This window comes from Pleurodeles waltl, chromosome 12, assembly GCF_031143425.1.
Source record: "Pleurodeles waltl isolate 20211129_DDA chromosome 12, aPleWal1.hap1.20221129, whole genome shotgun sequence".
Lineage (NCBI taxonomy): Eukaryota > Metazoa > Chordata > Amphibia > Caudata > Salamandridae > Pleurodeles > Pleurodeles waltl.
In genome coordinates, this window is record NC_090451.1 from 635,229,750 (window position 1) to 635,373,928 (window position 144,179).

The following is a 144,179-nucleotide window of genomic DNA, read 5'->3' on the forward strand; positions in this document are numbered from 1 at the left end:
AGATAGAATAGACTGGAGCAGAAACCATAGAGAATAGGGAAGGAGGAATGCTGGGAAGACAGAGGTAACCTGGGAAGGGGAAAAGACATAAAGGACAGAGGAGAAAACAGACCCAAAAAGGAAGAAAGACAGAAGAGAAGAAAAAGGAGCCCCAAACAGGTAAGAAGGGTCAGGAGACCCCAACAAGACGGAGGGAGAGCGCAGCGCGAGGCCCCTAGTAAGTCCTGGGGCCTCGCAGGGTGCAAGAAAGGCTCGGGGCGCGCCGCGTCTTAGAGACGCGAAGCGCGGCCCGAGCCGAACGCGCGGCTTGTGCCGAACGCTCGGCTCGCGCCGCGCGGTGCGGCGCGACAGTATTATTCTTAAGTGTTTTTTGACAAACCTTTTTTCAAAGGGTTGGTATTTGCACTTAAGAATATACTTCACACCAGTGCTCCGGGGTCCCCGCAGGCGCGCGGAACTATTCAGTGCTTATGACTATCATGGAAATACCCCTACGAGAGAACTGGAGTTACAGGTAAGAAACCATTCCTTCCATTTCACTTCAGAAATACAACAAAATACTTTCCTAACTAATGAAATACATCTTAAAAGATCTGTACAGTTACTTTACACGCTATTTAAATGTCGTTTGCCCAGCACAAAATCTCAGTGCATGCTACCAGAGGTACTAAGTGTTCAGCCCGTGTCTGCTGCTACAGTATCACTTGGAAGGGCCTTACATATTCAACCACAGCTAGGTTTTTAACCTTGTTAAATCCAGAGATGTTCCACAAACAGATTGAAAATTAGGATGTAACCTGTTTGTTGTTGTCGGCAGCCTTATTTCTTGCTGAAATGTGGATGTGTTATGTCTCTGTTCATAGTTCCCTCTTTTCTGACAGTACCGAGGGGATACAGGACCAGGTCGATTTTATTGATGTGCTTGCGTGCTGGCACATTTCTGACGTCATATACAGGTGGTCAGGGTTCGAAGTTGCGAAGTAGATCCTGAGGAGCCAATGGGATTTCTGAATATGGAGAAAGGAGGATAGAGTGGCTGCTTCTTGCCAGGCCGTATATTGTAATGAATTGATTTCTACGATGCAGGGCTCCCTAGTGTTATGTTTGGGGACCTCCCCAAGTTACCCGGTGGACAGGGGTGTTATTCTGAAAAACAATGTCAGTACTTGTGGGAATGTTCACCTCCCCTGCCACTGGGGGTAGGAATGGTTGAGACCCCGTGACGTGAAAGGAGGAAATAAAGAGGCTGGTTCGGCAAGAGGCGGGCAGTTGGAAGCCGGGCAGCCTGTTATACCAAACGCGTGTCCCGTGTGTATTATTGATATCGCGAGCCCAGTTTTAAACGTGCGCGTTGAGGCCGGAGCTTCGCCGTAACTGTACACCGGGAGACGGAACAAATTGGCGACGAGACTGAGATTCGAACCCACGTGGGGGGAGAGCGGCGGTGCGATCCCTGCAGTTTCAAAACGCCCGCCAGAGAAAAAAAAAAAACGCCTGAAGCGAGACGACGCGACGGAAAACGTTTCATCGATGAAACACCGGAGCTAGCCCTGACGTCTCCGCACGAGGAACACCACAAACGTAGGAGACGCGCGCCCTGAAAAGAACATTGGACTCTTCCCCCAAAACGGCCCCAGGAGACCGGCCGGTAACCAAGCAAGGAAAAATGAGGTGAGGGGGAGAGTGAGGCCCAGGAATGAAAGGACACAGAATTAAAACAAAGAGAAAATAACACATACATGAGTAAACAAAGAAGGATAACAACAAAGCATATGAAAGGCAGACAAAGGTCAAGGAAATAAAGAGGGGGTCTAATAAAAAAAAAAAAAAAAAAAATGGCTACTTTCACGGTCATAGAGCCTTTTGTTATGGAAGGACCCCCATCAGCACAGGCCACAAAATGGAAGTCCTGGGTGGAACGGTTAGAAAACTATTTCGCAGCTGTCGCATTAGACTCGGATAGACAAAGACCGATGCACAGAATCAGCAAAACAGTGACTGAGGAAGGGCCACCATTCACGTACCGAACGCTAAAAAGGGCAATAACCGCATATTTTGAACCTATGGCAAATCCTGACTACGAACGGTTTCTCCTGCGACAAGCCAGACAACGCGCAGATGAATCGGTAGACACGTACTATGCAAGGTTGAAGGAACTAGCAAGCACATGCACATTGCCTGACCCGGATGATGAAATAAGAGCGCAATTCATCCAAGGATGTCACTCAACAAAATTAAGAGAACACATCCTCCAGATCCCAGGCATGACGATGGTTGACATGCTGACAATGGGCAGATCAAAAGAGTTGTCCAGGGTAAGAGCCGCACACATGGAATCGGCGCTCGCACAAACAATCAAAACTGAACCGATAAATGCCATAGCATCAGGCAATACGACAAAGAAGAAGGAGAAGACAAAATCAACAGGTGCACACCGCTCATGCTACATGTGTGGAGGAACATTTCCACACCAAGGAAAGTGCCTGGCACTGGGAAAACAGTGCACCAATTGCCAAAAACTAAATCATTTCGCAAAAGTTTGCCGTTCAAACACCAGAGCAAGAGGAGACAGGCTAAAGGCAAGTCAAGGAGCCAAAGCGGTACAACCACCAGATCTAATTCCCGACATGGATGATGATGATGAGCCAGAAGGAACTGTGTACATAATCCATGCAACGGAACCAGGCTGTCTAAGCCGGAAGAAAATTCCAAAGTGCCAAGTCAAAGTGGCGGGACATCAAGTAACTGCCCTAATTGACACGGGAGCCTCAATTAACATACTGGCGCAATCTGATTTTGACCAAATGCCGCATCGCCCCCCTCTACGGCGCACAACAGTGCAAGTATTTGCATTCGGATCAACAAGACACCTCCCAATGGCGGGAGTTTTCGTGACGGACATCGAACATGATGATGCAACGGTACAATCGAAGGTGTATGTCACCAAGATAGGGTCAGGGATGCTGCTCAGTTGCTGTACGGAAACTATTCAGAAGAGCTGAAACTGGTAACATTCGCGTTCAGTATCCACGTGGGGGAGCTAGAAAGCTTACAGGAAGAGTACGCAGATATATTCCAAGGCATTGGATGCCTGAAAGACCGTCAAGTAAAACTACACATTGACAAGTCCATAGAACCAGTCGCGTTGAAGCACCGACGAATTGCATTTCATCTCCGCTCACAAGTAGAGGCCGAATTGAGGAAACTGGAAGAAGCGGACATAATTGAGAAGGTGGAAGGACCAACCCCATGGGTGTCACCCATTGTAGTCACCAGAAAACCCAAGCAACCAGGAGAGGTACGCATATGCGTAGATATGCGCCTCCCAAATGTGGCTATTCGAAGAGAGCGTCACCTCACCCTGACCGTGGACGACATAGTGGCAGAGGTCAGTGGGTCCAAATGGTTCTCAAAAATGGACCTAAAAGCTGGATATCACCAAATAATGTTGGCTCCGGAGTCTCGAGCCATCACCACATTCTCCACCCATGTGGGACTAAGACGATACCGACGCCTGAGTTTCGGGATCGCCAGCGCGGCTGAAGTATTCCAGGACACCATAAGAGGAATTCTGGCTGGCCTGGAGGGAGTCATCAATGTGAGTGACAATATCTTGGTGCATGCGCCCACAGCTGAGGCACACATACAGCGGTTACGAGCAGTATTCCAACGACTGCACACAAATGGACTAACATTACATCGGGAGAAGTGCAAATTTCTGAGAAAGGACATTGCATTCTTCGGATATCACTTCTCAGAAAAAGGAGTTCGACCTGACCCAGAGAAAGTGGCGGATATAAAGTCAGCACCACCCCCCACCTCAGTCACCGGCGTACGAAGTTTCCTGGGAATGGTAACTTATTGCGGGAGGTTTATTCCCAACTTAACATCCCTCACGGCCCCACTAAGGGAGTTGACAAAGGCTCACACTCAGTGGGAGTGGAATGTTACGCAAGAAAAGGCATTTCAGGACACGAAGCAGGCACTATCAGCAGAGACAACTTTGGTTTTCTTCGACCCAGCAAAAGAAACAGAGCTATCAGTGGATGCGAGCCCCACAGGGCTCGGAGCCGTGTTGTCCCAAAGAAAAAAAGAAGGTGACTGGGCTCCCGTGGCATATGCCAGCCGAGCTTTGACAGAAACGGAACAAAGATATTCACACATAGAGAAGGAGGCGCTAGCAGTCAACTGGGCCTGTCAACACTATCATCTATACATCTATGGTCACCCTTTCATTGTATACACTGACCACAAGCCACTAATACCGTTGTTCAACAAAACATCCTCTCAGCCTCCCCCGAGGATTGAGAAATGGATTCTCCAACTACAAGGGTATCAATTCTCTGTGGTGTACCGCCCTGGGGCACAAAACCCAGCAGACTATCTGTCTCGACATGCGAGGCCGATTACTGTAATCGAAAAAGAGGAGACTGAGAATACGGAGGAGTATGTGAGGTTGATAGTGGAGAGATCTCGGCCACTGCCTATGTCCCTGAAGGAAATACATGACGCCACAAAAGAAGATAAGGTATTGCAATTGGCAATGTCCTGTGTCAGGGATGGGAGATGGCACCTGTTGAAACAAAATCTGACTCTAAGAACCGAGGAAGCCAATCACAACCTACAAGCATTGTTTCGAGTCAGACAGGAGCTGGCGGGGTCGCCTGAAAACTGTTTGTTGAGAGGGAGTCGGCTGGTCATCCCGGACAGCCTGAGGCAAAGAACAGTAGATTTGGCCCATGGTAAAAACAAAGGCCAGGCTGAGAAGCAAAGTGTGGTTCTCAGACCTAGACACCTGGGTGGAGAGGACCATACAGAGGTGTCATGTATGTCAATTGGTGGGGCCGACGGATCCGCCATCCCCCATCATCACAGAGGCCATTTCTCAAAATATCCAGAAGTCGAAATTCTAGAATCTACAGTCACGGAGAAAGTAATACCTTGCATAGAGAAGGTAATGGCCACGCATGGGATAATACAAGAACTAAGAACCGACAATGGTCCCCCATTCTCGAGCCATGATTTTGCAGCATATCTGGCATCCCATGGCATCCAACACCGAAAAATCACCCCACGATGGCCTCAAGCCAATGGAGAGGCTGAACGATTTATGAGGACCCTAAACAAAATACTGAGGATTGCGGTAGCGAGAGAGAAAAATATAGACTGTACAATTTTTTTGTTTTTGAGAGAGTATCGCCTGACCCCGCACAGTACAACGGGTGTACCCCCGAGACAGATTTGCATGCAACGACAAGTAAGGGACACTATTCCCCAAGTGGAAACCATGACCGAGACGTCAGGACAGTTGGCAAACAGGAAAGACAAGTGGAAGCGAGACTGCAACAAAGACAGGTCCACAATGAGCGGATGTCAAGGAAGAGGAGAGCGTGTACCAAACCTGAGTAGAGGTGACGTGGTACTCATGAAGAATCGACATCCGGGAGGCAAGTTCAAAACAACATTTGAGTCCGGTCTGTGGACGGTCACCCGAGTAAAAGGAACGCTAGTGACCGTGACAAGAGGAAATGACATTGTGACAAGGAACATCTATGTTTCAAGACATATCACGGAGATCACACGGATTGTCAAGGGAGCGGAAATGATAGGAGTCAAGAGAGAGAAGACGAAGAATTCAGGAGACCAAGTCCCTCCACTGAGAACAGGCTAAAGAATAGTCCGATACGTGCCCGGGATGAATTCGGAGATAAAGAAGTTGCACCTACGAGGGTCCCGACACAGATTGAGGAGAATCAGCTTGCAGAGGTGCCTGTGGAGGAAGACGGCCCGGAGGTGATTCAAAGAAGAGGGATGGGCAGGTACCACTTGCGAGCCCGCATATCACCTCCAGAGAGACTGAAGGACTATGTATGTGAGTAGAGTGGACATTTCAATGTATGGGGATCACAGTGGGCAAAAGGTCAGTGAAGATAAATCTTTTTTGTTATTGTTTTTGAACACTATTGAACAAAGCATTGTGATTGTGTGTGCAATGCCTCCCTGTTTTAATGTTAAGTTATTTTATAGTTGAGGAGGAATGTTATGTTTGGGGACCTCCCCAAGTTACCCGGTGGACAGGGGTGTTATTCTGAAAAACAATGTCAGTACTTGTGGGAATGTTCACCTCCCCTGCCACTGGGGGTAGGAATGGTTGAGACCCTGTGACGTGAAAGGAGGAAATAAAGAGGCTGGTTTGGCAAGAGGCGGGCAGTTGGACGCCGGGCGGCCTGTTATACCAAACGCGTGTCCCGTGTGTATTATTGATATCGCGAGCCCCGTTTTAAACGCGCGCGTTGAGGCCGGAGCTTTGCCGTAACTGTACACCGGGAGACGGAACACCTAGCATTGGGTTTCATGCTGCTGGTGCAAACCGTTGTGGCTTTTTCTGTGTAGGATGCTTCCAGAGACTCCTGCGTGGTTGCAAAGGGAGATGGGTTAGCGCTGCCATAGTAAGGTGAAATCTTGATGCTTCATTCCCAAAATAATTATTTTCTCCTATTACTTTTTGGGCTAGGTCATGTGATGCGATGGTGGTTAGTGTCGAATTATGCCATGGGGATGTCCTGGGTTTTACATATGCAACCAAGGTGACCTGGGGTTTGAGATTTGCTAGGGAATGATGTTCTTGAATAGCTTCATCAGTTTACCACGATTTAGGGTGTCATGTGTCCCTAAAGAGGCATACTGGGTGTGCCAGCAGGACTGTGTTGCCCATTTGAATCGTCTGTGGCCTTTCAATGTCAGTAATCCCCTTATTGAGTACTTGACTGTGGTCTTTCTGTACCATTTTAGCTTCAGATGCTTTGAGCTCCTTTAAGTTCCTGTCTTCGTGTTCCGTAAGAGGCACATGCAGTGATATTGATGCCATTTTTGCTTCAGATGCTCTACGCTCTTTTGAGCTCTTGTTTCCCATGTTCCAGTGTGGGCAAGTGTGTTGATGCTGTGTCGCACTTGCTTGTGGTGAGCTTGCTTGTGACACACTGGAGCTCAGTGTTGAGTGTTTACCCACACAAACATTGAACTCACTGTGGCTGTGAATAGTTTCCCCATCAGTTGTTGATAAGCCTGACCGAGCTTGGTTTTCAATTAAAATTGGGACTAAATTTCCCCTTGTGCCCTTTGTCAACAGCTATTCTAGTATCACGTTTCCATCATTTGCGGAGCCTATTGCGCTCTCTGACAAGGTGCTGCATTGGCTCCCTGCCCTTTTGACTTGACTAGAGACCTGCTTGCCCTGGATTGCATTTTCCATGGTTTGGTGTACCAGGTCTTGCTGGCTTCTTACCAGGCCTTGATGTAACGGGCCGTGAGGGCTTATTGCTGGGGTTGCATTAGTCTCTGGCTGCACTGATGCCTGTAGGAGGGCAATAGAGTTGCACATGTTGTGTATTTTCTCTTGGTTGAGGGCTACCGAAGAGGCCAGGTGAGTTGTTGGATTTACAAAGGCCTTCTGTACTTCCTTGATATTTGTCGAGAGTTTTTGGATTACGCCTGCTCCAACAGTGGTTACTTTAGCATAAGTGAGAAGCTTTGCAGGGCAGGTGTCGTGGGTGGAGGGGTCTTAAATTGCTTAATGGAGCATTGTTGATAGATTATTGGGTTATTTCTTTAGCACTGGTTACTTGTTGTGCCCATCTTGTGTTTTTCTTTAGTTCCTCAATGAGACTTCTTGGGAACTGTGGTAATGTACATAGTTTTTCTAGTATGGGTGTACAGTGAGACAAGACAAATGCAGCCTCTGGGTCCCTCTGCACTCTAGAAATTAATTTGATTAGGGTCTCCAATTTAGCGTCTATGCTTAAGATATATGTTGACACTGTGTTTGGCAGGTCAACCTGCAGCTCTAGCTGCGCCGAGTGAAAGTTCACTGATGCCACAGTTGTCTGCAGTATTTCTTGGAGAGTGGACCAGCATTTAGGGCTGCTGCTCATCCTGCCACTCTGAGTTGGTGAATAGATGAGTGCTGTGGGAGCTTGTATATCTGTGGTTTGATGTTAGTCCCCCGACCAAATAGGGCTGAGAAGATAGTATTGCCCTGGGGGTTATGTTTTTTATTCCAGCTGTCACTTGTGTTTCACTTAAGGGCTGGGAGCGAGGGTTTGACGGAGGAGGGGAGTGGGCTAGAATGTCTAGGCAGTTGGTGGGCCCTTTCCCTTCTTGCTGAGTTTTACAGTTTTGTAAGGGAAGGGTTTGCGAGGATGGGGGTCGATGGTAGTTTTTCCACTCTTTGGGCCTGTATCGTTGGGAAGCCAAACATAGACTGAAAGGATGGTTGATGCAGCGGGCTCAGTAGGCCTGCACTTTTGAGGTTGACTTCCGAAGAGTTCATGCTATGAATAAAGACTCTGTTTTCTTCCTCCTCCTCAGAACACTTACCTGTGCTAACTTGGTTGCCAGCGTTGCTGCTTGCCACAGCCTCGGTGGCTAGGATGTCAGCTTTTTTTAAACAAATACAACAGTGGGAGAGGGTAAGCTGCTTGTGGATCTATGAATTTGGATTAGAGATAACCTTAATGTGAATGGACCTGAGTCTGGGTGTTTACCCAGGGTGAGATTTCTCCTTTTTCTCCTTGTTGTCACTGGTGGTGCAGATCTCAGTCTTCCAGATCTCATTGACGGTACCTGTCCCCTATACTTGAGCATCCACTGGATATGCAGAAGAGGCCTGGGCTCTCTTCCCCAAGGTGTAGGGGAGGCCCCGGGAAGCTGCACTGGTACCTAGACCAGCCAACTCCCACATTTCTGGAGCACTTAACTCTAGTGGCACCTGTCTGGAGCACCCAAAAGCGTGCCTGCTACCTCAGTTTTTTAGTTATTTTGTACCAGCTGCAATGGAAGGCAGCGGGAGGGTTAGAAGGTGGACAGTGTGTACTTTGGTCTTGTTTGTGGTTTACTCTTAATTGACCTGGGGGCTGAAGAGTGTAGACTCTAATGCTATTTGTTTGTCTACTTAGGTTAGTCATGTGAGTTGTTCCGCAGTGCTCCCCATTGCTGCCCCCTCCTCACTGCCTTCTGTTCTGCCTCTGCTGTCCTTCTTGTGCCTTTGTGGCTCCTTTATGGCTCTCTGGGATCACAACAGCTGCCACTCTTATGGGCATGTACTCAATCCTTCTCTTGCTCTTACCACTTCACGCTGGGACCAGAGGCTGGGAAACTGGAACTGAAGCCAGGGTTTAATGGTGTAAGTGTGAAGGAGACAGATGGTATATGGAAATGGCAGGCCTCAGCAATCCGCAGCTGTTGTCTAGGCTGTTGCCTAGCATGGAGCAAACCCCCCAGACTGACTTGTTCTACTCTGTTATGGGCTGTTCTGGGTTCTGAGCAGGACTGCGGCTTGAGGATTGGGCTGCGGTGGGAGCTGTTAGGTCTGCAGCACGATACAAGTGCTGCAGACCTGACGGTTTGGGCTTCTCTGAAGCAGGCAGTCCAGGCCGTGGAGCCCACATCACGTGTTTTGGTACAGAAGCAGCAACACATTGCTGCGGCGTAGCTTGCAGGACGCAGTTGTGATAGAGCCATAAGGCCCACACCACTTGTCTCATCACCCCCTGCACTGTGCAGGATGGTTCGTCCTTGGTTTAAGCTTCTCTGAAGCAGGTGATCCGGGACAGGCTGGGCTGTGGAGTCCACACCATGCGGTGCAGTGCAGCAGCGGCGACACACTGCAGAAGCAGGGCATGGTCATGTGGCTCTGTAGTCACAGCGAGGCTCGCACAATACACTTTTCAAAATCCTCTAACTTGGCGGTCAGAGAAAGAAAAGTAAACACCAGTCTCCAGGGTAAAATTATCAGCAGTTTGCCTGAAGACATAGCTGACATTTACCTCTGTCTTTGAAAGCACGGCAAATGTAACAATATATGCACAAGATTTTAAGGCATATTTATTTGTTACTCAATTTCAGAATGAACAGAACACCAGTTCTTTGCCCAGTAGGGCCTAAAAATAGTTTACCCTGACAAAATCTGACTCGTCGTAACAAGCGTGCGAGTGGAATTCTCGAGACATGTTTGATCAAATCCTATAGGGCAGGACTCTCTCTCACAGTCTTTTTCGACTGGAACGACTGGCAGGCTTTACAGTCTTCTTCCCTATGATTTGGAGACAAACAGAGGTTACAGACCTAATTTTGATTGGTCCAAGCGAATGTGGAGTAACACTTCAGACAGAAACAGAAAGGCGTACGTTCCATCAGGCTTTCATTCTCCAAGGTGTAGGATGGAGAAAAATGGCCACCCAAAGGGCTTCAACCAGAAGAGTTCGATAAAACACAGACTTCTTAAATCCCGAAATGCGAAGGGCTAAAGAGAAATGCGATTAATAACAATACCAACGTGTGTGTAAAGTGGAGCACATAAGCATTTAAGAAGGTCCTCTGCTGTTTTTCAGTCTTTCTACCTAGAGTCAGCACAAATTGTGGGAGAGAAGAAGGTGTTTTTGCACTGTTTTAACCCCTTCGCTGCCAGGCCTTACCCCCTCAGGTGCCAGGCCTTTTTTTGGCTATTTGGGGCAGGGCGCGCTTAGGCCCTCGTAACTTTTTGTCCACATAAGCTACCCACGTCAAATTTGCGTCCTTTTTTTCCCAACATCCTAGGGATTCTAGAGGTACCCAGACTTTGTGGGTTCCTCTGAGGGAGACCAAGAAATTAGCCAAAATACAGTGAAAATGTCGTTTTTTTTAAAAAAAAATGGAAAAAAGGGCTGTGGTTTTTTCCCTGAAACTGGCATCAACAAAGGGTTTGCCGTGCTAAAATCACCAGCTTCTCAGCTTTCAGGAACAGGCAGACTTGAATCAGAAAAGCCAATTTCTCAACACAGTTTTGGCATTTTACTGGGAGATACCCCATGTTTACGATTTTTGTGCTTTCAGCCTCCTTTCACGTGGTGACAGAAATGGGTGTGAAACCAATGCTGGATCCCAGAAACCTAAACATTTCTGAAAAGTAGACAAAATTCTGAATTACGCAATGGGTAATTTGTGTAGATCCTACAAGCGTTTCCTACAGAAAATAACAACTGAAATAAAGAAATATTGAAATTGAGGTGAAAAAAACTGCCATTTTTCTCTACGTTTTATTCTAACTTTTTCCTGCAATGTCAGATTTTTTTAAAGCAATATACCGTTACGTCTCCTGGACTCTTCTGGTGTGGGGATATATAGGGCTTGTAGGTTCATCAAGAACCCTAGGTACCTAGAGCCAAAAAATTAGCTGCACCTTGCGGTGGGTTTTCATTCTATACCGGGTATACAGCAATTCATTTGCTGAAATATAAAGAGTCAAAAATAGGTATCAAGAAAACCTTTGTATTTCCAAAATGGGCACAAGATAAGGTGTTGAGGAGCAGTGGTTATTTGCACATCTCTGAATTCTGGGGTGCCCAAACTAGCATGTGAATTGCAGGGCATTTCTCAAATACACGTCTTTTTTTACACACTGTCTTATATTTGGAAGGAAAAAATGTGGAGAAAGACAAGGGGCAATAACACTTGATTCGGTATTCTGTGTCCCCCCAAGGCTCCCGATACAAATGGTACCTCACTTGTGTGGGTAGGCCTAGTGCCCGCGACAGGAAATGCTCCAAAACACAAAGTAGACACATCACATTTTCCCAAAGAAAACAGGTGTTTTTTGCAAAGTGCCTACCTGTGGATTTTGTCCTCTAGCTCAGCCGCCACCTAGGGAAACCTACCAAACCTGTGCATTTTTAAAAACTAGAGACCTAGGGGAATCCAAAACGGGGTGACTTGTTGGTCTCTCACCAGGTTCTGTTACCCAGAATCCTTTGCAGACCTCAAAATGTGGCTAAAAAAACACTTTTCCCTCACATTTTGGTGACAGAAATTTCTGGAATCTGAGAGGAGACACAAATTTCCTTCCACCCAGCATTCCCCCAAGTCTCCCGATAAAAATGGTACCTCACTTGTGTGGGTGGGCCAAGTGTTTGTGACAGGGAAGAGACAAAAACACGTTGAAATTGAGGGGGAACCCAAGTGGGTCCAAAAGGGCAGCTTGAAAAAAAACATTTTTAGGCTGACAAGTGCAGCAGCAATGTTATCGGTAAAGATGAGACAATGCTGGGTGGTAGGAATTTTGTGGATTCCTGCAGATTCCGGAAGGTTCCATCACAAAAATGTGGGAAAAATGTTGAAGGTTTGCAGGGCATTTTGAGTAAGGAAATGGTGCAGGGTGCATGTGAAGCACACCACCCTGGAATCAACTAGAGGTTTAGTTTTCAGATGTGTCTAGGTCTTGTGGATTTTTCTACATGGCAGCTTCCCAAAGTAAAAAAGAGTGCAGCCCTCACCATTCCAAGTGGGACACTTTTGAGAGTTACCAAGCTCAAATGTAAAACAAAAAACAAAAATAATCAAATGTCCTCTTGCTTGCCATGGGATAATATGTTTTAGTGTGCGGGGAGAGCTGAATGACTGTTAGCCCCTTCAGTTCGGGTGGTGGCATAACCAGGCCCATACTGGTTGGTAGCCACCACCCCACTATTTTCTTTTATTGTTTTTATTCCCTGGCATCTAGTAGACTTTCTGTCTCCCCAGGGTGTGGATCGGGAGTAATTGTCCAGTCGGCCCACTGGTGGGCAGAACAACTTTGGCCCCATTCATTTGGGGTAGGATGTATGGCCATACCCCCAAACTCTTATTTTGAAAAAAAAAATCTTCCTTGGTCTCTGGTGGGATGGGCCTTCCAAAAATATGCCAATCTGCCCCCAAGGGGGGGCAGTTATGGCCAACAGTAATGTGCCCCCATGGGGAGCGACCCTTGCCCAAGGGGCTGCCCCCCAAAACAAGACACACACACATACCAATCAATAGTGTCTAGAGGTTTCTGCCCCCTTTGGGGGCAGATTAACCTAACAAAAATAGGCCGATCTGCCCCCGGGGGCAGAAATGGCATAATAATAATTCCCCCCCCCCCTCCCCGGAGCGATCCCTTGCCCAATGGGTCGCTCCCCAAACATAAAAAAATAAACAAAACAAAAAATAATCTCTGGTGTCTAGTGGTTTTTTGCCCCCCCCCGGGGGCAGATAGGCCTACTAATTTTAGGCTATTCTGCCCCCAGTGGGGGCAGAAATGGCCTAAAAGTCATTTGCCCCCCTGGGGAGTGGCCCTTGCCCAAGTGGCCACTCCCCTTATGCGCAGGTAAAAAAAAAATAATCCCAAGGGGTCGCTCCCCAAACAAAAAAAAACAATAAATAAAATGGTCCCTGGTGTCTAGTGGATCGCATCGCGATCGGGCAGCAGAAATGCTCAGAGAGACATGAAAGGAGAGGAAAAGCCTTTCCTCTCCTTTCATGCCTCTCTACCCTTTTTTTTTGCATTTCTCCTTCGATCGGGCGCTGGAAGTTGAGCTTCCAGCGCCTGAGGGAAGGCCTCTGATGTCATCAGACGCCACGGGGTGGAAGGGGAAGTGATTCCCCTTCCATCTCTGCCCAGAGGAGGGGGTGCTCGGACGTAACCCCCCAACCCCCTCCCCTCCTCCCCCCCCCCCCAGAGCCATAGCCGGACGAGGTAATCTCGTCTGGGGCACTTAAGGGGTTAATTTGAAATTAAAAATTGGCAAACGTTAATGGTATATTACGTTTAAAAAAAGGGCATTATGTTTTCTTTTAGTTTCCAAATTGTATTAATGACATACATGTTTCACAGCTGGAGAGCCTTTGAAACAGCTTACCAGGCCCATATAACAGGAGAGGTCCCTAGGAAAATGCATGCTCACAGACCCTCTCCCCAAATCCAGGACATTAATTAGTATTTATTAAAACTGTCTGAACGCCAGAACTGAACATGCAAAACTGAGATTGTCCGTGAAGTCTGGGACATCTGGTCACCCTAGTATTATTGTCAAAGATGGAACTTGTTAAAGGAATACACTTATTTGAATTTTGAAGAGAATTTATAAAAGTTTATGTGATTTTTGTTGTGTAATTCAGATAGCAAACATTTCCAGGGCTCAGGTATCGCACTGGCTAGGATGACCAGATATAAAAAACAAAAAAAGGGACATTTCACTAATATAGAAAATGGACAACAATTTTTCATCCTCTAAGGGGCATAGAATGACAGTGTGCATCACCCTAGAACATGGGTCTTCAAATTGGGGGGCGGACAACCCTTGGGGGGGTGGGCTCAAGTGATCCCAGTAGGCGTGCCAGGCTCTGGTCAAAAGAAGCATTATGTTGATAACAGGGCTTGTTCAAGCTGAAAAAAATGAACAGCAGTAAACCGCTCTGTAATGGGCCATCACAAATATGTTTCGTCATTTGTATCCATGGTGGGAGTGTGTTGAAAGGAAAGATGACTCCAAATACTCTTCATCACCCCCCCCCCCACACACACACAAACACACATTTTAATAATTACACTGTGAATACTTTTAGCACATTAGTAAGGCCTGCCTGACCAGAATAGTATGTTTAGTATCATGTATTTGATTGCATTTTTAAAGCAGTTTCTGCAACGTTTAAATATGGCTAGACATATTTAAACATTGCCAATCTAATAGGATAATTGTGAAAAATTTGGAGAGGGAGACCCCAATATTTTTTTGCCATTGGAGGGGGCGCGGCCCTAAAACGTTTGAGGACTACTGCCCTAGAGAAACAGAGGACGCACTGAGGAGATTAAGTGCAATGTTTAAACCCATTATCACACCCGTTAATGGAATTGCTTTCTGAGAACAGCTGCGAGGTAGTCGTGTTTTGGAACATATAAAAACGTGCTTCCCTCGATTTCAGTTCGACCCTCTCTGAATCCTGATTTGCTACTGAAAACAGTGACTGACTTAGCAAATCCGGGTCGTCTGGACACACTCAAACGGGCTGTGCCCAGCCAGACAGTTGGCTCGGCTCCCCCTCCTCTACTTGCCACTTACTCCCTGATCATTTGACGCTCGGAAGAGCACGTGCCCATAAACGCCACTCATCTACTGCGCGTCGTCCCCTTAGGTCACGGTGATGCTCCTGTGACGTAAGTACAGAGCTGCGGACGGTGTATTGGCTGGCCGACTCCTTAACCGGCGCCGAAGTTCGGGTCAACCAGACCCGTTTGAACGACTTATGTACTGGTGAGTAACCGCAACTTCGATGGCGTATTTTGTCAATTTGGAACTTAGTCTGTCTCGACCTCTGCAGCCGAGAGCCACCCGGCTTCTACTTAGAAGACGAGTGCGTCACTTCCTGCGGTTCTTTCCTCTCTCTTTGCTGCCCGGAGGCCGCTCAGGCTTGGTCTGGAGCTCCGCGTCGCCGTTTTTTTTTTCGGTGTGCGGCGACATCTGCCGCTCCCACCTGCTTACACGACTCCTTGTTCACTTCAACCGCCGCCTCAGGCCTACGCTGGGAGCGTGGTAAGTGAGACTACCTTAGGAAGCACGGTCCTCGCCCATCCCCCTCCGTTTCCCTGCGAGTGTGGGGTTGGACTGCCCCTATGTTCCGCACCACGTTAGCCCGCAGAGGCTCTATGGAGTAGACTAAGGCCCTGTAACAGTTAATCAAAATGTATTGTTAAGATCGAGGCATATAGACCACCATTTGCGAATTAAGCGCTTTCATTTGTAAAAAGGATTTCGTGTTTATTGGGTCACCGTGGAACTTTGGCATTTGCTTCATCTGTAACGGAAATGGTAACGCAGAAAATGCTTACATTGAGCAGAACATTACTAATGTGGCACTTTCGCCTATTGACTTTGTGTAGATTTGAAAAAAGGTTATAGGAGACATCTCTCTCTCATTCAATAAACGCATAATATGCGCACTGCTGTTATTTTAGGAGGTACGCCCTCTTGCATTTAGCCTTGGGATTCATTCGCAGTATAAGGCGTCCGCGTCCTTCTGGTATCACGGAACGTGTAGCCTGGGCATTACTAGTTTACGTAATACATTAGACGTTCACTTTCAGTATGTAGATCGTGCAGCGTGAATAAGTTGTTTGCAAGTGCGGTGGACTGTCTCAACTCACCCCGCTCTGGGAGTTTTGGAACGCAAGATCGTCTACGGTGGAAGCCATTGGCCAAACAAAAGGCAGCTCTCCTTAGGCCTCAGATACAAGTAACTGAACGTTCATGAAAGGAAAAACGTCATAAGATGTGTGAAATTCTTAACTCAAACCGTCCACCATAAAGTAACTAGTATGTCGGGCCCTATTTTATATTTGGCAGATGGAGGGCACATACAATTTGAGTCGCATCTCCCAAACTTGGCAACTGGTGCATGACGTTTTCGCAAGATATCGTCTCAAGTGTACGATTTGTAAGATTAAAATGGCCATAATGAGAGTCTTAATTACAACCCCGATCTACAAATTCTAATGAACAAATTACATGGTTAATGTTTTGGTCCAACAAGTACAACTTCCGTTTTGTTTACCAACAGGTGTAGGTAGGCAGTTTGACAGGAGAAAAAGAGCAGTCAAGCACCGGCATTTCCATCTCTTGCAAGGCACCCTACCCAAGCTACCAACGGCACCATTACCAGTTGACGGTTGCAATATACAGAATTACCTCCGTCAGCTATCACCAACAGCACCCTGCCTCTTCATACTGTCCAGACTCCATTGCTGTAACAACAGTATTTCGTAAGTACAGCAGATTACCGTCTTTATGGAAACAAGGGACCTGCTACTTGGTGGGTTTGATCCTACAGTGACCTTTGAGGATATACTTGTGAACTCTTCTCGTCGGGCTCATAAATAGTTTACTCATGTCACGGCACCGCCCTCTTGCAGTGCCAATGGTGACTGTGCTCCTCCCAGTAGAGATCGACGTGAAATTGGGGCCCTCTTCTGACTTCACCACCTTGTGTAGCCACTTGCAAATTAATGTTGAGGTCCCTTTCTAACAATCAGTACCGAGTGAGCCTCTAGTATGAAAGTTTGGTCTTGACACAAAATTAGCTCAGGAGCAGGTGTAGCGGAAATTTGTGTAACCCCAAACTTTAAATTCATAATGCCACGTCTGTCTTGCACTCTTCTGAGTGTTACAACGAGCACCTCGAGGTTGATAATTACAACCGTTATTTAAACCACCCACAGTGCCTTCGTTTTGAATGCTATGGATTAAGTCAGGTTAAATTAATGTTTTCAGCTTTTTAGGCGTATGTTGTCAGTTAAGTACAGAATTCTTGTTTTATTTTGAAGTAATCAGTTACTCATTTAAATGCATGCTTATTAGGAATATTGTCAAATTTTTAATTGCAATTTTCACGAGTAATCGCACGCCCTGTTCCCCTATGTTCATTTTTTGATAATACTTTCCCTGCCACCCCTTTTTAAATTGTGAAGGTCAGAGTAAAAATGTATGATAGCTAACAGTATATGGTCTACCCATACTGCCATTGGAGAAAACAGAACTGGATTTGCCATATACACCGCAGTAAGGAATCCGAACCTAATTGTCTGGTACGTTAGGCAGTAATGTGCAGGCATGCATGCTTGCTGTTAACTGAAAATATATCAGAGTTCTTTGTTCTCCCTTGCTCATAAAGAAGTAGAATGACCAATAAGGCAGCCCAGTACGTCTTAATCAGAAGTCTTTAGACACAGCCATAATCCTTCACCTCCTGTAAAGTTATTTTGAGAATGACCTCTCTCTCTCTCTCTCTCTCAACACTAAAGACGAGCAACTTGTTTATTCTGGCAAGAACACGAAATGTCTTGCAAAAGCCTTCCCAAGCTGCAGTCATTCTCTAATGATTATGAACTCAATCACAAACATAAGAAGCATTGGAAAAGCCAATATGTCTTGCCCATGTGAGAGCTATTGGCTTTGGAAATGTGTTTTAGCCATGTTGAACACCAGTGTGGCTGCTGTTAGGCATGGCTAAAAGTTAGTGGGGTGGAATGGGCTGGGGTTGTCTAGATGGGGGCTGATTGGAGTGGATTTGAGTGTGGGAGATTAGGGTGGGGTATAGTAGGGTGGAGTGGGATAGATTGAGGTGAGTTCAGTAGATTGGGGTATGGGGTAGATGAGAGAGGTGGAGATTTTGGGGGGGTAGATTGGGAAAGAGAAGGGGCCTAGAGTGGGGGTAGAGTATCATGAGCGGGAGGATTGCACATATAATTCTAAGGGGGATATTAAATTGTTCATGGCTTGATTAATGCTTTTTATTTAATTAAAAAAAAAACACTGCAGGAGCAGGCAGGGCAAGGGGACGTGGCGGAAAAATATTATCATCCCATCACAAGCAGTGGATGGACACTAATTAGCCACACACACACACACAGGTGAGCCCTTTCTTGCCTATTTTAAGGTAGTTAGGGCTTAGGATTCGGTAACATTGTTTTCCCATGTAAGGTATCCACATCAAATGAGCGTCGTCCCTCTCTCCCTCCCCCAATCCCCCCCCCCTAAAAAAAAAATCCTTTGGTTTGGCCTGGAGGACACAGAGAAAATCAACAAAAGATAGCTACATTTTGAGTTTCACCATCTTTGCAACTCAGCAACATACATAGCTGAGTTGGGGGAACACACCCCACCCCCCCTTTTTGTTTTTCCTTTCTTTTTTACTACTGTTTTGGCCTTTTTCACACAGGTAGCCTGTTTTTTTTTTTTTTTTTGGTTGTGCTCTAAACCAACTTCAAGTTTGTGGTGGAAACTAGTGTGAACTCAATAAAATGGTCCCAGAAAGCTACAGGTTTCTAAAAAGTAGACAAAATTATGATTTCAGTAAGGGGTCATATGTGTAGATCCCTCAAGGTTTTCCAAAGAAACTAACTGTTGAATTAAAGAAATATTGAAAAGGCCATTTGTGTCACAACTCTAATCTGTAACATTTTGCCACAGTGGCAGATTTACAAAAGCAATATGCCATTACGTCAGCTAGACTACTTGTCGTGGAGATACATAGGGTTTATAGGTTCTTCAAGAACCCAAGGCACCCAGGGTCAGTAACTGAGCAGCATCATGCAGTGTTTTTTTCATTGTGTATTAAGTACAGCTAATTCATATGGTTAAATATATAGAGTGAAAAATGGGTTTCAAGGAAACCTATATATTTCTGAAAAGGGCATAGGATGTAGAGTTAAGGAGCAGTTATTTGTACATCTCCGAATTTCTGGGTACCCGTATTAGCTTAAAATCTAGAGGGTATTTTTCAAAATGTCTTCTTTCTTACACACTGGCTTACATTTGGAAGGCTCGACTGTAGTAAAATTAAATTGGTAACAACACATTTTTTTACTGTTCTATGCTCCCACGTGTCTTCTGATACAAATGATACCCTTACTGGTGTGGGTAGGCTAGTGCCAATAGGAAAAGAGCCAAAACACAACTTGGACACACAACATGTTCCCACTTAACTGACCCCCCCCCCAGTGGGTAGCTGTGAATTTTGGCCCTTAGCTCACCCGGCAGATAGGCAAACGTAATTTTTTTAAAAAAATTAATCACCTAGGGAAATACAGCGTGGGCTGACTTTTTTTTGTCACTCTCACCAGTAATTATTATTTTTTTCACCCCCAGAATTCCTTGCAAACATTGACCAAAATCCAAATTTTCCTCACATTTCTGTTCTGGAATCTATGGGGAGTCATGCATTTCCTCCCACCCAGCAATCTGCCTAAGTCTTCAGATTAAAAACAGTACCTCACTTGTTTGGGTAAGCCTACTGCCTGCAAACGGTAACAGCCCAAAACGCAATATAGATGCATCATATTTATTCTCTCAAAAGTGACAGCTTTTTTCGTTGTGGGTTGTACAATTGGTTCGGCGTTTTTATCTGCACAAATGAGGCAATACTAAGTGGTAGGAATTGTGTACATTCCTGTGGATTCCAGAACTTTCAATCACAGAAATCTAACAAAAGTGTGTGATTTCAGGCAAAGTTTGACGTTTTCTGGACACTGTGGTTAAGAACACCTTGTGTGATTCACACAAGGCACACTACTCTGGAATCCACTGGTTGTCTTGTTTTCTCAAATTTCTGTGGTTGGTAGGCTTCCATGGGAGGCAAATCCCACATCTATTACCCCTGTTGCTGATCTCTCCACCTAGCACTTTAGGGCCTTTTGTATTGATGTCTCTTGGCCCACCCAAACAAGTAAGGTACCATTTTTACTGGGACACTTGAAAGGGGGAGGGAAATGCTGTGTGGTAGGAAATGTGACTCCCTGCAGATTCCAGAAGTTTTCCTCACAGAAATTTAAGGAAAATATGCTTTAGTCAAAGTTTGAAGTTCGCAGGGCATTGTGGATAAGGAAATGGTGTGGAGTGCCTGCAAAGCACACCGCCCTGGACTCCCTCCTGATGTATAGTTTTCAGAAGTGTCTTGGTCTTTTATGTTTTTCTAGGTGGCGCCCTACCCAAGCCCAAAAATTGCAGCCGTTCGCCATTGCAAATGGGACGATATTGGGAGTTAGCCACGCTCCTCTGGCCCATATGTCAAAATAGCACCCAAAAGAATAAAATGTCCTTGCATTTGGTATTGGGCTGGGAAGCTGTTGTCTGCAGTGGAGCAGAAAGACTGAGGCCCTCATTATGAGTTTGGTGGGCAGAAAAGCATGCCCGCCAAACTCCTGCGGTCGGGTTACCACCTATGCGGCAGCCCCTATTACAAGTTGCCCCCTGGGCCAGCGGGAAGTAGCCCACAACATTGACGCTGGCTCGTAATCGAACTGGCAGCAATGTTGTGGTGCGTTGGGTGCAGAGTAGATCAGGGGTGATTACCCCATATACCAGGTAGGGGTAGGGGGGTTGGCTGTTGTACCATTTACTAGGGATGGGGGCATTCCCATGCTGGGCAACCCCACCCATCTGTTTTTATTGGAGTAAAAAAAAAATCCTGGTTCCTAGTGTCCCCCTACAGAAATATTTGCTGGGGGAAGCACCAGCCTTTGCCCAAGGGGTCGATCTCCCTAACCTTGCTATCCAGTAGGTGGACCCCTCCTCTGGAATCACTCTCCTGCGCAAATCCCCAAGCAGGGTTCAACTGGGCAGATGTACCATCGGAAATGTGATATTCTCCCCTTTCCAGTGATACCTCTTCCAAAAAATTCAGTCCTGAGGGAGGGGAGCTGACATTTGCTCCTATGCACGGATTGTGCAAAAGTAAAACAAGCCTATTGGCTAGTTTTACTTTCACTTATACTGCAATGAAATCTGCACTCTGATCGTCACTCTAGTTTAAAAAAATATATAATAATAATTTTAAAAAAACCTCCTGCTGCTCTGGAAGCTCCCTACAAGCAGCCCAAGGATTAAAAAAAAGGACTCCTTTGTCTTTAAATACCTCAAGTGTCTGCCAATGGCTGACACCTGTGCCGTGAAAGTAGCGCAACCATTGGTCGATGGCCGCACTTAAGAAGTTAATCTGTGCTTGGTCCCTGCTCACAGCTAGGATCGGAAATTATATTTGGCCAGCACTGGCCAATTGAGGTGGCTGCACAGAAGAGGGGCCCTGCAGCCAACAGATGGTAAGCAGTGGAAAAGCTACAAGTCATTTTTGTGAACAGCAGTATCTCGCAAGTGAGGCACATGCGCTAGTGCATACACTCCTAGACTCAACCCTAAAAATTGAGTGGAAAAATTATTTTCCGAATCATAGAGATAGAACATCACAGATGCATGAGTGAATTTTTGCTTGGATTAATATTAGTGGCACTGTTTATTTGGAACAGTCTCATGAACATGTACGAAAGTGAGGTGAAAGGGCTGTACAATGTGATGCCATATTTTCCAAACTGTATGGTAGTGGATGATTGACATTTTTCCAAGGCATTGTTATATCTGAAATAGAAAATACCTTACTTTGCTTGATGGAAATATGGGATCTGCATCACTTGAGCCAACAACTAAACAGAATGCCAAGAAAACTCTGGAAATTCCTTCTCCAAGAGATCTAAGCACAGGGGTGTGGAATTTATTAAAATATCTACTTGTCCAGGGGACAGGTTGCTTCTCAAATCTACTTGTCCTGTAAAAAGATCTACTTGTCCCTTTGGTGCCATGTAGTGTGGCGACAAATATGGCAGCAATCTCATTATGTAAGAGCTCTGATAATAGCCTCTCTGATTATGCCAGGGCTACTACCTTAGTAGGGCTTGAATACTTGCAGTTTCAATCCCTACTGTAGCAATTTCCTTATTTTTCCACCTTTCTGCAGATCTGCATACTGGGGCTGGAGGAAGCAGTAAGCAATAGTTCCAGGGCTGAAATGCCTTTGAGTCTGCAAACCTACTAACCTGCATGTTTTAAAGATTTTCACCAGCTTCTCTCTAATATTTTCCCATAATAAGAAAGGTTGGACATTTACTCCTGACAATGGCAGAATCAGAACTTCTTCCAGGGTTGGGAAGAAAGTGTCTGGAGGGAAAATGAACTTGCAAATGCTCAATAGATTTTCACATGAGCAAATCTACACATCGTATTTACCCATGCTAAAATACAGTTCACAAATATTTTATAGGGGTACGACTTATACCATGGGTGCACTTTTGTGACTTTCTTTAAGAATTTGGGGCCACATGTCAGTAGGTTCAGATTTGCGACCCGCAAATTACGAGTCAGAGAGACTCGCAATTTACGAGTCGCAAATCCGAATGTAGGATGGCACCATCTGTGATTCGCAAGGGCTTCGCAAATGCCCACCTCATGAATAATCATGAGGTGGGTCGCAATTTGCGACCCCCTTGCGAATGGCGGCCCTCACAGGGATGGTGGCCTGCTGGAGACAGCAGACCACCATGTCTGTGACTGCTTTTTAATAAAGCTGTTTTTTATTTTTTTATTTTTTGTAATGCAGTCCGTTTTCCTTAAAGGAAAATGAGATGCATTACAAAAATGAAACGTTTTCGTTTCATTTTTTCAGAGCAGGCAGTGTTCCGCAGGACCACTGACTGCTCTGACAAAATGTTTACAGTGACATTCACAATGGGTGAAAACTGCGACTGGTTTGCGTTCGCGGTCACAAAACAATCCTACATTGCACTGCGAGTCGCAATTAGGAAGGGAACACCCCTTCCTAATTGCGAGTTGCAAACCCGTTTTGCGATTCGGTAACTAGGTTACCGAATGGCAAAACTGGGTTTGTGCATCGCAATGTGCAAAAAGCTACCTACATGTGGGTCTTGGTTCCTAATTAGGTCTGGTGTTAACAAAACATTTTGTTTTTATTAAACTTCTATTTCTCTCTCTTTCGGCTGGCTTTACTGTGAGCGATCGCATTCTGCTCTTCCACAAGGTATTGGCACACAAAGTAGTTTTGTTCAGTGTCAGGAACTACAGTGGCAATCATTGACGTAACGAAACTGGAGGGTGCCCCTTTGCAAAGAACATGGAGGAGCCCCCTCTCCAGACTCACTCAGGCCAGGTGCTGTGCTGAAGGGGCCCCCAGGAGGGCGGCTGCGGCCCTTTGTTATGCCACTGGTGGCAACGTGTGCTTTTAGAGTTCAAAAACGTTTTGGTTTTTTTTTTGCCAGTGTTTGTTACAGTGTTGAGGGTCTGATAGCTCCCACAACAATAAAGTGTTACAAAAGCCATGTCAAAACAAGACGTGCATTGATGAAACTAAAAGACTTATAAAAATATGTCAGATCAGTTGGCTTTGTCAGTGTTTGTTTATTTTCATGCTTGCCATAATCGTGTTGAAAATGGTTACACTGATTTTCCATTAGAAATATTTTTGGGAAATACTAGCATGCACAACACATTTTACTAAATGACACTTCATTTGCATCTAATCAGAGAGCATTCTGGGAGCATTATACTTAGCCTCATAGCCTAAACTTTTCAAACCTGTATACACGTTTTTTTTTTTGTACTGGAACCAACATCAGTAGTGAAGTGTGACCTTAAAACATTTATTTACAGCACTCACCCTAATAATGAAGGATTTCAAATAATGAACCATAAATACAAGTTCGAACAGCATTATCTTTTGGAAACACATTACCTCAACTGCAGAGAGTTCCACTCTCTGTAAACAGGCAGCCAAAGGGATTGTGCTGCAGAGGGTTGGGCCTACTTGTCCCAAGGACAAAGTAAACATAAAAACTTGTTGCCCTTGACCCCAAACAAGATGTCCCGGGCGTCGGGCGATAGGAATTCCACATCCCTAGATGCTAGTGATGTGCGGTGAAAAGGAGTGCAGCCACAGCCAATTATTTAGTGGAAGAATGTTGAAAAGCACTTGTCAGACTAAACCTTTCAGTCATTAACAAGCACTGGCAAAGCCAATAGGTTTCGCAGTGCAAAGTCTATTCGATCTGTTAGCGTGGCCTAAAGTTAATTTTAAAAAAATATATATATATATATGATGCGGTCAATGCTGGAATCGGGCATTCAAAATTGAGATGGCAATGTTCTTACTAGGAAAATTATCAACGAAAACGTCAGCAACTGTCAGTCTGTTTAAAACCTGTGGTTTAAAAAAAAAAATAAAAAAAAAAAAAAGTGAGTCCACAGGTGGCCTCCATTGAGGAATAAAGAATGCCCCAAGGTAGAGCGGGGCCCATTAAGGCATGGAGTACTAGTAACACCTAAAATGGATCTGCAATAATGGTGCTAAATATATACACACCCAGCGCCAGGTACTTCTAACCCAACATTCACCTCGTTTCCTCAAACTCCGGTGACTCACTTGGCTTAAAAATTAGTAAGTCTGAGAGAAGATAAATGACTGCTATAACAACCAAATAAATTCCAAAAGTTGTGGCTAACAACTGTCGCTTGTGAAACCAGAGACAACGCCTGATTGATTTTGTTGAGAACCAATAACCGTAGTCCCATGAAAGCCTGGGATGTGCTTTGAGCTCAGATCTATACTGCTGCACAGCACAACTCTTTGTAACACATTACAGATTCTTGCCCTCCTTTGACTACTTGCCTTGTATTTTCCCTCTCCCACCTTCTCCATACTAACCCAACTGGCTTCTAGCTGGAAACGTTTTCTTATTATGTACTCAAAGGTCCTTTTTGTTTCGCAAAGCAATACATGAAATTCCGTTTAAAAATGATGTACTCGTGATGGAGGAAGGAATTTAACCCGTTAAATGCGGGTGTCGGGCACTGGCTGATGCCCGCTCTACCTCCCTGGTGCGGGTCACGACCAGTTGCCGACACCAGGGAGGGGGTTAATAATATTTAAATAAATAAAAATAAATGGACAGGGGGTCACCCGTGGGCAGGGCGACCCCCTGTGGGGGCAGTACTTTTTTTTAGTTGTTGTAGGATTTCCCTGGGGGCCATTTTGGCCCCCCAAGGAAACAATACAACAACAAAAAAGATATATATATGTCTCTCACTTTTGTCAATACGTGTGTGGTTTCCCTGGGGGATGCGATCTGCCCCCAGGAAAACCAGACCCACATATAAAAGTGAGATATATATATATATATATATATATATATATATATATATATATATATATAATTTGCCACCAGTTGTGTTGCAGCTTGCGTCTTCAAAGCAATGCACATACTTCAACTGACGCTTTTAGGCAGCAATAAAAAAGTCAAGTAAGTATTTTCATTATGTTTCTGCTACAAAAGGGTCAGACTTGTCTAGTGGCAGTTTTAGTGCCATAAAGAAGCGCAGAAGGTTTATATGCCTACTGCAAAGAGCAAATCTGTATTTTATGTAAATAGTTGAGTACATTAGTAAAGTCAGCCATTACCTGCGCTATAATACAAATGAAATGTATGTGCGGGGTGGAGGGCGTCTATGGAGAGATGAAGGACACTTTTGCTGGGTGGTAATGAGGGAATCCGAAGAGGAGGTAGTGGGAGCACCAATAATGATTGTTGGACTGGGCGCAGGAGGTGCTAAAGACTGTGACGAATGGTATGTGACAAGGTGTTTTTTGAGTGTCTTGAAAGATTGTGCTGATTGAGGGAAGAAGCGCAGGTAAGGTGGCCTTTACTGTTGCACGTATCTCACACACACCATCGTTTTTGTGACTGTCTACGTAGGCTAGTGTTTTAGAGCGACAGTTTAGCCAATAGCAGAGATGGCATCTTGGTGGATGACTGTTGCCGTCACTCGGGTTATAGAGGACAGCTCTGACAGACGATCAGAGACTGAGACATCAGATACTGAGACAGCATCTGAGGGATAGGACAGTGGCTCAGACTCTGGGAGTGATTTTTCAGTCGGAGGAGTCCCATTCAATAACTCCTCTTTCAGTAAATTATGAGGGAGGTGATGAGGACAGTCCTGATGTCCCTTCGCAAGCAGTCTGTGCAACTGGGTAATAGTGGGTTAGCCCAACCCAGAGAGCAGGTGAATGTGGCGGCAAACACAGAGAGAGAATGCTCTCTTGGGAGCTCCCCAATTTAGTTCAGCCCCAAATTCCACCGCCCAAATCGTATTGTGGAGACATCAAAATTATCTATCGCAAAACATACTGGTTTTGTAAGGCAGGCACCTGTGTTTTTGGTCCTGGGTTCGGCGGCCATATAGAGAAACACACTAAACCCAAACATTTCTGGAAACTAGACATTCTGGGGAGTCTACAGAGGTGTGACTTGTGCGGATTCCCCAAAGTTTTCTTACCCAGAATACCCTGCGAGGCACATTTCTGTCACATAAACTACAGGAATATGCTGGGATCCACAAAATTCCTACCACCCAGTGATTCCTCTCCTGTCCTGATAAAAACACTACCCCACTTGAGTGCCTATACCTAGTGCCTGCGTAAGGAGTGGATCACCCCAGGGTTAACAGCTGCCTCATGTAAGGATCAACATTGACCGTTGTGTGATCTATTCCTGTCGCGGGCACTAGGGCTACCCACACAAGTGAGGTACCATTTTTTATCGGGAGACTTGGGGGAACGCTGGGTGGAAAGAAATATGTGGCTCCTCTCAGATTCCAGAACTTTCTGTTACCGAAATGTGAGGAAAACTTGTTTTTTTAGCCACATTTTGAGGTTTACAAAGGATGCTGGGTAACAGAACCTGGTCAGAGCCCCACAAGTCACCCCATCTTGGATTCTCCTAGGTCTCTAGTTTTCAAAAATGCACAGGTTTGGTAGGTTTCCCTAGGTGCCGGCTGAGCTTGAGGCCAAAATCTACAGGTAGGCACTTTGCAAAAAAACCAGCTCTATTTTCTGTCAAAAAATTGGATGTGTCCTCGTTGTGTTTTGGGGCATTTCCTGTTGCGGGCGCTAGGCCTACCCACACAAGTGAGGTATCATTTTTATCGGGAGACTTGGGGGAACATAGAATAGCAAAACAAGTGTTATTGCCCCTTATCTTTCTCTACATTTTTTCCTTCCAAATATAAGAGAGTGTGTAAAAAAAGACGTCTATTTGAGAAATGCCATGCAATTCACATGCTAGTATGGGCACCCCGGAATTCAGAGATGTGCAAATAACTACTGCTCCTCAAAACCTTTCTTGAGCCCATTTTGGAAATGCAAAGGTTTTCTTGATACCTATTTTTCACTCTTTATATTTCAGCAAATGAATTGCTGTATACCCGGTATAGAATTAAAACCAACTGCAGGGTGCAGCTCATTTATTGGCTCTGGGTACCTAGGGTTCTTGATGAACCTACAAGCCCTATATAATCCCGCAACCAGAGGAGTACAGCAGACGTAACAGTATATTGCTTTAAAAAATCTGACATCGCAGGAAAAAGTTAGAGTAAAACATTTAAAAAATGGCTGTTTTCAGCAGCTAAGAGGTTAATGTAATAGTTCACTGCATGGGTTCCAAACAATTACATGACTGTACTAACCTTGATGTCTTTTCCAGGCTACTCGAATCTTCACTTAGTACATAATGACATCACATTATTAATTTGACTCTCCACTGTATAAATAATTTGTTCACGGAAATGTTTGATTTTAACAAATAAACTGACTTAACACCGTATTGAACTCGTATAGTTTTCTTGGCATTCTTCTAATGGTCCTCCGATGACTAGCATAATCTGCTCAGTTGAAAACATATCCATAATAATTTTGCGTACCTCATCGTCCTACATGTACCTCTTAGCAGGTTGGTTTTAAAAATGTTTGGTGAGTTAAAACTGAGATGCCGGATGAGACCCATTGTTGACTTAATTTGTTTGTAGGTTCTACCACATCTATATGTGATCGGAGTGCATCACAGCATGCATATTATTACTCCTTGCTCTAACCTCAGATTAGGTACTGCTCACAATCTGTTTATCCTCATCAGTGTAATGACATGCAGGATGTTTCGCCGCAACACTTTGACTAAGACTCTGGGTTACCTCAATCTTTTGGAGACTCTTTTATTGCCAGTGTACCTTCATTATGATGTCACGCAGCAAGTAAAATGTCCAGTTATGTGTAAAAAGTCCAGCGCGATCTGAACCTTGCCCATATCTCATAAGTTATGTGACCCTTTGTTTTAAAGTAATATAGTTACTAACAAAGTGAGCTGCTGACTTTACTTGATAAACTGTGAACTGCTTACTGATCGCAAATGTTGGTCCAGAGAGCACTGCTGAAGTTCTAGACTTGCTGTATCGCATCCTTCCAGTCTTGGGTGGACATTTGCGTAGGAAGTGGAACATAACCCGCTATCCAAGTGCAAAGTTCCATGTCTGCTGTTGGTGAATTGAATGTGGTAGCTTACTATGTTGGTTTGATTCTGTTGATTTAAATGTAATTTCTGTTTTTTAGGGTTTCCAGTTCCTGAGATGGCAGCCCCTTCTGCTTCCAAAGTAGTGCTAAAAAGCACCACCAAGATGTCACTCAACGAGCGGTGAGGAAGCCAAAAGCAACTTCAGCTCATAAATACCAAATTCACATTTGCATTCTTGGTGTCTAAACAACTATGCCCTGCATTAATCTAACTAAATGCAAGCAGATGGCATATCTCTGTCCATCACAGCAGGCGTGGGACACAGGCGCATTAAAGGGGCATTTATATGGATGGATATTATCAGTAACGATTAATACGGTATTTGAAAAATTAATGTGGTGGGATGTGTCTTGAAAGAAAAGCCTCACACCCTCCCTTTTTTTCTTCCACATGTTTTATATTGATAAGTTTACAGCTGCAGCCTGGGTAGCATGTTACCCCGTGCTGTTTAGGGCTTCCTGCTCTGTCCAAGGCAGACACACTCTTTGTGTGGTCTCGTCTGTAAGAGGCATGTTGCAGAGCCCAAACCAGCCCGAAGGCCCTTTAACTCAGTTCTGGGGCTTTGTAAGAGGCAAAAGCTTTGCTTTCTTGCGTCCTCGTCATTACCATTGCTTATATCTGTCAATTTCATCCTTTTTCTATTCTCTGCCAACCTGATTTGCCCCGTCCAGTGTTTCCTTTCCATAATTTCCGATGATTTTGCTTGCCCTAATGGAAGTTTTGGTCTACTAATGTGTCATGATTTTGTTGAATGCTTGTTGAGTGAAGATTCCCTTTATTGTAGATTATGGTTGGCCAGTGTTGGAAGTTCAGAGAGTCATGGGGTTTGCATCTGTTGGTAGTATCTAAATAAGGTTTACATACATCTTTTGTTAATAGGCATTGCACTCTACACTCCTGGCAAGGTATGTCACATTGAATGTCATACTCGCTCTGTTCAAAGGTTTTGGCTTTCTTTCTAAATTGGCAACCTGAAACGCATTATACTTTGGCGTATGTTTGGGTTGTTCATACATAATGCATTAGCCTTACTTTTCTCTGGTGGCTACAACCTTCAGGAGTTTGTTAATCCTTACATTTTATGTGGGCCTTCCACTGACTTGTTGAATCCTCTAGTGACGTTCATTGTGCCCAATCCACTGATTTTTAGTGTAGGTGGGAGGAGCACAACTGAGAGGATGCACATTTCTGGCAGAGAAGCCAGAACAGGGACATGAGTGAAGAATTAAGTGCTGAACAGAATCCTCTTGAATTCTGCTGCAGTGAAAGTCTTGCTGTAAACGCTTTCTTAAAAGGCTGTTTTTGCATAATGTATACCAGAACATACTGCATTTCCAGTTACTGGCAGCCTGGCGAACCCCAAAAACCACCTGTAATCATCAATTCTACATTGAGTTTTACCACTTGGCAACTTTCATATGTTGCCTGGTGAGGAGTTGGGAAGTTATCAGTTTCTGTGTTTGTTGTCCTGCTGTGTGTGACCTCATAGCCCCCCTCCCTCCCTTTCTGCTCTCCCATACCTGCTTGTTGGTCTTCTTTTTCCCTAAAGTAGCCCGGCAAAGGTATTTTATTTCTCTACTTGATTTCTCCCTCACTCTCTAATTGCTTTGTTGCATATAACGTCATCCCAAAGGTTTCTTTTCCTGCACATTGGTGGGAACCGAAGAGTGCGTACCCTCGTCTGGCATGATCGAAGTGTACCACGGTGTTTTACATAAATGACATGGCATGTGGCACTTCAGTCTCGAGCCATTCAATGCCATTGAATGTGTTTAATGCAGCCTGATTTAAATCCACATTTTGTTCGACCTTGAAGCTTTACTAATATGCTGAAGAACAAACAGCCGATGCCGGTGAATATTCGTGCTACCATGCAGCAGCAGCAGATAGCGAGTGCCAGAAACAGAAGACTGGCCCAGCAGATGGAGAACAGGCCTTCTGTACAGGCCGCTCTGAAACTGAAACAGGTGAGTGAAAGTGTCTGATTGGAAGTGGCAGCAGATAATTGGCTTGCCTCAGTCAGGCAATGTTGTAGGGAGAGGTAAGGGAACAATTTCAATGCTTGAAGCAGATTCAGCAACTTGTGTGCCATCCAGTATTAGCAAGACTATCGCACCTAGGCCATTTAGCCAAAATTCAACAGAAATACACAGTATGGAAGAGGTGGTAGTTAATCAGCTGCACACACGTTCAAACAGTTCAATCACATTTATGTATTCCACTGTAAAACATTTTTGTACGTTTATTGATTATATTATTGAATTCTGCTGGTCTTCTGAAAGTAATATGTTACAATGATCATATTTGATAGCGTTGCCACCGCTTTCCACTTACACATTTTATTGATGGGTCAAGAAAGATTTTTATTTTTCTGAGCCCTGTACACATGACCGCAAGGCTTACATCCTGTAGGAAGAGGAATGTTGTATTCATCCCTTTCGTCTTCAGTTTGCGTTTACAGCCATATAAATTAAGAACGACCGGAGTTGCAATTGCCTTAATTCCCTTTTGTATCAAATCTTTTTCTTCTGGTAGAGTTTAAAGCAGCGTCTGGGTAAAAGTAACATTCAGGCACGGTTAGGGCGGCCAGTGGGAGCTCTTCCACGTGGAGCCATTGGAGGAAGAGGTGCAGTACTAGGACCTCGCGGCTTGGCCAGGGGAGGTGTGCGTGGAGTTCGAGGTGTGAGAGGACTGCCCAGAGGAGGAATGACACTCCGAGGTTAGTGACACTTGGTTAATTAATCTGTTTTACCTTTACTCTCAGGTTCAACAAATATTGCTCATTGATGGTTTTCAACACCTTTAATTCTTTATTTGGTTGGTTGACTGATTTGTCCTTTAGTGGTGTGCTGCATTGCCATTCACAGAAGCATTTTTTGGAAAACGTGTGTGATTGTCTCTTTCTATAAGATAATTATTTTTTAAAGAAAATCTTAATTGTGTCTGACCGATCCCGGGCCAAAATGTGTGATTTGTGGTTTTTTTAAATATTTTTTTTTAATTTCATAATCTTACATGAATTAATGTATATTATATTCTTTTGGTACTGTCAGTGGGACAATTTACCCTTTGTAGAAGATAACTCTTAACATTAATAGCTACAGCTCCAAGATAAAGGCTTGATGATACTAAATGGATGGTGACAGCTGGCTGCAGTAGTGGGCAGAGGCCTCCATCCTTCCCTCCTGGCTCTCCCTGTATAACACTTTATAGTACATTTTTGAATGGCCTAAATTGTATATAGTGCAATTAGGAGTACTTGACACATGCTGGGGTTCCCTATGGTGATTGGTAACCACTAAGGTTGTAGGGGGCAACATAGGTTAGTGACAGTGTTACTATATCACATTCTTCTTCATATAGCAGAAATGCTGCTCTCCAGATTCTATCCACACCCCTATATAATTATTGTTAAGCCCAGTTCATGTCTGGTTTTGAATTCACATCTGTTGAAAGGAGTAGGAGGGAACCATTGTGGATATTGACTAACACAGCCTCCTACAGGTCTGCGTGAGACCTTTGAGGAAGCATGATTTGAAAAATGACTGACTAAAGGCATGATCAAGGCTGCATACCTTAGTCAATAAATGGTGTACCTTCCCACTTGCTGTAACCCCACCAGCATTATACATCTGTGATATGAAGAGAAACCATGCAAGACTAGAAGCCTGCAGCAGTCCGGCCAGGCTAATTTCTATTTAGGAGCCACCCTGATGTCAGCATGAGGGTACATGTGCCCCAGCCCCCCATTACTGTTGTGAAGCCTAAGTGTTCATGCCCTGCCATTGTGGCACCTTTACTCCAATTACCTCAGTCCGCATGAAGCCCTTTTGACTGTACATCTGATTTGCTGCTATTTCCCTTGCCCAGTAGCTTCCAGTTTATGAAGACCGGATTGTGTCTTCCCACTAATCTTTCAGTGTAACCGTTGGATTACTGTAACCGTTGTATAAATGCATGCAGGAGCCAACTAATAGGTGTTTAAAAGTAATTATGGTACATAATATATTTAGGTATTTTGTAAAGCACTACTATCCTCCTTCTGTTGGCCTCAGTGTGTTTTGTAGTGTGAGCAGCTACAGTAATGGCGTGCTACAGGGGAAAATGTGAATCACTGGTGATTAAAAATCCAGTAGTTCCGTCAATAAAGGTGGGCCTCAGCAACAGCGCTTGCCATTTAATTTTTTTTTTTTTAAACTACATTTTAAAAAAGCCAATAAAAAAAAAAAAAATAATAATTTGCCAAGAATCGGATTCTTCAGAGGTCAGAGTTTGTTGCTAAAGAGGCTCTCCTGATCCACAAGTTGCTGTAGTTAGCAGGTCAGTATTGCTCATGTAAAGTAAGTGAAAGTTTGTCTTGAAACTCTTTCTCTGTTCAGTCGCTGTGTGGAAGTTGTCTTTATTCTATAGATCGTTCTGCCTCTATAATGCTATGCTTCAGATGTGGACCATGGATCTTCAGAAGTTATGTATGATTTTCCAAATCTCCCCACTACAGCAAAGTGATTACTCTACAAATGTGCTCTCATTCCCAAATGAATACTGTAAGCTCCAATCTGGCAAGCTTCTCTGAACTAGTAGAGTTAGAGGAACTGCCCATAGATCGTTTCCTCTTGAAAAAAATTGATTGCCTGAGATATTGTGATAATAATGACCCGATTACTTACTAGTACACTTCATTACTTTTAGTCCAGCACATCCTTGTCCCAGCCACTACCAATATGAAGAATGTACCATTATCCGGGACCGGAAACTAAACATGAAATACCCTAACCCGACCCTCCGCTAAGCACCATAAATAGGTTGGCGTGACCCAGCATTCCTGTATTCTCAAGCTCTGTCAGAGTCCTGGCCCATGGAGGATTGGTTGGTCTTTTTGCTGAGGGCAAGTTGGACTAAGAGTAATAAGGATCATTAGCTCTAAATCCCTCATTTGCCCCAAGTGATTATGAAGTGCGCCAAAACAACAGACTTTTGAATAAAGTTAAGACATAGAAAACAATAATAAATCAAACCCAGTGTAGGCCTCAAAGTGGTAAAAATGTTAGTAGGCCTGCAAGTCGAGTAACTTGAATAATTTACTCAATCTAACTGTAATGTACATGACCTGTAAATGGGTCTCAAATTGTGTGATCCTAGGCAAATATTTTAGTTTAGAGTCTCCTTTTTCTCCATTCTCGCATTCAAGTGCTCCTTCAAATATGTGAGCTCGGCGTTCCTGCTGTACAAAAAAACCTCTTGAGGATTAAATTGACTAAATGTCTGCCGCATGTATAATGAGAATCTAGCCCATGTATAAGGGGACACATGATCCATGACTTGCCTCTTAGTTTACTTATGGCATTGCCATCTGGGCAGGAGTGTTTCTCAGTTTTATTGTTTAAACACCTGCTTTTAATAAATATATTACTAAAGCATGATGTGGTAGCACAGTCATTTACAGACCGTACATTTCCAAGAAATGTACAAAAACATTCCACTAAATTGCAGCTTTACTGATAAAACTATATTGTGTATTAACAATCTGTGAAAATTGGGGTTCGATGGCATCTGTCGCTGTAGATACACATGGTATGCATTAGCTCGCCATCTGGTGTTGGGTCGGAGTGTTACAAGTTGTTTTTCTTCGAAGAAGTGTTTTCGAGTCACTGGACCGAGTGGCTCCTCCTTCTGTGCTCATTGCGCATGGGCGTCGACTCCATCTTCGATTGTTTTCTTTCCGCCATCGGGTTCGGACGTGTTCCTGTCGCTCCGAGTTTCGGAACGGAAAGATAGCTGAAAACGGAAGATTTTCGACGGTATCGTTGCGATCCGGTTCGAGATAAACGCATACGACAACGCATTGAACATCGAAGCGCTTCGGTGCCCTTCGGGGTAGATTTCGGCACACCGTCGGGGCCTAGTCGGCCCGACCGCGTGGAGAACAACGCCGATGGAACGGACCCCGTTTCGATTCTGCCCTGAATGCCACAACAAATATCCTTATACGGACCAACACTCGGTCTGTAACCTGTGCCTGTCACCCGAGCACAGCGAAGAATCCTGTGAGGCCTGTCGGGCGTTCCGGTCCCGAAAAACTCTGCGCGACCGTCGAGCGAGAAGACTGCAGATGGCGTCCACGCCAAAAGAGCATCGACAGTTCGAGACAGAAGAGGAACAGGAGGAATCCTTTTCCATCCAGGATTCAGACTCCGACGAACTCGACCATCCAAAAACAGTGAGTAAGACGTCGAGATCAGAAATTAAAAAAGGCAAAAAGGCCCAGGGGACGCCACTGCCAACCGGCCATGGCTCAACCCAAATTCACGGTGACCAACAATCGGCACCGAAAAAGGCCCATTCAGTGTCGAGATCGTCCGACTCCGGTCGAGACACCGGCACGCAGCCTCCTCGGGACCGAGAGAGTGCTAAAGAGAAGCATCGACACCGAGAGTTCGGTGTCGACACGGATCGACGCCGAGACAGTGGCGCCGAAGATCATAGAGGCCAAGATTTTTCGGCACAAAAGAAGAGGAAGGTTACCTCGGAGCCGAAAAAACAAACAGGGTTTTCGGAGCCGAAAAAAGCACCAACAGACCCAGTTTCAGGCTCCTATACTGAAGAACTTTCTATGTCTTCACAAATGAAAAGACACAGATTCGAACAGGAACTGCAATCCACTGAAGTGGATCACACGCAGAAGCGTATCTTTATTCAGCAGGGGACAGGGAAGATCAGTACCCTTCCACCTGTCAAAAGAAAGAGAACACTTCAGTTTGTAGCACGAGAGGCTCCTCAGCAACAAACAGCAAAGACGGTAACACCTCCTCCCTCGCCTCCACCTGTAACTCCGGCTTCACCAACTTACACCCCGTCACATTCGCCAGCTCACACCGCCATGAGCCACGATGACCAAGATCAGGACGCGTGGGACTTGTACGATGCACCAGTGTCTGATAACAGCCCAGACACATACCCAACTAGGCCATCACCACCTGAGGACAGCACAGCCTATTCACAAGTGGTGGCTAGAGCAGCTCAGTTCCATAATGTGGAACTACACTCTGAACAAGTAGAGGATGACTTTTTATTTAACACCCTCTCCTCCACCCACAGCTCCTACCAGAGCCTGCCTATGCTCCCAGGCATGCTTCGCCATGCAAAGGAGATCTTCAAAGAGCCAGTCAAAAGCAGGGCAGTAACGCCTAGAGTGGACAAAAAATATAAGGCGCCTCCTACAGACCCTGTATTCATCACCTCTCAGCTGCCACCAGATTCTGTGGTGGTAGGGGCTGCCAGAAAACGGGCAAATTCACACACTTCTGGGGATGCACCTCCCCCAGATAAAGAAAGCAGAAAGTTTGATGCAGCCGGGAAGAGGGTCGCTGTCCAGGCAGCAAACCAGTGGCGCATCGCAAACTCACAAGCGCTGCTAGCGCGATACGACAGAGCCCACTGGGATGAGATGCAGCATCTCATTGAACATCTCCCAAAAGATCTACAAAAAAGAGCAAAACAGGTTGTTGAAGAAGGTCAAAACATTTCCAACAATCAAATACGCTCCTCTATGGATGCAGCAGACACAGCCGCAAGGACCATTAATACGTCGGTTACCATCCGTAGGCACGCATTGCTCTTAGAACGTCTGGATTCAAGCCGGAAATTCAGCAGGCAGTACTTAACATGCCAGTAAACGAAAAAATGCTGTTCGGTCCGGAGGTCGACACAGCCATAGAAAAGCTCAAAAAGGACACTGACACTGACACTGCCAAGGCCATGGGCGCACTCTACTCCCCGCAGAGCAGAGGATCTTATACCACCTTCCGCAAAACACCTTTTAGAGGAGGGTTTCGGGGTCAGGCCACACAAGCCAGTACCTCACAGTCCGCACCGTCCACCTACCAGGGACAGTACAGGGGAGGCTTTCGGGGCCAGTATAGAGGAGGGCAATTCCCTAGGAATAGAGGAAGATTTCAAAGCCCCAAAACCACTACCAACAAGCAGTGACTCACACGTCACTCACCCCCCCCACACAACACCAGTGGGGGGAAGGATAGGTCAATATTACGAAGCATGGGAGGAAATAACTACAGACACATGGGTCCTAGCAATTATCCAACATGGTTATTGCATAGAATTCCTGCAATTCCCTCCAGACATACCACCAAAATCACAAAATTTATCAAAACACCATTCACAGCTTCTAGAGATAGAAGTTCAAGCATTACTGCAAAAAAATGCAATAGAATTAGTACCAAGCACACAAATAAACACAGGAGTTTATTCACTGTACTTCTTGATACCAAAAAAGGACAAAACACTGAGACCAATTCTGGACCTCAGAGTAGTAAACACATTCATCAAATCAGACCACTTTCACATGGTCACACTACAAGAAGTGTTACCATTGCTCAAAAAAACACAACTACATGACAACCCTAGACCTCAAAGACGCATATTTCCATATACCAATACATCAATCACACAGAAAATATCTAAGGTTTGTATTCAAAGGAATACATTACCAATTCAAAGTATTGCCTTTCGGTTTAACAACCGCTCCAAGGGTATTCACAAAATGCCTAGCAGTAGTCGCTGCACACATCAGAAGGCAGCAAATACATGTATTCCCGTATCTAGACGACTGGCTAATCAAAACCAGTTCGCTCACACAATGCTCAAACCACACAAATCAAGTTATACAAACCCTCTACAAACTAGGGTTCACCGTCAACTTTGCAAAATCCAACATTCAGCCAAGCAAAGTACAGCAATATCTAGGGGCCATAATAGACACGACAAAAGGAGTAGCAACGCCAACTCCACAAAGAATTCACAATTTCAACAGAGTCATTCAACACATGTCTCCAAATCAAACAATACAAGCAAGAACAATACTACAGCTCCTAGGCATGATGTCCTCATGCATAGCCATTGTCCCAAACGCAAGACTGCACATGAGGCCCTTACAACAATGCCTAGCCTCACAGGGGTCTCAAGCACAGGGTCACCTTCTAGATCTGGTGTTAATAGACCGCCAAACTTACCTCTCGCTTCTATGGTGGAACAGTATAAATTTAAACAAAGGGCGGCCTTTCCAAGACCCAGTGCCACAGTACGTAATAACAGATGCTTCCATGACCGGGTGGGGAGCACATCTCAATCAACACACCATAAGAGGACAATGGAACATACATCAAACAAAACTGCATATAATTCATCTAGAATTATTAGCAGTTTTTCAAGCACTAAAAGCTTTCCAACCAATCATAACCCACAAATACATCCTTGTCAAAACAGACAACATGACAACGATGTATTATCTAAACAAACAAGGAGGAACACATTCAACGCAGTTAAGCTTATTAGCTCAAAACATATGGAAGTGGGCAATCCACCATCAAATTCGCCTCATAGCACAGTTTATTCCAGGGATCCAGAATCAACTGGCAGACAATCTCTCTCGAGATCACCAACAAGTCCACGAATGGGAAATCCACCCACAAATTCTGAACACCTACTTCACACTCTGGGGAACACCTCAGATAGACTTATTTGCAACAAAAGAGAACGCAAAATGCCAAAACTTCGCGTCCAGATACCCACACAAGCAATCCCAAGGCAATGCCCTATGGATGAACTGGTCAGGAATATTTGCTTACGCTTTTCCTCCTCTCCCTCTCCTCCCTTATCTAGTGAACAAATTGAGTCAAAACAAACTCAAACTCATTTTAATAGCACCAACGTGGGCAAGACAACCCTGGTACACAACACTGCTAGATCTTTCTGTAGTACCCCACATCAAACTGCCGATCAAACCAGATCTGTTAACGCAACACAACCAACAGATCAGACACCCAGATCCAGCATCGCTGAATCTAGCAATCTGGCTCCTGAAATCCTAGAATTCGGACACTTACAACTTAGCCAAGAGTGTATGGAGGTCATAACGCAGGCCAGAAGGCCATCCACTAGACACTGCTACGCAAGTAAGTGGAAAAGATTTGTTTGTTACTGCCATCATAATCAGATACAACCACTAGACGCAACTCCAAAACATATAATAAATTACTTGCTCCATTTACAAAAAGCAAGGCTAGCCTTCTCTTCTATTAAAATACACCTTGCAGCAATATCTGCATACCTGCAGACTACCTATTCAACTTCCTTGTATAGGATACCAGTCATCAAAGCATTCATAGAAGGTCTTAAAAGAATTATACCACCAAGAACACCGCCTGTTCCTTCATGGAACCTAAACGTGGTCCTAACAAGACTCATGGGCCCACCTTTCGAACCCATGCACTCTTGCGGAATACAATTCCTAACCTGGAAAGTTGCCTTTCTCATCGCCATTACATCTCTGAGAAGAGTAAGTGAAATTCAAGCGTTCACAACACAGGAACCTTTTATACAAATACATAAAAATAAGGTCGTCCTACGACCTAATCCAAAAGTTATTTCACCGTTCCATCTAAATCAAACGGTAGAACTACCTGTTTTTTTCCCACAGCCAGATTCTGTGGCTGAAAGAGCACTACATACATTAGATGTCAAAAGAGCATTAATGTACTACATTGACAGAACAAAGAACATCAGAAAGACTAAACAGCTATTTATTGCATTCCAAAAACCTCATGCAGGTAACCCAATATCAAAACAAGGTATAGCCAGATGGATTGTTAAATGCATCCAAATCTGCTACCTTAAAGCAAAAAGACAACTGCCCATTACTCCCAGGGCACATTCAACCAGGAAAAAAGGTGCTTCAATGGCCTTTTTAGGAAACATCCCAATGCATGAAATATGTAAGGCAGCCACATGGTCTACGCCTCACACATTCACCAAACACTACTGTATAGATGTGCTATCCGCACAACAAGCCGCAGTAGGTCAAGCTGTATTAAGAACTCTATTTCAGACAACTTCTACTCCTACAGGCTAATCCACCGCTTATGGGGAAATAACTGCTTACTAGTCTATGCATACCATGTGTATCTACAGCGACAGATGCCATCGAACTGAAAATGTCACTTACCCAGTGTACATCTGTTCGTGACATCAGTCGCTGAGATTCACATGGGCCCACCCACCTCCCCGGAAGCCTGTAGCAGTTCAGAAGTTACCTTCAATTTTGTACATTTGTATATATATTATTTAAACCTTTAATAGGTACATACTTACACACTTCATTGCGCGGGCACTATTACTATAGTACAACTCCTACCTCACCCTCTGCGGGGAAAACAATCGAAGATGGAGTCGACGCCCATGCGCAATGAGCACAGAAGGAGGAGCCACTCGGTCCAGTGACTCGAAAACACTTCTTCGAAGAAAAACAACTTGTAACACTCCGACCCAACACCAGATGGCGAGCTAATGCATACCATGTGAATCTCAGCGACTGATGCCACGAACAGATGTACACTGGGTAAGTGACATTTTCATTTCAGCACACATTTATCCTTTGCACATCACTAAGCAAAGTGTTGTGATTTATTTTCATCCTTTAAAAATATTTTTTTCATCACACAAGTACTTAAATGGGCTTTAACAACTACTGAAATATATTTTGAAATTCTTGCACATACATGTAAATAACTCTTTGTACAGCAGGTCAGAGAGTTCACCTTAAAAAATCATGGAACTCTGCAGTCAAAAGGAAAATTAATTGTAAGACAAACTGACTTGACCTCTGTCTCAAAACACAGAGCAAATGTGACAAGATAACACATCTTCGTTGCTCCTTCGCTTTCTGACTAAACGGAACACCTTTCCTTTGTCAATTCTCCAGAAGGGGTGAGTAGGTCCTAAAAATAGCTCGTCCTGCTAAAATGACTCGCCGTAGCGAGTGGGCGATTAGATTATTCATGACCTGCATTGTTTTATATTTGCTGAGCAATGGAAAAGAAATATCACCAAAATTATCAAACAACCTTTACAGTATTGCTAATCGTAACTCCCACATGAAACACATTCTGCACAGTCTGTAGTTTAGAATGTTTAATAAAGATAAGACCTAAAGCCAGATCTTTTTCATTAAAACTGCTTGAAATGTCAACGCCAAATTTTTGTTACTTCAATTTTTTAGTAGATTGTTTTATGTCCGAAAAGGGACATGGGACCTAGATTGTGCCTTAAACACCAAAAGTTGAAAGTACCCTAATTCCTTAAATAAGAATTTAGAGAGGTGCTTTTATTTTTTATTTTTAAATCTTTTTTAAATATAAGAAGGTTGAATTACTTGTGCCATATGAAAGGGAAACCCTGTCTTTCAAGAGTTAACCCCTAAACGTCAGCCAAAGCACTGCGGACAGTAGTTGAGGAATATTCCAATGAGTATGTGGAGCCATCTGCTTAAGGATTGGAAACCACATCCTTCTTTGCAAATACTGCAAAATAAGGTTTGTGTCCTCATATGTTATGGTCACGATACCAGCTTCTGGATCAGTGGAAATAGTGAAAAGGCAAACAACAACCTCTTTTGCCATATCTTATGTATTGTATTCACTCCCTAGGTTCTTCCCCCAGATTCCATTTGAGCGTTGTTGCTGCTTTGTTTGTAGTAGAATTGTCCACCGATGCTTCTCTGAAGGTTGATAAAGGTCACAGCTACCAAGCTGGCTGTTTTTATCAACACTTTGGAGAGAAGTTGTTTCAAATGGAGTAGAGTATGAATGCTGCTGTTGGGTGTCTTCTGCCCCCCCCCCCCCCACCTTTTTGCCTAATTCCTGGATGCAACTTTGACTGCAGTGCACTGTGTCCCTTCCAACCAGGTCCCCAGTGCCAGTGTTCTTTACCCCAAAACTGTACAATTCTTACCTCAATAGTCAAAACCTTTAGCACCCTCTAACTCTTTAGTAAACTGTTCCCTTGTACCTAGGACCTGGGAGTACTAAAAAGGGTCCGTAAAGGCTGCAGCCCAAATTGTTCCAACTAAAGGGACCCCTCAGCAAGCACAGGTTGCCATTGCAGGCTGTGTGTCTTGGTGCAGACAAAATTGAAAACACAACGTGGCACAAAGCTTGTGTGCCATGTTGACCATATATGACATCCCACTATTATGCCTTACTGCCCCAAGGCAGGTTGCATCATATTACATATAAGGGCATATCTACAAGAGCAGACAATTCTCAGACATAGTAAGTGACCAGGGAAGCCATTTTAAATGCATGTGCTAGACACTGGTCCATACGAGTTCCCCATCTACATGATGGCTTCACTGAAGATAGGGATGTTTAGTATAAAAAAAAAAAATGTATGGGTGAACCCACACTGATGCCAGTGTTGGATTTACCAATACATGCGACCAGAGGGCACCTTGGAGGTGCCCCCCTGAAGCTGTACCAGCCTCTGGTGTGCTCCCTGACAAGTTCCTGAGACATCGTTCTGGACCCCTAGGGTGGGAACTTTCTGCTCTCAGGAGGCCCAGAACAAAATCCTGTCCAAGAAGAGGGTGTAACACCCCTCGCCTATAGGAGGAGCTGCATATTAGCCTTCCTATGGTAGCAAGCATCAAAGGGCTGCAGTGCATCTCGCTCCCCTCACAGGAGGAAACGCCCCCCCTCCCCCCCACCAAAAAAATCCAGAACCCATTTGACACCTGGACAGGTGGGGAAAATTAGCTAGTCACGTAGGCATGCCTCCCCCTGGCTAGTAACATCCCTGCAATATGGACATGACTTTTCAGAAGTAGCCATCTTTGTGATGGCATACTTTGGATTTCTTGGACGGGTTTATGCCCACCTCCCACATGAAGTGGTCATAAAGGGGAGAGTAATCACCCCAAGGGTCAGTAGCTCATTGGATACTAACCTACCCCCACCCAGCCTCCAATACCTCTAAATTCAGTGTTTAGGGGAGCCCCTGGCACCAGACAAGCAGACCCTGACGATCTAAGAAGACCAAGAACAAAGAAAAGCTGTGAAAGCAGAAGAGGAGAAAAGAAGCAACTGACTGGTACCGACCTTGCTGGCCTGTCTGCACCCTTGATGAAATATGCACCACGACCTGTCCTAGAGCTGTGACTCCAAAAACTCAGGACTGCTTGCTTTTGCAAAAATGATCAAGACCTCCCGTGGACAGCGGACCTGTCCTCCAACAAATGTCAAAGAAGGGACTTTGAAGCCTCTAGAATCACCAAAACCTGATGCCTGAAGTCACCACTGAACCTGCCATCTCTAACCTGATTTGAAGTGGACCACCAGTACAAACGAGGTTCCCCAGCCCTCAAGGGTCCAAGTCCATTGTGGTTACACCCTTCCTGGACTCCCTGCGATGCCTGCAGCCTCTGCGCGCAGCCCTGCTCTACCACGACTGCCCCGTCAAGAAAATCCACCCAAAGAAACCGCTGCACCTGTTTACCCAGAGCTGTGAGAAGACCAACGGTGCCTGCCTGTGCCCGAGCATTGTGGGGTCTGGGCCCTGCTGTTGGTTCTACCAGACTGGCCTCCTGGCCAGAGCCTGCAGCCTCTTTCCGCAGTGACCGATCTCAACAGGAGCGCATTGGGCACCCGACGCTGTTTTACACTCTGCACCCTGCCGCCTGTGTGCTGATGAGGGTGTTCTAGGGGTGCTGTCTTGGACCATGCCCACTACTCACCTTAACCTCAGAAGATTGCGCCTTTAAAGTCGCTGTATTCTACCTGCTTGCAGAGCTTGTTTTTCCTTCCATAGGATAACATTGCAGAACTCCTAAATCGCACTGGGCCCACAAATGAAAATAATTCTTATTTTAAAAACGTACCTGAAGGATTTTTCTGTGATGCCTAAACAATATATAAAGATACTTGCTATTTTTATAAATTGGTGTGGATCTCCTTGAATCGTGTGTAATTTATTGACTATTGTGTGTACTTGTAGATGTGTTGTGCTCCTCTGTGTTAAGCCTAAGGCTGTTCAACCACACTACCCCTAAATAGAGCACTTTAGGATTGCATAGCAAGCTCTGTTTTTACTCACTGAGGAACCGCTGGGCCCTTTACAAGGTATTCACATTCAACATAAAAGGCCAGCTTCTTAAAGAACTCTCTTGGATAAATTGTCTGGCACTAGCCACAATTGAAGTGTCGCCCTGAAATCTCTTGTAACTGTAGTCTCTGGGTTCTGAAAGGACTGTTCCAAGTACATGTGCAGATGCCAAAGCAGTGGTATTGGACGCATTTCTTTTTATTTATTTATTTTTTTGAGGGGCGGGGGGGGTTAATGGTTTGTTGCTTCTATTGGTAGGAAAATGTTGCTTGAGTATTTCATCGGTGTATTGAACCATGTCCAATTGAAGACCGTCTCTTGAAGGATCCCACTGACATTTGATAGTGTTGAAAAGGAGACCATATTAATCTAGGTATGGTCCTCTATACTATGTTGTTCGAATTGTTGTTGGGACAATGAATGTGGGAATTTGTTCTCCGTATACGGAAACACAGATTCCCTGAAAATGGAGTTAGGCAGTTAAGGGGCCAACAACTTTTGTGAAGTCTGAGATGATTTCAACCCAAAGGGCTGTGAAATTTCAATGAAGATTCTGGACACTGAATCTCCGATGGGTTTCCGAGAATGGCATGCGTAAATACACATTCATCAAATTCATGATTGCCAGATAACTTATTTTGAATACAGAAATTATCCTTTTCAAGGTCTCAGATGTAAATGCAATCTTTTCCAGTTTGTTGAGGTATTTTTGGTTTATAACCATCCGAAAATCTCCATTTACTTTTGGCAGCAGGAAACACTGAAGTATACTCATTTCCACAATTCCTTTACTATACTAGAATTATTGCTTTCTTCAGTAAGTGTGTTTGAATACCTTTATCCAGGGTTTTTGATGAATTGGGACTTGGGCCATCATGGAGTATGTATAATTCCCCACGTCCTCCAATAATAACCACCTTAGATAAACTCATGTAACTTCTGAAATCACATGGATGGTGTCTGCTAACTTCTCATCCATAGACTCCAAGGAATACATTTATAAATCTAGGAAGCAAATCTTAATCTGGTTCCTTCCAGTTGTTGAGTGGCTCATCACATAAACTGGGATTAGTAGGTCCACTCTGTGGTAACTTGAACTGGCACAAAACCAATCTTTACTGCCTCTGGCAATACTCCCACACAAATTGAAGGAATCCGTTTGGGGCAAAGAAAAACACAACTTGGACTGGAAAAAATGCCCCACAAATGGTGCTTACCCGCAATCAGCAGTGAAGCCGGCATCCAGTAACTCATAAAACACACTCTTTCTTATATGTATTAAAATGAATGAAAGTGCGCATGTGCTCAGAATGACTGAGAGCATGCATGCTCTGAATCACCATGCACCTATGGAAAACAAAGATGCTAGCTCCTAACTTGCTCTTCTGTTAACTTGCACACTAAAACCTGAGACAGTTGTCGTGGATAGTGTGGGAGTAGATCCAGTAATCCATTTTTTTATTTTTAAATGCTCAATCTAACTTGCCGACAGACACCTCCAGGTTTAAGACTTATTTCTTTTTACCAGTGAGCATACTTAAAACTGAGAACTAGAGATCTTTCACCTTAATCTCCGTGTCCTCTGCAGAGATAGAAAATTGGCACAGTTGAAATGTTGGAGACAGTAGCCCAGCGTTTTCTGTATGCGCCCATTCTCATCCCAACAGGAAGCAAAACGGATCTTGAGTACTGGATCATGCTAACCTATTTGTGATGGCCAACTGAGGGTGCATAAGTTTGAGGTAAGCATTTTCCATTTTGATTCCTGTCCTTGACAAGGGTACATTCCTTGCATTAGGACAAGGGACGTAGAGGTAATCCAGCTGTCCCTTCAATCACTGAACTAGCATACTGAGTTCGTACATGTCTCCCAATTCCCTGAGAAATGTGCCTAATTTTAAACAATGTTTTTTTTGCTGTTATTGGATGGTGTATTGTTTTGTGCAGTGTGAGGACAGTTCTAAATTGCGCATGCTGTGATGTACAAGGAAGTGAGGTGAAAGTTCAGTGAATCAAATAGAGCAGAAATTCTGATTGGCTTAGCCACCCATTCTGGAGCTTTATACTTTCCTCCCCCTGGTGTCCCCATGTGGACTAATCATGGTAACTGTCAGCAGACATTCAGCTACACTGCTACAGGATATTCCTTCTAGTGTGTGTGGGCGTCAGTAAACATGGTTTGCATAGTTCTGCATCATGTGTCGGACTCTGACATTACAACAATTGTTTTCTTTGTAGAAGCTTCTAGTTTCATGATGCCGTGGCTCCTCCTTATTTCACAGTGCGCATGGACACTGACTCCACCTTACATTATTGTTGTTATTTTTTTCCGCCATCAGATTTGTCCATGTTCTGAAACAGCTTGGCTATTGACACGTTTCTGTGGATTATTTCGGGCCTAAGTGGTTTACTCCTTGAGACTGATAACTGGAAAATAATTATTGCTGGCACTTTTCCTGATGGGGACACAGCTTTCTTTCAACTAACTCTTCACCTCGTCACACAGGTAGCAAATAACCTGGCCTAGTCCCCTTTGAACTCTAAGAAGCTCATCTCCGAAATTGCAGACAGGAAGGGTGGGTTGGAATGCACACCCTACTAATTTTATCCGAGGTGCAACACTAAATATGCATGGATGGAACAGCAACATTTTTACAACCTCTCCTTTTTCCTCAATTATAACAAGTCGTCCTGTGACCTCGGACTCACCTTTCAGTGCTTATTTAAAAAAGTATATATATATATCTGAGGTACTGAAGGGAAAGGCATTAGTCGCCCTTGAAAATTCAGTTATTTATCTTCTCAGATAACCAACCTCTTTGGCAAACAGGACTTGCTTGGCATCAAGGCTGAAGAGGCCGACCCCTGCAGCTGCCTAACTGATTCTAAACCCCAGAGACTTTGTCCTTGAGCGCCATAGAAGAAGGTCTAGTCGGGGCACCTTCAGCATAGACACGAACAGATCAATGCACACAAATAACACAGAGGGCCATGAGTACTACCCAGGTGTCCAGCCTTGGGGTGAAGATCCTTAAACACCCTTATGCCAAAGCAGAGCACTGCCACCCTCTGGTTACATTTGGCATCGAGGAAAGGCTTCAGAGCCGAGCAAGCTCCTAGCAAAGAGTGTAACACCTAGTAGACCGCAAAACCAGGAGTCCGAAATACCCACTCTAGAGAAACTTGAGAAGAAACTCTGCGCCAGACAAAAGTGGCTATTCATAGACCCAGAAACTGGCATAATTTCTGCAAAGCCATCCCTGTGAAACCATCAACTCCTCTTACCAGTTTCCAAAGAAACTGAGGCTAAATTTCAAGGAGGAGCACACCTTCAGCGCTTCCAATGCTAGTCAGTTACTCCAGTATGAAGAAAGGACGATGTAATTTTACCACAGATACATAAACTCCCACTGGGCTCAAATCAATCAAAAAACTTGATGCCAAGCACTCTGCCAGATATATAGCTAATCTGATCCCTAGCTGACAGGAGACAATCAGATGGCAATCAGGTAAAAATTGGTCCTGGCCAGGAGAGGCAGTCAAATGCCTGGCAACACTCCAAATGGCTCAAGGGAAAGTGTAGCTTCCAAAAAATAAAACTGAAGAAAACAAAAACAGACTGGATGGGACAGTATTTGTAAAACCTTCAAAAGCCAAGTGGGTTTGGGCAGTCAGTGATGTTTTACAATATCCATCCTCAGCAAGAGCGTAGTGAAGCCTGAGATCAGCTTGAACAGTAGTGCCATGGCGGCAGATTGACATGTTTCCTGGCATTTATTACCTTTGATCGATGGCTGCCAGATCGGCAAAACAGAAGCAGAATAGGAGCACATCAACTGCAAGAATAAATTACCATACTACAGCAGTGGAGTTGGCCCAAAGGTTGCAAAAGAAGCTAAGAAAGGTAACCGAGAGAAGACAAATTATACAAATGAAGAAAACACAACTGAAGTGAGAGAGTGCGAAAGAAGGTGGGAAGTCATATTGCAAATTAGGAAATAAAGATTAAAAAAAAAAAGAACAAAATACGAATGTAAAAAAGAAAGGAATGGAGGAAGAAATAAAGAAGGGAAAAGTTAAGCAAGAAAACGGATGGGAGGACTAAGACAAAAGATTGGAAAGAAGGAATACAATATAAATGGAAAGAAGAAATGATTGACAAAGGAAGAAAAGTAAGAATTATAGAATGGAGTGAAAACAAAAAGAAACCCATATGGAAGTGATTTAGATTACAAGAAGAATGGAACAATGTAGGAATGGAGAGAATTAAGACCGAAAACAGTACATGAAATGAAAGAAGACTGGACAGAAGAAGAAAAAGGAGTTAAAAAAAAACGTAAAGAATAATGGAAAGAAAGGCAACCACAAATGAGAGTAAAAGATCAATAGCATATTTGAGATAAATCAGTCGGTAATGCTAAATATGCAGTTTTCAGCCAAATTATTTTAATGTAATGCTGTAAAAGCTCAATTTTTCGCAAATATTTTGTGAGGTATTTTTTCCACGGGCCTTCGTAGGAAGGTCAGGATCGCGCTTGCTTCGCTGAGCCTCACATCACGCTAACCTTTGAATGACCTCACTCGGGTGTGACAGACTTTACTCAAGTTCCACCAGCTTCTTAAGAAATTGTTTAGCGCAATCAATTTAACACAAGGCAGTCTGCTTCCGGTATAGGTTGTCACAAAGTTGCATTTTAACTGGGCCACAAGACAGTCTGCTTCCAGCGCAATTTGCAATGTACAGTTAGTTACATTTGAATTGGCCGTCTCTGGAGGCATAAATATCCAGGGATCAAAAATAGTTCAACAGGATTTCATTTGGTACGCGTTTACACTAAAAGGTTATTTTAATGAGCTACAGGAACATTTTGTATGTTACTTGACAATTGCGCTGCACCAATTCGACCTCTTCCGCTCGCTTTACTATTTGCCATTCACATGAGCGCGAAGAGAAACAGAATTGTTTTTAGTTCACTCACAAAAAACATATCTGCAATCATGTGTTAATCTATGTAACAGGGTCAGTCTGCAAGGTGGTAACAAAAGCACCCCAATGAGGGACAAACGTAAAGCATTTACCAATGCCCTCAAGGGATTTTTGAAAGGCAAGCCCACTATAGAGTTAAAGTGATGTGCATGGTTAAAAGCACACAATACTTATAACGGGTCGGAAGCCCTTGCGCTCTCGACCTAAAAATTGGGTCTCTATGGCTTTCTTGGGGAACACCATCATAGCTGACATTTGCAAAGTAGCTATTTTGTCTGCACTCAACATTGTGTAAATGTACTAACAAGCCAACGTCTGTCAGACTGTACTTCTTGCCATTTTTCAGTCCCACAACGTCCACAAGCTATCCACCGCTTATGGGGAGGACTGCGTTGGAGTCTTTGTACAGCATGTGTATCTACAGCCACACATTTCTCAGAAAGAAAATGTTACTTACTCTGTAAGCATCTGTTCATGCCATGTAGTGCTGTAGATTCAAATTTGCCCACCCTACTCTCTTTAAGCCTCTGGCATCGCAGTTATAGTTTTTTCTTCTTTTGCATGGTCATCTCTCTCTGCCCTGTATCGCTGTGCTCGAGCTCTATCCTTGTCAGTCATGCAGAAATAATCTAACAATGTAGCCAATGACCTTGTGCATTACCACCAAGAGATGGAATCGCACTATCTTGTGACTCTAGAATCCCTCTTCAAAGAAAAACAACTTGCACACATCCAGGCCCTACACGAGATGGCAGGAAGATGCACAGCATGTGAATCTACAGCACAGCACTACATGCCACAAACAGTTGCTTACAGGTATCATTTTTCTCGTTAAACATTCCCCATTTACTCCCAAGACATCTGAAGTACAAAAGACCCCACAGTTTCAGGTTGGTTCTGTGTGTTCTCTGTGAATACAATTCACAAAAATCTTAAGCTACTTGCAAAACAATTTTCAGTCCTTCATTTATTTCCAGATGTGCTAGTTCAGCTAGGAAAATCTATTCCTTATCTGCATTTGTTGCTAAACCGAATAAATTAGCTTTTACACGTTTGGTCATGTGAATGAAACCTGTTCATTGTTGCTGCTGGACAGTATACAGCTAAGAGGTAATTTAGAAGAAAACGTTATGGTTTTATGATGGTGTGCTTTGGTGAGGAAGTTAAATAGTGATGTGTGTTTTCCTTTGTGAACTAGGGCATCAAGTTTGGTTCCTCAAACCACTATCAGCAGACCAGTGTATCTTCCCTTAATACACAATTCAAAGTCTGGAGTAATCTCTTTCAGGAATGTAGTGAGGTAACTGTTCGATGGCATATGTTGCTGCAGATACACATGTTTAGCACAGTCCGCTGCCTGGTGTTGGGCTCGGAGTATTACAAGTTGTTTTTCTTCGAAGAAGTCTTTTTTGGTCACGGGACCGAAAGACTCCTCCTTCTTTGGCTCCATTGCGCATGGGCGTCGACTCCATCTTAGATTGTTTTTTTTCCGCTGTCGGGTTCGGACGTATTCCTTTTCGCTCCGTGTTTCGGTTCGGAAAGTTAGTCAGAATCTCGGAAGAAAGCGTCGGTATTGTTCCGTTCGGTATCGGGATAGTTAGGTACATCGACACCGATCATCGGAAGACTTTGGGGTAGTTTCGATCCCCCATCGGGGCCTGGTTGGCCCGACCGCGTGCGACATCGAAGCCGATGGAACGGACCCCGTTTCGTTTCTGCCCAAAATGTCACAGTAAGTATCCTTATACAGATCAGCACTTGGTCTGTAACTTGTGCTTGTCCCCCGAGCACAAGGAGGATACCTGTGAAGCCTGTCGAGCCTTCCGGTCCAGAAAAACACTCCGGGACCGAAGAGCCAGGCGTCAACAAATGGCGTCCACGCCGACAAAACAACGTTTCGACGAGGAAGAGGAAACATTCTCGGTTCCGGAATCAGAATCCGGAGACTCCGACGTCGAACAACAGCAACAAACTGTGAGTAAGACGTCAAAGTAAATCCATCGACAAACCGAAAGCCCAGGGGACGCCACTGCCAACAGGCCATGGCTCGACCCATAAAACAGGCGACCCGTCAAAGGCGCCGAAAAAGGGCACGCCCATAGCGAAGACACCCGACTCCGGTCGAGGGACCGCCATGGAGCAACCTCGGAGCCGAGAAAGCGGCTCCGAGAGACAAAAACAAGATACCGGCACCGAAAAACATCTGCACCGAGAATCCGTGCCGAAAGGAACAAAAATTCTGTCGGTGCCGAAACCGAAAAAAGATTCTCTCTCGGCGCCGAAAAATACCACACCTTCATCCTACTCAGAGGAACAAGGAATAAGTGGCCAAATGCACAGATTTGGACAAGAGCTCCAAAGTGTAGAATCGGACTACACACAAAAGAGACTGTACATCCAGCAACACACAGGGAAGATATCAACCCTTCCCCCAATAACGAGGAAAAGAAGGATCGGACTTCCAAAGGATGACGCACAACCACAAGCCAAAGTGGTTAAAAAAGTCACGCCTCCGCCCTCTCCACCACAGGTATCGCCGGCACAAACACCGCCACAAATGCACTCACCAGCGCAAACTACCATAAGTCATGACGATCAGGATCAAGACGCTTGGGACCTGTATGACACCCCAGTGCCGGACAATGATCCCGAGTCATACCCCACAAAGCCGTCACCGCCAGAGGACAGTACCTCATACTCGCAACTGGTGGCTAGGGCAGCAGAATTCCACAATGTCCAACTACATTCCGATCCTATAGAGGATGATTTTTTATTTAACACCCTCTCGGCTACACACAGCCAATATCAATGTCTCCCAATGCTACCAGGGATGTTACGGCACGCAAAACAAATTTTTGAAGAGCCCGTAAAATCAAGAGCCATCACCCCAAGGGTGGATAAGAAATACAAACCACCACCCACAGACCCAGTGTTTATTACTTCGCAGTTACCACCTGACTCCGTGGTAGTAGGGGCAGCTCGCAAGAGAGCAAATTCACATACATCTGGCGACGCCCCACCTCCGGACAAAGAAAGCCGAAAATTTGATGCGGCGGGAAAAAGAGTAGCATCACAGGCAGCCAACCAGTGGCGCATCGCAAATTCACAAGCGCTGCTGGCCAGATATGACCGCGCACACTGGGACGAGATGCAACTTCTCGTAGACCATCTTCCCCAGGAATACCAAAAAAGGGCGCAGCAAATAGTTGAAGAGGGACAAACGATCTCAAACAATCAAATCTGCTCTTCACTAGACGCAGCCGATACTGCAGCAAGAACAGTCAACACTGCTGTCACCATAAGGAGACACGCTTGGCTACGCACTTCAGGCTTCAAACCTGAAATCCAGCAGGCTGTCCTTAATATGCCCTTCAACGAGAAACAACTTTTTGGCTCTGAAGTGGACACAGCCATTGAAAAACTTAAAAAGGACACAGACACGGCCAAAGCCATGGGCGCACTCTACTCCCCGCAGAGCAGAGGCTCTTTTAGAAAAACACCATTTAGAGGGGGGTTTCGTGGCCAACCCACAGACACCACCAGCCAACAAACAAGAACCACACCATATCAGGGTTCATTCCAAAGGGGAGGTTTCAGGGGATATAGAGGGGGTCAATTCCCAAGGAGTAGGGGAAGATTCCAAACTCCAAAAACACCTCCACCTAAACAGTGACTTTCAAGTCACACAACCCCTTCACTCAACACCAGTGGGGGGAAGACTAAGCCAATTCTACCAATCTTGGCAACAGATTACAACAGACAATTGGGTATTAGCAATAATCCAACATGGATATTGCATAGAATTCCACACATTCCCACCAAACATCCCTCCAAAAACACGCAAAATGTCACCACAACATTTAGAACTTTTAGGACTAGAAGTTCAAGCACTACTGCAAAAGGATGCAATAGAGCTAGTACCAGTACAACAAAAAAACACAGGAGTTTACTCCCTGTACTTTCTAATTCCAAAAAAAGACAAAACATTAAGACCAATATTAGATCTCAGGACACTAAATACCTACATCATATCAGACCACTTCCACATGGTCACACTACAAGACATCATTCCACTGCTCAAACAGCAGGATTACATGACCACATTAGACCTAAAAGATGCGTACTTTCACATACCGATACACCCTTCTCACAGAAAGTACCTAAGGTTCGTATTCAAAGGAATACATTACCAATTCAAAGTCTTACCATTCGGAATAACAACCGCACCAAGAGTGTTCACAAAATGTCTAGCAGTAGTAGCAGCACATATCAGAAGACAACAGATACACGTGTTTCCCTACCTGGACGATTGGCTAATCAAGACCAATACAGTAAAAAAGTGCACAAACGACACCACATATGTCATACAAACCCTTCACAAACTGGGTTTCTCCATCAACTATACAAAATCACACCTCGAACCGTGTCAGACACAGCAATATCTAGGAGCAACCATCAACACATCAAAAGGAATTGCCACTCCAAGTCCACAAAGAGTGCAAGCATTCCACAAAGTAATAAGTGCTATGTTTCCAAACCAAAAAATACAAGCAAAATTGGTGCTAAAACTCCTAGGCATGATGTCATCATGCATAGCCATTGTCCCAAACGCAAGACTACACATGCGCCCCTTACAACAGTGCCTAGCATCACAATGGTCACAGGCACAGGGTCAACTTCAAGATCTGGTGTTGGTAGACCGCCAAACATACCTCTCGCTTCTATGGTGGAACAGCAACAATTTAAACAAAGGGCGGACATTTCAGGACCCAGTGCCTCAATACGTTATAACAGATGCTTCCATGACAGGGTGGGGAGCACACCTCAACAACCACAGCATTCAAGGACAATGGGATGTACACCAAACAAAATTTCATATCAATTACCTAGAACTGTTAGCAGTATTTCTAGCGTTAAAAGCCTTTCAACCCATAATAACACACAAATACATTCTTGTCAAAACAGACAACATGACAACAATGTATTATTTAAACAAACCAGGAGGAACACACTCAACACAATTGTGCCTCCTAACACAAAAAATATGGCAGTGGGCGATTCACAACAACATTCGCCTAATAGCACAATTTATTCCAGGGATCCAAAACCAACTAGCAGACAACCTTTCGCGAGACCACCAACAAGTCCACGAATGGGAAATTCACCCCCAAATTCTGAACAAATACTTTCAAATTTGGGGAACACCCCAGATAGATTTGTTCGCAACAAAAGAAAACGCAAAATGCCAAAACTTCGCATCCAGGTACCCACACCGCGAATCACAAGGCAATGCTCTATGGATGAGTTGGTCAGGGATATTTGCATACGCTTTTCCCCCTCTCCCTCTTCTTCCATATCTAGTAAACAAGTTGAGTCAAAACCAACTCAAACTCATACTAATAGCACCCACATGGGCAAGACAACCTTGGTACACAACTCTACTAGACTTTTCACTAGTACCGCATGTTAAACTACCCAACAGACCAGATCTGTTAACACAACACAAACAACAGATCAGGCATCCAAACCCAGCATCATTGAATCTAGCAATTTGGCTCCTGAAATCCTAGAATTCGGACACTTAGACCTCACACAAGAATGTATGGAGGTCATAAAACAAGCTAGAAAAGCTTCCACTAGACACTGCTATGCATCTAAGTGGAAAAGATTTGTTTGCTACTGCCATACCAATCAAATCCAACCATTGCATGCCTCTACAAAGGACATAGTGGGATACTTACTACATTTGCAAAAAGCAAACCTCGCTTTTTCATCTATAAAAATACACCTCGCAGCAATATCTGCTTACCTACAAACTACTCATTCATCGTCTCTATTTAGAATACCAGTTATTAAAGCATTCATGGAAGGACTAAAAAGAATTATACCACCAAGAACACCACCAGTTCCTTCATGGAACCTTAACATCGTCTTAACAAGACTCATGGGTCCACCTTTCGAACCCATGCATTCCTGTGAAATGCAATATCTAACGTGGAAAGTCGCATTTCTCATTGCAATCACATCCCTCAGAAGGGTAAGTGAAATACAGGCATTTACCATACAAGAACCATTTATTCAAATACACAAAAATAAAATAGTTCTAAGAACAAATCCAAAAGTCATCTCACCATTCCATTTAAATCAAACAGTAGAATTACCAGTGTTCTTCCCACAGCCAGATTCCGTGGCTGAAAGGGCACTACATACATTAGACATCAAAAGAGCAATAATGTACTACATTGACAGAACAAAGCTAATCAGGAAAACAAAACAACTGTTCATAGCTTTTCAAAAACCACACATAGGAAATCCAATATCTAAACAAGGCATTGCTAGATGGATAGTCAGATGTATTCAAACATGCTATCTTAAAGCCAAGAGAGAATTGCCTATTACACCAAAGGCACACTCAACCAGAAAGAAAGGTGCTACAATGGCCTTTCTAGGAAACATTCCTATGAGCGAAATATGTAAGGCTGCAACCTGGTCTACGCCTCATACATTTACTAAACACTACTGTGTAGACGTACTAAATGCACAACAAGCTACAGTGGGCCAAGCTGTACTAAGAACATTATTCCAAACTACTTCAACTCCTACAGGCTAAACCACCGCTTTTAGGGGAGGTAACTGCTTTATAATCTATGCTAAACATGTGTATCTGCAGCAACATATGCCATCGAACTGAAAATGTCACTTACCCAGTGTACATCTGTTCGTGGCATTAGTCGCTGCAGATTCACATGTGCCCTCCCGCCTCCCCGGGAAGCCTGTAGCCGTTTAGAAGTAAATCTTAAATCTTAAACATTTGTAAATAATTATTATAAACCTTTTATGTACATACGTATTCACTCCATTGCATGGGCACTATTTATAGCAAACAACTCCATCCTCACCCTCTGCGGGGAAAACAATCTAAGATGGAGTCGACGTCCATGCGCAATGGAGCCAAAGAAGGAGGAGTCCTTCGGTCCCGTGACCAAAAAAGACTTCTTCGAAGAAAAACAACTTGTAATACTCCGAGCCCAACACCAGGCAGCGGACTGTGCTAAACATGTGAATCTGCAGCGACTAATGCCACGAACAGATGTACACTGGGTAAGTGACATTTTCATTCCTGTGATCTTCATAGTAAGGAATTGTTACTCCAGTAGCCTTGGACTTCCTTTTACATGTGCCCTGAATAGGGTTGATATCTGATCAGTCTATAGAATCAACAGGATTCGAGTCTTTTCATCCAAAGAGTCTACAATGGCATGTGTAGCTGCAGATACACATGCTGTGCACTGTTCCTGCCATCTAGTGTTGGGCTTGGAGTGTTACAAGTTGTTTTTCTTCGAAGAAGTCTTTTCGAGTCACAGGACAAAGTGACTCCTCCCTTTCGGCTCCATTGCACATAGGTGTCAACTCCATCTTAGATTGTTTTCTTTCCGCCATCAGGTTCGGACGTGTTCCTCTTCGCTCCGTATTTCGAATCGGGGAAAGTTAGCTAAAGTATCAAAAATTAGACGGTATTGTTATCGCTCTAGTACCGGTTTAGTGTTAGTGTATCGGCAGCGACATCAAGACCGCTTCCTTCGGGGCTTCCACTCTTCACCGAGGCCTGGTTGGCCCGACCACACCCGTCGTCCCAGACTAATGGACCGAACCCCCTTCCGTTTCTGTCATAAGTGTCACGCAAAGTATCCTTGTACAGACCAGCACTGGGTCTGTAATCTGTGTTTTTGTTCAGGTGACAGAGAGGATACTTGTGAAGCTTGCCGAGCGTTTTGATCAAAGAAACCTTGAGAGATCGACGCGCAAGAAGACTGCAAATGGCGTTGAAACCGAAAGAACAGCTCAACGTCGAGGAGGAGGAAAGAATCTCCATCCAAGAGACGGACTCGGATGAATCAGACAGTGAACGACCCTCGACGGTGCAACAAACCGTGAGTAAACCTGCCCCGTCCCAAACTCAGGGTCACACCAAAAAAATTGAGGCCATGGGGACGCCAGCAGTCCATGGCTCAACCCACCGAAAGGAAGGTGACCAAATATCGGCACTGAAAAAGGCCAAAGAGTTGATGAAGACTTCCGACTCCGGTCGAGGTTCCAGCACCGAGAGATTTCGACACCGAGTGATCGAATCCAACAAACCCAGTAAAAGCTCCTCGGAACCGAAAAAGACTAATACAACAGAAACATCGGTACCGAAAAAAGCAGTCTCGGAGCCGAAAAGAAGCTCATACACTGAGGAGCAAGGGCTTTCCATGCAACTTAAGGAAAGACATAGATTTGAGCAAGAGTTGGCTATAGAGGAACCTGACCAAAGACAACCGAGGTTACATATCCGAAAGGACACTGGCAAGATTCAAACTTTACCTCCACTCAAATCTAAAAGAGAACTTGCATTTCAAGAAACAGAAAGGCGGCCAAAGTGGTTAGAGACAAGTCACCAACACCACAGGTCTCACCACAACCATCCCCACTACACTCACCACAATTGAATTATTGGTGTTCCCACTGGTGACAGTCACCCACACATACTGGGATGACCCAAGATGATGCTGATGCATGGGATTTATATGATCCACCAATATCGGATAACAGCCCAGACTGTTCTCCAACCAGGCCGTCACCACCAGAAGACAGTACTGTATATACGCAGGTACTAGCCAGGGCAGCTACGTTCCACAATGTAGCGATGCACACTGAGCCAGTGGAGGATGACTTCCTTTTTAACACTCTGGCATCCACCCACGCATCCTATCAAAGCCTGCCAATGCTACCGGGCATGCTCAAGCATGCACAACAGGTCTTCCAAGAGCCTGTGAAGGGAAGAGCTATCATGCCTGGGTCGAAAAGAAATACAAACCACCTCCAACAGACCCAGTGTTTATAATGCAGCAGCTCACACCGGACTCAGTGGTTGTAGGGGCAGCAATGAAAAGAGCAAAAACTCAATTATCAGGGGATGCTCCACCACCTGACAAAGAAAGGTGGAAATTCGCAGCAGGCAAGCGAGTGGCATCACAAGCAGCCAATCAATGGCGAATTGCAAATTCGCAAGCCCTACTTGCGCACTACGACAGGGAACACTGGGACGAGATGCAAGACATCATACAGCACTTGCCCAAGGAACACCAGAAACGTGCCCAGCAAGTAGTTGAAGAGGGACAGGCCATATCGAACAATCAGTTAAGGTCCGCATTAGACTCTGCAGATACAGCAGCACGGACTGTCCACACGTCTGTAACCATTCGCAGGCATGCATGGCTGCGGAGTTCTGGATTCAAACCAGAAATTCAACAGGCGGTATTAAATATGCTGTTTAACCAACAACAGTTGTCTGGGCTGGAAGTCGATACTGCCATTGAAAAAAGACACTGCCAAAGCCATGGGCGCGCTCTATTCCCCACAATTCAGAGGCACTTTTAGGAAACCACAATTTAGAGGGGGGTTTCGTCAACAAACATCTGAACCTTCCACCTCCCAAACAAAGCCCACCTATCAATCAATACCGGGGAGGGGGGGGGGGGGGGTTTGTGTTTCATATAGAGGACAATTCCCAAGAGGAAGGGGAAAATTCCAGCCCGCCAAACCAAGCAGTGACTTCAATGTCACAACACCCCAACACTTGTCACCAGTAGGGGGAGGCTAACCAAATACTACCACAATTGGACACATTACCACAAACACATGGGTCCTATTAATTATCCAACATGGTTATTGCATAGAATTCACAACTTTCCCTCCAGATGTGCCACCAAAAACGCACAGTCTGTCTCAACAACACTTACTTTTTACATATAGAGGTCTAAGCACTGTTACAAAAACAAGCAATAGAACTCGTACCCAATCACCAAAAAGGAACAGGCATTTTTTACTCACTATATTTCCTCATTCCAAAAAAGGACAAAACGTTAAGGCCAGTCTTGGATTTGAGAACACTGAATCTCTTCATAAAATCAGATCATTTCCACATGGTAACACTTCAAGACGTAGTTCCCTTACTCAAAAAGGGGGAATACATGACAACACTGGACCTCAAGGATGCGTATTTCCACACACCCATCCATCCTTCTCACAGGAAAATACCTAAGGTATGTAATTCAAGGCAAACATTATCAATTCAAAGTGCTACAGTTCGGGATAACAGCCCCCAGAGTATTTACAAAATGCCTAGCAGTAGTAGCAGCTCACATAAGAAGACAGCACATGCACGTATTCCCATATTTGGACGACTGGCTAATAAGAGCCAACATGCAACAACAATGTCAATTTCACACACAATACGTCTTAGAAACTCTACACAAACTAGGGTTGTAAGGAAATTCCTCCTTGGCATGGTTACCCCCTGACTTTTTGCCTTTGCTGATGCCAAGTTAAAGTGTGCTGAGGCCTGCTAACCAGGCCCCAGCACCAGTGTTCTTTCCCTAAAACTGTACCTTTGTTTTCACAATTGGCACACCCTGGCATCCAGGTAAGTCCCTTGTAACTGGTACCCGTGGTACCAAGGGCCCTGATGCCAGGGAACGTCTCTAAGGGCTGCAGCATGTCTTATGCCACCCTGGGGACCCCTCACTCAGCACAGACACACTGCTTGCCAGCTTGTGTGTGCTAGTGGGGATAAAACAACTAAGTCGACATGGCACTCCCCTCAGAGTGCCATGCCAACCTCACACTGCCCATGGCATAGATAAGTCACCCCTCTAGCAGGCCTTACAGCCATAAGGCAGGGTGCACAATACCATAGGTGAGGGCATAGGTGCATGAGCACGATGCCCCTACAGTGTCTAAGCAAAACCTTAGACATTGTAAGTGCAGGGTAGCCATAAGAGTATATGGTCTGGGAGTCTGTCATACACAAACTCCACAGCACCATAATGGCTACACTGAAAACTGGGAAGTTTGGTATCAAACTTCTCAGCACAATAAATGCACACATGATGCCAATGTACATTCTATTGTGAAATACACCCCAGTGGGATCTTAGAGATGCCTCCTGAAAACATACCCGACTTTCAGTGTGGGCTGACTAGTTTTGACAGCCTGCCACACACCAGACATGTTGCTGGCCACATGGGGGGGGAGTGCCTTTGTCTCTCTGTTGCTAGTAACAAAGCCTGTGCTGGGTGGAGGTGCTTCTCACCTCCCCCTGCAGGAACTGTAACACCTGGCGGTGAGCTTCAAAGGCTCACCCCCTTTGTTACAGCGCCACAGGGCAATCCAGCTAGTGGAGATGCCCCCCCCCCTCCGGCCACTGCATCACTTTTGGCCGGAGGAGATAATGAGCAAAACAAGGTGTCGTCACTGGCCTGCCAGGACAACCCCTAAGCTGTCCTGAGCTGAGGTGACTCTGACTTTTAGAAATCCTCCATCTTGCAGATGGAGGATTCCCCCAATAGGATTAGGGATGTGCCCCCCCCTCCCCTCAGGGAGGAGGCACAAAGAGGGTGTAGCCACCCTCAGGGCTAGTAGCCATTGGCTACTAAACCCCCCGACCTAAACACACGCCTAAATTGAGTATTTTGGGGCCCCCAGAACCAAGCAAGATAGATTCCTGCAACCTGCAGACGAAGGAGGACTGCTGACCTGAAGCCCTGCAGAGAAGACGGAGACACCAACTGCTTTGGCCCCAGCCCTACCGGCCTGACTCCCCACTTCGAGAAAAACTGCAACAGCGACACGTCCCCCAGGGTCCAGTGACCTCTGAAGCCTCAGAGGACTACCCTGCATCTAAAAGGACCAAGAACTCCTGAGGACAGCGGCCCTGTTCCACAAAGAAGCAGCTTTTAAAGACCACACGTTTCCCGCCCGAAGCGTGAGACTTTCCACTCTGCACCCGACGCCCCTGGCTCGACCTGCAGAGAACCAACACTACAGGGAGGACTCCCCGGCGACTGCGACCCTGTGAGTAGCCAGAGTTGACCTCCCTGTACACCCCCCAAATCCAGAGGCTCCCCCTGACCGCGACTGCCTGCTTTCAAGAACCCGACACCTGGTAAAGACACTGCACCCGCAGCCCACAGGACCTGAAGGATCCGACCTCCAGTGCAGGAGCGACTCCCACACCTCCCCCCCCCCCCCCCCCCCCCCCCCCCAGATGGCCCTCTCCCTTTGCTCAGGTGGTGGCTACCCCGAGCCCCCCCCAAATCCCCCATCTCCCCTTGCCTGCCTGCTTCGCTGAAGAGACCCCTGGGTCTCCCATTGAAACCTATTGCAAACCTGACGCCTGTTTGCACTCTGCACCCGGCCGCCCCGTGCCGCTGAGGGTGTACTTTTTGTGCTGACTTATGTCCGTCAAAGGAGTAGTGTTAAGCATTTGTTGTACATACACAAAGGCAATAAATGAGGAACACACACTCAGAGACAAATCCAGCCAATAGGTTTTGTTATAGAAAAATATCTTTTCTTAGTTTATTTTAAGAATCACAGGTTCAAATTCTACATGTAATATCTCATTTGAAAGGTATTGCAGGTAAGTACTTTAGGAACTTTGAATAATTACAGTAGCATATATACTTTTTACATAAAACACAATAAGCTGTTTTAAAAGTGGACACTTAGTGCAATTTTCACAGTTCCTGGGGGAGGTAAGTTATTGTTAGGTTTCACAGGTAAGTAAGTCACTTACAGGTTTCAGTTTTTGGTCCAAGGTAGCCCACCGTTGGGGGTTCAGAGCAACCCCAAAGTTACCACACCAGCGGCTCAGGGCCGGTCAGGTGCAGAGGTCAAAGAGGTGCCCAAAACACATAGGCTTCAATGGAGAGAAGGGGGTGCCCCGGTTCCAGTCTGCCAGCAGGTAAGTACCCGCTACTTCGGAGGGCAGACCAGGGGGGGTTTTGTAGGGCACCGGGGGGGGCACAAGTCAGCACAAAAAGTACACCCTCAGCAGCGCGGGGGCGGCCGGGTGCAGTGTGCAAACACGCGTCTGGTTTTCAATGAGAGATCAAGGGATCTCTTCAGCGTGGCAGGCAAGGGGGGGGGCTCCTCGGGGTAGCCCCACCTGGGCAAGGGAGAGGGCCTCCTGGGGGTCACTCCTGCACAGGAGTTCCGTTCCTTTAGGTGCTGGGGGCTGCGGGTGCAGGGTCTTTTCCAGCCGTCGGGAAATGGAGTTCAGGCAGTCTCGGTCAGGGGGAGCCTCGGGATTCCCTCTGCAGGTGTCGCTGTGGGGGCTCAGGGGGGACAACTTTGGTTACTCACGGTCTCGGAGTCGCCGGAGGGTCCTCCCTGAGGTGTTGGTTCTCCACCAGTCGAGTCGGGGTCGCCGGGTGCAGTGTTGCAAGTCTCACGCTTCTTGCGGGGAGTTGCAGGGGTCTTTAAATCTGCTCCTTGAAACAAAGTTGCAGTTCTTTTGGAGCAGTGCCGCTGTCCTCTGGAGTTTTTTGTCTTTCTTGAAGCAGGTCAGTCTTCAGAGGTCGCTGGTCCCTTGGAAAGCGTCGCTGGAGCAGGTTTCTTTGGAAGGCAAGAGACAGGCCGGTAAGTCTGGGGCCAAAGCAGTTGGTGTCTTCTGTTCTTCCTCTGCAGGGGTTCTTCAGCTCAGCAGTCCTCTTCTTCTTGTAGTTTCAGGAATCTAAATTCTTAGGTTCAGGGAAGCCCTTAAATACTAAATTTAAGGGCGTGTTTAGGTCTGGGGGGGTTAGTAGCCAATGGCTACTAGCCCTGAGGGTGGGTACACCCTCTTTGTGCCTCCTCCCAAGGGGAGGGGGTCACATCCCTAATCCTATTGGGGGAATCCTCCAAACTCAAGATGGAGGATTTCTAAAGGCAGGGATCACCTCAGCTCAGGACACCTTAGGGGCTGTCCTGACTGGCCAGTGACTCCTCCTTGTTATTCTCATTATTTTCTCCGGCCTTGCCGCCAAAAGTGGGGGCCGTGGCCGGAGGGGGCGGGAAACTGCACTAGCTGGAGTGTCCTGCGGTGCTGGCACAAAGGGGTGAGCCTTTGAGGCTCACCGCCAGGTGTGACAGCTCCTGCCTGGGGGAGGTGTTAGCATCTCCACCCAGTGCAGGCTTTGTTACTGGCCTCAGAGTGACAAAGGCACTCTCCCCATGGGGCCAGCAACATGTCTCGGTTGTGGCAGGCTGCTGGAACCAGTCAGCCTACACAGATAGTCGGTTAAGGTTTCAGGGGGCACCTCTAAGGTGCCCTATGGGGTGTATTTTACACTAAAATGTACACTGGCATCAGTGTGCATTTATTGTGCTGAGAAGTTTGATACCAAACTTCCCAGTTTTCAGTGTAGCCGTTATGGTGCTGTGGAGTTCGTGTAAAACAGACTCCCAGACCATATACTCTTATGGCTACCCTGCACTTACAATGTCTAAGGTTTTGTTTAGACACTGTAGGGCCACAGTGCTCATGCACTGGTGCCCTCACCTATGGTATAGTGCACCCTGCCTTAGGGCTGTAAGGCCTGCTAGAGGGGTGACTTATCTATACCTGCATAGGCAGTGAGAGGCTGGCATGGCACCCTGAGGGGAGTGCCATGTCGACTTACTCATTTTGTTCTCACCAGCACACACAAGCTGGCAAGCAGTGTGTCTGTGCTGAGTGAGGGGTCTCCAGGGTGGTGTAAGACATGCTGCAGCCCTTAGAGACCTTCCTTGGCATCAGGGCCCTTGGTACCAGGGGTACCATTTACAAGGGACTTATCTGGATGCCAGGGTGTGCCAATTGTGGATACAAAAGTACAGGTTAGGGAAAGAACACTGGTGCTGGGGCCTGGTTAGCAGGCCTCAGCACACTTTCAATTCAAAACATAGCATCAGCAAAGGCAAAAAGTCAGGGGGTAACCATGCCAAGGAGGCATTTCCTTACAGCTGTTTTAAAAGTGGACACTTAGTGCAATTTTCACGGTTCCTGGGGGAGGTAAAGTATTGTTAGGTTTTGCAGGTAAGTAAACCACCTATGGGGTTAAGATTGGGGTCCAAGGTAGCCCACCGTTGGGGGTTCAGAGCAACCCCAAAGTCACCACACCAGCAGCTCAGGGCCGGTCAGGTGCAGAGTTCAAAGTGGTGCCCAAAACGCATAGGCTTCAATGGAGAGAAGGGAGGTGCCCCGGTTCCAGTCTGCCAGCAGGTAAGTACCCGTGTCTTCGGAGGGCAGACCAGGGGGGTTTTGTAGGGCACCGGGCGGGGGGGGGGAGGGGGATGGGGGGGACCCAAGCTCACACAAAAAGTACACCCTCAGCGGCACTGGGGCGGCCGGGTGCAGTGTGGAAACACGCGTCGGGTTTCCAATGTAAATCAATGGGAGACCAAGGGGTCTCTTCAGCGATGCAGGCAAGGGGGGGGGGCTCCTCTGGGTAGCCACCACCTGGGCAAGGGAGAGGGCCTCCTGGGGGTCACTCCTGCACTGAAGTTCCGATCCTTCAGGTGCTGGGGGCTGCGGGTGCAGGGTCTTTCCCAGCCGTCGGGATTTTAGAGTCAGGCAGTCGCGGTCAGGGGGAGCCTCGGGATTCCCTCTGCAGGCGTCGCTGTGGGGGCTCAGGGGGGACAACTTTGGTTACTCACAGTCTCTGAGTCGCCGGAGGGTCCTCCCTGAGGTGTTGGTTCTCCACCAGTCGAGTCGGGGTCGCGGGTGCAGTGTTGCAAGTCTCACGCTTCTTGCGGGGATTTGCAGGGGTCTTTAAATCTGCTCCTCTGTAACAAAGTTGCAGTCTTTTTGGAGCAGGGCCGCTGTCCTCGGGAGTTTCTTGTCTTTCTTGAAGCAGGGCAGTCCTCTGAGGATTCAGAGGTTGCTGGTCCTGGGGAAAGCGTACATGGAGCAGGTTTCTTTAGAAGGCAGGAGACAGGCCGGTTGGTCTGTGGCCAAAGCAGTTGGTGTCTTCTTTTCTTCTTCTGCAGGGGTCTTTCAGCTCAGCAGTCCTCTTCTTCTTGTAGTTTCAGGAATCTCAATTCTTAGGTTCAGGGAAGCCCTTAAATACTAAATTTAAGGGCGTGTTTAGGTCTGGTGGGTTAGTAGCCAATGGCTACTAGCCCTGAGAGTGGGTACACCCTCTTTGTGCCTCCTCCCAAAGGGAGGGGGTCACATCCCTAATCCTATTGGGGGAATCCTCCATCTGCAAGATGGAGGATTTCTAAAAGTTAGTCACTTCAGCTCAGGACACCTTAGGGGCTGTCCTGACTGGCCAGTGACTCCTCCTTGTTATTCTCATTATTTCCTCCGGCCTTGCTGCCAAAAGTGGGGGCCGTGGCCAGAGGGGGTGGGCAACTCCACTAGCTGGAGTGTCCTGCGGTGCTGGAACAAAGGGGTGAGCCTTTGAGGCTCACCGCCAGGTGTTACAGCTCCTGCCTGGGGGAGGTGTTAGCATCTCCACCCAGTGCAGGCTTTGTTACTGGCCTCAGAGTGACAAAGGCACTCTCCCCATGGGGCCAGCAACATGTCTCTAGTGTGGCAGGCTGCTGGAACCAGTAAGCCTACACAGATAAATGGATACAGCTTCAGGGGGCACCTCTAAGGTGCCCTCTGGGGTGTGTTTCACAATAAAATGTACACTGGCATCAGTGTGCATTTATTGTGCTGAGAAGTTTGATACCAAACTTCTCAGTTTTCAGTGTAGCCATTATGGTGCTGTGGAGTTCGTGTTTGACAAACTCCCAGACCATATACTCTTATGGCTACCCTGCACTTACAATGTCTAAGGTTTGGCTTAGACACTGTTGGGGCACAGTGCTCATGCACTGGTGCCCTCACCTATGGTATAGTGCACTCTGCCTTAGGGCTGTAAGGCCTGCTAGAGGGGTGACTTATCTATACTTGCATAGGCAGTGAGAGGCTGGCATGGCACCCTGAGGGGAGTGCCATGTCGACTTACTCATTTTGTTCTCACCAGCACACACAAGCTGGCAAGCAGTGTGTCTGTGCTGAGTGAGGGGTCTCCAGGGTGGCATAAGTCATGCTGCAGCCCTTAGAGACCTTCCCTGGCATCAGGGCCCTTGGTACCAGAGGTACCAGTTACAAGGGACTTACCTGGATGCCAGGGTGTGCCAATTGTGGATACAAAAGTACAGGTTAGGGAAAGAACACTGGTGCTGGGGCCTGGTTAGCAGGCCTCAGCACACTTTCAATTCAAAACAAAGCATCAACAAAGGCAAAAAGTCAGGGGGTAACCATGCCAAGGAGGCATTTCCTTACACAGACCAGATCTGTTAACACAACACAAGCAACAGATCAGACACCCGAATCCAGCATCGCTCAATCTAGCAATCTGGCTCCTGAAGTCTTAGAATTCGGACATTTAAACCTTTCACAAGAGTGTATGGAGGTCATTAAACAAGCGAGAAAACCTACAAGACATTGTTACGCAAACAAATGGAAAAGATTTGTTTGCTACTGTCACACTAATCAAATTAATCCACTAAATGCCTCCACACAAGACATTGTAAGTTATTTATTATACTTACAAAAGTCTAATCTAGCTTTCTCTTCCATTAAAATCCATCTAACTGCAATATCTGCCTATCTGCAGATTACACATACAACATCGCTTTTTAGAATTCCAGTGATTAAAGCATTTATGGAAGGACTAATAAGAATCATACCCCCAAGGACACCACCAGTACCTTTTGTGGAACCTTAATATTGTATTAACACGACTCATGGGCCCACCGTTCGAACCCATGCATTCTTGTCAAATCCAATTTCTGACTTGGAAGGTAGCCTTCCTAATAGCCATCACATCACTTAGAAGAGTGAGTGAAATACAAGCATTTGCTATTCAAGAACCCTTTATACAAATAAACATAAAGTGGATCTCTGTACAAATCCTAAATTCTTACCAAAAGTCATATCACCATTCCATCTAAACCAAACTGTGGAACTCCCAGTCTTCTTTCCACAACCAGATTCAGTAGCTGAAAGAGCCTTGCATACATTAGACATAAAAAGAGCACCAATGTATTACATTGACAGAACGAAACAATTGTTCGTAGCCTTTCAAAAACCTCATGCAGGTAACCCTATGTCCAATCAAGGCATTGCCAGATGGATAGTTAAGTGCATTCAAACCTGTTACTTTAAAGCTAAAAGAGAATTACCCATTACACCGAGGGCACATTCCACTAGAAAGAAAGGCGCCACAATGGTTTTTCTTGGAAATATACCAATGACAGAAATTTGTAAAGCAGCCAACTGGTCTACGCCTCATACATTTACTAAGCATTACTGTGTAGACGTGTTAGCAACACAACAAGCCACAGTAGGACAGGCTGTATTAAGTACATTATTTCAAACAACTTCAGCTCCTACAGGCTAACCACCGCTTTTGGGGAGATTACTGCTTTATAGTCTATGCACAGCATGTGTATCTGCAGCTACACATGCCATCGAACGGAAAATGTCACTTACCCAGTGTACATCTGTTCGTGGCATGAGATGCTGCAGATTCACATGCGCCCTCCCACCTCCCCGGGAGCCTGTAGCCGTTTTAGTTGCATAAAAATTGTAAATATGTAAATACATATTAGTTTAATACACTATGTACATACATTACTACTCCACTGCATGGGCACCTCTAGTATACTCACAACTCCTACCTCACCCTCTGCGGGGAAAACAATCTAAGATGGAGTCGACACCCATGCGCAATGGAGCCGAAAGGGAGGAGTCACTTGATCCCGTGACTCGAACACTTCTTTGAAGAAAAACAACTTGTAACACTCCGAGCCCAACACTAGATGGCAGGAACAGTGCACAGCATGTGAATCTGCAGCATCTCATGCCACGAACAGATGTACACTGGGTAAGTGACATTTTCTGTGTGTGTGTGTGTGTGTGTGTTCGATGGCATGTGTAGCTGCAGATACACATGCTGTGCATACGTCTGCCATCTAGTGTTGGGCTTGGAGTGTTAAAAGTTGTTTTACTTCATAGAAGTGTTTTCGAGTCACGGGATCAAGTGACTTCTCCTCTTCAGCTCCATTGCGCATGGGCATCGACTCCATGTTATATTGTTTTCTTTCCGCCATCGGGTTCGGACAGGTTTCCTGTCGCTCCTCTAGATCGATTCGGAAAACTTTGAAAACGCTTCCTTTTTTGACGGTATTGTAACGATCGCGTTACATAGTCTATCGACACTTCGGTACAGTCGGAACAGACATCGCTACTCGCCCTTAGGGGCAGGCGTGCCCAACTCTGGCCTCGTTAGGCCGACCGCGTGGAAGCCTCATGGATCGGACTCCATTCCGATTCTGTCCTCGGTGCCATGCTAAATTCCCTTATACGGACTAACACCTCGTCTGTAATCTCTGCCTTTTCCCCTGACCATCAGGAAGAAAATTGCGAGGCCTGCAGATCCTTCCGGTCGAAAAGGACGCTCCGAGACAGATGAGCACGGAGACTCGAGGTGGCATCAAAAAGCACCGAACATCTCGACATCGAAGGGGAAGAAATCATGCAGACCGCTATCTCCGTTCGAGGATCCGACTCCGACCAGGATAACGAGGAGGACAGACCGGTCATGGCAGGACAGCACTAAGTATGCCTGCCCCTGTGCCATCTAAGCCCAAACATAAGGCCTTGGGAACGCCACTGCTGGAAGGCCATGGCTCGACCCGAAAGAAAACGCTCGGTGACCAACCCACCAGCTCGGCACCGAAACAGGCCACCCCTCTGAAGCCATCTGGCTCGAGCCGAAGTTCTGTCTCCGAACCGAGCAAACACCACTCTTTCGAGTCGAAATCTCTCAAATCATTTTCGGAGCCAAGACCATCTTCAACCCCAACTTTTTCGATACCAAAAAAACCTATTTATACTGAGGAGCATGGGCATTCACAAGCACTTAACGAAAGCCACAAAACTACTGAGGAGGACTCACAAATAGAGGCTATGGATGAAAGGCAAGCCAGGATTCATACCCATAAATACACTGGCATAATTTTACCCGCACCGCCTACAAAAACCAAAGAGGAAATTAGCGTTTCAGGAGAAGATGTTCTCAGCAAAAATCATCAACAGACACACGTGGGAGATTCACCCTCAAGTACTTCAAAAATACTTTCATCAATGGGGAACACCAGACATAGATCTGTTTGCTGCCAGCGAAAACGCAAAATGCCAAAACTTCGCATCCAGATACCCACATCCCCTACCCAAGGGCAATGCTCTATGGATCAATTGGTCAGGGATATTTGCTTACGCTTTTACTCCTGTCCCACTCATTCTATTTCTAGTCAACAAACCGCGTTGAAACATGCTCGATCTGTTACTTATAGCGCCAATGTGGGCACGTCAGCCGTGGTACACAACACTATTAGACCTGTCAGTAATGGCACACTCCAAACTCCCAAACAGACCATCTCTTTTGACAAAAAAGGGCAGATCAGGCACCCAAATCCCAACACACTCAATCTAGCGATTTGGCTCCTGAGGTCATAGAACTTGGGTATCTACAACTACCAACTGAATGTATGGAAGTAATTAAGCAAGCAAGAAAACCCACTACCAGACAGTGCTATGCCAACAACTGGAAAATATTTGTATATTACGGTCAATCTAAACATATTGCTCCTCTTTCAGCATCCTTACAAGATATTGTATGCTATTTGCTTCATTTACAAAAATCTAATTTTGCTTTTTCTTGCATAAAAATACATCTCTCTGCAATTTCAGCATATTTGCAAAACATACAGCACAGCTCTTTATTTAGAGTTCCTGTTATCAAAGCCTTCATGGAAGGTTTAAAACTCATCATCCCACCTAGAACACCTCCATTGCCTTTGTGGAATCTAAACATAGTCCTTACGTGACTTATGGGCCCACCATTTGAACCTATACACATGTCAAATGCAGTTCTTAACATGGAAAGTTGCCTTCCTAGTCGCAATTACATCATTGCGAAGAGTAAGTGAAATTCAAGCTTTTTACAATTGAAGAACCGTTCATACAAGTACATAAATATAAAGTTGTACTACGAACTAACCCTAAATTTCTTCCTAAAGTATTATCACCTTTTCATATCAAACAGTGGAACTACCAGTCTTCTTCCCACAGCCAGATTCTGTCGCAGAAAGAGCTCTAATGTACTACATAGATAGAACAAAACCATTCAGGGAAACTAAACAGCTATTTGTAGCTTTTCAAAAACCTCATACTGGTAACCACATTTCAGAACAAGGTTTAGCAAGATGGATAGTAAAATGCATCCAAACATGTTACCTGAAAGCTAAAAGACAACTCTTGGTTGCACCTAAAGGACATACCACAAGGAAAAAAGGGGCTACAATGGCCTTCTTAGGAAATATAGCAGTGGCTGAAATAGGTAAAGCAGCTACTTGTTCAACACCACATACATTTACTCAACATTATTGTGTAGATGTTTTAGCAGCCCAGAAAGCCAAAGTAGGTCAAGCTGTACTAAGAACATTATTTCAAACAACTTCAAATCCTACAGGGTAACCACCTCTTTTATGGGAGGAACAACTGCGTTTTAGTCTATGCACAGCATGTGAATCTGCAGCTACACATTCCATCGAACAGAAAATGTCACATATATATATATATATATATATATATGTTCGATGGCATGTGTAGCTGCAGATACACATGTGGTGCACATCCTGCCATCTGGTGTTGGGCTCTGAGTGTTACAAGTTGTTTTTCTTCGAAGAAGTCTTTTCGAGTCACGAGACAGAGGGACTCCTCCCATTTCGACTCCATTGCGCATGGGCGTCGACTCCATCTTAGATTGTTTTTTTTCCGCCATCGGGTTCGGACGTGTTCCTTTTCGCTCCGTGTTTCGGGTCGGAAAGTTAGTTAGAATCTCAGAAAAGACGTCGGTATTGTTTGCGTTCGGTATCGGGTTAGTTACAACAGATCGGCACCGAATTTAGAAGAGTTCCAGTGGCCCTTCGGGGTTTTTTCGATCCCCCGTCGGGGCCTGGTCAGCCCGGCCACGTGTGAATTCAAGGCTGATGGTACGGACCCCATTCCGCTTCTGTCCAAAATGCCATAACAAGTATCCGTATACGGATCAGCATCTGGTCTGTAACTTGTGCTTGTCCCCAGAGCACAAGGAAGATACTTGTGAGGCCTGTCGAGCGTTTCGGTCCAGAAAGACGTTAAGAGACCGAAGAGCCAGAAGACTGCAGATGGCGTCGACGCCGACAGAACAAGAGCGTTTCGAGGAAGAAGAGGAAGCTTTCTCTATCCAAGAGTCGGACTCGGAAGACCTCGAGGCCGAAGAAACGCCAAAAACCGTGAGTAAGACGTCGAAACATAAGACTCACGAGAAGTCAACAAAAGCCCTGGGGACGCCACCGCCAACAGGCCATGGCTTAACCCAAACAAGCGGTGACCGAGCCAAGGCACCGAAAAAGGGCACGCTGGTGTCGAAGTCATCCGACTACGGTCGAGATACCGCCACACAGCAATCTCGGACCCAAGACATCGGCTCCGAGAAATTTCGGCACCGTCACAGCGGCACCGAACAAATTCGGCATCGAGACACCACCACGCCGAAAATTACAAAGGTTTCTTAGGAGCCTAAAAAGACCTCCGAAAAAGTTTCGGTTCCGAAACATCCAGCCTCAGAGCCGAAAACAGGTTCCTATACAGAGGAACAAGGATTGGCCTCCCAAATGAAAAAACATAGATTTGGAGAGGAACTTCAAGCTGTAGAGCCAGACTATACTCAAAGGAGGCTCCACATTCATCAAGACACAGGGAAGATAACCACTCTTCCTCCAATTAAGATAAAAAGAAAACTTGCCTTTCACGAAAAGGACAAGGAGCCACAGGCAAAGGTGGCAAAGAAAATAACTCCACCACCATCAGTGCACACATCACCAGTAGCAACTCCTCCACTGATGCACTCCCCGACTCATACTGCCATGAGTCAAGATGATCCCGATGCATGGGACCTTTACGATGCTCCAGTATCGGACAACCGCCCACACTCGTACCCTACCAGGCCGTCCCCTCCTGAGGACAGTACATCTTACAGAGGTGATCGCAAGGGCAGCTGCTTTCCATAACGTCACCTTGCATTCAGAACCAATTGAGGATGACTTCTTGTTTAACACGCTAACCTCCACTCATAGCCAGTACCAAAGACTACCTATGCTCCCAGGAATGCTAAAACATTCCAAACAAATCTTTCAAGATCCTGTTAAAGGCCGAGCCATAACTCCAAGAGTGGAGAAAAAATACAAGCCACCGCCAACAGATCCTGTTTATATTACAACGCAGTTAACTCCGGACTCAGTAGTTGTCGGGACAGCTCGTAAGAGAGCAAACTCTCATACCTCGGGAGACGCACCACCTCCAGACAAGGAGAGTCGCAAATTTGATGCTGCAGGCAAAAGGGTTGCAGCACAAGCAGCAAACCAATGGCGCATTGCCAATTCACAAGCGCTTTTGGCAAGATGTGACAGAGCGCACTGGGATGAGATGCAACATTTGATAGAACACTTACCCAAGGAGTTCCAAAAAAGAGCACAACAAGTGGTGGAAGAAGGACAAAGTATCTCTAATAATCAGATACGGTCTTCAATGGATGCAGCAGATACGGCTGCAAGGACAGTAAATACTGCAATAACAATAAGAAGGCACGCATGGCTCCGCACGTCAGGTTTCAAGCCAGAAATTCAACAAGCCGTGCTAAATATGCCATTTAATGAACAGCAGTTGTTTGGGCCGGAAGTCGACACTGCTATTGAGAAACTCAAGAAGGACACTGATACGGCAAAAGCCATGGGCGCACTCTACACCCCGCAGAGCAGAGGCACCTTTCGCTAAACACCTTTTAGGGGAGGGTTTCGAGGGCAACCTACAGAAACCACAACATCACAAACCAGGCCCACTTACCAAAGCCAATATCAGCGGGAAGTTTTCGGGGGCAATATAGAGGGGGACAATTCCAAAGAGGTAGAGGAAAATTCCAAAGCCCCAAAAGTCCTCAAAATAAGCAGTGACTCACAATTCACCCATCCCCATCACATAACATCTGTGGGCGGAAGATTAAGCCAATTTGACAAACATTGGGAGGAGATAACAACAGATACTTGGGTACTAGCAATTATCCAGTATGGTTATTGCATAGAATTTCGAGAATTCCCTCCAACAGTCCCTCCGAAAACACACAGTATGTCGAAACAACATATAAATCTTCTAGGATTAGAAGTTCAAGCATTGCTCCAAAAAGACGCAATAGAATTAGTACCAAAACAAGAACTAAACACAGGAGTTTACTCACTGTACTTTCTAATACCCAAAAAAGACAAAACTCTAAGACCTATACTAGATCTCAGAACATTAAATACATACATCAAATCAGACCACTTTCATATGGTTACATTACAAGAAGTAATCCCACTGCTCAAACAACAAGACTACATGACAACACTGGATCTAAAGGATGCATATTTCCATATACCAATACATCCTTCACACAGAAAGTACCTAAGGTTTGTATTCCAAGGGATACACTACCAATTCAAAGTGTTGCCATTCGGAATAACAACTGCACCAAGAGTTTTTACAAAATGTCTAGCAGTAGTAGCTGCACATATCAGAAGGCAGCAAATACATGTGTTCCCGTACCTAGACGATTGGTTAATCAAAACCAACACGCAAAAACAGTGTTCACAACACACAAATTACGTCATAGAAACCCTACACAAACTAGGTTTCTCAATCAATTACTCAGTCACACCTTCTGCCGTGTCAAACACAGCAATACCTAGGAGCAACAATCAACACAGTAAAAGGGATTGCCACTCCAAGTCCAAAAAGAGTCCAAACATTCCAAAATGTAATACAAGCCATGTATCCAAACCAGATGATACAGGTCAAATTAGTAATGAAACTCCTAGGCATGATGTCCTCATGCATAGCCATTGTCCCAAACGCAAGGTTGCACATGCGGCCCTTACAACAGTGCCTAGCATCACAGTGGTCACAAGCACAGGGTCAACTTCTAGATCTGGTGTTGATAGACCGCCAAACATACATCTCGCTTCAATGGTGGAACAGTATAAATTTAAACCAAGGGCGGCCTTTTCAAGACCCAGTGCCACAATGCGTAATAACAGATGCATCCATGACAGGGTGGGGAGCACACCTCAATCAGCACAGCATCCAAGGACAATGGAACATTCAGCAAAAACAGTTCCATATAAACCACTTAGAACTGTTAGCGGTGTTTCTAGCTCTGAAAGCATTTCAACCCATATTAACCCACAAATAACTCTTGTCAAAACAGACAACATGACAACAATGTATTACCTAAACAAACAAGGAGGAACACACTCGACACAGTTGTGTCTCCTAACACAAAAAATATGGCATTGGGCGATTCACAACCACATTCGCCTAATAGCACAATTTATTCCAGGGATTCAGAATCAGTTAGCAGACAATCTCTCTCGGGATCACCAACAGATCCACGAATGGGAAATTCACCCCCAAATCCTGAACACTTACTTCAAAATGTGGGCAACGCCACAAATAGATCTATTTGCAACAAAAGAAAACTCAAAATGCCAAAACTTCGCATCCAGGTACCCACAACATCAGTCTCGGGGCAATGCACTATGGATGAACTGGTCAGGGATATTTGCATACGCTTTTCCCCCTCTCCCACTTCTTCCATATCTAGTAAACAAGTTGAGTCAAAACAAACTCAAACTCATACTAATAGCACCAACCTGGGCAAGGCAACCGTGGTACACAACACTACTAGACCTTTCAGTAGTACCTCATATCAAACTGCCAAACAGACCAGATCTGTTAACACAACACAAACAACAGATCAGACCTCCAAATCCAGCATCGCTGAATCTAGCAATTTGGCTCCTGAAATCCTAGAATTCGGGCACTTAGACCTCACACAGGAATGTATGGAGGTCGTAAAACAGGCTAGAAACCTACCACTAGACACTGTTATGCAAATAAGTGGAAAAGATTTGTTTATTACTGCCATAATAATCAAATTCAACCTTTACACGCACCTGCAAAAGATAGTAGGATACTTACTACATTTGCAAAAAACTAAACTAGCTTTCTCTTCCATTAAAATACATCTTACGGCAATTTCAGCTTGCCTGCAAATTACGCACTCAACTTCATTATTTAGGATACCAGTCATAAAAGCATTTATGGAAGGCCTAAAGAGAATTATACCACCAAAAACACCACCAGTTCCTTCATGGAACCTCAACATTGTCTTACCACGACTCATGGGTCCACCTTTTGAGCCCATGCACTCTTGTGAAATGCAATACTTAACGTGGAAAGTTGCATTTTTAATTGCCATCACATCTCTAACAAGAGTGAGTGAGATTCAAGCATTTACCATTCAAGAACCATTTGTTCAAATACACAAAAATAAAGTTGTTCTACGGACCAATCCTAAATTTTTACCAAAAGTAATCTCACCGTTCCACTTGAATCAAACGGTAGAATTACCAGTGTTCTTCCCACAGCCAGATTCGGTAGCTGAAAGAGCACTACATACATTAAACATCAAAAGAGCACTAATGTACTACATTGACAGAACAAAAATAATTCGAAAGACAAAACAACTATTTGTTGCCTTTCAAAAACCTCAATCAGGAAATCCTATTTCAAAACCAGGCATTGCTAGATGGATAGTTAAGTGCATTCAAACCTGCTATCTTAAAGCTAAAAGAGAACTGCCTATTACACCAAAGGCACACTCAACCAGAAAGAAAGGTGCTACCATGGCCTTTCTAGGAAATATTCCAATGAACAAAATATGTAAGGCAGCAACATGGTCTACGCCTCATACATTTACCAAGCACTACTGTGTAGATGTGTTAACTGCACAACAAGCAACAGTAGGTCAAGCTGTACTAAGAACATTATTTCAAACTACTTCAACTCCTACAGGCTGAACCACCGCTTTTTGGGGAGATAACTGCTTATTAGTCTATGCACAGCATGTGTATCTGCAGCTACACATGCCATTGAACGGAAAATGTCACTTACCCAGTGTACATCTGTTCGTGGCATTAGTCGCTGCAGATTCACATGCGCCCACCTGCCTCCCCGGGAGCCTGTAGCCGCTTAGAAGTAGATCTGAAACATTTGTACATTTGGAAATATATTACTTAACTTCATTATGTACATACGCATTCACTCCATTGCATGCGCAATATTACTAGCATACACAACTCCTACCTCACCCTCTGCGGGGAAAACAATCTAAGATGGAGTCGACGCCCATGCGCAATGGAGCCGAAATGGGAGGAGTCCCTCGATCTCGTGACTCGAAAAGACTTCTTCGAAGAAAAACAACTTGTAACACTCCGAGCCCAACACTAGATGGCGGGATGTGCAAAGCATGTGAATCTGCAGCGACTCATGCCACGAACAGATGTACACTGGGTAAGTGACATTTTCCTTATTTATATCTACGCCTATAAAGTGAAACATGTCAAACAATAGTTGCCTAGGAATTATTACCTGAAATGTTAAAAACTACGCAGAACTTGAAAATATGGGCTATGTTTTTTTTTATTAGCAACTTAAACCAATTCTTGCAGGTAGGTAATAGCTTGCATTACAAACCCCTAAGACCTTGGAGGCCTTAAGACATCAGAGCAGAGTTAACTTTAGTTGCATTTCAAAGACATGTTCAAATCGCAGACATTTGTGGGCATAGCATATGCCTTTCTGCAAGTGCTACTGTGTAAGAATGTCTCTTCCAGAAAGGATGCAGTGTTTGATCAGCACAGATTGTTGGCTGTCGTTGAAACCCAGGATTGCCTATTTCAGGCATCAAACTTGGGGAAACTCCTCCATTTGAGGACAAAAGTCTAAGGTAAACTGGCCTGTGTTAATTCTGCTGCTATTAATTCCTGTTTCTGCCTTTACTTCATTAACTGTCAGATCAGTTAGTGTATACCGTTCTATGAATTTGAATGGAGCAGAAAAAAACTACAGGAACTGGTTTGGTGAAAGCCTAGGAATAGGTTGAACTCAAAACACGTGGAGTGGTGGGCACAGATTAGGGCACTAAATCTTTAAGGTGACCTAGGTATTTTTAAGAATCTTTTTATAGCCCTGCCTTTGTACACAGGCTATTCCAAGTGGGATGTGAAGGCTGGACACCCAGGACTAAGGGCCAGATGTATCAAAGGGTTTTACTCATTCTGTACCTATGAGAAAATGTGTTTGTACATATGGCCCAATGTTCCAAAATATTATTCCAGGTTTTAATGATTTTATTGGTTCCTTGCTTGCTCACACTTGGGAGCCACTGCCATGCCACTAATCCCTTTTCTTATTACTATCATGTGTTGATTGTAAAAGGTAATGAGCTGGGGTTATCAGGGTACTAGTTTCTCAACGTCTTACCTTCAGGCTTTTGATGCGCTAGGTAGCTTCTTTTAATGTTTATTTAAACCACATGGTTTGTCAAACTTTACAATACATGCATTTTGTTACAAGTATCTTAAAAGTTCATTATACGTAACCTTTGTTATGAACTACCTGAAACGTTTCTTTCAAATCTTTCTACCCTATTTAAACCCAATAAAAATCTTCCCACAGCACAGGTTACACCAACAAGTTGCATGCTGTTTAAAAATATCACTTCTGTCCTTGATGCAGTTTAATACGTCTTAAAAATAGGTTTAGGAAATGCATTAAAATATAAACTTTCCATTAATACATGTAATTGAGAACAGCGCACTCCTAGCCCACGCATATAGGTTTCCTTTGTCATCTCTGATGTTTTACTTTCTCCCCGCCAAAGTAAAAACCTGGTTCTCTCCCGCACTAAATTTTAAAATTGCGATCCTCTTTGCGGATTTCAGTATTGAGACTTTCATTTGACAAGATATCTGTTTATGTCAAAAACAAAGACTTTGAACAGCTGCAATAGAGTTCCATGAAATCACCTTAGTCTCCACTGTTATGACTTGAAGCCATAGTATTTGGAGGTGTGGGGGACGGGGGGGGAACAAGTTTTAAGACATTTACCCTCCAACTTTTCGCAAGCATAACCTGAATCAAGACTTAACAGCTCTGCCTCATGTAACTGAGGTGGAACCATAGCTCGGTAGGTCCAAAGGCTGTGTTCAATTACAGCACTATCAAAGTCTCTTGAATTTTTTTTGATCCCATCCACTGTCAATATTGCTCAGGTTTTCAAATTATCGAGGTGCAACTTAAATAGTTCATTTGTATTAAAATTCATACCCAGATATTTATACGAGGGTCCCTCCTTCACAATAATTTTTCTGATCGGCCACCTAAATGGTTTATTTTATTTTTTTAAACCAAGCACCAATATATTCGTTTTTTTCCATGCCAATGATTAATTTATTCACAAAACAATTTATTGAAAGCATTACTTTTTCTTTGTAAGCGTACCAGAGTTACATCTAGGATGAATAAATCATCAGTGTAGGAAGTTGGCTCTGTATGTACTATTTCAAAGTAAGAAATAGCATGCACAGAGTCCAAGGGTTCCCCTTAGAGGTAAGATGGTGGCAAAAAGAGAATTCTAATGCTATATTTTGTGGTAGTGTGGTCGAGCAGTAGGCTTATCAGAGGGTAGTGTTAAGCATTTGTTGTACACACACAGACAATAAATGAGGAGCACACACTCAAATACAATTCCAGGCCAATAGGTTTTTGTATAGAAAAATATATTTTCTTAGTTTATTTTAAGAACCACAGGTTCAAGATTTACAAGTAATACTTCCAATGAAAGGTATCTCATGGTGGAACTTTAGGAACTTTTGAATTAGCAAAATAGCATATACAGTTTTCACATAAATGACATATAGCTATTTTAAAAATAGACACAATGCAATTTTCAACAGTTCCTAGGGGAGGTAAGTGTTTGTTAGCTTTTGCAGGTAAGTAAACCACCTACGGGGTTCAAGTTTGGGTCCAAGGTAGCTCACCGTTGGGGGTTCAGAGCAACCCCAAAGTTACCACACCAGCAGCTCAGGGCCGGTCAGGTGCAGAGGTCAAAGTGGTGCCCAAAACGCATAGGCTTCAATGGAGAAGGGGGTGCCCCGGTTCCAGTCTGCCAGCAGGTAAGTACCCGTGTCTTCGGAGGGCAGACCAGGGGGGTTTTGTAGGGGACCTGGGGGGACACAAGTCAGCACAGAAAGTACACCCTCAGTGGCACGGGGCGGCCGGGTGCAGTGTGCAAATAAGCGTTGGGTTCGCAATAGAAATCAATGGGAGACCAAGGGGTCTCTTCAGCGAGGCAGGCAAGGGGGGGGGGGGCTCCTCAGGGTAGCCACCACCTGGGCAAGGGAGAGGGCCACCTGGGGGTCGCTCCTGCACTGGAGGTCGGATCCTTCAGGTCCTGGGGGCTGCGGGTGCAGAGTCTTTACCAGGCGTCGGGTCTTTTAAGCAGGCAGTCGCGGTCAGGGGGAGCCTCGGGATTCCCTCTGCAGGCGTCGCTGTGGGGGCTCGGGGGGGGGGGGGGGTATACTCTGGCTATTCACGGTCTCGTAGTCGCCGGGGAGTCCTCCCTGTGGTGTTTGTTCTCCACAAGTCGAGCCGGGGGCGTTGGGTGCAGTGTGCAAAGTCTCACGCTTCCGGCGGGAAACGTGTGTTGGTTCAAAGTTGCTTCTTTGTTGCAAAGTTGCAGTCTTTGTGGAACAGAGCCGCTGTCCTCGGGAGTTCTTGGTCCTTCTAGATGTAGGGCAGTCCTCTGAGGCTTCAGAGGTTGCTGGTCCCTGTGGAACGCGTCGCTGGAGCAGTGTCTTTAGAAGTGGGGAGACAGGCCGGTAGAGCTGGGGCCAAAGCAGTTGGTGTCTCAGTCTTCTCTGCAGGGTTTTTCAGTTCAGCAGTCCTCTTCTTAGGTTGCAGGAATCTATCTTGCTTGGTTCTGGGGGCCCCTAAATACTCGATTTAGGGGTGTTTAGGTCTGGGGGGGGTTAGTAGCCAATGGCTACTAGCCCTGAGGGTGGCTACACCCTCTTTGTGCCTCCTCCCTGAGGGGAGGGGGGCACATCCCTAATCCTATTGGGGGAATCCTCCATCTGCAAGATGGAGGATTTCTAAAAGTCAGTCACGTTAGCTCAGGACACCTTAGGGGCTGTCCTTTCTGGCCAGTGACTCCTCCTTGTTTTTCTCATTATCTCCTCCTGGACTTGCCGCCAAAAGTGGGGGCTGTGTCCAGGGGGGCGGACATCTTCCCTAGCTGGAGTGCCCTGGGGCTTTGTAACACGAAGCTTGACCCTCTGAAGCTCACTGCTAGGTGTTACAGTTCCTGCATGGGGGAGGTGTGAAGCACCTCCACCCAGAGCAGGCTTTTGTTTCTGTCCTCAGAGAGCACAAAGGCCCTCACCACATGGGGTCAGAAACTCATCTCAGCAGCAGGCTGGCAGAGACCAGTCAGTCCTGCACTGAACAATTGGGTAAAATATAGGGGGTATCTCTAAGATGCCCCCTGTGTGCATTTTTTTAAATAAATCCAACACTGGCATCAGTGTGGGTTTATTATTCTGAGAAGTTTGATACCAAACTTCTCTCGTAGGGGATTTCCATGTATAGTCATAAGCACTGAATAGTTCCGCGCGCCTGCGGGGACCCCGGAGCACTGTTGTGAAGTATATTCTTAAGTGCAATTATCAGCCCTTTGGAAAAAAAAGGTCTGTGAAAAAAAACACTTAAGAATAACAATGTGCAGCCTATGTGAACAGCTACACAGGCCAAACTGTTAAAAGAAAAAACTGTTTTAGTGTAAATTCACGTTTAAACATCTATTTATTCTATAAATATATTAACAAATACATTCTCATATTTTATTTACACCTCTCATGAGAATAAAACAATGCAGGGCAGTGTTGCCCATAGGCTGCCATTATACAGAATGAAAATAGAGCTGTGCCTTTAAGAAAGTAAATTCTTCCTGTTTCCCATCATGCACAGCAAAAGGCAGCTGCCTCAGTTCTTTTTTCCGGCTCCTTTCTGACAGGACCCTGAAGCATTGAGCTCTACCTCACAAAATCTTTTTGTGACAGAAATTCATTAAAAATCTTTTGAATTTCAATTTCACTCGACGTTTTTAACATTGAGTGATCATTTCCTACTTTTTTCTGTTAAATGCTGACAGAATTTTGAGGTTTTTCTACTTCAGAAATGCCTTCACTTTTTGACAAATGCCCTTCTTGTGGCAGAAAAAAGGCTAAAACAGATCCACATCGGGTCTGTATAATTTGCCTTCCATCCAGCCACAAACCTGAGTCGTGTGACATCTGTAAAACTTTCTCCAGAAGGACTCTTCGTGACAGGGAGCAAATCCGACTCCAGGCGAAAGAGGACAGGAGAAAAAGTGGTCATTCTACCACAGAGCGAGGAGAAGGTCAGTCTTCTACCAGGGCTCACCCTGTTTCCTCTATAACTCCGACCAGACCTGCTCAAAAACGGCACAGGTCTCCGAGGACGTCGAGACAGGGAACGGCGCCAACATGCTCGCCGTCGAGGAGTGGTTCACCGGCAAGAAAGAGACTTCGTTCGCCGTCGACAGCTATTTCGCCGTTGAGACAGCGTGGACAGTCGCCGTCGAGATCTGGGTCGCCGTCGACACGGCGAGGGCGATCAACGTCGAGGGAGAGTGCTCGACGTCGGAGACGTTCGCCGTCACCACAGCGACGTCGAGGGTCGTTGTCGAGGGGTTCTCGGCGGCGAGAAGAATCGACGTCGAGGGGCACTCGCTGTCACCGTACTTCGACGTCGAGGAGTGTGTCGAGACGAGAATCAAAAAGGCCTAGAAGGGGTTTATACAACGTCAGAATCCTCGGCCTCACTCATCCTGCTTCCAGCGTCTCCACAACTCTCTCCTTGACAATCACTGTTGCCGCAGACGCCGGTAACACCTACGGCTCCTCTTCCGGCTCCTCCTTCAGAGTCTGTTTTGAGGACTCCAACGCGATCTGTAAGACGTTCTGGACATTCCTCTAGACGCTCATCTTCCTCTCGGCACCACCGTCATGAATCACAGAGATCTCAACATTCACATCACAGGCGTTCTTCTTCGTCGACACAGGACTACTCTCCAACCCTATCGGACTCACCGTCCCCGAGAGTGTCCCCCATAGATGTGAATAGGTTCCAGGAGGTCTTAGTACGAGGGGTGACCAAACTGAACATCCCGCTGGCGGTACCTGCCCCATCGACGTCAGTAATCTTCGAGACCTTACATCACAGGACATCTTCCAGACCTTTGCTTCCACTGGTTCCAGGTCTTCTTGAACCAGCAATGGATATTTTCATTGCACCGGCCGCAACGAAGTCTGCTCCTTCCAGACTTACTAAAAAATATCGTCCACCAGAACAAGCTCCTCTATTCTTGAGGTCGGACCCAATACCGGATTCGGTGGTCATAGTAGCGGCAAAGAAATTGCATTTGACATCACCGTCTTCCTCTTCACCTCCAGATAAAGAGAGCAGAAAGATGGATGCTGCAGGACGAAAAGTATGTTCTACTGCAGCCATCACAATGAAAGCAGCCAGCGCTACTGCTTTATTAGGGCGATACGATCGGGTCCTCTGGGACTCTATAATGCAGTTTGCGGAACATCTTCCTAAGGACAAAAGGGAAGATTTCCTGGAGGTCGTGGGAGAGGGAGCCATGGTTTCTAACCAAGTTATAAGTGCTGCAGCTGACTCTTCGGTGCTATCCGCACACAATTATGCTCACGGAATAGCACTCAGAAGGCATGCATGGTTGAGACTTACATCACTCAAACTGGAAGCACAACAGAGAATACAAAATTTACCTTTCTTGGGCTCCACCTTGTTCGGTTCTCATGCCGATGACGAGATGGCCAGAATGAAGGCTGAACTAGATACCCTAAAAGCGGTCGGCATGGAAAGACCGAAAGAACAACGAAAGGTATTCCGGCCATATCAACGACGACTTTTCACCCACCGGTATCAGTCACCACACTGGATGTCTTCACGCCCCCAGCAGCAGCAACAACAGCAGCATCAAAGGGGTTTCTCCACACAGCGAAGGTCGACAAGGGGTCGTTCAACACCCCAAACTCAGACAACTCGACAGGCTCCCACGTCTAAGCCCTGAATCTTCGCTTCCCCCTCCTCCGTTATCCACTCTGGTAGGGGGAAGTATCTCAAATCATCTGGACGAGTGGCTACGCATCACATCAGACGCCTGGGTATTGAATATTGAGACATGGTTACGCTCTCAGATTCACCAGTCCTCCACCATCTGTTCCACCCAAGACAGCCAACCGCCATCTTGAAGCTCTTCAGTTAGAAGTCACTATCCTACTGCAAAAAAGAGCCATAGAACCCGTCCCGATCAGCCAGCAAGGGAAGGGGATTTATTCGAGATATTTCCTTGTACCGAAAAAAGACAAACCAGAATTTCGTCCCATTTTAGAACGAAGGACAGCAAACAAGTGGATTCGCAAAGAGAAATTCAGGATGCTATCCTTGCACCAAATTTACCCACATCTACGTCAGGGCGACTGGCTCTGTGCAATAGACCTTTGCGACGCTTACTTTCATATTCCGGTGACCGAGAAACATTGAAAATTCCTAAGGTTCACCGTCGGAAAACGTCATTACCAATTTGCGGTTCTACCTTTCGGCCTCAAATCAGCGCCGAGAACTTTTTCCAAATGCATGGCGGTGGTAGCCGCCCACTTGAGGAAACAACGAATATTTGTCTACCCCTATCTAGACGATTGGCTCATAAAGGCCTCCAGTTATCTCGAGGCGCAACAACATTTCAAATGGACTCTACAGCTGTTGCAGAAGCTCGGTCTTCAAGTCAATCTCCTGAAATCCACAGCAACGCCTGTTCAGAGGTTGCATTACTTAGGGGCCATTACAGATACCAAGCTAGGAAAGGTGTTTCCTTCGGAGGAACGCCGATTATCGATTCTCCAAAAGTGCAAACAACTGCAGGAAAGTCCTCAGGCCACTGCAAGACTATTAGCTTCTCTGCTGGGCTCGATGGCGTCTTCTATCCATCTTGTTCCCAATGCTCGCCTCCATATGAGACCATTACAGGAAAACCTGGAGGATCAGTGGTGTCAACTGAGGGACGATTGGGAGAACAAAGTCCTTCTTTCTCCTCACGCCCTACAATCCCTCAAGTGGTGGTGTTTACCCAGCAATCTCTTGGTGGGGATTCCGTTCCAACAACAGCCTCCAGCTCAAACCATCGTAACAGATGCGTCACTGCTCGGATGGGGGGCGCACATGGAACATCTTCGAGTCCAAGGCAAGTGGTCACAGAGAGAGTCTCTATCACATCAACCTGCTGGAACTTCGCGCAGTCCACCTTGCGCTCAAAGCCTTCCTTCCCTCTCTGAGAACAGAAACTCTCCTTCTCCAGACAGACAACGTGGCCACTATGTACTACGTGAACAAACCAGGAGGCACCAGGTCCAGAATTTTATCCAGAGAGGCTCAGACAATCTGGCATTGGCTTCTATCCAGGAACCTGTCGCTAGTGGCAACTCACCTGCCCGGCATCCAGAATGTTCAAGCGGATGCCCTCAGTCGGGTAATGGACGAGAACCACGAATGGGTGCTACATGACTACGTCGTTTGTTCCATTTTCGCATTATGGGCTACCCCCTCTATAGACCTATTAGCAACCCCAGAAAACAAAAAATGCCAAAACTTCGCCTCCAGATATTACCATCCAGGGACACTGGGGAATGCCCTGTGGATAAGCTGGTCAGGAGCATTTCTTTACGCCTTTCCACCGCTTCCCCTGATTCCGGCGGGCCTCCAGAAGTTGTCCAATGCGCAGACCAAAATGATCCTAATTGCTCCGGAGTGGCCACGCCAATGGTGGTTCCCAGACCTTCTTCACCGGTCACTCCAACCACACATCAGGCTGCCTTATCGTCCGGACCTGCTCACGAAGTTCAGAGGGCAGATATCTCATCCCAACCTCTCATCGTTGAGTTTGGCAGCATGGCTCCTGAGCTAGTGCAATATGGACACTTGAACCTACCTCAGGACTGTATGGAAATTCTGAAAGAAGGAAAGCGCCCTTCCACAAGATCAGCTTATGCAAGCAAGTGGAAAAGATTCTACATCTGGTGCTTAGACAACATTGACCCGGTTTCCTGTGGAGAGCAATCTATCCTGCCATACTTGTTAAGTTTGGCAAAATCGGGCTTACAACTGTCATCAATAAAAGTTCACTTGGCGGCTGTAACGGCATACAGAAAGAGTCCTTCACAAACTTCCTTTTTTCGGTTTCCGATTATTAAGGACTTTCTGGAAGGTTTAAAAAAGGTTTTTCCCCCCCATTAGAAAGCCTTCTCCTCCATGGGAACTGAATGTTGTCCTATCACGTCTGATGCTGCCTCCATTCGAGCCGATACATAAGGCATCGCTGCAACATCTCACATGGAAAGCTGCTTTTCTGGTGGCAATCACTTCAGCGCGTAGGGTTAGCGAAATCCAGGCCCTTTGCGCTCAAGAACCCTGCACGGTATTTCATTCTGCGAAAGTGGTAATGAGAACTCATCCAAAATGTTTACCTAAGGTAGTCTCCGACTTTCATGTGAACCAAACAATTTCATTACCGACTTTCTTTCAAAATCCAACTACTCCTGCTGAGAGAACTCTGCACACTCTGGATGTAAAGAGTCTTGAAATTTTACTTGGACAGGACAAAAAGCTTACGGAAATCACAACAGCTTTTTATTAACTATGGCCCAGTTAGAACAGGGTTGGGCACGTCTAAACAATCTTTATCCAGGTGGATTGTTTCATGTATAATGTTATGTTATCAGTTAGCAAACAAATCCCTTGGTGTTAGGCCAAAAGCCCACTCTATTAGAGGAAGGCAGCTACTGCAGCCTTGATGAGAAATGTCCCTTTGGCAGAAATATGCAAGGCTGCCACTTGGAAGTCGGTCCATACCTTTACTAAGCATTACTGCCTTGATACAGACGCTAGGGCAGATGCGCAGGTTGGACAGGCCTTGCTCAAGAATTTATTTGCATGATTCATGTTTTCTCAGTATTCTTGTCTACTCCACCTCGGTTATGGGGATGGGCTTGCTACTCTATTCAGTGCTTATGACTATACATGGTAATCCCCTACGAGAGAAGGAATGGTTTCTTACCTGTAACGCCAGTTCTCTCGTAGGGGTATTTCCATGATAGTCATAAGCAACCCTCCCTCCTCCCCTGTGGAGTTGACATAGATCAAGTTGCCATGAATATTATCGAGGTTGGTACTCCAACAAATGTTTTGTTTCTTCATGTCAGGTTACAAGCCTCCAAAAAAGAACTGAGGCAGCTGCCTTTTGCTGTGCATGATGGGAAACAGGAAGACTTTACTTTCTTAAAGGCACAGCTCTATTTTCATTCTGTATAATGGCAGCCTATGGGCTACACTGCCCTGCATTGTTTTATTCTCATGAGAGGTGTGAATAAAATATGAGAATGTATTTAATATATTTATAGAATAAATAGATGTTTAAACGTGAATTTACACTACAACAGTTTTTTCTTTTAAAAATTTGTGCCATGTCGACTTAGTCATTTTCTCCCCACCAGCACACTCAAGCTGGCAAGCAGTGTGTCTGTGCTGAGTGAGGGGTCCCTAGGGTGGCATAAGACATGCTGCAGCCCTTAGAGACCTTCCCTGGCATCGGGGCCCTTGGTACCAGGGGTACCACTTACAAGGGACTTACCTGGGTGCCAGGGTTGTGCCAATTGTGGAGACAATGGTACATTTTAGGTGAAAGAACACTGGTGCTGGGGCCTGGTTAGCAGGGTCCCAGCACACTTCTGTCAAGTCAGTATCAGGCAAAAAGTGGGGGGTAACTGCAACAGGGAGCCATTTCCTTACAATCAGCATTCAGTTGGCCTGATATATGCCACCCTCTCATGCTCTGGGAGAATGAGTGAGTAACCTTTAAATTTGCTGGAGAGCCTGCAAGGTGCAGTGCAAAGAGAGTGGGGGCCATAACACAACCCCGCCGTAACCTATTTTTAATCTGATTATGGGAAAGTGAGCGCTTTTATCGAACACTGTCTTGGCTTAGTTTCCCTGAAGTAACTCTTGCAATGTAGCCAGCAAGGAATTTGGGATTTTCATACTGTGTACCGTTTCCCTGAGTGGTCTGATCAACTAAATCAAAGGCCTCATGGAAATCCACAAATAAGCAAAACAAAGCCCCCTCTGATTTCAGAAGATTTTTTTTATCTATAGTCCAGAGATTAAAACAGTGGTCTGTACTAGTCATTCTTTAAACCCTCCTTGTTCATATAGTATTAGATCGTAATCCTAAATTCAATCTTTCAGCATTTCAAAGATAGCTTTGAGTGAATGTTTACCTCTTCATCTGAGAGGCTAATGAGGTGATAGTTTTTAGGGTCTGCAGGATCACCCTGTTTTAGGATTGGTCTTATTGCCTCTTTCCAGCTGTCAGGGAAATCCGCCACACTTGTAAATGCCTTAAAAGCTGTAGGGAAAACTCTTGCCCACCAAAGTTGTCTCTTATTGTTATTGGCAGCAGTTTTTTTTTTTTTGCCTGTCTCATCTTAACAAATGTAATTTTCCATTTATCCCTTTTATAAACTTATCAGATAAGTTACAAAAAAACTTCCTCATCCAAAATAAAGCCTTCCCTATTAGGCTTTTCTTTTTCACTCATAAGTCATTGAGGGATAATTGATCCAGTCTTCTATTATCATTGAAGCTGGGGCATTTCCCAATTCCTGAGTACCCTTTTACTTCTCTTTAGGGTACTGTCCAGTCGTTAGCTAGCTAGCGGAGTAAGAGTACTGGATTTTTGTACTATGAATGACAGTAAAGAATATTTGTGTTGCTCTATGGTTCTTGCAAGCCAAACTTCTGGGTTTAATTTGTACTGCTTGTGATGTCTTCCTCCAACTGTTTCTCTTTTGCTTGACCTCCACTCCTACTGAGAGTCTCTAAACTAGTGGATTTGCCCACTAACATCACTAAGTCATGGTAACTTTTTAATCCAATGCTGTTGGACAGATTCAGGTTAACAGTGGGAGAAATATTTCAAGTCCCAAATAAGCTTTAGGACACGTTGCAGGAGTTTAGCTCTGTGCAGACTATGGACAGTGTGGCCTCCATTCTGTAGCCCAGTCTTCCTTTTAATTGCAATAGGACAGTTTAAATTGATTGCCTTCAGTCAAAATAAGAGGTTAGGACAGTAACAGTGTCAAAGTTTCAGACGGTTTCATCCACAAGCTATTCCTACCTTCTGCGGTTCCCTTTGATGGCAGTTTAAAAGCAACATTGATATGTGAACCATTCTTTCCACGGAAAATAGCACTAATCTTTTTTTAGGCCTCAAGTTCCCGTATGCTTCTCCCAAAATGGATGATTGCTCAAAATAACACCAGACTAAGTGGTCCCATCTGCCAGTAAAGTTTAGGGTTCTTAAAATTGGGATCTAACATAAAATAATTTTCAAGTGGAGTCGACGTTGTACAAATACCTGGTCCATTGATATTGTTAAATCATTGTGTTGTGGGAAAGTGGTTTCAGAGTGCGCAACAGTTTTGTTTAGGTTGACCCGCAAAAGTAAATGTAACTGCTTTTCAAGCAGTTGATTTAGTGGTTGTGCGTAGTGGGAGTGCCTTTGAGAAATGAAGAGTAAAATAAAGGTGCTTGCTTAAGTGAAAGCTAGAACAAATAAACTATAGTAATGCATTGGGTCACATAAATAATTGTAGTTGGAGGTAGATGTAATAGATGTGAAGTTGAAGGAGATTTGGCGGAATATGCAGCTTTGTCTTGTAATAAAGCACTATCTGTAGGTTTTCGTAGCACTGATTGGTGTGACTGTAACGAGGGGTTTGTCATTTAGTTTTTTTGTTTGTTTTTTGTAACTTGAGTTCTTTAGAAAACGGATTTTCTTGGAATTCCTTTTGGATATGAAACCGCTTTGTAAGCCAAATCCTTAAAACTTAAATCCACTTGTTGATCTGGTGTATCTCATTTTCCAAATGAGCCTGTTAACGTTTGACTTATGTGCATAGGTTTGCCTTCATTCCCCTTCCTAGGACAGAATATGATCCGGGGTCGTGGGGGTGCCCCAAGAATGGGCCTGAGAAGAGGTGGCGCCCGTGGTCGTGGAGGCCCTGTCCGAGGTACCCTTGGTAGAGGAGGTCCTGCTGGACGTGGCGGAATTGGAGGAAGAGGTTGGTATTAAGACTTTCAATGCTTTAGAAGGTGAATTGCATTCTGTGCACAACATGTGGCTTCAGGTCTCCTTGCATGTTCTGTGGCTGCTTAAATTGGCTTTTGTGTGCTGTCTGGCCTGCTGAAGATTCAGTCGTGCAGTATAGGGTGCAATACTGTTTAAAGTGAAGCAAAACTACCTGATACTAGCTGCCTGAGGGCTGTTGGTGCACACTGATGGTTTTTCTCATCAAAACATGGTTGTTGTAGTTTATAGTATTTAGTTCGGAGAAACTGTTCATAGTTAAAGAAGGTAAATTATACCAGGTTGTGAATGTAACCTAGCATTACGTTACGACTTATAAAAGTTGTTGTTGTGAGACCACTAATATTTACAATCGTAGGATATCATAGGCCCTTTAGACTGTGAGGTACATCCAGTCCCAATTTGCACTTTGAAATCTAGGGACCACTGAACCATATTTACATCGAATCTTAGTTTTGAGGGATAGTTTGAAAGATATGGCCTGCTGTACTAACTTGACACCACGATTTCTCCCGAAGTCATGTAAATTAAGTATCTTAGAGTGCATGTTAGGATGGACTGCTTTATTGAAACATGCATTGTGCCATGTTCTTAACAGTTAATGGCTCTTCTCTTTCCCATTAGTCTTCCTGTTCAGTATTGTGTTCAGTGCACTGGTGACAGCTACGCAGCACTTAATGCAAGGGCTTTGTATCCAAAAATCCTGACCTGCGGGAGGGTTGGGGGAATCAAAGAAATAAGAGTTCATCAGGAGAGGTGCCGCAGAGTGAGAACGCAAAAGCATTGGATATTGGTGTATAATAGTTACTTTGCTGCATAACACAGAATGTCTTGTAGAATAATAATGAGGCATTCCTGTCCTAAATTACAATTTTCTAATTTTTCGATCTGATAACCGTCGACTCGTATCTGTAAATTCACAAAAGTCATAGAGCTAATAATGAGGCAAGCTGCCACTGGTTGTTTATGGTGACTGGATCGGGGGTTTTGAATAACTAATGTGGCCTACTAAGTGACCTGTGCACTGGCATGCCTTAATTCTAGTAATACTAATACTATCTCATGTAAATGTACACATTTAACTCCGTCTCCGTCCAGGCCTTCCTGCATTTGCCGGGTATCTAAATCAGAGGCTTCTGTAGTTACAAACCAGTGAGATGTGCCACTAATGTTGCTGTCGGAACTGAGGAGGCTTTTTAAAGGGAAAGTGCGTTTGTTTCACTTGCATTAACGTCGTGCTACAAAGAAAGCATTAATTACATAAACAAATGGCTACAATGCCTTTGCTTTTGAACGCATAAAAGAAGGTCCTTTTACATCCATCTTCTTACATTGGGAGTAAAATACCCTCATTTCAAAAACCTTCTCTGCAACCCTGCTCTACTGTAAAGATTGAAAGGGGGGATTGTAGTATTACATCTGAATGCGTTCAGCTGTTCTAAACCCACATAAAATATTCTTGTGAAAGTGTTTCACAAACTTGTTGAGGGCAAGAATGCATTTGTAACTTTTAAAATGATGTTGTTTTCAGGGCTGTGTACTTTACAATATAATAGCATTGACTTCAACCCTTTGAGATGGTCGATCCTCCTTTATTATCTGTAGAATATTTTGTTTTCCAGAAGTCTGTTGCTGTTACGTGTCCGCTTTAATGTTGTCTGGATCTCTGCCACCTTTTGGGTGTTTGGAACCTATGGCCTCTGGGTTGTATTGTTTATTTAGAGTGAAGCAAGAGATTGCAAGACATAACCGCAATCTAAACAGTTCCTAGTGACACGTTGTAAAAGGTGTTGATTACTTCATAAATATCAAATGAAAGCAGTGGGTTTTGAGAGCTAGTGAATGTCGGGGAAACCTTTGTGTCACTTGAATTTACGAGATTAAGAAAATGTGTATTTGGAGAGAGTTTGTGGAGACTTTAATAGACTGGAAGTAACTATAGTGAACCAGGTATATGTAACATAGAAAACTTACTACAACCGTGTACTTGCAATGATGTTGGAAGATGGTGGATCTATTATGTTAACATTATACACCTAATCAGTAATGGTGCTGAGTCTTAATGGCTAGATTATTTTCAAGCAGTGTTTTGAAGGGGAGGATCCAGTTGGGGTGCAGAGATTGCCAATTCTGTCATCTGAGTCCTTCCGCAAGCAGTTATCGAGACTCTTGAAAAATGAAAATTCAAATCATGTATCTGGAAGCAAGATGTAATTTGCTTACTAAAAAAATGTGATTTAGTTCACTTGAAGTCCAGGTATTGCACATCCCACACATCTTGCCTTCCGTGACCACTCCCTTTTTGTCAATACGGAATTCTGGCAAACTGAGGTGTAAATTATGCTGGAATACAGAGTCTCTGGATCTTCTTTTGTGAAAATAAGTTACTATGTTAGTAACACCTGTATTGTCAGGGATCTAGGTAGCAAGTCATTCTACAGGACTAAGCAGATGCCACGCCTCTAAAACCTTACCAGTTTAGAAAGGTCAGGTGAGTGAAAAGAGTGGGGGACATGTGTAAAGTAGAACTTGGTCTTCCAACCAGAGATTTCAATAGACAGTCACAAGTTCTAGTTTTTTTTTGTTTTAAATTGTCCAGATGATTGCATGCTATATTTGACCCCCACCCCGCCTTCCAAATTGTCCCCCCACTACCTATTGTAAAGGCTTGCAAAGATTGTGAGCCTTCCTCATCTCTCCTTGTTGTCTCAAATCTGAGTGTGGAGAAAGGATATCATGTCTTTTTTGTAGAGCGCAGGCAGGGTAATAAGAACATGAGATAACATACAGACTTGTGGGTGCAGATATTTAATAACTGTCTATAAAGAGACCAATTCTATGATCAGATTTGTGAATGACAGGTAAAATAAAACATTCCAATTTTAACCACAAAAGGCAAGAAGAGTGGCGAGTTAAGGGACATCGTGGTTCCCAATCCGTTATTTGAAGTCTCAGATTCTTCTTCTGTTTGTCACTTTGCGACAAAATTGGTTCCAATACTGTGATGAGCATTTGTATGGGGAGTTGAATTTGAATGTGTTGATGGTCTGTGCTTGGCAGAGTTATAATTTTGAGATGTTGATTCATAGATAGAAGGCGGGTAGAGGGAAAAGGTTTGCATCCATTGACCCGGAGGTGCAAGGGTAGGTTCTAGGCTCAGAGTTGTAAAGCTGACAGTTAATGTATATGATATATAGAATATATCTGATGTAATCACATTATCTTTGTCAGCTATCTAGTTATATGCAGCTTACGCAAAACAGTTGAGACAGCCTCTTAATATTTGGACTTACTTTACTCTGATCAGTTGATACTTGTAAGGAAATGCCTCCTTGGCATGGTTGCCCCCTGACTTTTTGCCTTTGCTGATGCTATGTTTACAATTGAAAGTGTGCTGAGGCCTGCTAACCAGGCCCCAGCACCAGTGTTCTTTCCCTAACCTGTACTTTTGTATCCACAATTGGCAGACCCTGGCATCCAGATAAGTCCCTTGTAACTGGTGCTTCTAGTACCAAGGGCCCTGATGCCAAGGAAGGTCTCTAAGGGCTGCAGCATGTCTTATGCCACCCTGGAGACCTCTCACTCAGCACAGACACACTGCTTGCCAGCTTGTGTGTGCTAGTGAGGACAAAACGAGTAAGTCGACATGGCACTCCCCTCAGGGTGCCATGCCAGCCTCTCACTGCCTATGCAGTATAGGTAAGACACCCCTCTAGCAGGCCTTACAGCCCTAAGGCAGGGTGCACTATACCATAGGTGAGGGTACCAGTGCATGAGCATGGTACCCCTACAGTGTCTAAACAAAACCTTAGACATTGTAAGTGCAGGGTAGCCATAAGAGTATATGGTCTGGGAGTTTGTCAAACACGAACTCCACAGCACCATAATGGCTACACTGAAAACTGGGAAGTTTGGTATCAAACTTCTCAGCACAATAAATGCACACTGATGCCAGTGTACATTTTATTGTAAAATACACCCCAGAGGGCACCTTAGAGGTGCCCCCTGAAACTTAACAGACTATCTGTGTAGGCTGACTAGTTTTAGCAGCCTGCCACAAACCGAGACATGTTGCTGGCCCCATGGGGAGAGTGCCTTTGTCACTCTGAGGCCAGTAACAAAGCCTGCACTGGGTGGAGATGCTAACACCTCCCCCAGGCAGGAATTGTCACACCTGGCGGTGAGCCTCAAAGGCTCACCTCCTTTGTGCCAACCCAGCAGGACACTCCAGCTAGTGGAGTTGCCCGCCCCCTCCGGCCAGGCCCCACTTTTGGCGGCAAGGCCGGAGAAAATAATGAGAAAAACAAGGAGGAGTCACTGGCCAGTCAGGACAGCCCCTAAGGTGTCCTGAGCTGAAGTGACTCTAACTTTTAGAAATCCTCCATCTTGCAGATGGAGGATTCCCCCAATAGGGTTAGGATTGTGACCCCCTCCCCTTGGGAGGAGGCACAAAGAGGGTGTACCCACCCTCAGGGCTAGTAGCCATTGGCTACTAACCCCCCAGACCTAAACACGCCCTTAAATTTAGTATTTAAGGGCTACCCTGAACCCTAGAAAATTAGATTCCTGCAACTACAAGAAGGACTGCCTAGCTGAAAAACCCCTGCAGAGGAAGACCAGAAGACGACAACTGCCTTGGCTCCAGAAACTCACCGGCCTGTCTCCTGCCGTCCAAAGATCCTGCTCCAGCGACGCCTTCCAAAGGGACCAGCGACCTCGACATCCTCTGAGGACTGCCCCTGCTTCGAAAAGACAAGAAACTCCCGAGGACAGCGGACCTGCTCCAAGAAAAGCTGCAACTTTGTTTCCAGCAGCTTTAAAGAACCCTGCAAGCTCCCCGCAAGAAGCGTGAGACTTGCAACACTGCACCCGGCGACCCCGACTCGGCTGGTGGAGATCCAACACCTCAGGAGGGACCCCAGGACTACTCTGATACTGTGAGTACCAAAACCTGTCCCCCCTGAGCCCCCACAGCGCCGCCTGCAGAGGGAATCCCGAGGCTTCCCCTGACCGCGACTCTTTGAATCCAAAGTCCCGACGCCTGGGAGAGACCCTGCACCCGCAGCCCCCAGGACCTGAAGGACCGGACTTTCACTGGAGAAGTGACCCCCAGGAGTCCCTCTCCCTTGCCCAAGTGGAGGTTTCCCCGAGGAATCCCCCCCTTGCCTGCCTGCAGCGCTGAAGAGATCCCGAGATCTCTCATAGACTAACATTGCGAACCCGACGCCTGTTTCTACACTGCACCCGGCCGCCCCCGCGCTGCTGAGGGTGAAATTTCTGTGTGGGCTTGTGTCCCCCCCCCGGTGCCCTACAAAACCCCCCTGGTCTGCCCTCCGAAGACGCGGGTACTTACCTGCAAGCAGACCGGAACCGGGGCACCCCCTTCTCTCCATTCTAGCCTATGTGTTTTGGGCACCACTTTGAACTCTGCACCTGACCGGCCCTGAGCTGCTGGTGTGGTGACTTTGGGGTTGCTCTGAACCCCCAACGGTGGGCTACCTTGGACCAAGAACTAAGCCCTGTAAGTGTCTTACTTACCTGGTTAACCTAACAAATACTTACCTCCCCTAGGAACTGTGAAAATTGCGCTAAGTGTCCACTTTTAAAATAGCTATTTGTGAATAACTTGAAAAGCATACATGCAATTTTGATGATTTGAAGTTCCTAAAGTACTTACCTGCAATACCTTTCGAAGGAGATATTACATGTAGAATTTGAACCTGTGGTTCTTAAAATAAACTAAGAAAAGATATTTTTCTATACAAAAACCTATTGGCTGGATTTGTCTCTGAGTGTGTGTACCTCATTTATTGTCTATGTGTATGTACAACAAATGCTTAACACTACTCCTTGGATAAGCCTACTGCTCGACCACACTACCACAAAATAGAGCATTAGTATTATCTCTTTTTGCCACTATCTTACCTCTAAGGGGAACCCTTGGACTCTGTGCATGCTATTCCTTACTTTGAAATAGCACATACAGAGCCAACTTCCTACATTGGTGGATCAGCGGTGGGGTACAAGACTTTGCATTTGCTGGACTACTCAGCCAATACCTGATCACACGACAAATTCCAAAATTGTCATTAGAAATTCATTTTTGCAATTTGAAAGTTTTCTAAATTCTTAAAAGTCCTGCTAGGGCCTTGTGTGTTAAGTCCCTGTTTAGCATTGTCTTTTTAGAGTTTAAAAGTTTGTTAAAAGTTTGAATTAGATTCTAGAAACAGTTTTAGATTCTTAAAAAAGTATTCCAACTCTTAGCAGAATAATGTCTGATACAGAGATGCAGGTGGTGGAACTCGACACCACACCTTACCTCCATCTTAAGATGAGGGAGCTAAGGTCTCTCTGTAATATCAAAAAAATAACCATTGGCTCCAGACCTACCAAAATTCAGCTCCAGGAGCTGTTGGCAGAGTTTGAAAAAGCCAACCCCTCTGATGATGACATCACAGAGGAAGAAATTAGTGACTTGGAGGCCAATGTCCCTCCTCCAGTCCTAAATAGGGAGAACAGGACCCCTCAAGTCCTGTCTTCAACTGTGTTAGTCAGAAATAGTGAGTCCCTCACAGGAGGGTCCCACATTTCTGAAATCACTGAGGATGCTCTCAGTGAAGATGACCTCCTGTTAGCCAGGATGGCCAAAAGATTGGCTTTAGAGAGACAGCTCCTAGCCATAGAAAGGGAAAGACAAGAGATGGGCCTAGGACCCATCAATGGTGGCAGCAACATAAATAGGGTCAGAGATTCTCCTGACATGTTGAAAATCCCCAAAGGGATTGTGACAAAATTTGAAGATGGTGATGACATCACCAAGTGGTTCACAGCTTTTGAGAGGGCTTGTGTAACCAGAAAAGTGAACAGATCTCACTGGGGTGCTCTCCTTTGGGAAATGTTCACTGGAAAGTGTAGGGATAGACTCCTCACACTCTCTGGAAAAGATGCAGAATCTTATGACCTCATGAAGGGTACCCTGATTGAGGGCTTTGGATTCTCCACTGAGGAGTACAGGATTAGGTTCAGGGGGGCTCAAAAATCCTCGAGCCAGACCTGGGTTGACTTTGTTGACTACTCAGTGAAAACACTAGATGGTTGGATTCAAGGCAGTGGTGTAAGTAATTATGATGGGCTGTACAATTTATTTGTGAAAGAACACCTGTTAAGTAATTGTTTCAATGATAAACTGCATCAGCATCTGGTAGACCTAGGACCAATTTCTCCCCAAGAATTGGGAAAGAAGGCGGACCATTGGGTCAAGACAAGGGTGTCCAAGACTTCAACAGGGGGTGACCAAAAGAAAGGGGTCACAAAGACTCCCCAGGGGAAGGGTGATGAGACAACCAAAACTAAAAATAGTAAAGAGTCTTCTACAGGCCCCCAAAAACCTGCACAGGAGGGTGGGCCCAGAGCCTCTTCACAAAACAATGGGTACAAGGGTAAAAACTTTGATCCCAAAAAGGCCTGGTGTCATAGCTGTAAACAGCATGGACACCAAACTGGAGACAAGGCCTGTCCCAAGAAAGGTTCCACTCCAAACTCCCATCCAGGTAACACTGGTATGGCTAGTCTCCAAGTGGGATCAACAGTGTGCCCAGAGCAAATCAGGGTCCACACTGAAGCTATTCTAGTTTCTGAGGGTGGGGTGGATTTAGCCACACTAGCTGTCTGGCCGCCTAACATGCAAAAATACAGACAGCAACTCTTAATTAATGGGACTAGAATAGAGGGCCTGAGGGATACAGGTGCCAGTGTCACCATGGTGACAGAGAAACTGGTTTCCCCTGGCCAATACCTGACTGGAAAAACTTACACAGTCACCAACGCTGACAATCAGAGAAAAGTACATCCCATGGCAATGGTTACTTTAGAATGGGGAGGGGTCAATGGCCTGAAACAGGTGGTGGTCTCCTCAAATATCCCAGTGGACTGTCTGCTTGGAAATGACCTGGAGTCCTCAGCATGGGCTGAGGTAGAACTAAAAACCCATGCAGCAATGCTGGGTACCCCTGAACTGGTGTGTGTGAAAACAAGAGCACAGTGCAAGGCACAGGGTGAACAAGTAGAGCTGGAGTCTGGAAGAATGGCCCAGCCTACCAAGAGAACAGGAAAGTCAGTTGGGAAACCAACTACAACACAGCAAAAGAAAGGGAACCTCTCTTCTCAGGAAGAAGTTCTGCCCTCTGAGGGAACTGAGCCTTTGGAGCTTGAACCTTATCAGGTTGAGCTCTTAGGCCCAGGGGGACCCTCAAGGGAGGAGCTGTGTAAGGGACAAGAAACCTGTCCCTCTCTTGAAGGCCTTAGGCAGCAAGCTGCTGAAGAGTCCAAAGGCAAGAAAAATGGAACACAAGGTCTATTGGGAAGATGGACTCCTGTACACTGAGGCCAGAGACCCCAAACCTGGTGCCACTAGGAGAGTGGTAGTGCCTCAGCTGTTCAGGAAGTTCATCCTAACATTGGCCCATGACATTCCCCTTGCTGGACATTTGGGACAAACCAAGACGTGGGAGAGGTTAGTCAACCACTTCTACTGGCCCAATATGTCCAACATGGTTAAGGAGTTTTGCCTCTCCTGCCCCACCTGTCAAGCCAGTGGTAAGACAGGTGGACATCCAAAGGCCCCCCTCATTCCACTTCCAGTGGTGGGGGTCCCCTTTGAAAGAGTGGGTGTGGACATAGTTGGTCCACTGGAACCTCCCACAGCCTCAGGAAATATGTATATCCTGGTAGTAGTGGATCATGCTACCAGGTATCCTGAAGCTATTCCCCTTAGGTCAACTACTGCCCCTGCAGTAGCCAAGGCCCTCATTGGTATCTTTACCAGAGTGGGTTTCCCTAAGGAGGTGGTGTCTGACAGAGGTACCAACTTCATGTCAGCATACCTAAAGCACATGTGGAATGAGTGTGGAGTGACTTATAAATTCACTACACCATACCATCCACAAACTAATGGCTTGGTTGAGAGATTCAACAAGACATTAAAAGGCATGATCATGGGGCTCCCAGAAAAACTCAAAAGGAGATGGGATGTCCTCTTGCCATGTCTGCTTTTCGCTTACAGAGAGGTGCCACAGAAGGGAGTAGGATTCTCACCCTTTAAACTTCTGTTTGGTCATCCTGTAAGGGGACCACTTGCCCTTGTTAAAGAAGGCTGGGAGAGACCTCTCCATGAGCCTAAACAGGACATAGTGGACTATGTACTTGGCCTTCGCTCTAGAATGGCAGAGTACATGGAAAAGGCAACCTAAAACCTTGAGGCCAGCCAACAGCTCCAGAAGTTTTGGTATGACCAAAAGGCTGCACTGGTTGAGTTCCAACCAGGGCAGAAAGTCTGGGTTCTGGAGCCTGTTGCTCCCAGGGCACTCCAGGACAAATGGAGTGGCCCTTACCCAGTGCTAGAAAGGAAGAGTCAGGTCACCTACCTGGTGGACCTGGGCACAAGCAGGAGCCCCAAGAGGGTGATCCATGTGAACCGCCTTAAGCTCTTCCATGACAGGGCTGATGTGAATCTGTTGATGGTAACAGATGAGGATCAGGAGGCAGAGAGTGAACCTCTCCCTGATCTTCTGTCATCAGACCCAAAAGATGGCACAGTAGATGGAGTGATCTACTCAGACACCCTCTCTGGCCAACAGCAAGCTGATTGTAGGAGAGTCCTACAACAGTTTCCTGAACTCTTCTCCTTAACCCCTGGTCAGACACACCTGTGTACCCATGATGTGGACACAGGAGACCGCATGCTGTCAAGAACAAAATCTTTAGACAATCTGACCATGTTAAGGAAAGCATCAAGGTGGAAGTCCACAAGATGCTGGAATTGGGAGTAATTGAGCGCTCTGACAGCCCCTGGGCTAGCCCAGTGGTCTTAGTCCCCAAACCTCACACCAAAGATGGAAAGAAAGAGATGAGGTTTTGTGTGGACTACAGAGGGCTCAATTCTGTCACCAAGACAGATGCTCATCCAATTCCAAGAGCTGATGAGCTCATAGACAAATTAGGTGCTGCCAAATTCTTAAGTACCTTTGACTTGACAGCAGGGTACTGGCAAATAAAAATGCCACCTGGAGCAAAAGAGAAAACAGCATTCTCCACACCTGATGGGCATTATCAGTTTACTGTTATGCCCTTTGGTTTAAAGAATGCCCCTGCCACCTTCCAAAGGTTGGTGAATCAAGTCCTTGCTGGCTTGGAGTCCTTTAGCACAGCTTATCTTGATGATATTGCTGTCTTTAGCTCCACCTGGCAGGATCACCTGGTCCACCTGAAGAAGGTTTTGAAGGCTCTGCAATCTGCAGGCCTCTCTATCAAGGCATCCAAATGCCAGATAGGGCAGGGAACTGTGGTTTACTTGGGACACCTTGTAGGTGGAGGCCAAGTTCAGCCACTCCAACCCAAGATCCAGACTATTCTGGACTGGGTAGCTCCAAAAACCCAGACTCAAGTCAGGGCATTCCTTGGCTTGACTGGGTATTACAGGAGGTTTGTGAAGGGATATGGATCCATTGTGACAGCCCTCACTGAACTCACCTCCAAGAAAATGCCCAAGAAAGTGAACTGGACTGTGGAATGCCAACAGGCCTTTGACACCCTGAAACAAGCAATGTGCTCAGCACCAGTTCTAAAAGCTCCAGATTATTCTAAGCAGTTCATTGTGCAGACTGATGCCTCTGAACATGGGATAGGGGCAGTTTTGTCCCAAACAAATGATGATGGCCTTGACCAGCCTGTTGCTTTCATTAGCAGGAGGTTACTCCCCAGGGAGCAGCGTTGGAGTGCCATTGAGAGGGAGGCCTTTGCTGTGGTTTGGTCCCTGAAGAAGCTGAGACCATACCTCTTTGGGACTCACTTCCTAGTTCAAACTGACCACAGACCTCTCAAATGGCTGATGCAAATGAAAGGTGAAAATCCTAAACTGTTGAGGTGGTCCATCTCCCTACAGGGAATGGACTTTATAGTGGAACACAGACCTGGGACTGCCCATGCCAATGCAGATGGCCTTTCCAGGTTCTTCCACTTAGAAAATGAAGACTCTCTTGGGAAAGGTTAGTCTCATCCTCTTTCGTTTGGGGGGGGGGGGTTGTGTAAGGAAATGCCTCCTTGGCATGGTTGCCCCCTGACTTTTTGCCTTTGCTGATGCTATGTTTACAATTGAAAGTGTGCTGAGGCCTGCTAACCAGGCCCCAGCACCAGTGTTCTTTCCCTAACCTGTACTTTTGTATCCACAATTGGCAGACCCTGGCATCCAGATAAGTCCCTTGTAACTGGTGCTTCTAGTACCAAGGGCCCTGATGCCAAGGAAGGTCTCTAAGGGCTGCAGCATGTCTTATGCCACCCTGGAGACCTCTCACTCAGCACAGACACACTGCTTGCCAGCTTGTGTGTGCTAGTGAGGACAAAACGAGTAAGTCGACATGGCACTCCCCTCAGGGTGCCATGCCAGCCTCTCACTGCCTATGCAGTATAGGTAAGACACCCCTCTAGCAGGCCTTACAGCCCTAAGGCAGGGTGTACTATACCATAGGTGAGGGTACCAGTGCATGAGCATGGTACCCCTACAGTGTCTAAACAAAACCTTAGACATTGTAAGTGCAGGGTAGCCATAAGAGTATATGGTCTGGGAGTTTGTCAAACACGAACTCCACAGCACCATAATGGCTACACTGAAAACTGGGAAGTTTGGTATCAAACTTCTCAGCACAATAAATGCACACTGATGCCAGTGTACATTTTATTGTAAAATACACCCCAGAGGGCACCTTAGAGGTGCCCCCTGAAACTTAACCGACTATCTGTGTAGGCTGACTAGTTTTAGCAGCCTGCCACAATCCGAGACATGTTGCTGGCCCCATGGGGAGAGTGCCTTTGTCAATCTGAGGCCAGTAACAAAGCCTGCACTGGGTGGAGATGCTAACACCTCCCCCAGGCAGGAATTGTCACACCTGGCGGTGAGCCTCAAAGGCTCACCTCCTTTGTGCCAACCCAGCAGGACACTCCAGCTAGTGGAGTTGCCCGCCCCCTCCGGCCAGGCCCCACTTTTGGCGGCAAGGCCGGAGAAAATAATGAGAAAAACAAGGAGGAGTCACTGGCCAGTCAGGACAGCCCCTAAGGTGTCCTGAGCTGAAGTGACTCTAACTTTTAGAAATCCTCCATCTTGCAGATGGAGGATTCCCCCAATAGGGTTAGGATTGTGACCCCCTCCCCTTGGGAGGAGGCACAAAGAGGGTGTACCCACCCTCAGGGCTAGTAGCCATTGGCTACTAACCCCCCAGACCTAAACACGCCCTTAAATTTAGTATTTAAGGGCTACCCTGAACCCTAGAAAATTAGATTCCTGCAACTACAAGAAGGACTGCCTAGCTGAAAAACCCCTGCAGAGGAAGACCAGAAGACGACAACTGCCTTGGCTCCAGAAACTCACCGGCCTGTCTCCTGCCGTCCAAAGATCCTGCTCCAGCAACGCCTTCCAAAGGGACCAGCGACCTCGACATCCTCTGAGGACTGCCCCTGCTTCGAAAAGACAAGAAACTCCCGAGGACAGCGGACCTGCTCCAAGAAAAGCTGCAACTTTGTTTCCAGCAGCTTTAAAGAACCCTGCAAGCTCCCCGCAAGAAGCGTGAGACTTGCAACACTGCACCCGGCGACCCCGACTCGGCTGGTGGAGATCCAACACCTCAGGAGGGACCCCAGGACTACTCTGATACTGTGAGTACCAAAACCTGTCCCCCCTGAGCCCCCACAGCGCCGCCTGCAGAGGGAATCCCGAGGCTTCCCCTGACCGCGACTCTTTGAATCCAAAGTCCCGACGCCTGGGAGAGACCCTGCACCCGCAGCCCCCAGGACCTGAAGGACCGGACTTTCACTGGAGAAGTGACCCCCAGGAGTCCCTCTCCCTTGCCCAAGTGGAGGTTTCCCCGAGGAATCCCCCCCTTGCCTGCCTGCAGCGCTGAAGAGATCCTGAGATCTCTCATAGACTAACATTGCGAACCCGACGCCTGTTTCTACACTGCACCCGGCCGCCCCCGCGCTGCTGAGGGTGAAATTTCTGTGTGGGCTTGTGTCCCCCCCGGTGCCCTACAAAACCCCCCTGGTCTGCCCTCCGAAGACGCGGGTACTTACCTGCAAGCAGACCGGAACCGGGGCACCCCCTTCTCTCCATTCTAGCCTATGTGTTTTGGGCACCACTTTGAACTCTGCACCTGACCGGCCCTGAGCTGCTGGTGTGGTGACTTTGGGGTTGCTCTGAACCCCCAACGGTGGGCTACCTTGGACCAAGAACTAAGCCCTGTAAGTGTCTTACTTACCTGGTTAACCTAACAAATACTTACCTCCCCTAGGAACTGTGAAAATTGCGCTAAGTGTCCACTTTTAAAATAGCTATTTGTGAATAACTTGAAAAGCATACATGCAATTTTGATGATTTGAAGTTCCTAAAGTACTTACCTGCAATACCTTTCGAAGGAGATATTACATGTAGAATTTGAACCTGTGGTTCTTAAAATAAACTAAGAAAAGATATTTTTCTATACAAAAACCTATTGGCTGGATTTGTCTCTGAGTGTGTGTACCTCATTTATTGTCTATGTGTATGTACAACAAATGCTTAACACTACTCCTTGGTTAAGCCTACTGCTCGACCACACTACCACAAAATAGAGCATTAGTATTATCTCTTTTTGCCACTATCTTACCTCTAAGGGGAACCCTTGGACTCTGTGCATGCTATTCCTTACTTTGAAATAGCACATACAGAGCCAACTTCCTACAATACTGATCTATGGCTGGCATAATGGAGTTTTTTTTGTGGATCCATTCGGCCATAATCTGCCACTAAAGCTGGGTCAGTGCTGCTTGATAAGTTTGATCACTTCAGCATGAGGCCATCGGTGCTTATGCATGAGTCCATTGCACCTTTGACACTTATTGCTCTGTTGGTCTTGTGCCTTATTACTTACAATACAGATTTTTCTTACTGTCCAGTTTAGATGCTTCTTAATGGTTGACACAGCTTTCGCTTACTAATGTATTATGCTATTGCAAAATTCGTGAAGCGTTCCATATTTTTCCTACAGAATTGTGTGGAATCAACACTTTGGACTTGCTATGAAATATTTAAAAAGGACTGCTTACCTACATCATCGGAACATTGGACTTTGTTCTTCTTTATATTATATATTTATCTGTCCATTTTGCTGTGCACCACCTCTTGGAGTAATTTGTAGTAGGGTTTTTTCAGCCCTGTTCAGTTCCTTTTTGCAGCAGGAACTTTGGTGATGTTGCACGCCTATTGAGACTTAATAACTTTATTGTTGTTGATTTATACATTCTTGTATTATTGGGCACTAAGAGGGATTGTGCGTTGTCTATGAGCTTGCTGCAATCTGTGTCTTTTTGTCTTCTGTATTATGCTATTGCAAAACTTTACATGTTTTGGCTATTCATGCTTATTAATGTTGGGGTTGGTGGGGGGGGGGGGGGTCATTCAGGATCCTTTCTGAATTGGGCAGTTGATTCTAACAACACAGTGCCATTGATGTTTTGGCTATAATTCATGGGGACATGCATACTCGTTCCTATCCAGGATATAGGTCGAAGTCTATTAATGCTTTGGCATTGGAACCACAAAATACCAGGTATTCAATAAAAGTGTGCGAGGGAGGGGTTAGGTCATGGTTAATTTTAGTTTGCATGGCACTGAATAGTGCCTACAACAAAATTCAACGGTTGTAGTAAAAGCTAAGATGCTATGTTAACTGCTTAATTTCCTTCCTTTCTTTAGAGGTTGTGCATGAAGGGCTTCAAGCACATAGATATGTAGCATAAAGTGTATGTATGTCTATTGCCTTCAAAATCCCTCGCCCAAAGTTATTGGTCATCTTTAAAATGTTTAAACACATAGGACATTCTAGACCACTTATGCTTCTACTCCATGCTCTGTTAAAACCTCTGATGGACCTCTTCATTCGTGTGTGGTGAGAAATGCAGCCATCACCTAATCTAATCCAACAACTGTCCCCCGAGTCAAGATCCATCATATTTGAATGCACTCCCAGCATAATTTCCACAAATGTATTGGACAAGGTACATACATATGCTTGACAGCATCTTCATACTTTTCCACAACCTTGGACAAAAAGCAACAAAATCAATAATGTATGAACATTGGTACACCTTTACGTGAAGCTAGTCCGTTCACTTGCTAGCTAGACATCGACTATCTCTTTAAATGGTATTTGATTCAAACATGAACTACCTATAGAAGGATATTGAGTAATGCCATTTATAAAACAAAGCTGATGAAGGCACGATCATGGTGGCATATAATGACTGTATAATCAGGTGGCAGACCAGTTCAGAGCATTGTAAGAAAAGAAGCTGTGTGCGTTCAAATATTCTTTCCATAGTGCAATTAGCTGTGTTACTGTTACTAAATGCAGAACTTTGCCTTGATACCTCTGATTCAAACAACTTCATATATATATATATATATATATATATATTTTTTTTTTTGTAATCCATAAAGACCTTTGTCTTCGTCTGTGGCTCTTTCTTGAAGCAAACTGCGAGCTCATCATGGTCTTTATAATGAATATTTTGAGATTCTCTTCCAGGGGATCCTCATCAATAGTCATAAACATTGAATATTCCCGCCCTTGTGCGGGGACCCCGGAGCATATATAAAAATACACACATATTATACATGTGTAAAACAGCAATGCAGGCTATAATTCTAAACAGGCTAAAATGCTTTGAGTTGTGGCAATGCTCTGCTTGGCATGTCTGCTTTTGAGCACGTGATCAAATAAACAGCTGCCAGGCGCATGTCACTTTAGGGTCCTGTCCACATGGGATGCAAGCCTGGGTGGAATACCTTTTTTTGGTGAGCTAAAAGATACGTCCTGCAAACCAACATGTGATGTGAAACTATCTTTTTACTTAACTATATGTGAAATCCTCAAAAGGGGGTTGTTCACTGCATCTTCTCAAATATGTTTATCTGATAGAGACTTCCATACGCAGATTCCTTACATTAGAATTATCTTCAGTCATCATACTGAATCTGGAAACTTTACTTGAGCAGCAGTACCCTTGAACACCATTAGGTAGCATCATTTGGCTCTTCTCGGCATCATTCTTGCTGTGACATTCACAGTGCCTATATAGCATAAGCCTCAGTGTGCTGACGTAAATTATTTTCTTTCTGTGCCAGTCGGCGCATACCTGGCGAGAGCTAGCCTTAGTCACTTTTGACCACTTTTTTTTTTCTTCCACTTTTTGTCAAAGGTTTTTGATATCTTCTTCTGGTGTGACAACGATGTAATCTAGAAAGGCAAGCTTCAAGCCCTGCAGCACCTATCAGTCTGATGTCAGTGACAGAATTCTCACTGTGTATGCCTTTGGTACTTCAAACACCGCCATAAACCTGAAGTCCTTGAGGGAGCGATTCCCTCGAGCTCCTGCTGGTTCGATGTGGGATGCTGCAACTTTCTCGATTCTGGTCAAGAGGAAGGTCTATCGAGCGGTCACGGAGTCCGAGATCCTCATTGCCCTTGAAGTCCTTGGGTCACTCAGGTAAGTCCTGCTGCAGGAAGAAGAGCACGAAGTGGAAGAGGTTTGTGACTTCACCTTGTCTGTCGGTCAACAAGGGAGCTTCGTCATTAGAGGCCTGGCTCTGCGGCTCAGCTAGCACCTGGGCTGTCTCCAATAGTTTCAAGTTTCTGGGAGCCGGAGCGACCCCTGCCCAACTCCACTAGTTTTGATGTCATGCACCTCATATTTGGGTGGTCTGCTCCCTCTGGTGCACCTTCAGGCCCTGCAGGTTCGGGATGGGCCACTACTGGTTCTACTTCAGCCCCTCCGGGCAGGCGCCTTGGTTCCAATGATTATTCCGGACTGGCGCAGCTGAAGCTACTCTGTAACGCCATCCCTATTCTGATTCCTAACTGTGATACGCAGCCAGATGGCCATCAGACAATGCCAACCCCAGCACTGACTGGGTCCATGCTTCGTAGGTCGGATCCTGAAACTTATTCCAGTGGGCTTGAACTCGGGGATTGGCTGGGTTCTGCATGACCCTGAAAGAATACCAGCTCATGGATTCCAACTTGGACTGTTGTGAGGACCTGGTAGACACCAGTTGATTGGATACTTCTCCAAATAGTGGCATGTTTTCTCCTCCTACCGTGGCTACGGAGGATGGAGCCTCTTTCGCAGTGGTGGTGAGGAGGGCTGCTGAGGTTCTTCACCTTCAGTTGCCCTCAGTGGCAGTCAAGGCTAGCTTCATGACTGAGGTGCTTTAACCAGGAGTGTCCCAACTCAGAACCTATCCGCCCATTCATTTAACCATTCACAGATGTCCTGCTAGGGTATAGGTTCAAATCCTGCACAGGGACTCCTGTGAACTGGGGATTGCCCCCGCCCCACCCCAGGGGACCACAGTTTCCTCACCCAACACTCTACCCCTGAGATCTTGATATGCTGATCCTTAAAATGAGGAAACCCTACTGCACCCCCGGACATGGAGTCCAAGAGGCTGGCACCATAAGAAAGATGCTGTTCTTGTCCACCAGCATAGCACTGCGTTCCTTTTAAGCCGCTGTTCCCACACTGTGGCATACAGTTGGACATGCGCTGTCAGTGGTACCAGCGGAGACCTGGGTCATACTTTCCAAAGATGTTGCTGACTGGTAGAAATGCAGCCAAGTTTATAATTCGATGTGGGCTAGACACGACAGACTAGCTGGGCCGAGCAATTTAATTGTCAGTGACCCTTAGTCGCCACGCCTGGCTGATGACTGGCTTTTCAGGGAATGTCCAGGCTTCGTGTGTGGACATGCCCTTTGATGGCCTCTGTCACTGCTGAGACGATCGCGTGAAGGCAAGTAGGGCTACAGCCAGATCCTTGGGTCTGTCCATGGCCACTCCAACCCCAGTCTGCCTTTCTTGGCCACGGAACGGGCTTCCAGCCGCATCTTTCCCATCCACCATGGCGTACAAGCTTCACAGCCTCTTTGTTGCCAAGGACGCAGTATCCATAGACCACCATGAATCTAGCAGCCAGGGTTCAGGTTAGTCCACCACCCCTTTCAGGTGCGGCTTCTAAACACCTTAGTTTGCTCTCATACCATCATGGGCACCCAGTGAAAGGAAGGATCTGCCATTACCTGCCTGACTGGCAGTCTGCAACATCAGAACAGTGAATTTTGCTGATTGTCCAAAGAGGCTACTCCTTCCCCTTCGTAGCCTCTCCGCCCCACATGCCATCCACTTATGACAGGCGGACGAAGGACCATCTCTCCTTTATCCACCAGGAAGGGACACCTCTCTTGGCAAAGGGAACCACAGAGAAGGTGCCGGTGGCAGAAGTAGGTTGTGGTGGTTATTCCCACTACTTTCTGGTGCCCAAAAAGGGCTTGGGCCTCGCTCTCACTTGGGTCCGATCTGCATTCTACCCAGGAGACTAGATGGTAGCATTGGACTTGCAGGACGCTTATTTCCACACTCCCACCCTGCATGCCCACAGATGTTACCTACAGTTCATGGTAGTCCATGAGTACTTTCAAATCACTGTGCTCCCATTTGACCTTACCAGCGCCCCATGGGTGTCCACCATGGCTGGCGGTGGTTGCAGCTCATCTACGGAGGTCCGGGGTGGCAGTCTTACCCTACCTCGACGACTGGCTGTTAAAGGTGAGTTTGCCCAGGCTATCGTGTCTCAACTCCAGACTATAGTGAACCCCCTACATTTGTTGAGGTTCACTATCAACATACAAAATCACACCTGACTCCCTCTATGATGCTCCCTTTCATTGAAACTGTTAGGGACACTATAATTCGGGCCTATCCTCCCAAAATGGCGAGTCCAGGATATTCAGGCTCTTATTTCAGTGTTTTAGCTTCTATCCTGGATTTTAGTGAGACTGGCTCTGTAGGGTCTTTTGGCCTCCTGCATCCTGATTCTGACACATGCCCATTGGCATGTGTGTGCTTTGCAGGGGGACCTGAAGTTCCAGCTGACACAGCTTCAGAGGAGTCTCTCAGATATGTCCAGATATCAGAGGGAACTGCACAAGATCTGCTGTGGTGGCTACTGAACCACGATTGGGTCAGCGGCAGACCTCTGTCCCTTTCCCAAACAGAAGTGACAGATGTGTCACTCCTGCGATGGGGTGGCCATCTGGAAGAGGTGAAGATCAGAGGCTTCTGGTTTCCGGCAGTATCCAAACTCCACTTCAATCTGTTGGAACTCCGAGCAATCAGACTGGCACTGAACGCCTTTCCCTTCTCCATCAAAGAAAAAAATAGTGCAAGCATTCACGGACCGCACTACCAGCATGATGTACTGCATAAAGCCTGGTGATGTCATGAACTGTTTGTCAAGAGTCCCTGCGTCTCGGGCCTTGGCTGGTATGTCAGGGGATATCCCTGGTTGTTCTAACAGTGTAGATTAACTCAGCTGTCAATGCCTCGCAGATTATGAATGGTGTCCGTCCGGAGGTGGTAGAAGATCTCTTTCAAGAGTGGGTAGAGCCTTGGTTAGATCTGATCACCACAGATGAGAACAAGCAATGTCAGCAGTTTTGCCCTCTGGAGTTTCCAAGGTGGCTCTCACTCGGACGCTTTTCGTCTTGAGTGGAGCTCAGGCCTTCAGTATTCCATTCTGCCCATACCCCTTCTGCCTAGGGCTCTCAAGAAGATCAGGAACAACTGGGTACAAGTCACCCTTCTGGTTCCAGATTGGGCACAGAGATCTTTATATCCCGGGATACTGAACATGAGGGTCAATCCTCCTATCAGGCTCCCCCTTCGGGGGATCTTCTGTTGGAGCAGCAGGAGAAGGTCCCCTCACCTGAACCTGACCCAAGGCCATTGGTTCTCCGCGCAGGCTGCCCCTTTGGGAGGCTCCTCTGTCAAAGCAGGTTCAAGTGGAGAAACCTCTCCTGCTGTCTAGCCTTTGCCTTCTTGCATGGAGATTGAGTGGCGACAGTTGACAGCTGTAACCTTCCCGAAGTCTGCAGGTTGCCTTGGCGGGCATACTTCCCTACACTAAGAAAAAAATGATCTATCCACTTTGTCCCCCTTTCTCAGGTTCTTCTCTTTATTCTTTATCTTGCTCTGGGCACTCTCAAGGGCTAGCTTTCTGCAACTTTAGCTGTTCTGTGGTTCCCTGAACAGCTATCCCTCTTCATATTCCTGTTGGAAACCTTTTAAAAATCTATTGACTATATCTGTTTCCACCTTCTCCCTTAGTTATTCCTCAGCGAGACCTCAATCTTGTCCTCATCTTCCTTATGTGTTCTCCCATTGAGCCCCCGCACAATTGCCCTCTCAGGCTCCTTACCATTAAAGCGACCTTCCTTGTGGCAATAACATCTGCCCTGAGGGTCAGTGAGCTTCAGGTTTTGTGATTCAAGCCTCTATAATTGAACATCTTCCCAGGCAAACTGGTACGTCATACAAGGACCTCCCTTCTGCTAAAAGTGGTCACTCCCTTTCACTTAGGCTAATCCAGCACTCTCCCTACTTTGTAGACGCTTTACTACATCCCACCAAGAAGTAGGAGCAACTTGACCTTCCTAACCCAGAGAGGACGATCTCCATTGACCACACACACAAGTTCGGGGGGGGGCAACTTTTAATGGGATATGGTGAAGTGTAGAAGGGACTGGCATGCAGAAGCGGGCCATCGGCTGATGGATCCTGCTCTGTATCGAAATCTGCTATGAGTTGACCAAGAAGCAACCCCAGAGGGTTTGCATGCTTATTCCACCAGAGCTAAGGCTCCACCACTGCATTAGCACATGAAGTTCCACTCTTGGACATCTAATAGGCAGCAATGTGTGGGCTTCCGTTTACACATTCACAAAACGCTACTGCCTGGACAGTCAAGTACGTCGGGCAGGCAGTTTTCCTGTTGGCCCTGCAGGACTTCCTCTTATGAAATTGGTCTCCAGACCCACCCCAGGGAAGTATTGTTTAGGTATCTATTCTGAGGTAAGGAATGTGCCTCTAGAAGTCTCCTATCAGATGAACAAGTCACTTACCTTCTGTAAAGCTTTATTTGGTACAGACTCTAGCTGCAGTTTCCTTATTGACCCACTATCCTTCCCGTTCTTCGAATGGCTTTCTCGGAACAGGTTTTTTTTTTTTTCTCTTTCATGGCCTTAGTTTTCCATAGCAGTGGTCAGTGTACTTTGTGGCTGTGCGCTGCTGGTGTGTAAAGTCACAAAAAACAACTTGCATGAGTGTTCGTGTGGTGCCTATATCGGCACCATGCACATCTCCTCTGGGGTGGACAACGCCGTGCGGAGCCAAACACCACCTACCAACGAGCAGGGGTACTGCTCAAAGGTTTCCTGACACAGTCTGACGTTGGGAGATACTTCTAAGGTAAGGAATCACCAGCTAGATAGTTTGTACCAGATAAAGTGTTCTCAAGGGTAAGTAACTTGTTAGTTATTCTAAAAAGTACAGTCCGAATGTGAATTTGAGAGCTAATAAAGTATAAGAATGGGGGAGGCTCACTTTACTTACTCGCAGTTCTTGGAAAGACCATGCCAGTGCCTGATCGTTTATGGGATTGGTAAACTGCCGTGTGCTTCCTCAATATGCATTTGATGTCCCTAACCTAAGGGAAAGGAGTACATCTGTGTCTGACTCATTTCTGAGCACAGATGCACAGTTCTGTGCCCCAGGAAGGAGAAAAATCCACACAGTGCCTAGCTCATTACTGGTTCACAGGGGCTTATACATTTAGCTGATCAGCTAAAGGCATTATTTAATGTTTGGCTTATGTGACTTGGGTCAGCAAACCTCTGCTATCTAGAAGGACCATGTCAGGACTGTGAGCTTGTGAGAATTATTATTCTACTTTTCTGTGCAATACGATCCTACAGATACGGTGCAGATTATTTAAAGAGATTTATCCATGAGATGGTTATGTCTCAGTCACTATACATAGAAATATGAGGCTCAACATAGTTTATAGCGCAGAACGTATACCTGTGGAGTGGGTGGAATTCTGGGACTAAGGGACATCAGATTAGTACAAAAAGAATTCGACTGTCAACACAGTCTGGGGGGGGGGTCTGTTGAAAATGTGAACTCTCAATATAAGTACGCAGAGCAAAACAAAAATCTCAACCCCAGCACAGGAAACGAAAGTCTGGGTTTTCCTGTCATTGTGGGAGGAGACTGCAAATGGCAACTTGTTTGATGTTGTCTGGTTCACGTGGTAGAACTCCTTTTCCTCTAGTCCATCACAGCCAAAATTAATTGTTGTTCCTCTGAGATGCACCAGGGCCATTCAAATTATTTAGTTCCTCTGAGGGGTTCCAGAGACTAAAAGCTGTGCTTGCCCTGCGAAGTGCATGTTTGAATTCGAGCTGCTTATTTATTTTCAAGTAACTAAATTCCTTTTTTTTTTTTTTCTCCTTTTTTTTTTTTTTTAAATGTTGTATACCATGGTAGATTAAATTAATAAGATTGAAAGCACTATTTGTAAAACAAACCTAGCCAAAAAGCAGCAGACCGTGGTACAGTTGATGATCTGAGTGATCGTTTGAAACATATGTTTACAATTATCCAGTTAATTTGTGTTGTCTCATGTACCAATTATAAAAGGGCACTCGGGTCTGTTAAAACATTGTCTATTGCTTTTCCATGTTTTTTTGGACAAGTCTAACTGCAGTCAGCATTATCGGTCACTGCCTATTATACAATGGATTAAATGTTCTTCCTGTTCACAGGTCGAGGTAGCTTGGCAGGCCGTGGGAGAGGTGGATTTGTTGGTCGTGGACGAGGAAGAGGACGTGGAAGAGGAGCTGTTCGCCCTACGTTGACAAGAGAACAGCTAGACAACCAATTAGATGCTTACATGTCTAAAACAAAGGGGTACCTGGATGCTGAGCTGGACGCTTATATGGCTCAAACTGACCCTGATGCCAATGACTGAGTTGTTCTCCTTGACGTTTGAGACAAAACTAAAACTGTAGGTAGCCATCCACCTTCTCTGTGCGCTGGAAGGATCAGCACTCATACATGTGGCATTTTATTCTACCACTCTGGTTTTAGTGTTGTCCCTATATTTTGATACTGTATGTTGTTTGAGACATTCTTTTTTTTAAATATATAAATATTTTTCTTAAACCCTTCAACCGTTGTAACAGTGCGGGATGGTGACCATTGGTAACACCTGGAAGCTTTATTTTTCTCTTCGGTTTGGAGCCATTGGAACCATTTAATTCCACTACGACGGGTTCCCTGGAAAACCTGACCAGAGCAATGCAGCCGTGGTGCTTCTGGGAAGTGCACGCTAGTACTGGAAATGCAGATTTTTTTTTTTTTTTTTTAACCAGAGTTTTCGTTTAATAACACAATTTGACTTAAATGATGGTTTACTAATTTTATATTTTGTTTTTATTGTTGCAAGAAACATAACTGACCTGTGCCCTGTCCAGGTATAACATCACCAATATGATTGAAGAGTTTTCCTCCCGTTAATATTTTAGGAGGTTGCAGTTCTGTGATAGTTATCATATGTTTTTTATTGCATCTGTGTGACTTAATGTCCTTGAATTTTTCGGATCACGGTCAAGGAGTACCTAAGTCCAAGGGGCCTATTCTCTCTAAACCTGCCAGTGGGTATAAGGCTTTGTGTTAAAATATTTAGAAGATTGAAGGACGTGTGAATCTTGGATACATTTTTTTTTTTTTTTTTTTTTTTTTTGCCCCTGGCCATTATATTTAAGTAAACTGACAGTGTCCATCTGTTTTTTTAGATTGGTCTTGTTGTTAGCATTTGACAGCCTCTTAAATTCAATAGTTTGACTAATCTGTGGCCTGTTAATTTTTTCACTTGAGTTCCTGGTTCAGAACAAAAAAAATATTCTTAAATCAATACATCATTGCACATGTGATCGGAAGTATTCTTGTTGCGTGGTGGAAACCTGAGGTTTTGTCCTCTCAGAGCTAACCATCACTGTTGAGATGCATGATGGCTATGTTTTTGGTTGGAGAAATTGGTCTGTCTTGTGTTAAGTATTTCCAGAAGCCACTGTTCCAAAATTCCAGCTTTTTCATGTGGGGAAAAAATAAATTGAATCAGAGTTTCAATGTTGGTCAATTGTTGCGTAGTTCATGACTTATGTAGATACAAAGCTTTTTTTGGGGCGTGTGATTGACTGTTTTGTCGTGTGAATTTGTTTTAGGTTCACATATCCTTTATTTAGGCATCTTGAATTGCAAGAGTTATAGTTTAAATTGCCTCACCCCTTAAGTGACTTACTTATATAGTGCAGCAGTTGTAGATTACTTGGCCTTTCAACGCTTTGAGCAGACAATAGCCTTTATTTTTCAAGTGGTGGTTTATATACTTCCTGGGCAATGGATGTAAAAGTCCTCCCACATAGCACAACCAAAAATCAGGAAAATGTCTGGCAACACCAAACAATACTAACAATTACATGTGTACAACCAAACATAAGTGAAAGTATCACATTACTGGTAATTCATTACAAAGAAGTTGAAAACTGCCTTCAGTTTGTGACTCCTCGAGACCAAATAGTAAACCTACTGAATTCTAGCAGTGCTCCAGTGCCATCCTAATTGTAATACAGTGCTTTATGAATTTGTCACAACATAATGTATTTTGCAGATCAATCAATATGGGCAGAATTTTTTAATTGCTGGCTAATGTGTTAGTGTATTTCTGTAGTTAGGTTAGCACTATAATGTGACACAAAATATTGGACGTTTAATGCCTTGGTGTTAATTCCATTGATGTTTGAGACTCCACACCAGTATGCAGGTCTATGTCTTTGCCACCAAGATTAAACCAGTGGCAAATAATGTACCTGGCGGAACAATTTTCATGTTATGTTGAGCAACCTGACCAAGTGTGTAATAGTTTGTTAACCTTCAAAGTCTGTTGCTAAAGTTGTGTAAATGTTGCCCTAAAAAACTATAAGCCATCAACATCAGTGACTGAGAGTAGAGTACAACTCCCTGAAAAATTATTTGCAACAAAGATAATGGAAGTGTAAAGGGCAAAGTTGAAACGTATTCAGGCCTTAAATCCTGGTGTTTGTTTGCTGAAGTCATCATGGCATTCAGAGGAACAAAGTGCTTGAAGCCAAAGGTGCTAGGAGTTCCTTGCATGCTTTCTTGCTGCCTCCATGTGAAATGTGCAAAATATTATGGTAGTCACTTAATTTTTAAGAATGGACATAGAAAATTTAAAGGAAGAAATGTTTTGTGAGGCTTTGTTTGGAGCTTTGTAGATGCAAAATGGCTGGCGTCTGAGCCTAGTGGAGCAAATCTGCAAACAGTAGGCTAGGCTGAGGCTGGAAGCAGCAGATGGTGAGTCAGAGGCACAGATACTGTTTTACAGTGAGTGGAATAAATCCATACAGGAGCTTAATGCCACTTCACAGCAGTGTTTGTGGTGAGCACTTAGCAGGGTGAGTTGTTGATGAACCTTGACAATAACCCAGTCACCAGTCTTCAAGTCATGGCAGGCTTCAGTGGTGCAGTCCAGCAGGGCAGCTCAGACCTGAGAATGGAAACAGCAGAAACTGAAAAACTGTTGCCGGCAGTATTGCAAAGCTGCATCATTCACTTGCAGATCTAAAGTTGCAGGAGAGACTGAAGAATTTAAAGGTAACATCATAGCTCGACCCAGAATGGTCTCATAAGGGCTCAATTTAGCAGTTTGTGAAAGAATGGCTGGGACTTAATAAACCTTTGTGGGAGCCTCTGTTAGTTGCCTTCTGCCAAATTAGGAAGTAAAGAGGTAACTGGCTTTTCTTGTGTAAAAGGATTGCAAAAGATGGCAAAGCACAGGTCTACTATAGTGAACCATCGAATGGTGGTTGGGATACAAGAAGGATGTTGACCGAATTGGGTACTACTAGGAACCGAGGTATAACCACAGTATTAATCACCAGGAGATCTTTGTTAAAGCAATACACATTCTTATCTCCTTTTTTAATCGAGGCTAAGACTACTGCAATTAATGGACACTAGGATATCGTGCTTAATCAAAATGGAAATGACTGGATGATTCCCAACTTCAAGACATTAGGGGGATACGTGATAGGTTTACCTTGATGTTAACTGGTTCATGTGAGAGAACATAGCCAAAATGATTTGCTCAAGTAATTTACTCAAAGATTCAGAGATTTGTTGATTCACATTCAACATTTTGATTTGTAAGATTAACATCACGCAGCCCAAATTCATGGACAAACGCAAGGCTGTAGATGCACATGCTCTACATACTCCTTCCAGTGTTGGGCTTGGGCTGTTTAAACAGGTTTTTCTTTGATGAAGTAATTCAAGTCACGTGGTCTTGTTGACTTCGCTGGTTGTCAACAGGCATGAGCACCCATTGCATTGTTAATATTTTCCCCTGTCATCTGTTGTGTATATGTTGCTCTCAGTATCGGTGTTCGGCACTGAACTTTGTGGTCCCGGGGCTCAGTGCTTCTCTTCCTGTTGCTGAGAAGAGTTCTCTACTGTAGTGTGTGTTCTCTTTTATCTTCTTCTTTGCTTCACCCCTCCAGATATTGTAAAAGACTGGGACATTCTTCCCTTGTGTGCCCCTGCCGTACTGGGGCCCGCATTTTCCTTGTCAGTGCCAGAGAATGAAGACGCAAAGAGGATGATGGAACAGATTGAGATGTTCACAAGGTACCCCTGGGCCGACCTCCATTCAGTTTGTAGCCTGTGCATTTCTGCAGAGCACGATGACGCCCAATGCAATTCCGGTTTAGCCTTCAGCAGCAGGGGTGGGCACACAACAAGGGGTTTTCAATCATTGGAGATGCCGGACATCTTTGACAAAACAGACCTGCTCTATGCCAAAGAGGAGGAATTCGGCAGCTCCATTCAACCCACCCCTGAGATCATTGGATAAAATTCCTCATAGGCTGAAAAGGAGTGTAAAGGGCACTCGGATGCCTCCTTTACCTTAGTCAGTGCAAGGCAATGTAATACGTGCGAGTACAGCCAGCAGCCACACCTCTACACAGACTTCCAAGAAACATAAACGCCCACATGTCAAAGATGAGCACTTCCCTCTGGCTTAGGTCAGTACCAGGTTGAGACTGGATCCAGCCAAAAGTGGCGGCTCTCATCAGCCCTTGGGTCTAAGACTGTTGGACTTTTGCTTTTGCAGGGTCATCCCCCGACTTTTTTGCCTCCTGCCTCCTATATTTTTCTGACATGTTGCTGTTGGCTTTTCAACTCTGAGCACTTTACCACTGCTAACCAGTGCTAAAGTGCATATGCTCTCCTGTTTAAATTGTATGTAAGTGGTTTATCCATGATTGGCATATTTGATTCACTAGTAAGTCCCTAGTAAGGTGCACTAGAGGTGCCAGGGCCTGTAAATCAAATGCTACTAGTGGGCCTGCAGCACTGGTTGTGCCACCCACATAAGTAGCTCTGTAATCATGTCTCAGACCTGCCACTGCAGTGTCTGTATGTGTATTTTTACACTGTAAATTCGACTTGGCAAGTGTACCCACTTGCCAGGCCTAAACCTTCCCTCTCCTTACATGTAAGGCACCCCTAAGGTAGGCCCTAGGTAGCCCCAAGGGCAGGGTGCAGTGTATGGATAAGGTAGGACATATAGTAATGTGGTGTTCGATGGCATCTGTCGCTGTAGATACACATGGTATGCATGAGCTCGCCATCTGGTGTTGGGTCGGAGTGTTACAAGTTGTTTTTCTTCGAAGAAGTGTTTTCGAGTCACGGGACCGAGTGACTCCACCTTCTGTGCTCATTGCGCATGGGCGTCGACTCCATCTTCGATTGTTTTCTTTCCGCCATCGGGTTCGGACGTGTTCATGTCGCTCCGAGTTTCGGAACGGAAAGATAGCTGAAGACGGAAGATTTTCGACGGTATCGTTGCGATCCGGTTACAGATAGACACATACGACGACGCGTTGAACATCGAAGCGCTTCGGTGCCCTTCGGGGTAGATTTCGGCACCCCGTCGGGGCCTAGTCGGCCCGACCGCGTGGAGGACAACGCCGATGGATCGGACCCCGTTTCGATTCTGCCCCGAATGCCACAACAAATATCCTTATACGGACCTGCACTCGGTCTGTAATCTGTGCCTGTCACCCGAGCACAGTGAAGAATCCTGCGAGGCCTGTCGGGCGTTCCGGTCCCGAAAAACTCTGCGCGACCGTCGAGCGAGAAGACTGCAGATGGCGTCCACGCCAAAAGAGCGTCGACAGTTCGAGACAGAAGAAGAACAGGAGGAATCCTTTTCCATCCAGGATTCAGACTCCGACGAGCTACACTCTACAAGAACTGTGAGTAAGACGTCGAGATCAAACCCTAAAAAAGGAAAGAAGGCCCAGGGGACGCCACTGCCAACCGGCCATGGCTCCACCCAAATTCTCGGTGACCAACAATCGGCACCGAAAAAGGCCCATTCAGTGTCGAGATCGTCCGACTTCGGTCGAGACACCGGCACGCAGCCTCCTCGGGACCGAGAGAGTGCTAAACAGAAGCATCGACACCGAGAGTTCGGTGTCGACACCGATCGACGCCGAGACAGTGGCGCCGAAGACCATAGAGGCCAAGAATTTTCGGCACAGAAAAAGAGGAAGGTTACCTCGGAGCCGAAAAAACAATCGACAGGGCTTTCGGAGCCGAAAAAAGCGACATCAGACCCTGTTTCTGGCTCCTATACCGAAGAGCATTCTATGTCTTCTCAAATGAAGAAACATAGATTTGAACAAGAACTGCAATCCACTGACGTGGATCACACGCAAAAGCGTATCTTTATTCAGCAGGGGACTGGGAAGATCAGTACCCTTCCACCTGTCAAACGAAAGAGAACGCTTCAGTTTACTCCTCAGCAACAAACAACACAAAAGGTAACACCTCCTCCCTCGCCTCCACCTGTAACTCCGGCTTCGCCAACTTACACCCCGTCACATTCGCCAGCTCACACCGCCATGAGCCACGACGACCAAGATCAGGATGCGTGGGACTTGTACGACGCACCAGTGTCTGATAACAGCCCAGACACATACCCAACTAGGCCATCACCACCGGAAGACAGCACAGCCTACTCACAAGTGGTGGCTAGAGCAGCTCTATTCCATAATGTGGAACTACACTCGGAACAAGTCGAGGATGATTTTTTATTTAACACCCTCTCCTCAACCCACAGCTCCTACCAAAGCCTGCCGATGCTCCCAGGCATGCTACGCCATGCAAAGGACATTTTTAAGGAGCCTGTTAAAAGTAGGGCAGTGACGCCTAGGGTGGACAAAAAGTATAAGGCGCCTCCTACGGACCCTGTCTTCATCACCTCTCAGCTGCCACCAGACTCTGTGGTGGTAGGGGCTGCCAGAAAACGGGCAAACTCGCACACTTCTGGGGATGCACCTCCCCCAGATAAAGAAAGTAGGAAGTTCGATGCAGCCGGGAAGAGGGTTGCTGTCCAAGCAGCAAACCAGTGGCGCATCGCAAATTCACAAGCGCTGCTAGCGCGATACGACAGAGCCCACTGGGATGAGATGCAGCATCTCATTGAACATCTCCCAAAAGATCTGCAAAAAAGAGCAAAACAGGTTGTTGAGGAGGGTCAAAACATTTCCAACAATCAAATACGCTCCTCCATGGATGCAGCAGACACGGCCGCAAGAACCATTAATACGTCGGTTACCATCCGTAGGCACGCATGGCTCAGAACGTCTGGATTCAAGCCAGAAATTCAGCAGGCAGTGCTTAACATGCCAGTAAACGAGAAACTTCTGTTCGGTCCGGAGGTCGACACAGCTATAGAAAAGCTCAAGAAGGACACTGACACTGCCAAGGCCATGGGCGCACTCTACTCCCCGCAGAGCAGAGGATCTTATAACACCTTCCGCAAAACACCTTTTAGAGGAGGGTTTCGGGGTCAGGCCACACAAGCTAGCACCTCACAGTCCGCACCGCCCACCTACCAGGGACAGTACAGAGGAGGTTTTCGGGGCCAGTATAGAGGGGGGCAATTTCCTAGGAATAGAGGAAGATTTCAAAGCCCCAAAACCACTACCAACAAGCAGTGACTCACACGTCACTCACCCCTCCCACACAACACCAGTGGGGGGGAGGATACATCAATATTACGAAGCATGGGACAAAATAACTACAGATACATGGGTCCTAGCAATTATCCAACATGGTTATTGCATAGAATTCATGCAATTCCCTCCAGACATACCACCAAAATCACAAAATTTATCAAAATACCATTCACAACTTCTAGAGATAGAAGTTCAAGCACTACTGCAAAAAAATGCAATAGAATTAGTACCAAGCACACAAATAAACACAGGAGTTTATTCACTGTACTTCTTGATACCAAAAAAGGACGAAACACTGAGACCAATTCTAGACCTCAGGGTAGTAAACACATTCATCAAATCAGACCACTTTCACATGGTCACACTACAAGAAGTGTTACCATTGCTCAGAAAACACGACTACATGACAACCCTAGACCTCAAGGACGCATATTTCCATATACCAATCCATCAATCACACAGGAAATATCTAAGGTTTGTATTCAAAGGAATACATTACCAATTCAAAGTATTGCCTTTTGGTTTAACAACCGCTCCAAGAGTATTCACAAAGTGCCTAGCAGTAGTCGCTGCACACATCAGAAGGCAGCAAATACATGTGTTCCCGTATCTAGACGACTGGCTAATCAAAACCAGTTCGCTCACACAATGCTCAAACCACACAAATCAAGTCATACAAACCCTCTACAATTTAGGGTTCACCGTCAACTTTGCAAAATCAAACATTCTGCCAAGCAAAGTACAGCAATATCTAGGAGCCATAATAGACACGACAAAAGGAGTAGCAACGCCAACTCCACAAAGGATCCACAATTTCAACAGGGTCATTCAACACATGTCTCCAAACCAAACAATACAAGCAAGAACAATACTACAGCTCCTAGGCATGATGTCCTCATGCATAGCCATTGTCCCAAACGCAAGACTGCACATGAGGCCCTTACAACAGTGCCTAGCCTCACAGTGGTCTCAAGCACAGGGTCACCTTCTAGATCTGGTGTTGCTAGACCGCCAAACTTACCTATCGCTTCTATGGTGGAACAGTATAAATTTAAACATAGGGCGGCCTTTCCAAGACCCAGTGCCACAGTACGTAATAACAACAGATGCTTCCATGACAGGGTGGGGAGCACATCTCAATCAACACAACATAAGAGGACAATGGAACATACATCAAACAAAACTGCATATAAATCATCTAGAATTATTAGCAGTTTTTCAAGCACTAAAAGCTTTCCAACCAATCATAACCCACAAATACATCCTTGTCAAAACAGACAACATGACAACGATGTATTATCTAAACAAACAAGGAGGAACACATTCAACGCAGTTAAGCTTGTTAGCTCAAAAAATATGGAAGTGGGCAATCCACCATCAAATTGGTCTAATAGCACAGTTTATTCCGGGGATCCAGAATCAGCTGGCAGACAATCTCTCTCGAGATCACCAGCAAGTCCACGAATGGGAAATCCACCCACAAATTCTGAACACCTACTTCACACTCTGGGGAACACCACAAATAGACTTATTTGCAACAAAAGAGAACGCAAAATGCCAAAACTTCGCGTCCAGATACCCACACAAGCAATCCCAAGGCAATGCCCTATGGATGAACTGGTCAGGAATATTTGCTTACGCTTTTCCTCCTCTCCCTCTCCTTCCTTACCTAGTAAACAAATTGAGTCAAAACAAACTCAAACTCATTTTAATAGCACCAACGTGGGCAAGACAACCCTGGTACACAACACTGCTAGATCTGTCTGTAGTACCACACATCAAACTGCCCAACAAACCAGATCTGTTAACGCAACACAACCAACAGATCAGACACCCGGACCCAGCATCGCTGAATCTAGCAATCTGGCTCCTGAAATCCTAGAATTCGGACACTTACAACTTAGCCAAGAGTGTATGGAAGTCATAAAGCAGGCCAGAAGGCCATCCACTAGACACTGCTACGCAAGTAAGTGGAAAAGATTTGTTTGTTACTGCCATCATAATCAGATACAACCACTAGAGGCAACTCCAAAACATATAGTAGATTACTTGCTCCATTTACAAAAAGCAAAGCTAGCCTTCTCTTCTATTAAAATACACCTTGCAGCAATATCTGCATACCTGCAAACTACATATTCAACTTCCTTGTATAGGATACCAGTTATCAAAGCATTCATAGAAGGGCTTAAAAGAATTATACCACCAAGAACACCACCTGTTCCTTCATGGAACCTAAACGTGGTTCTAACAAGACTCATGGGCCCACCCTTCGAACCCATGCACTCTTGCGGAATACAATTCCTCACCTGGAAAGTTGCCTTTCTCATCGCCATTACATCTCTAAGAAGAGTAAGTGAAATTCAAGCGTTCACAACACAAGAGCCTTTTATACAAATACATAAAAATAAGGTCGTCCTACGACCTAATCCAAAATTTTTACCAAAAGTTATTTCTCCATTCCATCTAAATCAAACGGTAGAATTACCAGTATTCTTCCCACAGCCAGATTCTGTGGCTGAAAGAGCACTACATACATTAGATGTCAAAAGAGCATTAATGTACTACATTGACAGAACGAAGAACATCAGAAAAACTAAACAGCTATTTATTGCATTCCAAAAACCTCATGCAGGTAACCCAATATCAAAACAAGGTATAGCCAGATGGATAGTTAAATGCATCCAAATCTGCTACCTTAAAGCAAAAAGACAACTGCCCATTACTCCCAGGGCACATTCAACAAGGAAAAAAGGTGCTTCAATGGCCTTTTTAGGAAACATCCCAATGCAAGAAATATGTAAGGCAGCCACTTGGTCTACGCCTCACACATTCACCAAACACTACTGTATAGATGTGCTATCCGCACAACAAGCTACAGTAGGTCAAGCTGTATTAAGAACTCTATTTCAGACAACTTCTACTCCTACAGGCTAAACCACCGCTTATGGGGAACTAACTGCTTACTAGTCTATGCATACCATGTGTATCTACAGCGACAGATGCCATCGAACTGAAAATGTCACTTACCCAGTGTACATCTGTTCGTGGCATCAGTCGCTGAGATTCACATGGACCCACCCACCTCCCCGGAAGCCTGTAGCAGTTCAGAAGTTACCTTCAATTTTGTACATTTGTATATATATTACTTAATCCTTTAATAGGTACATACTTACATTTTTCATTGCGCGGGCACTATTACTATAGTACAACTCCTACCTCACCCTCTGCGGGGAAAACAATCGAAGATGGAGTCGACGCCCATGCGCAATGAGCACAGAAGGTGGAGTCACTCGGTCCCGTGACTCGAAAACACTTCTTCGAAGAAAAACAACTTGTAACACTCCGACCCAACACCAGATGGCGAGCTCATGCATACCATGTGAATCTCAGCGACTGATGCCACGAACAGATGTACACTGGGTAAGTGACATTTTCATTATATGTCCTAACAGTGAAATACTGCCAATTTCGTTTTCACTGTTGCAAGGTCTGTCTCTCTCTCATAGGATAATATGGGGGCTACCTTTAAATATGATTAAAGTGTAGATTCCCCTAGAGAGTAGATGGACAGGTGGAGTTTGGGGTCCCTGAACTCACAATTTAAAAATACATCTTTTAGTAAAGTTGATTTTGAGATTGTGCGTTTGAAAATGCCACTTTTAGAAAGTGAGCATTTTCTTGCTTAAACCATTCTGTGACTCTGCCTTGTTTGTGGATTCCCTGTCTGGGTCAGTTTGACAGTTGGGTTGTTTTTCACCTCACACCAGACAGTGACACAAAGGGAGCTGGGGTGTGATCTGCATTTCCTGATTAGCCATCTCTGCTAGGAGGGAGGGGTGGAGTGGTCACTCTCATCTGAAAGGACTGTGCCTGCCTCTGACAATGCTGTCTCCAGCCCCCTGGTGTGTGTCTGAGGCCTTGCCTGGGCAAGGCAGGATTTCACAAGAAGGTGTGAGTCCCCTTTGAAGAAAGGTGACTTCAAAGACTAAAATGGGTATAAGAAGGGCACCCAAACTTACAAACTTTAGAAACACTTCTGGAATCAAGGGGAACCTCTGCCTGGAGAAGAGCTGATCGCTGAGGAACAAGTGCTGCCCTGCCTGTGACTGTGCTTTGTGGAGCTTTCCTGCAGTGCTGCTTCTGCCAGAGTAAGAGGGCAAAGACTGGACTTTGTGTGCCTTCCATCTTGAAGAAGAAATCTCCAAGGGCTTGATGTAGAGCTTGCCTCCTGTTATTGAAGTCTCAGGGATAGCAAAGACTTCTTCCTGCCAGCACCTGGAGTCTCTGGAGAGACCCCTACTCTGCTCTGTGGTGCCCTTCCAGTTCCTGGGACCCTGAAAGGAGAGGCTGGCAGCCTAAGGACAAAAATACACGCACCGCGCACCGTGCGGAGAAAAGATCGACGCGAATCCGATCGCGGCTGAGAAAACGACGCGACGCCGGCTCCGCAGCTGAGAAACGACGCCGCTGGAAACGCGACCGGAGAATCGACGCCCGGAGCAGGAGAAACGACGCGCAGCATCGCTGACGAAGGCTGAGAGATCGCAACCAGCGCCGCGGGACTTCGGACCGTCGCGTGGCTGGCTTTTTCGACGCGCCTCGCCGAGCCGAGCTGTTTTCAACGCATATACCCGTGCCGGGTTATTTTCGACGCACACCGCCCGTGCGGGGTTATTTTTGCCGCAAAGCAGGTACATTTTCACGCTAGCAGCGCTAGTGTGTTGTTACAACTACCTAAAGACTCTTTTTATTTTAAACCTTTAAAAAATCATAACTTGACTTGTGTATGTTGGATTTTTGTCGTTTTGGTCTTGTTTTGTCTAGATAAATATTTCCTATTTTTCTAAACTGGTGTTGTGTCATTTTGTAGTGTTTTCATTAAGTTACTGTGTGTGTTGGTACAAATACTTTACGCCCAGCACTCTGAGGTTAAGCCTACTGCTCTGCCAAGCTACCAAGGGGGTAAGCAGGGGTTAGCTGAGGGTGATTCTCTTTTATCCTAACTAGAGTGAGGGTCCTTGCTTGAACAGGGGGTAACCTGACTGTCAACCAAAGACCCCATTTCTAACAAAGACCATACATCAGTGGCAAACCTTCAAAGACAACACCTCAGTTGAAGCACAAAGCGTTATCAGGACCAAAACTAACATTTGCTTCGAGATGGTTGATAGCGGACTCTGAAAAGAGCCCTACCCCTCAAAGCTCACAAGAGCTGGATGAAATACAGCTTCATGTTATTCACCCCCGCATAGGAAAGATTTTGGTTCCTACAGCTACCTGCCTGTGGGTCACAGGAGCCCTATCCATATGCAGGTAGCCTTAGCCCCTGTTCCCCAGCAGAAGACTTTGGTGCTTCAATACAACTGCACCCTATGCATGATCCTTTGGAGGACAAACATGTGGAGCCCCCCGGGGGACCCTAATCTTGACCATGTCTGTTATAGCTGCCCCACTGGACGCAACCACTGTATAACATAGTGTCATCTAATGTGTTGCTGCCTACCACAAGGTGAAAATGTCAATCACCCCAGAGGATGATGACTTCCTGGCAGAGATGCTTTCCAGACCAGATAATCCCTCCGGTTCTTCCCTATGACAAAGGGTATGGTAAAAATCTGTCCCAGAGATTTCTAGATGGCCCACAAAGGAGTAGCAACACTAACATAACAATTCGTAGGCATGCATGGTTAAGATCTTCCAGGTTTAAACCGTAAATATAGCAGGCAGGGCTTAACATGCCCTAGGATAGTGAGCATCTATTTGGACCGGAGTTTGACACAACTACTGAGAAACTCAGGAAAGACTCTGACTGCAAAAGCCTTGGGAGCCCTATATACCATACCTTACCCGGGTTCCTTTCACAAACAGCAGTTTAGGGGCGGTTTTTAACCCCAAACTACAGAGGCTTCCACCTCAGTCTAAACAAACCCAACAGTACTATCAAAGACTATCATTTAGAGGCTCTTACAGAAGTCAACACTTTAGAGCCAGAGGCAAATTTCAAATCTGTGTCTCACCACTCCCCCAAAACAATGACTTCCTCAACATCCCACAATCCCACACATCCTGTGGAAGGCTGACTGCAACAATTCCACTCTCACTGGCAAAACATCACCACAGATCAGTGGGTGCTTTCAATTATCTGCAATGGTTACTGTCTAGAACTCATTTCTACTCCTCCAAACATTCCCGCTCACTCTCTGACAGTCCCCAGAACACAACGTTCTGTTACAGCAAGAGGTGCAATCTCTTATTAAAAGAAGCAATAGAAACAGTTCCAAAATCACAACAGGGAACAGGGGTATATGTACTATATTTTCTGATACCAAAAAAGGATAGTCGTCTCAAACCCATTCTGGATCTCAGACCTCTAATTCTATATATCCTGTCAGAACATTTTCACATGGTAACTCTGCCGGGCATAATTCCCCTAATACAAAAACAAGATTATATGACTGCCTTAGATCTCAACTTACTTTCATTTTCCCATACATCCAGCTCATTGCAAATGCCTAAGATTTGTAATAACAGGAAAACACTACTAATTCAAGGTACTTCCATTCAGCATAACCGCTCCAAGAGTTTTCACAAAATTCCTAGCTGTAGTAGCAGCTCAAATAAGAAGACAACACATACAGGTCTTTCCTTATCTAGACGATTGGCTAATAAAATCAAGCAACATTATACAATGCCAACAACACACTCAATAGATACCCTACACACATTAAGGTTCACAATCAATTACCAAAAATCTAATCTTTAACCAGCACAGGTTCAACCTTACCTAGGAGCTATTCTCAATACCCAAAAAGCGTTAGCCTACCTAAATGCACAAAGGATACAAGCTTTTCAAAACTTCATATCACAGATACAGGCCAGTCAGTTACACTGTAATATTTATCATGAAACTATTGGGAATGATGGCATCATGCAGAGCAATAGTACCGCCAAACTCCCAAATCTCTACAATGGTGGAATCGCAACAATTTAATTAAAGGGCGATCTTTTCAGGACACTGTGCCTCAGACCATAATAACAGATGTGTCAATGACCGGTTGGGGAGCTCATCACAACAACCTAACCATACAAGGGTAATGTAATTCAATGCAGTTAACTTATCCCACAAACCCTTGTATGGTTAGCAGCATTTCTTATACTAAAAGCTTATCAACCATTACTCAGACACAAAACAATCGTAATAAAAACAGATAATATGACAACAATGTTCTTATCGGAAGAAACCGGGAGGAACACATTCATCTCAACTGCCCCTTCTATCCCAAACAACATAGAAATGGGCAATTCACAATTAGTTACTTGCTAGCGGAATACATCCCAGGGATACACAACCAGCTAGCAGATCTACTAAGCAGGATTCAACAACAAATGAGAAATTCATTCTCCGGTACTTCAACAGTACTTTCAAAAGTGGGGAACACCAGATACAGGCCTTTTTGTGAAAATGCAAAATGCCAAAACTTCGCATCCAGACACCCACACCCTCTGTCCAAGAGCAATGCTCATGGATCAACTGGTCAGGGATATTTGCTTACGCTTTCCCCCCCTCTCCCATTAATCCCATTTCTGGTCAACAAACTGCGTCACACCTCTCTCACGATGATACTCATTGCTCCAACGTGGGCACGACAGCACTGATACACAACACTTCTAGATCTTTTGATAGAACCACATCGCAAACCTCCAAACCGACCAGATCTGTTAACACAGAACAAAGGTCAAATCAGGAATCCCAATCCCAGCATTCTCAACTTAGCGATTTGGCTCCTGAAGTCATAGAATTTGGATATTTACACCTTCCATTAGAATGTGTGGAAGTTCTAAAGCAACCTGCAAACCTACAACTAGACAGCAGTTAACAAACCGTTTTCACTTGTTAGCATAGCACTGTCAGACCAAAAATATAGACCCATTTACAGCATCCATACAGGATATTGTATGCTACCTGCGCTATTTACAAAAAGCAAATTTTAGCTTTTTCCTCTATTAAAATTCATCTTACTGCTATATCAGCATACTTACAAACCATACAACATACTTACCTCTTCAGAGTCCCTGTCAGTAGCAATTACTTCATTAAGTAGAGTAAGTGAAATACAAGCATTCCCTCTAGGGACCTTTTTTTCAAGTACACAAACATAAAGTTGTACTTATGACAAATCCCAAATTTTTGCCAAAAGTAGTTTCTCCTTTTCACATTAACCAATCTCTGAAATTGCCAGTCTTCTTCCCACAGCCAGACTCAACTGCTGAAAGAGCTCTTCTTACTCTTGACCTTGAAAGAACCCTAATGTACTGCGTTGATAGAACAAAAGAATTTAGAAAAACTAAACAGCTTTTTGTAGCTTTCCAACAGCCACATAAAGGAAATCCTATCTCTAAACAAGGATTAGCTAGATGGATTGTAAGATGTATTCTAACATGTTCCATTCAAGCAAAAAGACAACTTTGAATAACTCCTAAAGCACATTCCACTAGGAAAAAAGGTTCTATGGCATTTGTAGGAAACATACCAATGGCAGACATATGCAAGGCTGCAACATGGTCCACACCACATACATTTACAAAGGATTACCGTGTGAATGTATTTTCAAAGCAACAGGCCAATGTTGGTCAAGCTGTACTTAAAACATTATTTCAAACTACTTCAACTCCTACAGGCTAGCCACCGCTTCTTTGGGAAAAGGACTGCTTTTAAGTCTATGCATAGCATGTGTATCTGCAGCTACCATGCCATTGAACGGAAAATGTCACTTACCTAGTGTACATCTGTTCGTTGCATGTAGTGCTGCAGCTTCACATGCACCCTCTCTCCTCCCTGGAAGCCTGTAGTCTGCCGTTTATATTTGTACATATGTATATATATTTACATGGACATTATCTTTACTTATTACATTTATTTGTACATTTACATTCTTTCACTCTCACTCCTTCCTATACCCTTCTGCGCCAAAACAATCTAACAAAGGAGTCTATGCCCATGCGCACTATTACCAACAGGAGTAGTCACTCGATCTCATGACTCGGAAAAAAAAGACTTCTTCGAAGAAAAACAGCTTGTAACACTCAGGGCCCAACACTAGATGGCGAAATTATGCATAGCATGTGAATCTGCAGCACTACATGCCACGAACGGATGTACACTGGGTAAGTGACATTTTCCATTTCTGTCAACACAGTAGGTATTCTAGCGCTGCCCCTCAAGAGGCAAAATTGTGTTGAAGTCATATGGGTCCCCTTAATTCTGCAGACCTGTGATTTACACTACCACTTGTTTGCTTCACCCTGCCAAATCGAAAGTACTGGCCATCATTTTGTACCTGTTTTATTCATAGTTTTGTAGTTGTCTGCTTAGATTACTTAATTGTTCCAAATCAAATTAGCCCCCTACCACTTTAAGTCTTCGCTACCAAATCCCATCCACTGTTTGAAAAAATTGTTTTATTCTGTACTGGTGGTACATACCACAGGTTGGAGACCCTTTCACTGTGGGGTATTCTTGTTTTGATTTCTTAGCCCCCATTTCTGTCACATCGCACCTAGAACACGCAAAGGTGGCTTCGAGCCTTATGCTGCAGCCCCATCCCTTTGTTGAAAGGAGGAAAGCAGAAATATGGGAAAGAAAGGGACCCTGCAGGTACTTCCTCTAACTGTTCTTATGGCTGTGGAAGGAAAGCAGCCTTCACATACACACACTGCTCCCCCGGGCTTTCAAATTCTTTTCAGTTAATGCCTCAAAACATGTAAGCTTTGACTCTTTCATGCACACATTCATCCTTCTAGAGTCTGCACTAGGTTCCTGGTACTCCTTTCTGTCTTCCCCTTTCCGCGCTTGTAAGGAAATGCCTCCTTGGCATGGTTGCCCCCTGACTTTTTGCCTTTGCTGATGCTATGTTTACAATTGAAAGTGTGCTGAGGCCTGCTAACCAGGCCCCAGCACCAGTGTTCTTTCCCTAACCTGTACTTTTGTATCCACAATTGGCAGACCCTGGCATCCAGATAAGTCCCTTGTAACTGGTACTTCTAGTACCAAGGGCCCTGATGCCAAGGAAGGTCTCTAAGGGCTGCAGCATGTCTTATGCCACCCTGGAGACCTCTCACTCAGCACAGACACACTGCTTACCAGCTTGTGTGTGCTAGTGAGAACAAAACGAGTAAGTCGACATGGCACTCCCCTCAGGGTGCCATGCCAGCCTCTCACTGCCTATGCAAGTATAGGTCAGTCACCCCTCTAGCAGGCCTTACAGCCCTAAGGCAGGGTGCACTATACCATAGGTGAGGGTACCAGTGCATGAGCATGGTACCCCTACAGTGTCTAAACAAAACCTTAGACATTGTAAGTGCAGGGTAGCCATAAGAGTATATGGTCTGGGAGTTTGTCAAACACGAACTCCACAGCACCATAATGGCTACACTGAAAACTGGGAAGTTTGGTATCAAACTTCTCAGCACAATAAATGCACACTGATGCCAGTGTACATTTTATTGCAAAATACACCCCCAGAGGGCACCTTAAGAGGTGCCCCCTGAAACTTAACCGACTATCTGTGTAGGCTGACTAGTTCCAGCAGCCTGCCACACTAGAGACATGTTGCTGGCCCCATGGGGAGAGTGCCTTTGTCACTCTGAGGCCAGTAACAAAGCCTGCACTGGGTGGAGATGCTAACACCTCCCCCAGGCAGGAGCTGTAACACCTGGCGGTGAGCCTCAAAGGCTCACCCCTTTGTCACAGCCCAGCAGGGCACTCCAGCTTAGTGGAGTTGCCCGCCCCCTCCGGCCACGGCCCCCACTTTTGGCGGCAAGGCTGGAGGGAACAAAGAAAGCAACAAGGAGGAGTCACTGGCCAGTCAGGACAGCCCCTAAGGTGTCCTGAGCTGAGGTGACTCTAACTTTTAGAAATCCTCCATCTTGCAGATGGAGGATTCCCCCAATAGGGTTAGGATTGTGACCCCCTCCCCTTGGGAGGAGGCACAAAGAGGGTGTACCCACCCTCAGGGCTAGTATCCATTGGCTACTAACCCCCCAGACCTAAACACGCCCTTAAATGTAGTATTTAAGGGCTACCCTGAACCCTAGAAAATTAGATTCCTGCAACAACAAGAAGAAGGACTGCCTAGCTGAAAACCCCTGCAGAGGAAGACCAGAAGACAACAACTGCCTTGGCTCCAGAAACTCACCGGCCTGTCTCCTGCCTTCCAAAGAACTCTGCTCCAGCGACGCCTTCCAAAGGGACCAGCGACCTCTGAATCCTCTGAGGACTGCCCTGCTTCGACGACAAGAAACTCCCGAGGACAGCGGACCTGCTCCAAAAAGACTGCAACTTTATCCAAAGGAGCAGCTTTAAAGAACCCTGCAATCTCCCCGCAAGAAGCGTGAGACTTGCAACCCCGACTCGGCTGGTGGAGAACCAACACCTCAGGGAGGACACCCGGACTACTCTACGACTGTGAGTACCAAAACCTGTCCCCCCTGAGCCCCCACAGCGCCGCCTGCAGAGGGAATGCCGAGGCTTCCCCTGACCGCGACTCTCTGAAACCTAAGTCCCGACGCCTGGAAAAGACCCTGCACCCGCAGCCCCCAGGACCTGAAGGACCGGACTTTCACTGCAGAAGTGACCCCCAGCAGTCCCTCTCCCTTGCCCAAGTGGAGGTTTCCCCGAGGAAGCCCCCCCTTGCCTGCCTGCAGCGCTGAAGAGATCCCTTGATCTCTCATTGACTTCCATTGCGAACCCGACGCTTGTTCTAACACTGCACCCGGCCGCCCCCGCGCCGCTGAGGGTGAAATTTCTGTGTGGGCTTGTGTCCCCCCCGGTGCCCCACAAAACCCCCCTGGTCTGCCCTCCGAAGACGCGGGTACTTACCTGCTGGCAGACTGGAACCGGGGCACCCCCTTCTCTCCATTGAAGCCTATGCGTTTTGGGCACCACTTTGAACTCTGCACCTGACCGGCCCTGAGCTGCTGGTGTGGTAACCTTGGGGTTGCTCTGAACCCCCAACGGTGGGCTACCTTGGACCAAGAACTGAACCCTGTAAGTGTCGTACTTACCTGGTAAAACTAACAAAACTTACCTCCCCCAGGAACTGTGAAAATTGCACTAAGTGTCCACTTTTAAAATAGCTATTTGTGAATAACTTGAAAAGTATACATGCAATTGAAATGATTCAAAGTTCCTAATGTACTTACCTGCAATACCTTTCAAACAAGATATTACATGTTAAATTTGAACCTGTGGTTCTTAAAATAAACTAAGAAAAGATATTTTTCTATAACAAAACCTATTGGCTGGATTTGTCTCTGAGTGTGTGTACCTCATTTATTGTCTGTGTATGTACAACAAATGCTTAACACTACTCCTTGGATAAGCCTACTGCTCGACCACACTACCACAAAATAGAGCATTAGTATTATCTATTTTTACCACTATTTTACCTCTAAGGGGAACCCTTGGACTCTGTGCATGCTATTCCTTACTTTGAAATAGCACATACAGAGCCAACTTCCTACAGCGCTATTCTAGATCACATTTGCTTTATAACATGGAGTGCATTCATACATTTATTTGAGGGGTGCCTTCTGTGTCTACCGGCCCTATCAAAACCCATCGCCTCCTACCTGGGCAACATCTATGCACCTTGAAAACACCCAAATGAAAAAGCAAACTCGCAGGAAAAAAAAGCTTTTTTTAATAAGAATTCACCATTTTCATTTTAGCTGACTTGAATGTTGTCTGACCTGCGCAGTGGGTCGAGTGCTGGGCTGCAATCCACCCTTCTTCTCAGGAGTAATGGCTCCCTTACTGGAACCACCTTGGATGGTCATGAAGCCCCTTCTTCTGTTTTTTTTTTTTTTCTTCCTGTTTTTTTTCTTCCTCCTTTTTTCTTCCTCTTTTCTCTTTTCTCTCTTTTTTCTTTCCTTTCTTTCCTCTCTTTCCTCTCTTTTCTCTCTTTCCTCTCTCCCCTGTGCCAAACCTAAGAGAGATAAAGGCTACAGATAACTTGAAGTTTAAACCTCAATTACTCCAGTATTGGAACTTTCATAGATTCACATGCTTGAATACTTCCCTGTCGTCAAGATGGGATTCCCCAGTTGAATGTATAAGAGATGCTTAAATCTATACCTATATTAAATGCATTAAGCCTTTAGCTTAGTAACCTATCACAGTCCTTTTGTAAAATTTACCCAAACTCAAAATTCAACCAATCACACTGCACCACCCCTTAGAACATCCTGTGAGGAACTGCCTTCCCTCAGATTTTCCACCACACATCGTGCTGAGGAGTCTCCTTTGAGCTCTGCTCAATTTTTTTCCTCTCCTCAGAAGCTTATTCCCTGGAATTCAGGAGTTTTCTTCTCTTTTGGTGCTTCAGACTGGCTGTCATGTCAGAGACACCAAAAAAGGGCCTTTTCTGATCCTGTTCGTCCTGTCTGAAAAAGCGATTATATGTGGATGATCCACATAATGATTGCATTTACTGCTTATACCCAAATCATAAGACCAAAGACTGCAAGATATCTTAAAAATGTTCTACGAAAACTTAAACGGACACAGAGGGTCGTCTTCTTTTGTGGCTTCAAAAAGTAAAGCTGGCCATTCAGCCTATGATGAGGACACTGCTTCTTCTATATCTGTTTTAAAAATGCCTCTTAAAAGGAAAAATGAGGGCTCGGGTATTTAGGAACCACCCAAAAAGGTTCCAGAAAAGTAATCTGAAGGCTCCTCAAAAGTTCACAGCCCTGCGGAGAAAAAGCAGACTGGCATCCAGTAAGAGTCAGATTCCCTCAAAAAGCCCTTAAAGAAAAAGCTTTCGGAGCCATCAGCGCTGCCTCTTAAAATTAAACATAGATTTAAGAAGCCAGGATCTGCGCCGTCTGTTGCAACATAGTCAGTGACGTTCTTGTCAACAACTTTATCATCAGTGACATCTACCAGAGCCACAATTTCAATGTAGACTGCCTCCGGATCCTTTTTTTTTTTTTTTTTAAATCCTCATTTCCTTCCATGTTTCCCTTCACAGACTGGAGGGTGGGGGAGTTGGGGGAGGGGGTTGGGGGGAGCAGCAGCGTTCTCACAACTGCTCACCACCCGTCTCCAACCACATCTCCCCTGTCTAGGAAACTTTCCACATGAAATCCGGTGTGGAACTCAAAGGAGCGAGTATAATCATAGGATTACAGCCTATCTATTTATAACTCCCCAATTCCCAGCCATTGCTTCAACTAGATTCCAAAATCTAGTTCTCTTACAGTCTTTATGACAGTCTAACTTGAAATTATAGATTAGAGAGTTTTGCCATTCAACAAAAGTAGGGGGGGGGAACAGGGCTAATCCATTTCCTACAAATCTCCCTTCTTGCCACAAGCATCATGTAAAACCACAGTTTAGCTCCATCTACCCATTTTCTGCGCCTCATATGAGCAACCAAAAATCACTATTGACAGTCTTGCCTTCGGACTTGTGGGAAGAATTTCTTTAATTGCTTCACCCACTTCTTGCCAGAATCTACAGAGTAGAGGACAGTCTACAAACAGGTGTAGATCATCAGCTGATGCGGAACCACACTTCTTACACCTCCCCACGTTATCCTGTCTCAGTCTGGAAAACTTTATGGGAGTCCAAAAAGCTCTGTGAATTGAAAATAAATGATTTCTTAACGTAGCAGGTTTAACAGTATTATAAAGAAGTGTGATCCTTGTTGACGGGGCGACCAATTCCGTCACTAGGGCTCCACCCATCGACTGTCTCGTCTATAGATCTCACATTGATGGTCCCATCAACGATGCCTCCCTCAACGACGCCCTCGTTCACAGCATTTTTGTCGACGATGCTTCCGATGACGCCTCCGTCGACGACGCCCTACGGTTTTTTCGTCTTCGATGCTCTTGTCGACGACTCTTCTGGAGGCTACTTTCTCGGCGCCACCTTCGACAGAGGATCTTCGGTCATCGACGATCAAGATGATGCCTATAAAAAGGCAAAGACCATCTTTATTGCCTCTTTACCAGTTGTCGGAGCATACCCCACTTAAAAGGATATCAAAATCTCATCTAACGACATCCATAACATCACCAAGTAAGGTGTCAAGACTTATACCTTCACGCTTCTTGGATGGTGATGATGATTCAGATGATGACGGGAAATATGGAGTGGCTAGGAGCCCATCGCAATTGCATGTGAAATGCCAGGAATATTCTGACGATGACTCATATTATGACCAGTAGTACTACGATCCACTCCAACAGCAGCAGCAGGGAATGGTATGTTTGCCTTCCGGTCTGGTTTCTGACCTGCCAGCCATGCAAGCAGATTATAAAGAACGTTTCCGTCCACAGCCTGCAGTCGTTCCCAAGCCAGCACCAAGTACTCCACTACACCTGCAGGTTGGTCCTACCACTCCACAGGTTTCTCCACAAGATCCGCAAACCCATGCTTTCTCAGATGATTAAGCTTAGGACGGGGGAAGTACTTTCAGGGCAGGATGAATGGGACGACTATGTATTGCCAATGCCTGCCTCCCAAGAGCCAGCTTCTGTCGAGTCCCCTCTGAAGATATTGGTACTTTCCATAATCTATTGGAGAAAGCTTCTACATGATTTGAATTACAAATGCCAACAACCCAACAAGATTGTTTTTTTTGTATGACTTTAAAGAGCCTCATAGGAAGGTTATCAGAGCTATCCCGATAATAGACCATGTGTGGAATCAGGGTTTGAAAATAAGTACCCTGCTACGGTACCAGCGGTCTTGCCTTAGCTGGATAAAAAGTACAAAGCAATGGCTGATGCTCCTGCGTGCCTGTCGGTTCATCTGAAGCCAGTTTTAGTAATTTCCCAAGCAGCACAATGACATTCGAGGCACCCTTCTGCACCTCTGACTGCGCATCCGGATAAAGAAGGTAGGCACCTTGATAACATCGGGAAAAGATTCTCCTCGATGTCTGCCATTGTGGTGTGGGCAGCGAACGCCTTGGCGCTCATTGGAAGGTACGATAGGCAGCTATAGTCGGACATCACGCACTCATTAGATGGCCTTCCAGGATCTGGTATAGCTGAAGCGAGGAAAATTCTTCTGGAGGGACAGTGCTCGTCCTCAGAAATAATAGATTGTGCATTAGATATTGCCGCTATGGGTTTTAGGCTTCTGGCTGGATCAGCAGTGTTAAGGCGCCAAGGATGGAGTAAGGCCACCAACTTTCGACCCGAGGTCCAAACGAAGATTCTAGACCTTCCTTACGATGGGGAAGCCCTTTTCGGCAAACATGTCGTTGATGCCCTCCAGACAATCAAAACAGACACAGATACTACCAGATTGTTAGGATCCCTACAATATAAGAAAACACCCTTCCGAGGTGCCAGAGGTAGAGGACAGTCTTCCTTTCATGGAGGTTAACAGCAATACAGGTACCCAGCTTATTCCTATAACTTCCAAACCCCAATAACACCAAAGACAGTCGCCAGCAGCGGCATATAGCAGGCCTTCTCACAGAGGAAAGTCAGGGAGGCAAGCTAAAGATCCCTCCTGCAGGCTATGACAAGGTCCAGTGGCCGGCTGCCTCTTCTTCCACACTAAAGCAACACTTCTTCATCGTTAGCGTCAGATAACTACAGGGAGTGCAGAATTATTAGGCAAATGAGTATTTTGACCACATCATCCTCTTTATGCATGTTGTCTTACTCCAAGCTGTATAGGCTCGAAAGCCTACTACCAATTAAGAATATTAGGTGATGTGCATCTCTGTAATGAGAAGGGGTGTGGTCTAATGACATCAACACCCTATATCAGGTGTGCATAATTATTAGGCAACTTCCTTTCCTTTGGCAAAATGGGTCAAAAGAAGGACTTGACAGGCTCAGAAAAGTCAAAAATAGAGAGATATCTTGCAGAGGGATGCAGCACTCTTAAAATTGCAAAGCTTCTGAAGCGTGATCATCGAACAATCAAGCGTTTCATTCAAAATAGTCAACAGGGTCGCAAGAAGCGTGTGGAAAAACCAAGGCGCAAAATAACTGCCCATGAACTGAGAAAAGTCAAGCGTGCAGCTGCCACAATGCCACTTGCCACCAGTTTGGCCATATTTCAGAGCTGCAACATCACTGGAGTGCCCAAAAGCACAAGGTGTGCAATACTCGGAGACATGGCCAAGGTAAGAAAGGCTGAAAGACGACCACCACTGAACAAGACACACAAGCTGAAACGTCAAGACTGGGCCAAGAAATATCTCAAGACTGATTTTTCTAAGGTTTTATGGACTGATGAAATGAGAGTGAGTCTTGATGGGCCAGATGGATGGGCCCGTGGCTGGATTGGTAAAGGGCAGAGAGCTCCAGTCCGACTCAGACGCCAGCAAGGTGGAGGTGGAGTACTGGTTTGGGCTGGTATCATCAAAGATGAGCTTGTGGGGCCTTTTCGGGTTGAGGATGGAGTCAAGCTCAACTCCCAGTCCTACTGCCAGTTCCTGGGAGACACCTTCTTCAAGCAGTGGTACAGGAAGAAGTCTGCATCCTTCAAGAAAAACATGATTTTCATGCAGGACAATGCTCCATCACACGCGTCCAAGTACTCCACAGCGTGGCTGGCAAGAAAGGGTATAAAAGAATGAAATCTAATGACATGGCCTCCTTGTTCACCTGATCTGAACCCCATTGAGAACCTGTGGTCCATCATCAAATGTGAGATTTACAAGGAGGGAAAACAGTACACCTCTCTGAACAGTGTCTGGGAGGCTGTGGTTGCTGCTGCACGCAATGTTGATGGTGAACAGATCAAAACACCGACAGAATCCATGGATGGCAGGCTTTTGAGTGTCCTTGCAAAGAAAGGTGGCTATATTGGTCACTGATTTGTTTTGGTTTTGTTTTTGAATGTCAGAAATGTATATTTGTGAATGTTGAGATGTTATATTGGTTTCACTGGTAATGATAAATAATTGAAATGGGTATATATTTTTTTTTGTTAAGTTGCCTAATAATTATGCACAGTGATAGTCACCTGCACACACAGATATCCCCATAACATAGCTAAAACTAAAAACAAACTAAAAACTACTTCCAAAAATATTCAGTTTTGATATTAATGAGTTTTTTGGGTTCATTGAGAACATGGTTGTTGTTCAATAATAAAATTAATCCTCAAAAATACAACTTGCCTAATAATTCTGCACTCCCTGTAATGACAAGTGGGTCCTAGACATAATAAAATTCGGTCACCTTCTAGAATTTACATGTATGCCCCTGTGGACACCTCCCTCCCAAGTATGTCAAACACATCTCCATCTTCTCAACCTAGAAACGGAAGGTAATGTTAACCAAAGGAGCAATAGAATTGGTGCCCCTTTCACAAAAGGGAAAGGGTTTCTATTCTCGCTTCTTCCTAATCAGAAAAAAATCCCTTTTATGGGGACCCATCCTGGATCTAAGGGAGCTGAACAAGTATCTGAAAAAAACAGTCCTTCTGCATGGTAACATTGAAAGACGTCTTGCAACTTCTCAACAGAGCGGACTACATGGCTTCCTTAGACCTGCAAGATGCCTACTTCCACATAACCATTCACCAAAAATACAGGAAGTTCCTAAGATGTATGGTAGCCTGCCAGCACTTTCAATTCAAGGTGCTCCCTTTCGGGCTCAAGTCCGCTCCCCGAATTTTTACAAAGCGTCTAGCCCCTGTTGCAGCATGTCTAAGGCGCAAGCGACATCAAATTGACCATACCTGGACAACTGGTTAGGGAAAGCTTCTGACATCCAGTTAGTACGTCATTCTCTCAAGGCAACGTTATGCCTCACTCTCAACCGGGAAAAGTTTCAGCCAACCATAAGAATAGTTTTCCTGGGCGCCATACTGGATACAGTACAAACCAAGGCTTATCCAGCAGCGGACAGACAACTCGAGCTCGTCAAGCTAGTAGGTGCAATTCAACAAAAAGTCTCTCTGTTTGTTACAAGTCTTCACTGGGGATGAAGTCATCTTGCATAAATCTTATTCCCCAATGTTGCTTTCGTATGCGTATACTCCAGGAGGAGCTCGACAAGCAATGGAAGCAGACACCAGGCTTCTTCAAAGACACAATACATGTAACCCCACATATGTAAGCTTCCCTCGATTGGTGGATAACACCGAGCACATTTCCAGAGGCCTTTACTTCTTAACCCAGGTCCTTCCGCTAGCTATAACAATGGACGCATCAATGGAGGGATAGGGTGCATGTCTGCAGGACCTTCAAGTGAGTGGCAAATGGACCCCTTTTCACACCACTTTTCACATCAAAGTCCTCAAGCTCAGACCACCATGCACTACATCAACAAGCAAGTGGGGGGGGACTTGGTCGCATCTGCTATCCATAGAAGCACAGACCATTTGGACCTGGTGCATTCAAAACGCTGCATATAAAAGCAGAGCATCTCCCAGGAGTACACAACACCACTGCAGATTCGGTAAGCAGGCTCAGCACATTTCCCCACGAATAGGAATTGAACCAGGAGACCTTGGATGGAATATTCCTCAGATGGGGACCGGTTCCCCAGACCTGTTTGCAACCTAGACCTGTTCGCGACGTCCCAGAACGCAAAATGCCAATTTTATGCAAGCTAGCATCACCAACTAGGATCGTGGGGAAATGCCTTTTCGATAGCATGGTCAGGGATTTATGCTTACACTTTTCCTCAGATTCCTCTAATCTCACAAGTGATCAGCAAAATCAAATCTGAGTCCAGTCAAATACTCCTAATTGCTCCAGCCTGGCCGCGTCAACTTTGGCACACGGAACTACTGCTGCTGTCGTCATGTCCACTCATCAGGATAGCACTGATTCCAGAGTTGCTAACCCATCAATCAAGGTCAAGTGAGACACCTGGATCACAGGTCTCAACTTATTTGCATGACTCCTGATTTTAATGAATTCGGACACTTAGATATTCCTAACGACTGTAAGGACTTCCTGGCTAAAGTGCGTGCAGACAGAACAAGTAAGACATACCAATCAAAGTGGAGACGCTTCTGCTTGTGGTGTTACTCCAAGAACATACACCCCCTTTCTTCCACTCCAGAACAACTCTTACCTACTTCATCTAGCACGCTCAGGTCTTGCCCATGCGTCTATCAAGGTTCTGTTGGCAGCCATTTCTAGATACAGAAGAATATCGAAGGAACCATCCCTCTGGTCTCATAAACTTATAAAACAATTTATGAAGGGTCTTTTTTGGCCTTTTCCTACAGTTAAGGCCAGCCTCCAGCTTGGCAACTTGGGCCAGCTGATGAAAGAACCATTTTAACCCATCCATAAAGCAGACATCAAATACCTCACATGGAAAGCAGCGCTCCTCTTAGCTCTAACATCTGCTGCAGAGTCAGCGAAATACAAGCATTTACAATCCAAGAGCCTTTTCTACAGTTCAGTGGGGATCGAGTTTTCCTTCGTACCAACCCTAAATTTATTCTTAAAGTGCCATTGGACTTTCATATTAATGAGCCAGTAGTGCTGAAGTCTTTCTTTCCACAACCTCAAACTGGAGCAGAAAGATCTCTCCATTCTCTCGAGTTGAAAAGATGTCTCGAGTACTACTTGCACAGAACAAAGGAAATCGAACCAACTATTCATAGCCTTCAGTGCACCCTGAAGAGGGCATCCTGTCACTAAAGCAGACCATTTCCAAATGGATTTCGAACACAATAGCCTTTTGCCATCAAAAGGCTGGTCGACCTTTAGGCGTGAGAGTGCGGCCACAGTCAACTAGAGCGGTTTCGACTTGTGCACTGTTCTCAAGCGTGTCCCTACCTGACATCTGCTGTTGCGGCAACGTGGAGAACGACCTGCTTTTACAAGGCATTATTGCTTGGATGCCGAAACACTCCAGGATGCAGCAGTTGGCCAAGCAGTCCTTAGGCATTTGTTCCAATGAAGGTGAGCCATTTCTTTGTTCCCGCCATCTGCTTAGATATGTTTAAATATCTATATTTATCAGACATGAAGTTATCTAAATGCTGATACTATCTCTTACATGGTAGAATGTGTTCTTACAAATACAGAAAATATACTAGTCACTGCTTGCTATTCTTATTCAAGCATGTGAATCTATGAAAGTTCCAGTACTGGATTAAGAAATAAGTTACTTACCTGTAACTGTAGCTCTCCAGTATTGGAAGCTTTCATAGATTCACTTGCAGCCCACCCACCTCCCCTGAGGAGCTCACCTTCGCTCTTCTCAGTGTTCTTTAATATTGCAGCACTTAGTTCGAAAAATCTGAGGGAAGGCAGTTCCTCCCAGGAGGTTCTGTGGGGTGGTGCAGTGTGATTGGTTGAATTTTGAGTTTGGGTCTATTTTACAAAATGTCTGTGATAGGTTGCTAAGCTAAAGTCCTAATGCATGTCATGTAGGTATACATTTAAGGATATCTTATACATTTCACTGGGGACTCCCATCTCAACGATGGGGAGGTTTTCAAGCATGTGAATCTATGAAAGAGAACTACATTTACAGGTAAGTAACCTATTTCTTATTGTGCAAAACAAGAAAACAATGATTATAGCAGAGTTACCTCACCAAACGGGTGAGCATCTAACAGTAATACTCTACATGTCCCTAATTATACATTATCTTCAAAAACTACTAAAAAGACCTTGAAAAAGCTACTATAAACGCACTTCCTGTGCTAGCTTGAGAATTCTTGATTTGCCATGCCAGACATGAAAGTGAAGCAGGCTCCTTAAGAAGAGCATGGTTAAGCAGGCTGGTTAGGCATGGATATGCTTACAGTAAACCTGAATTAAGATCACCACATTAATTCTCATTGGATGATAAAATGCCATTGCTTTCCACCTTGCCATGTGAAGTAGAGTACAGTGCAACAATATTGGTGTAGAATTTCACTCCAAAATCGGTTATCTTCTGGGTTCGAAACTAAAATTTCTGATGGATACTTCTACGTGCAGATTCCTCATCTTCATAGTATTCTAGTTGTAAGACCGAATCCAGAAACTTTGCATAAGTTGTCCAGTTTGGTAGGGGGTGCTGGCATCATTTCAGCCCCAGAAGCACCATACTGGTGAGTTCATTGAAGCCATAAAGCACCTTTGTGGGTGTACTGACTTCGGTTCCCCTTTATTCTGTCATCAATGCAAATCCGAAATGTGAATTCAGAGCTTGAATCGTGTCAGGATGACAAGTTGACGTTATCAGCAAGAACATGTTTTAAAACATTTTGTTCAAGCACAGTTCTTGCAATCACGTCACCCCCACCCCTTAAAAAAAAAATCGGGGTTTACATTGTTCAGGGACTGTGATGGAGAGATGTCCATTATGGATGTTCATGAAATTTGCCTATGATGCTTGGGGTCAGATTAGCCCTGCAGCTCATGTTGCAGTATGCACATCATGGCAATTAAGGAGTGGGTGACCAAGATGTTTATGGACTGAGTGCCGGATTAACATTGAAGATGATGCAATTCCAGGATGAGGTGAAGATGGTGATGTTGAAGTCATCTAAGAAGAAACACAAGAAGATGAGACCACATAAATCCAAATGACTCCTCTCCACGAGTAAGTCCCAGAGACCTTCCTTTCCCGCAGGCATCAACATCGGGGCCGGAACTAGTGATGGATACAAAGGAGGATCAGGCGCCTGCTGTCCCCTCTGAATAAGTCCTGGACACTCTACTGCCTGTTGCGCCAACCCTGAGGCCCCAGTCCAGTCAGCCTTACTCGGAGATTCCCACTCCTTGGACTGATCAAGCACTGTTTCTGAGAGCCCAATGTACGATATGGTTCTATGAAACATGGTCCCCTCTGGAGTGCTGGCTGGGCCCAATGGGATTTGCTTTCAAATCTCTTCTGATGCCATATCAACTGGCTCTCATACATTTATTCCCTTGCTGTGTTACCCCGGGCTACTACCCTGGACATGCACCTGTGCCATCTGCAAGTTCTGCACCATGACCAATGCCACCTTTGCTCACTATCAGAATCTTCACCTTTGGTGCCAGATCCCATCACCTCACCGGCACCCCCAGTAACTCTGCTAGTGCGCACAGTCGATGCCATTGGTACCACAACCTTTGTTGTTCCGCAACTGACTCCAGACAGTGGTGCTGCAGCTGGCTTGACCACAAACATTACCCCTATCTGAATTTCAACACCGTTCACACTAGTAGTCTCGGTGCCTCATGGCTGAGGGAATATACTATTTTGGAGTCTGATCTCTACGAGAACCGTAATCAGAAGAGACAATGGAGTCCGACAATTTGAACCCGGATTTTGCAGGGTTAAAACACACAAGTGGTTTACTTTCCATCATTTTTATTACCTCTTGAAGTGGTGAATGTTGTCTTATGTGCCAGAGTCACTCCATCAAATGATGTACTCAAGTAGATCAAATAGGTTTGTAAAGTGGTGTGCAGACAACTCTGCAGAGCCCCTCCAGGTCTGCCTGTCTAACATTCTGTGTTTTGCCCTATTACTGGCTCCGCAAGTGTGCACATTGGGCATGGTCAAGGGCTGTTTATCAGCTTTCATGTCTCACTAATCCTTGGCCCCTTTTCAAATCACCCATTGTGATGAGGTTCTTGAAAGGTCTCTCAAATTTCCTCCATAACAATTTATAGTGCTTCATTAGGACCTGAATCTTGTTCTCACATTTTATTGTGTTTGAACTGTTGTACACTTACCCTTTGTGACTGTTTACTTTTAAAATGGGCGTTCTTATTACCATCACGTCAGTGAGACGTGTGAGTTGAAGGCATAGAGTATAAATCCTCCCCTCACCTCTTTCTTTCCTGACAAGCTGGTTCTCAGAACAAGGGCTGCCTTCCTGCCAAAAGTGGTTCCGCCATTCCACATGGAACAGTCCATCAACCTGCCGGCCTTCTTTTTCTCTGCATCCCACAAATGAAGAGAGACTCCACAGGTTAGAACCCTAGGGAGAAGACCGCTTCTACGTGGACAGAACAAAGGAATACACACTGGAAGATCAACTCTTCATCAGCTGTGCTGGCAAAATGAAAGCACAACAGTACTCAAGATGACATCATCAAGGTTGGTTATCTTCTGCATCAAAATGTTCTATGCCCTAGCCCATAGACAACTGCCAGAAGGCATATTGCTAGAGTAAAGTCAAGCACTGGGAAGCGGAGTTAGGTGGCAGAAATGTTGAAGATTGTGACCTGCTCTTCCCTTCACACTATTAAGCATTACTGCTTGGACTTGGAAGAGCAGAGAGGAGGGTGCTTTGTATGCTCAGTCCTTCATGATTTTTTTTTGTATAAGCAGCTGTACACCCACCTCCTGGCCAGGTAAAGCTTGGGGGACCTATTCAGAAGGTGAGGAATCTGCAGGTAGAAGTATAAATCAAAAGAAAAGGTTACTTACCTTCAACAGGAATCTTTTTGGTTGGTATGCTAAGTGCAGATTCCAAACTGACCTGTCTGCATTCCTGTTTTATGGCTGGGTAGTAAGTTCGTCCTCTTAAAAAGGCCCGCATTCCATATCTCAAACTGCAGCTGTCTTTATGATGTCATTTTTTCATCTTTTGGCTCCAAGGTGCTTAAAACATTAATGAGAATATGATGACAATAGAGGTGTTTTATGTCACAAAAATTAATTGTCCAGTGCTGACGTGGAGCTAGCGGCCCCTACCAGTGTGGAGAGGAGATTGTCAGGTGAGGACTCTGCAGGTAATGTGTCCACCAGATAGATAATTACCTACAGTACTTAACTTTTCCTCCCAGTCGACATGGTAAAAGATTATTTTTGGATGTCAAGGCTACTGGCAGCCTAGGTTCAGATGTATAGTATCTACCAGTTGACAAATAGTCCCATTGCTTGGTTTGCCTTCATAAATCTGTTTGATCTTCTTTGTGGACCTGTCTACAAATCACTGTGCTCAGGTACTGCTAATCCAGTAACTGTCAATGTTTAGCAGTAGTGTAGCCTTAAACTGTTTAAATTGAAGGTTTCTTGGTTTCACTACAGTTATAATATTTATTTTCTTTCATGAGTGAAAACAATAAATGGCATGAATTGATTCTGTTGCCCACATCCCTAAATGAAGGCAATAGTTCTGCTTGAAACGTTTCGTATAACTCTCCAAAAGCAACATCTGTTCCTGGGTGAATTCATGTTCATCCAGTATTTTTGATGTCTTAATCTAGAAACTAGATGAGCATGTTTGTCTTGTCTTTTCTCTTGAGTAAAGTATGACATCAAGTTGCCTCAAACGAGGGTTTGCTCATAACATTTATTGTGTTCTAGAAGTTGAGAGAAAGCTATTGTTCGGTGGCATGTGTAGCTGCAGATACACATGCTGTGCATAGTCCGCTGTCTGGTGTTGGGCTCGGAGTGTTACAAGTTGTTTTTCTTCGAAGAAGTCTTTTTTTCGAGTCACGAGACCGAGGGACTCCTCCTACTTTGGTTCCATTGCGCATGGGCGTCGACTCCATCTTAGATTG

At 45.3% G+C, this 144,179-nt stretch overlaps 1 protein-coding gene across 9 annotated transcripts; it reads left to right on the top strand.

The window, feature by feature from the left end:
* The first annotated feature begins 14,819 nt into the window (after window positions 1-14,819).
* On the top strand, window positions 14,820-112,747 carry CHTOP (chromatin target of PRMT1). 9 transcript variants are annotated; one of them, XM_069218096.1, is made up of 7 exons: window positions 14,820-15,080; window positions 16,384-16,585; window positions 28,600-28,681; window positions 30,378-30,528; window positions 31,097-31,280; window positions 88,473-88,610; window positions 111,382-112,747. In XM_069218096.1, the coding sequence occupies exons 3-7, from the start codon at window positions 28,617-28,619 to the stop codon at window positions 111,585-111,587; spliced, it is 744 nt and encodes a 247-aa protein (XP_069074197.1). In that variant the 5' UTR covers window positions 14,820-15,080; window positions 16,384-16,585; window positions 28,600-28,616; the 3' UTR covers window positions 111,588-112,747. The 9 variants fall into 9 exon arrangements, with proteins under 9 accessions (XP_069074197.1, XP_069074189.1, XP_069074194.1 ...); XM_069218092.1 differs by lacking the exon at window positions 14,820-15,080 and adding an exon at window positions 15,179-15,359 and having other exon boundaries at window positions 88,449-88,610; XM_069218095.1 differs by lacking the exon at window positions 14,820-15,080 and adding an exon at window positions 15,179-15,359.
* The last annotated feature ends 31,432 nt before the right edge of the window (window positions 112,748-144,179 follow it).

Coding starts and splice junctions, on each gene's coding strand:
- CHTOP (XM_069218088.1), top strand. CDS start 28,617: ATGGCAGCCCCTTCTGCTTCCAAAGTAGTGCTAAAAAGCACCACCAAG. Junction 31,281..88,448: donor AGGAGGAATGACACTCCGAG/GTTAGTGACACT, acceptor TTATGTGCATAG/GTTTGCCTTCATTCCCCTTC. Junction 88,611..111,381: donor TGGCGGAATTGGAGGAAGAG/GTTGGTATTAAG, acceptor TCCTGTTCACAG/GTCGAGGTAGCTTGGCAGGC.